General features: G+C 42.7%; 3 protein-coding genes across 6 annotated transcripts; 1 reads left to right on the top strand and 2 right to left on the bottom strand.

Annotated features, from left to right (window-relative positions):
- The first annotated feature begins 18,564 nt into the window (after positions 1-18,564).
- Positions 18,565-65,381, top strand: CLOCK (clock circadian regulator). 4 transcript variants are annotated; one of them, XM_072124188.1, is made up of 22 exons: positions 18,565-18,747; positions 37,507-37,613; positions 38,750-38,840; positions 41,017-41,076; positions 42,016-42,164; positions 43,841-43,932; positions 44,636-44,725; positions 45,533-45,653; positions 45,804-45,917; positions 47,029-47,147; positions 48,140-48,222; positions 50,063-50,169; positions 51,956-52,103; positions 53,440-53,515; positions 54,021-54,165; positions 54,244-54,335; positions 54,422-54,514; positions 55,569-55,727; positions 56,159-56,344; positions 56,533-56,714; positions 61,879-62,137; positions 62,225-65,381. In XM_072124188.1, exons 3-22 carry the CDS (start codon positions 38,821-38,823, stop codon positions 62,375-62,377), a joined length of 2,448 nt encoding a protein of 815 aa, XP_071980289.1. In that variant the 5' UTR covers positions 18,565-18,747; positions 37,507-37,613; positions 38,750-38,820; the 3' UTR covers positions 62,378-65,381. The 4 variants fall into 4 exon arrangements, with proteins under 4 accessions (XP_071980289.1, XP_071980279.1, XP_071980295.1 ...); XM_072124178.1 differs by having other exon boundaries at positions 55,581-55,727; positions 56,147-56,344; XM_072124171.1 differs by having other exon boundaries at positions 18,566-18,747; positions 56,147-56,344.
- Positions 65,382-70,025: 4,644 nt separating this feature from the next.
- On the bottom strand, positions 70,026-80,539 carry TMEM165 (transmembrane protein 165). The gene is made up of 6 exons (XM_072124206.1): positions 80,172-80,539; positions 74,996-75,221; positions 74,737-74,912; positions 74,381-74,563; positions 73,738-73,843; positions 70,026-72,551 (listed from the first exon to the last, which is right to left on the bottom strand). Exons 1-6 carry the CDS (start codon positions 80,334-80,336, stop codon positions 72,475-72,477), a joined length of 933 nt encoding a protein of 310 aa, XP_071980307.1. The 5' UTR covers positions 80,337-80,539; the 3' UTR covers positions 70,026-72,474.
- Positions 80,540-88,924: 8,385 nt separating this feature from the next.
- Positions 88,925-92,160, bottom strand: SRD5A3 (steroid 5 alpha-reductase 3). Its single transcript, XM_072124217.1, has 5 exons — positions 91,807-92,160; positions 91,456-91,607; positions 91,127-91,318; positions 90,107-90,235; positions 88,925-89,274 (listed from the first exon to the last, which is right to left on the bottom strand). Exons 1-5 carry the CDS (start codon positions 92,067-92,069, stop codon positions 89,015-89,017), a joined length of 996 nt encoding a protein of 331 aa, XP_071980318.1. The 5' UTR covers positions 92,070-92,160; the 3' UTR covers positions 88,925-89,014.
- Positions 92,161-144,179: the final 52,019 nt, after the last annotated feature.

Genomic DNA, 144,179 nt, shown 5'->3' on the forward strand with positions numbered 1-144,179 from the left:
CCATCTCGTTTTCATGATTTGATAACCTTTATTTGTGGGAAAACCCCTTTATTAAGTTACACACTAGGGTACACACTACAGTATGGCAGTATACGTATATCTTCCTCCTCATTCATTATAACGTGCAAACTGCAGACAGCCTCGGGTCTTCAGAAGAACTGAGGCTATCATGGCACCTGATCGCCGTGGGGTGACGTCACGGGGAGTGGCGATCTTCATCAAGATGGCGGGGCCCATTGGCGGGGCTGATGGACAGGTTAACACGTACTACTATGTCACGCATCCATAAGGGGTTAATATCACATGCCTTATTCTGGGAAGCAGGGAAAAAAAATTCAAAATGTGGTGAAATTGGCAAAAGAAGCACATTTGCGCAATTTTGCTGTGGGCTCTGTATTTATGCTTTTCACTTTTAGTTCCAAATGAAGCCTCTTTTATATTCCGTTGGTTGTGCGATCACAGGTATACCAAATTTATATACAGTCTTGGCCATAAGTTTTGAGAATGACACAAATATTATATTTTCACATGATCTGTTGCCCTCTGGTTTTTATGTATGTTTGTCAGATGTTTTTATCACATACAGAAATACAAGTGCAATCATATTATGAGTAACAAAAGCTTTTATTGACAGTCAGTATTTGCAGTGTTGTCCCTTCTTCTTCAGGACCTCTGCAATTCTCCCTGGCAGCTCTCTATCAACTTCTGGACCAAATCCTGACTGATAGCCGTCCATTCTTGCACAATCAATGCTTGCATTTTGTAACAATTTGTTGGTTTTTGTTTGTCCACTCGTCTCTTGATGATTGACCACAAGTTCTCAATGGGATTAAGATCTGGGGAGTTTCCAGGTCATGGGCCCAAAATCTCTATGTTTTGTTCCCTGAGCCATTTAGTTATCACCTCTGCTTTCTGGCAAGGTGCTCCATCATGCTGGAAAAGGCATTGTTGATCACCAAACTGCTCTTGGACGGTTGGGAGAAGTTGCTCTTGGAGGTCATTCTGGTACCATTCTTTATTCATGGATGTGTTTTTAGGTAAGACTGTGAGAGAGCCGATTCCCTTGGCTGAGAAGCCGCCCCACACATGAATGGTTGCAGGATGCTTTACAGGTGGCATGAGACAAGAAAACAAGACTGGTGGTATCGCTCACCTTGTTTTCTCCGAACAAGCTGTTTTCCAGATGTTCCAAACAATCGTAAAGGGGATTCATCAGAGAAAATGACTTTACCCCAGTCCTCAGCAGTCCACTCCCTGTACCTTTTGCAGAATATCAGTCTGTCCCTGATGTTTTTTCTGTAGAGAAGTGGCTTCTTTGCTGCCCTCCTTGACACCAGGACTTGCTCCAAGTGTCTCCGCCTCACAGTGCGTGCAGATGCACTCACACCTGCCTGCTGCCATTCCTGAGCAAGCTCTGCACTGCTGGTAGCCCGAACCCAAAGCTGAAACACTTTTAAGAGATGGTCCTGGAACCTCTCTCCTTAAATTCCTTGATGATGGATTGTTGACTGAGGTGCAATCTTTCTAGCTGCGATACTCTTCCCTGTTAGGCCAGTTTTGTGCAGTGCAATGATGACTGCACGTGTTTCTTTAGAGATAACCATGGTTAACAGAAGAGAAACAATGATGCCAAGTACCAGCCTCCTTTTCATAGTATCATAGTATAATATATATAATCATAATAAGGCTGGAAAAAGACGCAAGTCCATCAAGTCCAACCTTTAAGAATTAAATAAATGTTTTATCCCCATAACCCGTGATATTTTTTCTCTCCAGAAAGGCATCCAGGCCTCTCTTTAACATGTACATAGAGTCCGCCATAACAACCTCCTGCGGCAGAGAGTTCCACAGTCTCACTGCTCGTACAGTAAAGAACCTTTGTCTATGTTGATGGTAAAATCGCCTCTCCTCTAGGCGTAGAGGATGCCCCCTTGTCCTGGTCACAGGCCTAGGTATAAAAAGATCTTTGGAGAGATCCTTGTACTGTCTGTTCAGGTATTTGCACATTGTAATGAGGTCTCCCCTCAGTCGTCTTTTTTCTAAACTGAATAATCCCAAATTTTGTAATTTGTCAGTGTATTCTAATCCCCCCATTCCCCTAATAATCCTGGTTGCTCTCCTCTGCTCTACTATATCCTTTTTATACACTGGTGCCCAAAACAGTACACAATATTCCATGTGTGGTCTGACCAGGGATTTGTATAAGGGCAAAACTATGTCTTTATCATGAGAATCTATTCTTCTCTTGATACATCCCATCATTTTATTTGCTTTAGCAGCAGCCGCCTGGCTCTGGTCACTAAAATTAAGTTTACCATCCACCAATACCCCCAAGTCCTTTTCAGCTCCAGTTTTACTAAGTAATTGACCGTTTAGAACATAATTATACTTTTTGTTTCCATGGCCCAAGTGCATAACTTTTAACCTCTTAACGCTCAGCGTCCGATATATCGGACGCTGAGCTCAGTGACTTAGCGCTCAGCGTCCGGCACCCCAGTGTAACACCCGCGATCGGAGTGGTCTCCGATCGCGGGTGCTTAACCCGTTAAATGCCGCGGTCAGCGCGACCGCGGCATCTAACATGCATCCGGGGGCTCTTTCCCCCACGATCGGCCCCCCGAACCGTTTTCGGGGAGCGCCGATCGTTGCTATAGCAACTCTGGGGTCCGATCTGGACCCCAGAGTTACTTGCAAGAATTGCCGGTAAGATGGCGTCTGTGACGTCATCTTACTGGCACAGTGCCAGCCTATGCAAGTGTATAGGCTGACACTGATAATACTCTGCAATACATCAGTATTGCAGAATATTATCATGAAGAAGCAATCAGATGATTGCTTGTTCATGTCCCATGGTATAAAAGTGAAAAAGTAAAAAAAAAAGTTATTCAATAAAAAAATAAAGTCATAAATCAATAAAAATGCCCCAAACCCCCAAAACATATAAAGAGACATATAACTCAAAAAAAAGTCTAAATTATAACACAAACCCCACATATATAGTATCACCGCGTCCGTAACAACCCGTAGAATAAAAGTAAATCATTATTGAACCCCCACGATAAACCCTCCAAAAATTATGATTTTTACCTTTTCAATCCCACAAAAAATGCTATAAAATGTGATAAAAAAACCATATGTACTCCGACATGATACTGGTGCAAAGTACAACATGTCCCGCAAAAAACAAGCAATCAACCAGCTCCGTAGCCAAAAAAGTAACAATGTTATGCCACTTGGAAGATGGCAATACATAAATGATAGATTTTTCCCCACATTAGGGTTTTGTTTGACAAATTTAGTAAAACGTAAGAAAATATATTCATGTCTGGTATCCCCGTAATCGTATCAACCCATAGAATAAAGATAACATGATTATTAGTCTATACGGTGAACACCAAAAAAAAAAGAGTAAAAAATCCAGTACAGAATTGATGCTTTTCTACTCCTGCCCTCAAAAAAAGTTCCTAAATTTTCAACAATAGGTGATACCAACCCCAAAATGGTAACAATGGAAAAAGCATCTCATCCTGCAAAAAAAAATGGCATCACATGGCCCAAATAACGGAAAAATGAAAATCAAAAGGGGCCAATGAGGAAACTAAAATCCTGGCAGCTGCAGGGCCCTCCTTCCCTTCTGCACCTCGCTGTGCGCCCATAACACAAGTCACAGCCACATGTGGGGGGTCTTTGTACTCAGGAGAAATTGCAGAACAAATTGTATGGTGGGTTTTCTCTTTTTATATTTTGGAAATGTGTAAATTTTAGGACTAAATGAACGTATAAGGGAACAATATGACCATTCTAAATTTCACCTCCATTTTGATTCAATTACTTCAATGAAGATCTCAAGGGGTTAACAATCTTCGTAAAAACTGTTTCTGATAGCTTGAGGGGTGCAGATTTGAAAATGGGTTGGTTATATAGGGGGTTTTGATGCTAAATATGTAAAATTTCATTCAAAACTGTATTTATCCCCAAAATAGTCAATTCTGAAAATCCGGAAAAGCGATATTCTATTTGTAAGCCGCGTGACATCAAAATAAATTATCCAGACATTTCAGAAATTATGAAAATGTAAAGTAGACAAATGGGAAATGTTATTCAGCAACTTATTTAGGTGGTAAATCTATCTGCCTGAAAACGCAATGATTTTGAATTTCGAAAATGGCAAATTTTTCAAAAAATTTATCATATTTTCTTTTTTTTTGTAAATAAACGCAAAACTTATCAGCCAAAATTTACCACTAAAATGAAGTACAACATGTGGGGAAAAAACAATCTCAGAATCGTTTTGATAAGTAACAGTGTTGAAAAGTTATAACCATATAAAGCGAAGCAAGTCAGAATCCAAAAAAATCGGGCTGAGCCTTAAGCTACAAAATGGCTGCGTCCTTAAGGGGTTAAAGTGTCCAGTGGTGTGATTCTTACTTAATCATGACAGATTGATCTCCAGCCCTGTCCTCATCAGCACCCACATCTGTGTTACTGGAGCCATCACTGAAACAATGTTAGTTGCTCCTTTTATGGCAGGCCTGCAATGAAGTTGAAATGTGTTTTGGGGGGAAAAGTTCATTCTCTAGGCAAATATTGACTTTGCAATTAATTGCTGTTAAGCTGATCACTCTTTATAACATTCTGCAGTATATACAAATTGCCATTATGAAATCGGGTGCAGTAGACTTTGTAAAAATTAACAGTTGTATCATTCTCAAAACTTATGGCCATTACTGTAGGTATCAATATGTTTTAATAGATTTTTAAAAATTTAAACCTTTTGTATAAAAATAATAATGAAAAATAAAAGTCTTATACGTCTTGGGAGACTATAAAAAAAACTATAGATTTTTACCAACATTGGGGCAGATTTACTTGCGGTCCATTCGCAATCCAGCGGCGCGTTCTCTGCGGTGGATTCGGGTCCAGCCGGGATTCACTAAAGTAGTTCCTCCGACATCTACCAGGTGTCGCTGCTGCGCTGAAGACCATCGGAATGCACTGAAGTTCACCGTCCTATCGTGGGTGAAGTTAAGCGTGTGTCGAGCGACATTTTTTTTTTTAAATGCGGCTGTTTTTCCAAATACGTCGGGTATTTTTACGGCCACGCCCCCCGAATTTCCATCGCGTGCATGCCGGCGCCGATGCGCCACAATCCAATCGCGAATGCCAAAATCCCAGGGCAATTCAGGAAAAATCGCCGCAAGTTGGAAACATTCGGGTAACACGTCGGGAAAACGTGAATCGGGTCCTTAATAAATGACCCCCATTATGTTTTATTCTGCAAATTTATAAATATGGTATCACAGTAATCATGTCTTCGTACTTGTGAGAAATCATATGAGTCATATAAATCTAGAATTATGTTTCTAGGTGCCATGGAACCAGAGATATACCGGGGCTCCCTGAGACTGGGAGCCCAACAGCAGCCGCTATAGCTGCTTCCGCTATAGGTTAGCCCCTGATATTCAAACTTAAAATGAAAATTTTGGGTTCAATGTTTATATACCGTATATACTCGTGTATAAGCCGAGTTTTTCAGCACAAAAAATGTGCTGAAAAACCTCATCTCGGCTTATACACGAGTCAATTAAAAAACTTAATACTCACCCTCCAGGATCGTTGTAGCGGGTCCTGATTTTCAGTGCGAGGCTCCAGATCTTCGGTGCGGTTCATGGCGGTTTTTTCTCTCTTTTTTCTTCTCTAGCCGGCAGAGCCGCGTCCATGAGACCTTCCAGCGGGCTGATGGCGTCATCAGCGGCGTCACCGCCGCATCATAGTGTGCGCCCGCCGGCAGGTCGCATGGACGCGACTTGGCCGGCTGGAGGAGAAAGAAGACAGAACCCGCCGGGAGCCGCGCCGAGGATCAGGGGTGAGTATAAAGTTTTTTATTTTTAATGCTCAGGGGGCTGGCTGTATACTACATGGGGGATGGCTGTATACTATTTGGGGCTGGCTGTATACTGTATGGGGCTGGCTGTATACTAAGTGGGGCTGGCTGTATACTATTTGGGGCTGGCTGTATACTGTATGGGGGCTGGCTGTATACTACATGGGGCTGGCTGTATACTATTTGGGGCTGGCTGTATACTACATGGGGCTGGCTGTATACTACTTGGGACTAGCTGTATACTACTTGGGCATGGCTGTATACTACAGGGGGCTGGCTAACTGTATATTACACCCTTGGCTTATACTCGAGTCAATAGGTTTTCCCAGTTTTTGGTGGAAAAATTATACTTGGGTCGGCTTATACTTGAGTATATATGGTTTTTAAATCACTCCTGATGGGATTTTAACAGTTAATATATCAGGTTTTGCTGACACAAAATTCACAGCATTAGCATTCCCTTTGCTGCATATTTTGGTGAATATACACATGTGGGGGATATATGAACTCCTCACATATTACTGTTTTTAGGAAAACATTTTTTCTTTGTAAAAGTAGTCTGGATTTGTACATAGTTTGCTGAAAATGTTAAATTTTCATGTCATTTTTGCATTTATCACTGTTTCCTGCAAAGTTGCATGAAGGTGGTAGTGTGTATGAATTAAAAAGCTATTTTTGTATACCAAACACATTTGTACATTGCAATGGTTTAGTTTTAGTATTGTTTTAGCAATGTTTTAGTATTCTTGGAAGTGTAAATTCTTGTTGATGTTGTGTATTGTGGTATATATTAACCCCTTATCACCGACAATAGTTTTCAGCTCAATGACCAGAATTGGTTTTTTGAATCTGACATGTATCACGATAATTGGATATAACTTCGGAACGCTTTAACATATCCGGGTGATTTTGAGACTGTTTTCCATTGACACATTCTACTTCACGTTAGTTGTAAAATTTAAGTGATAAGTTTTGCATTTCGTTCTGAAAAAAAATAAAAATTTGGCAAAAGTGTGTAAAATTTCTTCATTTTCCAAGTTTGAAATGTTCTGCTTTCCAGACAGGAAATAAAACTACCCAAAAAGCTTGATAAGTAACATTAACAGAATGTTTTCATTATGTTGGGATGATATTTTATGTGTCCTCTCATTTTTCTAGGATGTTATGAGGTGCAGAACTTTAGGTGCAAACTCAGATTTTGACAGACAACTCAGCTTCCAAGTGACTTTTAAAGGCCTAAATAATAGTAAAACCCCATAAGTTACCCCACTTTAGAAACTTCAACCCCAACGTATGTAAAACAACTTCTATTAAGTCTATTAACCCTTTAAGTGTTTCACATGGGTTACAACAATATGAATCTGCGATTTAGAAACTTTTGAATTTTTTGGGAAAATACATTAATTTAGGCCAAAACTGACAGTTTCATAATGAATGAAATGATGAAACACACTGCAACGTTTGATGCCCAATTTCTCCCTAGTGTAGCGATACCCCATATGTGGTGGTAAACTTCTGTATTGGGGCACGGGCGTGCATAGGATGGAAACAGCGGCATATGTGAACATATGAGGCTTATTATTTGCAGAGTGAGAAACACTTGTAAAAATAATTCATTTTGGGGGTCTATAGCTTATTCATGAGATTTTATTAACTATTTAAAGGGGGACACAAACAAAATCATACATTTTTATTTTGGATTTTTAGCACTTTTTTCCCCCCTGCTGATCGTAATGCTAAAATAATACTATATCTTTAGTCTCTGGTTCACTACGATTGCGGTGATACCTCATTTATATAGTTTTTCTTATCTTTGCTCAAAACCAATATTTTAGAACATCGACAATATTTAGAATTATCGACAACTTTTCAGCGCCATAACTTCTGTATATCTGGTTGAGGGCTTACTTTTTGCGAAAATAGTTGTTCTCTTCAGTAGTATCATATTAAAGCACATAACTTTTTTGATCACTTTTTAGAACATTTTTTGTGATGGTGTTTGATGAAAAATTGTATATTACGGGAAGTTTTTCTTTTTTTTTTTACGTCGTTCACCAAGCGAGTTCAATATTGATTTAGATTTATTGTACAGATTAATACGGACGCGGTGATACCAAATATGTAAGTTTTTTGGTGTTTTTGTGTTTTATATACTTTATTTGCCTTTGTGCAACTGGGGAGATTATGGGACTTTTATTTTATTTATTTATTTTATTATAATTATAAAATGATTTTTACTTTTTTAAAAATTTTTTACATTCCATATTTGGGCTTGAACAAGCGTTCATCCGATCGCTTGTTCAAGCCCTTATTGTATTGCAGTGTACTATGCAATTATGCATAGTTACTTACACCCGGGTCCTGCCAGGAAGGTGGAACCCCGGTGAGAAGAGGAGCCAGAAGCCTCGTGGAGGGATCGGATCCCCCGGTAAGTTCACCGGGCGTCGTGGGGGTGTCCGATCCATGGGTGACATACTTACATGCCACAGTCATCCTTGACCGCGGCGTGTAAAGGGTTAAACACCCGGGATCAGAGTTTTTCCGATCCCGGTTGTTAGTGCCGGGTCTGGGCTGTGACATCACAGTCCGACACCAGCGAGACCCGATGTCCCGAAATCTTCTTCTGTCGCGCCGCCGTAGAAAGGCTCCATTAACACATATATAGCCCTGAGACCCTCAGGCTCATTTGCATGATTTTACAGCCTTTTTTTTCTTAGAAACAAGAACAAAGGATACCAAAAGAAGAGGATATCCTGCGGAGGGGGGCGACAGATCAGTATGTCAGTGTGCTTGGTTTACAATCCTTGATCCTGGTGCTAGATGTCTTTTAATGCTTCGAGAAAATATATGGTTTGTTGGGGTTGAGTATAATTCCTTATGTTGTAACTTTGGTTTTATTTGTACTCGTCAAAATTGTTAAAATTACTCAGTCCAATAGCACAACAAAATTTCCATAAACGTCTGTCAGGGAAAGGGTTGAAGAAGGGCAACACCGAACTGCTAAATTTGACCGGGACATTCAGGCACCAATGACCCTTAGTCACAAAAGGGTTAATGAAGGAATGCACTCATGGAAGGTTTTGATTCTTTTGTTGTCTTGTTGGCTGTTAGGGAAATTTTATACAGACAATAAAGTCTTCTCACCAGACAGGAACTTGTTTAACAACTGGAAGGTATAAAAGCCTGACATTCATTTAGCTGCAGGCGAAAGGTCCCACCAATAGGAGGTGTAACCTTCATAAACTTTTTTACTATTATTAGGACCTATAAAACACACATATTTTTTTCAATAATAATATGTTTTATTGTTTGTTGTAGACCCTAGGCTATTGTACTAGCCCTTGTCAGGAGAGCAACATAGGACCTAGGGTGCACCGATACTCACCTTTTTCCAGTTCCCTGAAAAAACAAAAGCAGTCTTCTTCTCTTCTCCTTTGCGTAACAGCCTTGCACGGCTCAGCCAGCAGAAGCAATGATGTCATCACATTTAGAGTCACGTAAGCTGCCGCACAGAAAAGACTTCTGCATCAGGAAATTGGGGAAAGGTGAGTACAGTGGGTACAGAAAGTATTCAGACCCCATCACATTTTTCACTCTTTGTTTCATTGCGGCCAATTGGTAAAAGCAAACAAGTTCTTTGCTCGTTAATGTACACTTTGCATTCCATCTTGACATGTAGATATTTTTGCTAATTTATTAAACAAAAAAAAAAAAAAAATATCACATGGTCATAAGTATTCAGACCCTTTGCTCAGTATTCAGTAGAACCACCTAGTACAGCCAGGAGTCCTCTTGGGAATGATACAACAAGTTTTTCACACCTGGATTTGGGGCTCCTCTGCTATTCTGCCTTGCAGATCCTCTCCGGCTCCCTCAGGTTGGATGGTGAATGTTGGTGGAAGCTGTTTTCAAGTGTCTCCAGAGATGCTAAATTGGGTTTGCGTCAGGGCTCTGGCTGAGTTGGTCATGAATGGTCACAGAGTTGTTATGCTTTGTTATTTTAGCTGTACATTTAGGGTCATTGTCTTGTTGGAAGGTGAACCTTCGGCACAGTCTGAGGTCCAGACATAAGAGGTTTTCATCCAGAATATTTCTTTACTTGGCTGCATTCGTCTTTCCTTCAATTGCAACCAGACGTCCTGCCCCTGCAGCTAAAAAACACCCCCATAGCATGATGCTGCCACCACCATGTGTCACTGTTGGGATTGTATTTGGCAGGTGATGGGCAGGTGCCTGGTTTTCTCCAGACATACCCCTTAGAATTAGCACCAAAAAGTTAAATCTTCAGACCAGAGAATCTTATTTCTCATAGTTTGGGAGTCCTTCATGTGTGTGTTTGCAAACTGTATGCAGTTTTCATGTCTTTCACTGAGGAGAAGCTTCGATCGGCACACTCTGCCATATAGCCCCGACTGGTGGAGGCTGCAATGATAGGTGACTTTGTGGAACTTTCTCCCTCCTGCATCTCTGGAGCTCAGCCGCAGTGATCTTGGGGTTCTTTATCTTTCACCAAGGCTTTTATCCCACAATTTCGTAGTTTGGCTGGACAGTCAGTTGGAGGAAAAGTTGTGGTCATCCCAAACTTCTTCCATTAATGGATTATGGAGGTCACTGTACTCTTAGGAACCTTGATGCTGCAGTAATTCTTTTGTAACCTTAGCCGGATCTGTGCCTTATCTGTCTGTAAGCTCATTGGGCAGTTCCTCAGACCTTATGATTCTTATGTGCTCTGACATGCACTATGAGCTCTTATAGATAGGTGTGTGCCTTTCCTAATTAAGGAGTAGAACCATCTCAGGGAGGATCAGAAGGAAATGGACGGAATGTGAGTTAAAATGAGTGTCACAGCAAAGGGTTTAATTTTTTCCTATTTAATAAATTAGCAAACATATCATTAATGAGCAAAAACATTACTTTTTTGATCTTACCTATTAGCTGCAATGAAACAAAGAGTGAAAAATCTTAAGGGGTCTGAATACATTCCATACCCAGTGTATATATTTGTTTTTCTTAGCTACTGTGAGGGCACTGTGATTATTGGTGCACTGACACTGTGACTTAAAGGGGGATTGTAATTATTTGCTACTGTGTGGCAGCGCTGTAACAAGAACATGACTATTGGCTACTGTAGGGGAACATGGCAGTGTCACACGTTATTTAACAATATGTGCAGCTTTGCGATCGCCCTCAAAAGGCTGACTGTATTGGAAATGCTGTATGAATGTAACAACTAAACAGCTCCAGTGGATACATTTATACAGTAGTAAAATTACATTTGGCCTATATAATGCAACCACGAGGCCGATGCAGCCCCCAGTGAAAATGAGTTTGACACCCCTGCTCTAGGATAATATCGGAACAATGATATATTCTGTTACATTTATGGAATGATCACTTCCCTATTCTAAATATATCTAGATAAGTCTTCTTTTTAAGCAGTGCAGACATTATTCTCTGCAATGTGAGGCAATTGTGTCATATCTGATGGACTGGCATGTCCCCAAGCTGTTTTTAGTAAAAACAAACCCTGACAGGACTGCCACCCCTGTCACGCTAAATGGGGGTAATTTATTATAATGCTGGTTTTGCTAGAGACTGTGATAAAAAAAGTGAACAAGTAAGCTGAAAAGGTCACAAAGCTCCCATTTTGCACATCATTGTAGCTGTAATTCTGGAATGATTAATTCTTATTATGTCTTAGCCGGTGTCCTTGATATTATTATTACTGCCAAAACTTTGTATCAGTGCATATGTATTTTACACCACATCATCCAACATCATATATAATAAAATGTCAATCTTCAGGTGGTACCACAATAAAACATAACCTTCATTCAGAAGCCTAATTAAAATTATTGTTACCTACTTCGTCAGTCAATGGTACACTAACAATATGTAACCAGTGATATCGCCTACTGATTACTTCCACTTACAGTATCAAGAAGTTGTGTCAACTATGTCCTTAATATGGCCCACTAGGTTCACAAATGCTGTCACAGGTGCTCCTGCGACCCTCCTCTCAAGTTCAGGCGCACCCGTGTGCCTCCCTATGCTCTGAGGCTCACTCACCTGTCTGTTTTCCATTGCTGTCACCCATGATCCGGTGCACGTTCTGGTTTCCTGAGATTTAAAGGGCTAACGCGCTGCTAATTGCCACTGGCCACCTGGCAAGGCAATAAATAACCAGCTTCTTCCCTTATGCCACCCACCTTTGCACCTTAGAGAAAGCTTGCTCCTGATGTCCTTTGCATTTATGGTGATTTTCCGTTGTGTCTCCGATTCCCTTCCTGACCTCGCTCCTGTGCTGCCAGCCCTGACCTTCTGCTCCGCTACTGATTACGATACCTTGCTGCCTGTCCTGACCTCCTGCCTGTCCCCGACTACGATTCTGCTCTACGACTCTTCGACAAAGTCGTGCCTGTGGAGCGACCTGGTGGTACCACGCTGCAGCAAGTCCACCCCACTTTGTGGCAGCTCTGATGAAAACCGGGTACCACTTAGACTCCGCTCCCAGGTGTCAACTTACATCATCTTCCGCAGTGGTTCAGTGGGTCCACTACCGCTGAATCCTGACAAATGGCACAATTGAGAATATTTCCTGAAGACGTGCATACATGAACCTAGTGGGCCATATTCAGGACACAGTTGGCACGACTTATTGATAATTTAAGTGGAAGTAATCAGTAGGTGAAATCCCTGGTTACGATTGTTAGTATACCAGTGACTGACAAAGTAAGGAATCAAATAATTTGAATTAGGCTTTTGAATAAAATTTATGTTTTATTGTGGTACCACCTGAAGATTGCTATTTATCAATTTTTTGCAGAGCTAGGGTTCCATTATCTTTTAGAATTATTGGAATTTTCACATATTAGGGTACATTTACTGACAACTGTGAAAACTGCATTAAATGCAGTTTGCCTGCGTACTGTGCAGGGGGCGCCAGATTCAGGATTTCTGGTGCACGTTCTTCAAGAATCTGGTGCCCCCTGCACTGCCCCGACAGAGTGCACCTTTAACATGGGGTGTACATGTGGTCTTTGATGGACTGCTTAAAAAACGGGCCAAAAACGCGTTCAAAGCGCCACGTGTGCCTTCACACTGGCGTATCACCCTGTGCATATCAATATAGGCTGTTCTCCAGCCACAAACAAAATATCCCTGGTCCAATTATGCAGTCCACGTTTCACCTGTGCCTAATCTGTTTTTAAGTTTTATGTCCGCAAAAATTATCTGTCAACTGTTCTTATGGATCTGTAAATAGAACAGAAGGCTGGAAAATGATGTCTATAGCTTGAAGAATCGCATGATTGTATTTAACGGCAACTGATCTGCAAATATGGACCTCACAGGTGTCATCTGTGAGCCATCAGTATTTTCCACTTTCCCATTGACATTTTTTTTTTTAATAATTTCCTTTCCCATTGACTTCTATAAAGATGCGCAAGCCACATGCACTGGCAGAAATAGGATCTGCTCTGTGCTTTCTGCAGCCTTGTCAGTGTGTGTTAACATTTGGCATTTACACTGCGTTTTGAAATGCAATACAACAGCTACAGAGAGGAGATTTTCCTTCTTATATTGCTGTTAACATTTGGTTTCCAAAGGAAAAAAAAAAAAGAAAAAAATCAAAAATATGAAAATGTCCCCCATGGGTCTTTTATCGTTTCAAGGGTGACATATAAAGTTAAACCACACATACACAAATTAGATATACCGTATATACTCGAGTATAAGCTGACACCCCATATTTTACCACAAAAACCTGGTAAAACCTATATTTTTTTACTCGAATATAAGCTGAGTTTGGATTTTTTTTCAGCACATTTTTTTGTGCTGAAAAACTAGGCTTATACTCGAGTATATATGATAAATAAATATTTAAAAAATGAACAATAATATTTCCCAATAAAATTAAAAAAATAAATAAATAAAAGTAAAAAAGAATTAATTTGAAAACTGAAAAAGATATATACCAGTGATGGAGAACCTTTTGGAGAGGGAGTGCCCAAACTACAACCAAAATCCACTTATTTACCCTGAAGTGCCAACATGGTATTTTAAGCAATAACGTATTGCTACCTGTTTTCCACATCTTTCAATTGTATCTGCCCCCTGAGGCCACCAATACAGTTGAAATAAGGGGGGCAAATTCAGACTAAGACATTTTAGCTTCTCTCTAGGGCAGTGATGGCGAACCTATGACACGCGTGTCAGCACTGACACGCATAGTCATTTTTGCTGACACGCGGCCGCCCAGCGCCCGCCCCCCTCCCTGTGTAATGTGCTGCCCCTGTGTAATGTGCTACCCCTATGTTAATGTCCCGCCCCCGTCCCTGTGCAATGTGCTCCCCCTGTGTTAATGTCCCAGTGTAATGTGCTACCCCTATGTTAATGTCCCGCCCCCGTCCCTGTGCAATGTGCTCCCCCTGTGTTAATGTCCCTGTGTAATGTGCTACCCCTATGTTAATGTCCCGCCCCCGTCCTTGTGTTTCTGTCCCTGTGCAATGTGCTCCCCCTGTGTTAATGTCCCAGTGTAATGTGCTACCCCTATGTTAATGTCCCGCCCCCGTCCCTGTGCAATGTGCTCCCCCTGTGTAATGTGCTACCCCTATGTTAATGTCCCGCCCCCGTCCTTGTGTTTCTGTCCCTGTGCAATGTGCTCCCCCTGTGTTAATGTCCCTGTGTAATGTGCTGCCCCTGTGGTAATGTCCCGCCCCCGTCCCTGTGTTTCTGCCCCCTGCTTACCTGTCCGGCGCCGCGTTGGTCCGCCCACCTTCTGCAACTCCTCCGGCTCCTCCAGGCTGCAATGCGCGCTGTTCATCACGTGACTGAGGCGACCTGACGTCAGGTCACGTCAGTCATGTGACCCGAGGCGCACGGTGCAACCTGGAGGTGCCGAGCCGCCTGCAGTAAAGCTACAGGGAAGAAGACATCACTGGGTAAGTTTGTAAGTTTATTATTACCGTATATTATATTTAAAGGGAGGGCGCTAGGGGTATTCTAGTAGTAAAGGGAGGCCGCTAGGGGTATTTTAGTAGTAAAGGGAGGCCGCTAGGGGTATTTTAGTAGTAAAGGGAGGCCGCTAGGGGTATTTTAATAGTAAAGGGAGGCCGCTAGGGGTATTTTAATAGTAAAGGGAGGCCGCTAGGGGTATTTTAGTAGTAAAGGGAGGGTGCTAGGGGTAATTTAGTAGTAAAGGGAGGGTGCTAGGGGTAATTTAGTAGTAAAGGGAGGCCGCTAGGGGTAATTTAGTAGTAAAGGGAGGCCGCTAGGGGTAATTTAGTAGTAAAGGGAGGCCGCTAGGGGTATTTTAGTAGTAAAGGGAGGCCGCTAGGGTATTTTAATAGTAAAGGGAGGCCGCTAGGGGTATTTTAATAGTAAAGGGAGGCCGCTAGGGGTATTTTAATAGTAAAGGGAGGCCGCTAGGGGTATTTTAATAGTAAAGGGAGGCCGCTAGGGGTATTTTACTAGTAAAGGGAGGCCGCTAGGGGTATTTTAGTAGTAAAGGGAGGCCGCTAGGGGTATTTTAGTAGTAAAGGGAGGCCGCTAGGGGTATTTTAGTAGTAAAGGGAGGCCGCTAGGGGTATTTTAGTAGCAAAGGGAGGCCGCTAGGGGTATTTTAGTAGCAAAGGGAGGCCGCTAGGGGTATTTTAGTAGCAAAGGGAGGCCGCTAGGGGTATTTTAGTAGCAAAGGGAGGCCGCTAGGGGTATTTTAGTAGCAAAGGGAGGCCGCTAGGGGTATTTTAGTAGCAAAGGGAGGGCGCTAGGGGTATTTTAGTAGCAAAGGGAGGGCGCTAGGGGTATTTTAGTAGCAAAGGGAGGGCGCTAGGGGTATTTTAGTAGCAAAGGGAGGGCGCTAGGGGTATTTTAGTAGCAAAGGGAGGGCGCTAGGGGTATTTTAGTAGCAAAGGGAGGGCGCTAGGGGTATTTTAGTAGTAAAGGGAGGGCGCTAGGGGTATTTTAGTAGTAAAGGGAGGGCGCTAGGGGTATTTTAGTAGTAAAGGGAGGCCGCTAGGGGTATTTTAGTAGTAAAGGGAGGCCGCTAGGGGTATTTTAGTAGTAAAGGGAGGCCGCTAGGGGTATTTTAGTAGTAAAGGGAGGCCGCTAGGGGTATTTTAGTAGTAAAGGGAGGCCGCTAGGGGTATTTTAGTAGTAAAGGGAGGCCGCTAGGGGTATTTTAGTAGTAAAGGGAGGCCGCTAGAGGTATTTTAGTAGTAAAGGGAGGCCGCTAGGGGTATTTTAGTAGTAAAGGGAGGCCGCTGCTGGACATGTTATTAATAAGGGGAGGCCGCTGCTGGCCATGTTATTAATAAGGGGAGGCCGCTGCTGGGCATGTTATTAATAAGGGGAGGCCGCTGCTGGATATGTTATTACAAAATTAGGTTTTTCCTAAAGGTGACACAGCACCCGAGTTATGCTAGTTTTTTTGGCGAATTTTGACACACCTAGCTCAAAAGGTTGCCCATCACTGCTCTAGGGTCTCTCTGTAGAGGAAGAATGTTGGGTCCAGAATGAGAACCTCTAAAGATATTGCAGTTCTGTCAACACCTTCTCACTTTTCCCACAGTTGCAAACAGCCAATGAAATGTCCTTTTAAAACAGCGCTGAGAGCAGCATCTCTTGAGTTACCTGGGACTGCAGGTGGATTTGGTCCTATTTGGTGAACTCTATCCTGGAGTGATGGTCTGAGTGCCCACAGAAATGGCTATGAGTGCCACCTCTAGGACCCGTGCCATAGGTTCGCCACCACTGGACATTACAAAAAAAAATTAAAAATTCTCTAGTTTTTGTAACTTTTACCCTCCAAGGAACTAAAAATGAAAAAAAAAAGTCCCCTAAGTTTTTATTCGTAACTATCCCTATGTCTCACAAAAAAAGAAAATTCTTTTTACAACATTGTACACAAAAAAGTTATGGTCCATAAACCAATAAGTATGAAAATTCATTAGACATGCTTTGGTCAGTAAAGACATAAGAACCTCTCGTTATTTGTAAAGGGAGAGAAACCCACCATGCATGGAAGCACAGAAACCCACAATGGGGAAATAAAGTTAACGCCCCGTTCACACATTCAGGTTTGCGGATGAAGTTTTTAAAGGAAATCTACCATTAAAGGGGTTTTCCCGCGAAAGAAACTTGCTGATTAGTGGGAGTCTCAGTGCGGAGATCCCCGTAGATCGCAAAAACGAGATGGTGGCGTTCAGCAAATTCCGTCAACTTCATAGAGATTAATGGAGCAGAACAGTCATGCATGGCCGTCCGCTCCATTGATCCGACGGACCCCTCGTTTACGTGATCTGCGGGGATCTCAGCACTGAGACCCCCACTGATCGGCAACTTAGGGTGATATCACAAATGGCGTTTTTAGGCCCGTAGATAGGGTCTAACTTTCCTTCATGGGAAAACCCCTTTAAGATCAAGGAATTTATACACAGCACACATACATGCTGGTGTTTTCCCTATCTGGCAGGATCTACTGATCTTTTAGCTTTTCATGCCCTTGCATTAAACATTATGCAAATGAGCCTTAGGAGCTTCAGGCCGGCGCCACACAGGGCGCTTCGTCTGCGCTTGCAAACGCAAACGCAGACAAAGACGCGCCCACCGGGGCGGGCCTCGGCCCGATCGCATCGGCGTTTCTATGGAAACGCCTGCGATCGGGAACGAGCCGCCGGTGTTTCGCGTTAAATTAACGCAAAACACCGGCGGCTCGTTCCCGATCGCAGGCGTTTCCATAGAAACGCCGATGCGATCGGGCCGAGGCCCGCCCCGGTGGGCGCGACTTTGTCTGCGTTTGCGTTTGCAAGCGCAGACAAAGCGCCCTGTGTGGCGCCAGCCTTAGGGCGCGTTCACACGTTCCGCTATCGTCGCGTTCATAACGCGACGCTAGCGTACAGTGGGCGGGGCTCGGGACGATCGCATATGCGTTTCCCGGGAAATGCATGCGATTAATAACCCGATCGCATGCGTTTCTCTGGAAACACATATGCGATCGCCCCAAACTCCGCCCCCTGTGCGGTAGCGTCGCGTTATGAACGCGGCGCTAGCGGAACGTGTGAACGCGCCCTCAGGCTCCATAGATGTTAATGGAGCCTGGAGCCCCTAAGGCTCTTTTGCATATATTGTAAAGCCTTATTTTTTGTAAAAGCAAGGGCTTATGAAGCTTAAAGAAGAACAAATCCTGCCAGAGGGGGCACACACCAGTATGTCAGTGTGCCTGGTTTACAGTCCTTCATCCTGATGGTAGATTTAAAGTCAAAAGCAGGTGTGGATCATAATGGGTTAGAAGGTATAAAATTGAGAGATGCTAAAGCTCTCCTTTTCACTTCACTCCTGGTTTGCACATCAAAATCTGCATCTAAAAACCTGACTTTGCGAATGTGCACCCTTATTTCTCTAAGAAGAAAAACTTTCACATAACTGTAATTTGTGTTACATCTGTGGGAATAAGGAGCATTATTTTGTAATATGAGATAAATAAAACACATCATTTCCCTTCCCTGCAGCCACGTGGAAATGACGGGCTACCTAGAAAGACGCATATGCTAGTGCACACACTGCGGCTGTTCGCGTTCGGGATTCGGCCGGCTCGCGGGGAAGAAGAGGGGCGGTCACGTGCATGGACAGGGCGCCTGCGCAGTAGCACGTATTCCCTGATGTGTCCTAGGATCTCCCTTGTAGCTGTTTCCTGGGCTGGGCTGCGCCTGCGCAGAGCGGAGGCATTAGTGATGGTGGAGGAGTGACGGAGCTACGGCGCTCGCAGTGCGCAGACAGCGGGAGTCATCGCAACCAGGTCCAGGAACCGGCAGGAGTCCCGAGGCGTGAGCGGCGGGAACGGATCGGAGCTGCGGTACCGCCTGGTGAGCACCCCCGGGGAGCGCGCTGTGTGCACGGAGCGCGGGAGCCCTGTTATCCTTGTGTAACACTTGTGCTGCCGGATAGGACACACCCCCTGATAGACGAGACAACTTTACTGCTGCTGCGCGACAGCGCCCTCTATGTGCAGGGCAGCCGCAGTACTGAGCACAGCCCCTGCTCTGCCTCCACTGACAGCTGTGTCCTGTGTGTATGAGGAAGGCCGGGGCTGCTCTGTGCATTATATAATGTGCTGCAGGGTCTTATGTTCTGTTTTGCTACATAATCCTTGGTCATTATGTCATTCCAGTGTTGTGTTGCTCTTCGTGCTGTGTGTGAGGCCATGGATCGTGTAACATGGTTTACACTCACTGATGACATGTAACACACAAACCACCTGCCTAATATTGTGCAGCAGATTATATAAGGGGGTAACTGATGGGTGGGGTGTGACTGGGCGTCCAATGATCACAGTTGTGGGGGTCTGGCTCCCTCTGTCGTGATGGGATGAGATTATGCGTTATAGGGGTTGTTCAGATTGTAAGAACTGATCCTAAGTGAAGCTATTGACAGCATTAGTGGGGGTCCGATAATCTGGTATCCCTTATTATCTGCCAGAAGATGTCATATACCTGCGCTGTCCCATAGACCCATTCTGTGTATAGCTGTGTGCATAGGAGGAGGTGATCCAGAACTTCTATTACTCCCTGGTCCAGTTCTGATCCTCGCTCCAATCAGTATGGAGCTACGTAACTGTATATGCCATGCAATGTGTGTCTTGGATCCTTGCTATAGTAGAAAGCATTAAAGGGCTTTTCCAGCTCATAAATACCAGATTGATGGATTTGCTACTCTTGAATCCTCAATTTCGAAACATCCTCTGGTACCAGAATAAAAGCAGAGAATGGAAATGAGACTCCAACCGCACATTCTCTTTGTAGTGTCTGGTCCTCAAAACTGCAGCTTAGCTCCTGTTGGAGTGAGTGGGAGTTGAGGTGTGGTGTTATGTGTGCCGGAATCGGATGAATGGGGGTTGGTGGCTCCAAGTTTTCTGCAGAGAAACTGGAAAGACCTTTTAATTTGACTTACAGTGCTGAGGATGCTGTAACACAGTCAAAATTTAGCTACAATTTGGCCCATGTCAGAGTCACTCAGATCCACTTTTCCTGCTTCTTACACGTTAAAGGAAACCTACCACCAGGGATCTACCTCTTAAGGTAGATCGGGTGGTAAGTGCCTCTATTGTACGTGAGGATATTCCTTTTAAGGACTAATCCTCACGTCCCCTGTATCCTTTTCTAACTTTTGTTGCCCTAATTTTCTAAAGAGGCTACTTGGACGCGGGGTAGCTGGAGCTGAGGTTACACGGCGCGGCTACCCCACACCCCAGTAGCCTCCTTGACTCTCCTACCGGCATATCTTTGGTGCACAGCTACGAGGAGCTGCGCGCCCTCGTCTGCAAAGCTGGTGTTCTGCTTATGTGCAGGACGCAGACATGCGGCTGCACGGTTACTTCTCCGGAGCTACTGCGCATGCGAAGAACTGTGGCTTAGCTGACAAGGAGCTGCGTGTCGAAGATATGCCGGTAGGAGAATCAAACAGGCTACTGGGGCATGGAGTAGCCACGCCGTGTAGCCTCGCTCCGGCTACTCCACGCCCCAGTAACCTCTTTAGAAAATTAGCATATTAGGGAAGTAAATGTTAGAAAAGGATACAGGGGACGTGAGGATTAGCCCTTAAAAGGACTATCCTCACGTACGATTGAGGCACTTACCACTCGATCTACCTTAATAGGTAGATCTGTGGTGGTAGGTTTCCTTTAACCCCTTAAGGACGCAGGGTTTTTCGGCTGATTTCTCGCTCTCCAACTTCAAAAATCCATAACTTTTTCATTTTAACGTGTACAGACCTGTGTGAGGGCTTATTTTGTGCGTAACAAATTTTACTTTCCCGTGATGTTATTTATTTTAACATGCCGTGTACTGCGAAGCTGAAAAAAAATTCCAAATGTGGAAAAATTGAAAAAAAACCGTTCTTGTGGGCTCAGTTTTTACGACTTTCACTCTTCGCTCCAAATAACATGCCTACTTTATTCTTTGGTTCGGTGCGATCGCGCTGATACCAAATTTATACAGGTTTTATTGTGTTTTAATACATTTTCAAAAATTAAACGAATGTGTACAAAAAAGGAAAAAAAATTTGCCATCTTCTGACGCTAATAACTTTTTCATACTTTGGCGCACGGAGATGTGTGATGGGTCATTTTTTGCGAAATGAGGCGACGTTTTCATTGCTACCATTTTGAGGTCTGTGCGACATTTTGATCATTTTTTATTTCATTTTTTATGTTATGTAAAAAGGTGTAAAAGTCGCATTTCGGACATTTGGGCGCCATTTCCCGCCTCGGAGGTCACCGCCGGCCGTAACCGTTTTTATATTTTGATAGATCGGGCATTTTGGGACGCGGCGATACCTAATATGTCTGTGATTTTTACTGTTTATTATGTTTTATATCCGTTCTAGGGAAAGGGGGGTGATTTGAACTTTTTAATATTTTATTAATTATTTTTTTTTAACCGATCGCCGCCCCCCGAGGACTTTCACCCCCAGTGGGCCATAGACTTTGTATTATGCACGGTCATGGTGCGGTGAGGCACGTGTAGGGGGCATGGCCGGTGGTGGAGTGTGCCTGGGTCTGGGCTGGTATATTTGCTACAGCCTGCGATCGGTCAAGGCTCGACTATCGACGGCAATAGCGCAGTCTCTTCATTCACCAGGGGACATTTATCATCCGCCGGCGCTCCACACAACCTACTTTTTCATTCCATGTAAAGTTGCAGAGGATCACTGGGTCCTAGGCGCATAGTCATTTGCAGAGGCTGAATTTTTCTAATATTCTCCTCATCCTGATTTTTCCTTTGCAGAGTATGGTATGATTGTTGGCACAGAGCTTGATGATAAATAATAACTCTTTATATAGCGCAATAATACACTGCAGCGCTTTACAGGTCATGGGGCACATATACAGACAAAATAAGACTATGCAGAGCAATAATACGGGCAGATGAATAAATAGGAATGAGGGCCCTGCTCAATGTGATGGTGGGCAAAATGGCAAAATTGTGGCACAGTTCTACCACCCCAGCCATAAGTTGTTCTTGTCTCATACCAGTAAAATTGTAAACTTCCTCTTTGGGATAGCAATAATCAGAGTTATAGGTGAAGTAGCAGCACTTTTTTTTGCAGGAACAACTAACGTGTGTGAATTATACATTTTTTAAATTTTCAATTCTTCTTTGAAATTTTAACATTATAAAGATTGATACAACAATTGAATCACTACATGAAGGAATTAGGAATATTACAAGATAAAACTTTTGTTTTAATATGACTTATTTTCTATAGAATACACATTAAAAAAAGAAACTTTTCAAATCTTTTTTTTTTTTTTTCCCCAACTTAAAAAATATAATGTTCTCCTTCTATGGGCACATCTAAGGCCCTTTTCACACGACTGTATGGGGACCCGTGATCAGGCCGTCTATGACAAATGAGCCAGTTGGGAGCACCGCAATATATAGGACATGTTCGTATTTGTGGTGTGACCGATTGGCTTTTAATGGAGAGGGGAGGGGTGAGGAGTGTTCACTTCCCCTCCTTTCTCCACCCAGCCATGTGCTACACCTTGAATGCTGTGATTTAATTGCATTTAGAAATTCAATTCAAACGCTGCAGGGAGATGTTTCTCCTGATCAGTGTTAAGATCAAGACACTTGTGATTGTTAGCAGGACATGCGTGTCTTGCTTTGTTTACCAGTGGAACGCTGCTTGTTCTCTATAGCAAGCGTTTATGTTGAAATGTACATATGATCGGGAGAGACAGCTCTCCACTTCTCTTGAATTGCATTTCTAACCACAATTCAGATCTAGCGTGTGACCGTGGTCTATGGGTGAGTGCTAGAAGATTTGTCCCATACACTGTATTACTACTGTGTTGCAGTATTTTTGCTATTACTATTTTACACTATATTGAGGATATATAGGGGACATTTGTAGAAATGTAATAGAACAGTGATGGTGAACCTTTTAGCGGCCGAGTGCCCAAACTGCAAACCAAAAACCCCCTTATTTATCGCGAGGTGCCATCCAAAAATTAAAGCAGTAACTTATTGCTCCCTGTTCAACAACTTTCAATCATATTGGCCTCCTGAGGACAGTAACACAGTAGAAAGATGGAAAATTTGCATCATTTTAGCTTCTTTCCAGTGTCCCTCTGTAGACCTGTAGGGGCCAGCAGGAGGTCCTCCAAAGATAATTCGGCCCTGTCTACTCATTCTCCCTTTACCTACAGTCCCAAGTAGCGAAGCAAGTATCAAAATATGACTGAAAGCCGCATCTTTTAAGTTGCTTGGAACTGCAGGAAGATTCTTTGAGTCCTGTCTGGTGCTGGGGCGATGCCCCGGGTGCCCACAGAAAGGGCTCTGAGTGCCGCCTCTGGCACCAGTGCCATAGGTTCGCCACCACTGTAATAGAATAACATAATAGGAGAGGTAGTCAATACACTGGAAAACCCCACCCTGAAGGTGCAACAGGTTTTCTTTTTACGTATAGAGTAAGAAAGGTGATGGTCATATTACTAGCAGAATTTATTTGCTTGTTTTGGATGCAGTGTTTGACTTTAGTAGCTATAAATATTTATATGCAGTGTTTTCCTATTTTTTAAATTTTTTTATGGCACATCTAAGCTCTCATGTGTCGCTGTCTTAGTGGAAGAAGAGCCGCTGAATTACGTAGCAGGAGAAACACATAGGACTTAGTTCTTTAATAACCCCTGAATATATGTTTGTGGTGGCGAATCTCCAGCCGTCCCTCCTCTGCCTCAGGGTACTATTAGCCCTACGCAGGAGATGGATCATCTAAATAAACCGCACTGAGGACGGTCTAGGCTCACCTCTGTTGAACTTCTATTAACATATTAAGCAATTTGTCGCCTCCCCTGACTTGTCTGGTTTAGTATTTATGAAATGATGACTCCTAAGACACTTTTCTCACAGTTCAGCGCAGTTTATACCTCCTAGAAATAGAAGTATAAATTGACAGCTGGGTGTCACTATTATACTAGTCAAAGGGGTGTGTCCCATATGCAGCCTGACTGGGGTTATACTTGTGTACTACCAGACATGTCTGCAGAGGAAATTCCTATACCGGGAATGTTCCTGTTAAAAACTAAAGTCAGATAAAGATGAAACTAGAGAGGTTTTTTTTTTTTTTAATGCCTCAACGCCCCCTCCCCACCCTAGTCTTGTGTTATTTCTAAAAAAAAAGAGTTTTCACAGGGAAAAGAAAAAAGACTCAATACCTACTTCTCTAATCTCCTTTTTGGAGGCTGCCTGGTCTAAACTGGTCCATGTAATGTGACTGTACATGAGACATACAGTAATAACACAGCGGCCACCTGTCTGCTGTTTGCTTGTCCAGCCATGAGACATTGAACTTGCAACATAAGCATGTAAAGGCGCTTGCTGACCGTGCGTATTCTGTATGTCTTATTTCATTCGGCCTATATAGGGTGTGATCCTTACTACTGGGCCATTTGGTTCTGTTGTGCGCAGCCTTCGATGCTGCAAAAGTCAGCAAACTAAACAGAGGCCAGTGTCCATATGATGTGTGTGTGTGTGTGTGTATATATATATATATGATGTGTGTGTGTGTGTATATATATATATATATGATGTGTGTGTGTGTGTATATATATATATGATGTGTGTGTGTTAAAGGCTTTTCTTTCTCCAGGTATTGTACGATTATTGATAAATAGAAAAATGGAAATGCGAAATTAAATGTGCTTGGTAATGATGGGGATGCATGCTGTTGTTTATCCACAGAATAGCGGATAACAAACTGATCGGTGAGGCTCCGACTGGTAGGACCTCCACCTATTAGCAGAACAGGACCACCAGTAATTTGGAGAAGGGGGTCCTATTCTTGCTGCACTCTATTCGATAGTACGGGTACAGAAGTCGCAATAACACCTCTAAGTGTCTATGACGCTTGAAAAGGCCGATTTACTCCCCTAATAACCAACAAGTGTATAAATACGCTTGGTGATTTATTTGTTTAAACGGTGGGTAACCGCTACAAGCGCTGCGACCCTCACTGAAATCCTACAAAGGAGGAAAATATCTTTTGCAGGATTGCAGCGCCCGCGGGCAGCACACGTGGTTTGGTGGCACCCCCTCCAGTTAGTGCCTCTGATAGAAGGTTATGTGACCGCAGCTCAGGTCACTTGATCCTTTGCCGCTTTGCAGCCTGAAGCGGTGTCTATGTGACAGGCCGGGTGCTCATCTGGGTTATGGCCAGAACATGGAAGTCTGCATCAGGCCTGATTTGCTGTGATTCAGTGACCTTCTCCTAAGCAGAGTTATCTGGATTCACATTGATGTTTGCTGGAATACCCCTTTAAATGACCTTTTAGAACCTCGGATGCAGATACTCTTAACCACTTGTGACATCAACCGTAACCACAATTCATCATCATTTTTTTTTTTATTACGCTCAAGGTAAAAGGCTCATTATTACTCAGGCCTTCCGTGGTTCCGTCCCGTATTCTGTGTGTTATGTTTGTGGTGCTGGGAGATAGGAGGATAAGCTGTGTAATAATACTCAGGCCTCTTATGGAAGAATATTTATATATTCCAGTTTGTATGGACTGTAATAGTTATTGCTCTTTGGTAAAGAGACGCAGAGAGGAGGAAATCTGCAGCATTCACCGTATAGTTAACCCTTTCATTTTAGAGCTGGTTGTACCCACATCAAATTCATACCAATAGTAGTGGATAATGTCATGTCTTGCACTTTCCTTGCTTACTACTTAGAGTAGTTCCAGCCTAGCACATGTAGGGAGCCCCAGAGGTAATACTAGACGGTAGGACTACTATATACGCCGGAGATTTATGAATGCAGTTTGCATGTGTCATAAATCCTCAGTGATGCGGCCACACCTCGCAGCACACCGAGGGCTCGGCCCCTTATCTACTTGACCCACATATGAGAAAAAGGCCCATATTGTTATCTCTCCATTATCAGGCACTGTCAGAAATATTTCTGCACTCTCAGCGAGACTGATTTATTATCTGACATTTACCAGCAGGTGCTGTAAAATCAATGACGACTTATAGATGACTGCATTATCCTAAACCCTTAACCACTTCTCTGCCGTCCCACTCCAAACTGTCCTCCTTTATTAAGTCACTAACTTTTCAGAAAACTTTACTCGAGTCAGTTGTACAAGTTAGTGTTTCCTTCTCCATTTACTTTGGCTCTTAGCATCCTCCTTCCTTTCTGAGCAATAATTGCTGCTGATTTCCAACTTGCTAGCAGGACTGACAGAATAGATGTCAGATGATCTAGAAGCGCAATGATGGAGTGGGGTCTTAACCAACCAGCTGCAGAATATGAAGGACAATAAAAGACGTACAGCCATGAATGATGGTTGATGGATCCCCCCATGCAACTGCCATCTGTACCCTGTGTTATCCCATGGTCGTACTGTATGCTAATTTGCAGTAAGGCCCCACTAATATGGATTTCTAGTTGGTGCACACAAGGGTGAAGCTAAACACTGCTGCCTGGGGAAAGCTATAGAATGGCACCCCCTCTTCTCCACCCAGTAGCAATATATCAGTAAGTTAGTTCTCCGTGTGGTGTCTCGCACCCATGCTGTCGTTTGATAAGAACAGACATTGGGGGACGTTTACTTAAATGCTCGCGGGTTAAGATAAGGAATGTAGGTTTTTTTTTTCAGCTGTTTAATGGTTTGCACTTATATGGTTACTTTCAAGGAGAAGATTGGAATGACAATCCTAGAGCATGGTTTCTGTGGGTGAACATTGATAGGATTGGGTGGCGGGGAACCTATAGGATACCCTCTAAGGGAAGTGCCTAATATCATCTCGTATATAGCTTAGCCATGAGCAGGGATTACTTCCTTGTGGATCCAGAATACATTGACGTATGCCATGTCATAACTGAGCGGTGGGCAGTGTTACAGAAGTGCTGAACAATGACCTGCATTCATATGATGTGTGAGGAGTGTCATGAGATGCCGGCTCTACACCCTCTCCATGTGTGAGAAGCTAAATCACTTATTATGAGGATTACTAGTCATTGTACAGGGTGTCCTGCACAAGCTGCCACCATATCTCTTACTGATATCATACATCAACATGCAGATTTTCTCTTGTTGGATCCCAGACACCATCTAATTTGTGCCAGTTTTCGTGTCTGATCAATGGGATTCGACTGCTAGGGCCACTTTCAGACACAAGAGCGGGGTTTATGTTCACCTCTCCATGTTATGTATAGGAGTACTGGAAATAGCTCTCTATCTGCAGAACTCTTATTTAGGGTTGGATATAGCCAAGTAGCTTGCACAGATATTCCCAGTTGTCCTATATCAGTGATGGCGAACCTTTTAGAGACAGAGTGCCCAAACTATAACCAAAATCCACTTATTTACCATGACGTGTCAACATGGCATTTCTAGCAGTAAATTATTGCTACCTGCTCTTCAACATCTCTCAATTGTATAGGCCCCTTGAGGCCACTAATACAGTTGAAAGAAGGAGGGCACATTCAGACTATCATTGTAGCTTCTCTCCAGGGTCTCTCTGTACATTAAGAATATTCTGCAGTTCTATCAACATTCTCACTTTTACCGCGGTTCCAAACAGCCAATGAAGTGTCATTTTAAAATAGCCCCGATTGCAGCATCTCTTAAATTTCCTGGGTCTGCAGGAAGATTTGGTGAATTTGGTCCTGTTTAGTGAGCTCGGTCTTGGGGTCAATGGTCTGAGTGCCACCTCTGGCACCCGTGCCATAGGTTCGCCACCACTGTCCTATATGGATATTGCATGGAACAGCAGAAAGATTGCTAGACCTGTTGCTTCTTTAAAGATATCGAAATCAAGCATAGATGAACCAGGGACAGTAACTCATAGCCCAAGGCACTGTGACTGTGGTGATCTTCTTATATATTTTTTTTTATCCATGGCCTCCTTTCTTTTACAATCAACTTTTAAAAGTATGCTAATGAGTTAAAAGGGAGGAAGGGTGTTAGCCGCACTCCTCCATGCCGTAGCTTCACAGGCTGTTACACTATCTCCCCCTCTGCTCCCTCAGCACTTCCTACAGTCTGCTATAATCTCACTTCAGCCTGTGAATGAGCGGCACGGAGGGGCTCTGGTAACAACTCTAGGAGCTCTTCAGTCTCATTGGCATAATTGTAAACAATGATTTTCTCGCTTATGTGCAATCTGATGTAAGGAGCGGTGACTGGTCCTCTAGTACATGTGGGTAAATCAGAGGGTATGTAGACATCCATAGAGAAGAACGATCCTAATCTTACATTTGCTCCTTCAGCTATGGTTATTAAAAAGAGAAAGCCAATTCCTGCTAATTCCGATCATTACAACTAGTGGAGCAGATCCTGTTGCCAGGATGACTCACAAGTAAAGTGTTTTCTTATAATACAACCCGCGCTTCTCAGTGACGTGTGAAGAAGGAAAGACAAAGATGTTTCTTTTTTTTTTTACATGCACATTATTCACTGTTTTAAAAAATATATATACTTTTTCTAGGATGGGTTTATACTGCTTCTTTTGTCAAGTTGAAGAAGCTGCCTTAAAAAGTTGAGCTATTTTTAATACTTTTTATGTATTATTTTTATTTTTACCCATTCCACTTAAAGGGAACCTGTCACCAGATATTTCCCTATTAAAGGACGTCTAGCATCTGGATGAAGGAGTGTAAACCAAGCACGCTGACTTACTGGTGTTGTGCCCCCCTCTGGCAGGATCCGCTCTTCTTTAGCCTTTCTATGCCCTTGTTCTTAAAGGACATCCAGCAGTTTACTGCTGGTAGAGTGTCCCAATTAGATGCTCGTTCAGTCTAGGGAATGGGGGGGAACCGTTCTTAACTTGTTTTATGGCATCTTTATTAATGAAATATGAACTTTGAAAAACAGCCGGAGGCCTCAGGCTTAATGTGCCCAAGTGCCTTTCGGCTTCCCCGGCTTTTAATTTATGCCTGCTTTGGTGTCTCACACCTGTGAATCTTTAGTTTGCCCGTACAGTTTAACCTATTACTGACCTGTGATCTGGTAACACTAGAACCGATCATGGGTGTTAAGCCATTGAATGCTGCTGGTGGCGTGTTGCCACTGCCATATTAGCTTTGAGCGACGCTCCCGGTGACCTCATCTGTCGCCATGACAGCTTTGTGTCTTTATAAGACCCATGACTGTGTAGTTTCTGGGGATCTGTTACAATGTGCTTGGGGCACATTGTAACAAATGATGTGCAAAAACCCCATATACTGCCAATCAGACAACCTAGGGTTAATGTGACCTAAGGGGTCTGAAAAATAGTAATAAATAAGGAAATAAAGAAAAGTTTAAGAAAAAATTCCCTACAACTGATTAAAAAAATTGTAAAAATCATAAACATGTCAGATATGGTCACATCTCAACGATCCTCAGCGTTTAACCCCATAATGGACGATAACATCCAAATGTCCAAAACGCCACTTTTTCAAGATTTTGCAACATGTAACATTTTAATAAAAAGTGATCCAAAGGTCATACAGTTCCAGAAACGGTAGCAAAGGAAATGTCAGTTCGTCCCGCAACTAAAATGATGCCTCACACAACTCCGTATTTTCAAAGTATGAAAAACAGAATAAAATCTGTATAAATATGGAATCCCCGTGACCGAACTAAAGAATAAAGGAGACGCGTTCTCTGGAGCGCACAATGAAAGCCGTAAAAACAAAGCTCACGAGAAAATGTCTCAAATGCCATTTTTCACTTATTTCACTGCATTTTAAAATACCTTTTTTTTCCAGTACATGCCATAAATACTATCACATTGAAGTACAAGCCCACACACGGTGTTGTACATGGAAACATAAAAGTTATGGATTTTTGAAGAAGTGAATAATGGTAATGGTAAAAACTAAAGGACTAGGTTGTTAAAGGGGTTGTCCGGCAGTTGAAAAACATGGCTACTTTCTTCCAAGAACGGCTCTTCTAGTGCTGGTATTGTAGCTCGGCTGCATAGAAATGAATGGAGCTTAGTTGCACGCACTACCCGTGGTGAGGAGAGGAGCTGTTTTTGTAAGAAAACAGCCTTTTTTTTTTTTTTTTTTTCAACCACTGGACAACCCCTTTTAATGTAGTAGTAGTAGTGCCCATAAGATCGGGGTCATCGTTGTAATCCACTGACTGTTACTGTGTATTGTTATCCTATGATTTCTAGGTTGGTCATCGAGTAGTAAAACTTGAGCCAAGGAATTAATATTGAGGGGATTGCATCTAACCCCAACGCCGCGAGACGATTGTGTTTTTGTTTTATTTTCCCGGTTGCTTCAGAGTGCGTCGGGATAATTTTAGCAGTAGTTGCTAGGAGAGTGCTTCACCTACCTGCTTTGTGAGCCGGCACGCTCCGCACACTAAGTGGTTTCATTCGCTTTTCTTTCTTTAGGAACATCGCCTGAGAAAGGGATGAAAGCCTCCGCTTCATCCTGCCGCTAAATACTTCCATTCAATACATCCAGCGTCTCCCGGCGCTTTATTTGGCTGCAGAATTTTTTGTTTTCATAAATCCTGTTGTTGGTTTTCTGCAACTTTTCTCATTGCTAAAAATGTTGCAGCGGCTGAAACGAGTTTATAAAGGCTACACTGGGGTGTAATAGAAGTGCATTCACCTCTCTCCTATTACACCGTCTCGCCCTTCCCCTGCTCCCTTGGTGTTCCCCCTCCTTGTGATGGAAGTGCACAGTGTAACAGCCTGCAAAGCTGCAACACAGAGGGGCTCTGGTAACGGTTCCCAGATAACTTCTGACTCATTAGTGTAATTTAAAAATTTAATTTGTGAAGGAAGGAAGCCGTGGATAAAAAAAATCTTTCCCATGGAAACCAATCAGAGCTAAGCTGTAATTTTATAAACAGCAGTAGGAATATAAAAGCTGAGCTCTGATTGGTTGCAGTTGGCAACTAGAACAGATATGTTCACAGACCCTTCTGATAAATTTCCACCAATAACTTTTAGGTGCTGAAACTGGAAAACCCCTTTAAGCAGATGTACATAAGTGTTATCAATGTAGCCAGGATTTGTAGGGGAGGTTTGCCATAGGTTACAGTGCTATACAGTTGTGACTGTGGGATGACCCTATAGACAATTCTCTCCACAACATGTATCCTAGTTCTTGCTTTCCTAAGATTTCTTACCAGAGAATTCCTGTTACCTAGCAAGTGTCTGGATAATCATAGTCACATTTCATACATGGTGATGAATAATGAAGGTATAAGCCTTCTAATCAGTCCACTATGTGATTGAAAATACTGGCGGTCCCCCTACTTAAGAACACCCGGCTTACAGACGACCCCTAGTTACAGACTGACCTCTGGATGTTGGTAATTTACTGTAATTTAGCCCCAGGTTACAATAAACAGATATAATAATTATTAACAGTGTCTGCAACTTAGCTTTGTTGTGACCCTTGGTTCTTATGACGACCCAACATTTTTTAAGATCCAATTGTCACAGAGACAAAAAAAATGAAGTTTGGGTTAAAATGATAAAGTACACATTTCCGACTTGCATACAATCTCAACTTAAGAACAAACCTACAGAACCTATCTTGTACGTAACTCGGGAGAGATGTTCTTGCTCCTAGTGCGTGTGTCACATACAAGTTACTTTGCCTTTAAAGTTGAATGTGACCTTCGGCCTTAAACTTGAACTCCCTGAACTCGTTGACTAGCAAGTTCCACATGACAAGAATGTTTTCTGTTGCCGCCGGTACCAACCACGTGATATTTGATATTCTTTTGCACACGTGTAGACTTTGCAAGATAACTTATCTCACCTTACCTTATTCAGGCTGCAAAAAGCCGGGAGAATGTGCAACTTTTTTTTTTTTTTTTGTTCCTCTGACATAATCTTTACATTAATTTCAGTCTATATGAAAGTCTTCATGTACGAGTCTGGTAAGTTTCCATTATTTGCAGAATGTTAAAAACATGGCTTCTCCACTAAGCTCCATTCATCTGTAAATACGCAGTCCCCGGGTTACATACAAGATAGGGTCCGTCGGTTTGTTCTTAAGTTGCATTTGTATGTAAGTGGAAACTGTATATTTTATAATTGTAGTTCCAAGCAAAAAAATTTTTTTTTTTGCCCCAGTGACAATTGGATTTTCAACATTTTTGCTGTAATGGGACCAAGGATTATCAATAAAGCTTCATTACAGACACCTTACAGCTGATCATAGCAGCCTGGGACTATAGATTGTGAAAAGGGATGAGAAAACTGCAATTCCTTGATTTTATGTTATTGGCTCAGCACAGGGGGTCCCCTACTTAAGAACACCTGGCTTACAGATAACCCCTAGTCACACACGGAGCTCTGGATGATCGTAATTTACTTTACTTTAGCCCTGGGCTATAATAAACAGCTAAAACAGTTATTAAAGGAGTCTGTAATTACTGTGTATACTCGAGAATAAGCCGACCCAAGTATAAGCCGAGGCCCTTAATTTTACCACAAAAACCTGGTAAAACCTTTTTTTTTTTTGTGCTTGAGTATAAGCCGAGTTTGGGTTTTCAGCACATTTTTTTGTGCTGAAAAACTAGGCTTATACTCGAGTATATATGGTAAGCTTTATTGTTAACCCTGGTTCTTATGACAATTCAACATTTTTAAAATCCAATTGTCACAGAGACCAAAAAAAAATTGTCTGCGGTTGCAATTCTAAAGTATACAGTTCCGACTTGCATACAAATTCAACTTAAGAACAAACCTACAGAACCTATCCTGTACGTAACCCGGGGACTGCCTGTATATAAATATGACAGTCCCACGGTTTTGCAGAAATAATTTTTAACAAGTGAAGTAGAGTAGTAAATCAGAGCTTTCCATCGCAAGTAGTTATAGCGAAGTGGTTGCGATAGCCCGGTCTTGAACTGATAAGAATTTTTTTTGTAACCTTTGTTTCTGTGCATAAACCTGACGCTGTGTGATGTGAGCATTTCTAGGGAAAGTAGGTAACTGGGCCAGCAGGTTACTAGGACAATAAGACGCGAGTTCATTGACTTGCTCTTTTACAGCGTGTGCCAGATAAATCCCTTCAGGCCTGTTTACACAGCGCAGTGTTGCAATGATATTCCCACAGTGTCTATGAGCTGTGAGATCAGCACCTTGTAGCATCTCCATCGCTGACGTCTCTAGATGTGTATACGGGAGGCCAGTATGCTGAGCAGTGGATTGGGATGTAGAAAACGGCAACTTTCATCGTAGTGCATAAAGTTTTTGTTGTTCACACTATTTTTACTGAAAGTTTTGGGTAACAGTGAAGCAAATAATCGAGTGCATAAAGTTTTTGTACAAGTCGTGCAAATGGGTTATTTTGTCATGTGACTATTACAACTATTACACATGTCGCAAAGGGAGGAGCAGTGGTGCAGCTTTGTGGTGGCCCGAGCCTAAATGTGTTAGTGTATACACTCCCCCAATTTAAAGGGAACCTGTCACCAGGGACCTCATCACACCTGCAGTGCAAATCTGTCTTTCTGCCTTTTGTAAGCATTTGCATTACAATATAATTGTGTGTTATAACTTCCCTTGCTCCCGGACAAAATCCTGGGGTAGTCCCAGGGGTTGGACTTTGGTTTGGATGCATTTCGAAAAACAACATGTGACTTGTCTGAGCTGCAGGCTGCCTCCATCTTTGTGCTCCTATACAGCTTGTCCCTCCCCCGCTGATGTCAGGCTGACCAGGCTGTGACCTCTGAGAAGGAGCAGGAGGAGGAGCTGTACAGGACCACAAAGGTGGGGGCCAACCTCTGAGGAGTGAGTAACACAGACAATGCACGTGTTGTTTTTCGAAATGCATCCAAACCAGAGGTTGGCCCCCACCTTTGTGGTCCTGTACAGCTCCTCCTCCTGCTCCTTCTCAGAGGTCACAGCCTGGTCAGCCTGACATCAGCGGGGGAGGGACAAGCTGTATAGGAGCACAAAGATGGAGGCAGCCTGCAGCTCAGACAAGTCACATGTTGTTTTTTGAAATGCATCCAAACCAAAGCCCAGCCCCTGTGACTACTCCAGGATTTTGTCAGGATGCAAGAGTACGTTAAAACACACAATTATATTGTAATGCAAATGCTTAGAAAAGGCAGTGAGGCAGATTTGTCTTTAGTGAAAAATGAGGTCCCTGGTGACAGGTTCCCTTTAATGTGTTGTAGACTGCACTCATTCCCAAAAAAGAAAAGAACTGCTGGCTGGACGATATATTATAGGGGTATAACAAATTGCGCTCCTTTTACACTGTATGCAGTTTGTATGATCTGCGGACAGATTCCCTTTAATGAAATAGAAATTTATGTTCATTTACATATAAAGCCATCTGCTGTTCGTATGTGTATACTGAAAAAGTGATATTCTTTGGAGTATATTGCTGGAATGATTAGACATTAAAAAGTGTTTTTGAAATAATAACACAAATATCGGCTCCAGCTCCTATTTATCACTTCACGCTTCTTTTTGCGACTTTTTTTGGACGCAATGGTCCTTTTTGCACCCGCTAGCAAGGGTTTGAGACAACGGAGTTTCCCAATATTGTGTCTGAGTTATCTTTGGCATCCGGATGTTGATGTTATAAGAAAAAAAAAAATCCCACTTTTGTTTTTTGTGTAAACTCACCTGCCCTTTAGATGGAGGAAGTGATTAGAAGGGGGGTTACTAAAAAAAAAAAGACTCAGATGCCAGCTTTAACACCCTCTAAGATAAATCACTCAAAACTCCCTCCTCCCAACAAAAAAAAAAAATCCAAGTTTCTGAATAGAACCCCCCCCTATTGTTACCAATAGAGGCTGCTCTGTGTCATGGTCATACGTTGCAGGGACACCTTTCTTTAGGAAATTATCTATTTTATTTATATATTCAACCAGTCCTATCAGGATAGGTGACCACTCATTTTAAAAGGCTGTCTTAACCCCTTAAAGACCAGGCCCTTTTTTGTTTTTGCATTTCCATTTTCACTCCCCACTTTCAAAAATCTCTAAATTCTTTATTTTTCCACGTGAAAAGCTGTGTGATGGCTTTGCTTTTGTGTAATAAATTGTACATCATAGTGATGGTTTTTAATACCTTATATACTCGAGTATAAGCCTAGTTTTTCAACACAAAATTTGTGCTCAAAAAACCCTAACTCGGCTTATACTCGAGTCAACTAAAAAATAAAGTCAAAACTCACCTTTCTGACATCATAGGTCCTCTTCTGTCTGAGACAGAAAAGGACCTATGGGGGACGTCGGAAAGATGAGTACAGTGTTATTTTTTTTCCTACAGGGGCTGGGCAGGCTGTATGCTACAGGGGCTGGGCAGGCTGTATGCTACAGGGGCTGGGCAGGCTGTATGCTACAGGGGCTGGCAGACTATATACTGGGAGGCTGTAACCAATGCATTTCCCACCCTCGGCTTATACTCGAGTCAAATGGTTTTCACAGTTTTTTGTGTTGAAATTAGGGGTTTCGGCTTATACCCGGGTCGGCTTATACTCGAGTATATACGGTATTCCATGCCGTGTACTAGGAAAAGGGAAAAAATTCCATATGCGGGGGAAAAAATGCATTTGCGCCATTTTCTTGTGGGCTTGCATTTGCGCCCCAAATGACATGTCTACTTTATTCTTTGGGTTGGTGCGATCACAGGGATACCAAATTTGTATAGGTTTTATAGTTTCACAAATATAATAATAATTATTACAAAAATAAAAACCTGTGTGTGTGTATATATAATATATATTAAAAAATATATATATATAATATATTAAAAAATATATTTAATATATTTTAATTTGATTTGAATTTTTAGTTTTTTTTTAACTTTTTTCAGACCCTCTAGGGTACTTTAACCCTAGGTTGTCTGATCCTACCATATACTGCCACACTACAGTAAGGCAGTATATGTGTAAATTGCACATTGTAATAGCCTAAAATATGACACCCTCAGGTCTTTGTGTGAGGGTGTCATAGCAACGTCTCCAATGACGTCACGGGGAGCAACTATCTAAGCTAGGATGGTAGCGCCCAATCACCACCGGCTCTTTAATGCCGGCTAGCACCGATCCTGGGTTTTCCCGGTAAGTGTTTGCTGCTATTACTGATCATAATAAACTTTTATTGACTCTTAATGAAACACTAAGACAGCCTGGCACTTTGAATTAAAAACTTTCATTGTACAATATAGTTAAATGAAATTTACTTACTCATAGACTTGGGCACCGTGACTGTGGTAATCATCTTGTTATTCATGGCCTCCACCCTTCTAAAATCAACCTTTATAATTATGCTGAGGGCTCCTGGGGGTTGTAACCAGCGCCCCTCCATCCCCTCTATGTGCCGAAACTTCCTGTGCTGCAGTGAGTTTCAGAAGTGACGGGGAAGTGCTGAGCCTGTGAAGCCAGAGCACGGAGGGGCCCTGGTAACACCCCAGGAGCCCTTCTGGCTCATTAGCATAATTTTAAAAGTTCGTTTTTGAAGGAAGGAGGCCATGGATAACAAATATAAGATGATTACCCCATCACGGTGCCTGAAACTATGAGTAAGTAAATTTTATTTATCTATATCGTACAATGAAAGTTTTTAATTCAAAGTGGCAGGCTCTCTATGTGTTTCATTCTCTACCCAAGAATTAATAAAGAGTTAATAAAGGTTTATTACGACCAGTTTCCTCTAAAAATGGTCCTTCTGCAAAAAACGAGCTCTAAAGAGCTTATATGAACTAAAAAAAATGTTTTAAACTGTGCAGAGCCTGAGGCTCTTCATACATGTGGTATATGCTCATCGTATCTGGGGGTGGTCTCACATTGGTTATGAATGAATGGTGGTTGAATGGTCTTTGGGCACCCTCTAGTACAGTGATGGCAAACTACACCGAGTGCCCAAACTACAACCAAAACCCACATATTTTTTGTAAAAGGCAGTAATTTATTACTCCCTGCTCTTTCACAGGATTAAATTGTGTAGGCCCCTGAGGACACCAATACAGTAGAAAGGAGAAGAAGTTTGGATTATCATTGTAGCTTCCTTTTAGGGTCCTGGGCTGCCTGGGACTGGAAGAGCCTGTAAGTCATATCTGGCAAACTCTGCACTGGGGTGGTTGCCTGGGTGCCCATATAGAGGGCTCTGAGTGCCACCTCTGGCACTCGTGCCATAGGTTCGCCTAGACTGCCCTAGTATATTATCTCTGGTGTCCCCTGTCCCTGTGCCCAAAGCTGACTTTTGCTTTGTATGGTGCAAGGGGATCTATGCCATGGACTCCTATAACCATACTGGATGTGTTTCCAAAGCAATTTTGGTCATAAAAAGCTATATAATGGTAATATTTATTAACCCCTGGGCCTCTGTAAATGCTATGCAGTGGAGCTTGAGCTTTGAGTCACTGCTGTCTCACATACTGCGGCTTGCTGTGTGTCCCTGGAGATATTCTAGTGTTGTCACAGATGTAAATGCTCACCATGTATGGGGATGAGTCAGATGACAATTTCTAACTACCTACAAGTTTTCTGTCGTTCTGCCTTGTGTCATCATTCCCAATATACTCCCCATGTCAGGCACATATGGACATCCTCCATAGTGCACATCTGCTGTAGGTGAGCTATAGGTAATGCAGCCATGTAATAACATCCGTCTGTATTTCTTCCAGAGCTGAATATTAACATGCTGAAGATTGAGGAGATTGTGAAGATTTAGCGCTCTCCTGCTATCCGCCCACTCTGCAGGGGAGCTCATTCACTGACTGCACATAGCAAGGTAACCATAGACCCCGTATGGCGTTACATCTCATGTGTTTGGAGGGAGAGGAAGATGATCAATAATCAGATGTCGATGTTACCTTTTTTTGGGTGCAGATTTTGTTGCACCATTAATACCAAAATATGCGTCACATAAAAACCCCTCAACAGTCCCCTTACTGGCGATGAGGTAAACGGGGCCTTTTATCTGCACAAATTTTTAGGGTTTTGTTGAATATTTTCATATCAGCAGATTTGTGCTGCTACAAAATCTATACTGTTCTCTGGCCTGAAACTGGGGCAAGGGTCCAACTAATCGGAAAGCTTTATTGGCAACTCTAGATTGAATTGTTATTCTCGCCGAGGCACCCAACAAATTATTCGGCTTAGGCTGGTGCCACATAATAATAATCTTAATAATAATAGTAATAATCTTTATTTATATAGCGTCATCATATTCTGTAGCGCTTTACAGATCATAGGGGACAGATACAAATAAAATATTACATTACAGAGTACAAACAGTCAAATGGAACAATAGGAGTGAGGGCCCTGCTCACAAGAGCTTACACTCTATGAGGATGCCATGATCATGATCATGCTCTGGCATGTGCTGGGGATGAGAGTCCTTGCCTCATAGTGCTATATGATACAAGGAGTCCCTGCTTCAGCACAGGACAGCAGCACTAAACTATAACCATGATACCAGGGAATCCTTACATCATACTATATCTATCTTTATATGTCTATATAATATCACACACACCAGAAATGCTTAAAAACAAGTCAGAATTGGTGATATTTGGGGAAATAAATTGTGACTTTCCTTTGACACCTCATGCGTTGTTTTTGATTCATAAAACTAGTGAACTTGTCTGCTCTCGGCTGTGTTTGCTTAAATTGTCAAATTGTCAGCTCAGTCATGATTCCCCTGGCACGGCACATCAGCGCTGGTTATTGTTATACTTACAGATTAATCATTATGAGTCCTATTAATGTCTTCTGAATTACAAGTCCTCAATTTAGAAACCTTTCACTGGCTTATAAATGTCTCTGGCTGTATTTTCTGTGTTCTCCCAGCCTAATGATAGGTGTATTGTCCAGGCTGATTTGTGTACCCGGACTAATTGTTGGCCGTGTCTTCTCTTTTCACAGACCAGCGTACAAATGTCTCTTACAAGGTTAAAGTGTTGGGTTTTCTGTTCTCTTCCATAAGCAGCCAGAAGATGAGCTCCATTGCAGACAGGTATGTGTGTATAACGTAGGCTTGTCATTCTTGTCCTCTTATGTGAGGAGAGTATCCTGGTGCCTCTGTCAGACATGTATACAGATCCCCATTCACTAGAGACATGACTGGACTGGTATAGACCACTATACTTTTTATTTGCTACACAGTGGAAATTGAAATGAGGTTTTTGGCGCACCAGGGGTGTGACTGCTCCTGTTAGAGTGCTCATTGTTTACACTGACAGCACACTGTCAATGATTGACAACTCCCATAGAAAGAAGAAAACTGCTGCATGTTCAATAAGACTAACCCAAGTTTTTGACAGCAATGATGAAAAAAATAATTAAGATCTACTTAAAACTTCCCTAATCAGTCTTGGATAGGTGGTGGAGTTAATAATTTTATTTTTTTAAATGATATTTTATTTAAAGGTGTAAGGTAGTAAAGGAGACAGTATGACTGCCATGCCATGGTGCGATAGGGCTGAAGGTGTATTAAATCTGGGAAAACTTATTAACTTGTGTATAAGCCTAGGGTGGGAAATGTGGCCACTCCTCTTTTAATAAAATGTCCAGCAGCAGTGCCCCCCAATTGATAGAAAGGAGCAGCCGTTCCCCCCAAGTGGTGAAAGGAGCAGCAGCGTTTTCCCCCAACTGACAAAATGAGCAGCGCCCCCCGCCCCTTTTGATGAAATGAGCAGCAGCAGCACCCCCATCCCCAATTGGTGAAATGAGCAGCAGCGCCCCCCAATTGGTGGAATGAGCAGCGGCAGCACCCCCCAATTGATGAAATGTCCACAGCAGAGACTGCCCACCCCCTTATCGGAAAAGCCAAAGATGTAGTCACAGGAATGTTATACATACATACATACATACATACTCAAATATGTACATGTGTGTGTATGTATATATATATTATTTGCAAAATTTAAACTTGCTGTCGTGTCTCGGGTAGATAAGTAAATGATTAGTTGTGATACATTTGTGTAATGTAGCACTTGCTGCCAGATCGTTGTTGACGGCTAGACAAATTACACAATGTGCACAAACCTGTTTTGCCTAGTTGATGGACTTTAGGAGGGGGCGATTCAGTCGACTTAGGAGGTTGTTTGTTTACAAATTGTTTACTATGTAGTTTGTTCTGAGCTAGCTGTTAGTAGGTGATGGGAGCAGTGGTTATGTGAGGGCTGTGATCTGCCCCGACCCATCTCCAGTATAGAGGATTGTTCCATCTGCCAACAAGCATTGCAGCTCCCGCTTATTTGTAGCCCGCTATCCAGTCTCGGGCCGGGCCATGTCCAGTACTTAAAGCAAGGAATTGTTTCACTGCAGCTGTGATATGTACAGCCATTACCAGGCACCATCGCCTTTTGTTGTAGTGTTCACATGTATGAAACTGGAATACTATGGACTGGAACTGTATTGTCTTTAGTCACATTTCCGGGTTCTATTTGGTATCTGGTAGGGTTTGAGTATTGAGGCCTCTTGGTAAGCCCTTTAATCCTGCCCTTGTCCTGAAGCGAGGCACTGTCCCTACTGCTACTGTGATGATGTGGGGAGCCATCACATATAATGGTTGGTCACACCTGGAGGATGTAAGGGACACTTATAGAGAAGCGATGTATACAGGACATCCTGCCGCCACGCATGTCACTTCTCATGCCATCCAAATGGTCATTTTCAGCAGGATAATATTTGCCCACACACTGCAAGGGTTACCCAGGTTTCCTTTGCCTTCTCAGTCACAAGACTTATCACTAGTTGAGCATATGAGATAGCAGCGTCTGCAGTATATAAAGACCCAGCTGTGAATCTGAGCAAATGTACTGAAGAATACTATACAGACCCTATATACCTCTCCACCTACCTGTATCTCAGCCTGTATCCAGGCTAGAGGCGGCCCAACAAGGTTCTACATCCTCTCCCAATAAACATACCCTTTAAGTCTGATATAATCACTTCCATGTATCCTAATCACAAAGCCCCATTAGACCAGCGATTCTGGGTGCTGTGATGTCAGACTGTACATTTAATACTTTTATTCAGTAAATGAAGGTATACAGGTCATTTAGTGTGTATACTTTTCGTTCTAGTAGTAGATCTACATGTAGCACATTTACATCCCCGCGTCCCTTTAACTGGTGATGTAGACAATGCCTTTATATCGCTCAGTAACAATATTTGTGTTTTAATAGAGATGATGGGAGTAATTTTGATGGACTTGTGGAAGAAGATGACAGGGATAAAGCAAAACGGTATTTCATGTTTTCTTTCAATTTTCTGTTTTGGGTTCTTAAAGGGGAGCTTCCACAGGTGCTATACAAAATACCCTAGATTATTCCAACACTCTGAGGCCATTGCTGTGGTACCTTAAAACCCCACTGGATACACAGTCTCAATAGCTGCTGGCCTATCATCCTCTAGCTGACATGAATGCAATTTGAAAGATAGGAGTCTTATTTTTAATCTAATGCTATGGAACCTAGATCTAGACGACTAAAGTGACACTCCTGCCTCTCGGCCCATATGTGCTGGCTCAGGCTTAGAGGCTGGAAGGGGGGCTCAATATTGGGATTTATAGTACTTGGAACCATAGTTTTGGTATCGATTAAAGAAGTGAATCTCATCTTTGTACGATTTTAATCTTTAACTGCAGCTTGACTTTACCTGCCCATAACTTCAATTCAGTAGCTCGCAGATCAAACAGCCTGATGCAGTCTTAAAAAAGTGATGCTTCCAATGGATGTCAGGACCCCCAGCAATCCTGAGAACAGGGGTCTTGTTTTCACTACTGGGTGGACATTCATGCATCCTTACACTTTATTCAATAGTATGGAAGTGTGGGAAAATTGCAGAGCACAGCCCTCAGCTATTACCAGCACTCACATTCACTGCCTATGTGAGTGCCGTGGATGCATGTGTGCTGTGATTAGCACCCATACTGTTGAATGTAATGGGAAGACATATGTTCAAACTGCCTCTAAACATTACTGAGAACAGGTGGTACAACCCTTTTAGCTTTCACTCTACAAGAACGTATGTCCACTGATATTTAGCGTTACATGGGGGTCTGTGAATTAGAATCAGGACATGTTCATTGGCCAGTATTATGCCATTGTTCATGGACTACTCAGTAATGCAGGCAGAAATATAATCTTTCCCTATGCCATTAACCCAGTGCTTTTATCTCGTAGAGTGTCTCGGAACAAGTCTGAGAAGAAGCGTAGAGACCAGTTTAATGTCCTCATTAAGGAGCTTGGTTCTATGCTGCCAGGAAATGCCCGGAAGATGGATAAATCAACAGTGTTGCAAAAGAGTATTGATTTTCTGCGGAAACACAAAGGTGTGTAAATAGACACTGTACAATTTTAGCAACAAGGATATATAGTTTTTGTTAACCCTCTTGTTGCGTTATGTCACCATCAGTGTAGAAGTGAGGTGTGTTAAAAGTATTACAGAACATTATATCTACCCTGGACTTTGCTTTTATCCCTAGGTTTAGGAATATTTTTATTTCCCCTCCTAAATTTTGGATACCTTTAAATGAAAAGTGCAGGAGATGGTAGTAAATTTTATATACTTCATAAAAGCGTAACTGTAAAGTTGTAGTGATTCCACCAAATTATTATATGTGATTCCCCCTTTGAAAACAACCATAACAATATCTGCTTTGTGCTGCTCACCATTTTCTTTCCAAAGTTCTGGCATTTTCTGTTCTGAAAGTGTTTAAGAAGAATTTTTCTCACTAGAGGTGATGTAGGCGGAGACTAATGTCTGTCAGTCTGTGCCCTCAAGTTGAGGGCAGTTGGCTTGCCCGCAGATCCCATGCTGCCTTGTGTTTTCTCTCAAAGTAATTTAGCACACGTAAATCCAGTGCACCTACAGGATGGTTATTGTGACCAGCCTGGCAGCTTCCATCACATGGAGGAGCAGGGAACATGTAAAAAGTGGAAGAAGTAAACCAGTTACATGCAGTGTATAGCCTGTGCTGTGTGAGCAATAAGGGTTAATAGCTTATCTGCACAGAGCTAAGACTGCCAATGTCAAGGTGTGGGAGGGGAGTAGCATAAGGTGCACAGACAGAGAAAGTTCTGTAGAATCACTAACTGGGATGGAGAAACTGATGGGGAGACATCTGCTACATATACATGGAGAACTGTCACACAACCTCATCTTCTGTGAGCAGAGATCATAAGCCCCTCCTATGAAAAAGACTGATACGGATTCAAAGGGCTTGTCAGCAGAGGGATTGGAAGCAGCCATTGCAGCTCTGAGGTAATCTGAGGGCTATAGCAAGGAAACTTCTGCATATAGGTAACAATTATAATATGCAAAGTTGTTTTACATCCCAAGAGCTATTGATTTCTGGAAAAAAAAAACAAAACCTTTACAGTTACTCTTTAAGTAAAGTTGGTTCTCTGTGCCTTTTTTCTGTTCCTTTTTTCTCCTGTAGTGAGCAGTGTATTTGATGTCCAGTACACATCATTGAGATAAGGAGGCTAAATATTCTTTCCATACCTAGAGAACATTTCTCTTGATGAGTCAGCTGTCTGATAGGATTAGACTATCCAGGGGCTGTCTTTAAAGAGTTAAGTCATTAGACACTTTATCAGGTTCCTCTCAGCTGTCTGTGGATACAGGGCAGAAAGCTGATATACACAAACTGCTTAAAGAAGGAAGGTAGGGAAAAAGGACACAGGAACAGATTGCTCTGATAAAGTGTACTATGAAGTTTACTATTATCATCTCCACTGAGATCTCCACTGACTTATAAAATTTTGTTAGAGGGTTAGTTACATTTTAACACAATTGTGAACCAGGCTGGTGTTTTCCATAGTTTGCCGTTTTAACATTAGATCTTCTTGGTTGGATTCTTATCATCTACCACATTGTGTGTAAGTGGTGTGTACTCATGAGCTCTAGTATTATCTTATATTGGAATTTAAGAAGGCTCGGGTATAACCCTCTGTGCTTAGAGCCTACATGATGCTGAAGCCATTTTCCGTGTCTCGCCTACAGAAATTAGCGCACAAACAGACGCCAGTGAGATCCGACAAGACTGGAAGCCTGCGTTCCTTAGCAATGAGGAGTTTACACAGCTCATGTTGGAGGTGGGTGTCATCATTTTACACGACATGCTGTAGAAACATATCTTTTAAGGACCACTGAAATAGTTCCTCAAGGTCCAAGTTTGGTGTTTAAACATGGGAAACATTACTTTGAATATCTGTAAATTCACACACTATGTGGTATATTAGCAGAGAAGTTACATGGTTGTACATTGATGTGTAGGTTAATAAGGATGATCCACGAGTTGCCATAGTGCACATGTATACAGCCTGCCCCCAGCAGTATACAGCCTGCCCCCAGAATTAAAAAAAAAATAATAAACTTACATACTCACCCTCCGGTGGCCCCGATGCGCAGCGCTGCTCCCCCGATGTCCGCGCGTCTCGTCTTCTGGCTTCCCGGCCCCTCTTCTGTCACATCGTTCTGAGTATATACGGTAAATATATATGAAACACATGCTCCATTCACTTCTATAGGAGTTACAGAAACAACCGAGCAAGCCTGACATCAACATATTTCTGCTACAGATATAGCAGAAATATCTAATGTGGATGAGGCCCTTTAGAAATGATAAGAGGTTTTGTCATTAAATACATTAATTGTCTGAGATAAATTTTACAGGACTGCCGCTCAGAAACTGTCCTAGTCACAATAAGGGGACTTTACTGTGGATGCAGTCTAAACAGGGTATTAGAACTAAAGACAATATGTTATATATACAGCATGTCTACTTTCTGCTTCTAGGCCCTGGATGGATTTTTCCTGGCCGTTATGACTGATGGAAATATAATCTATGTATCAGAGAGTGTTACACCCTTACTTGAACACTTACCTGTAAGTATTAGCTGCTTATACATATCAAGGTGAAAGATTTTGCCTTTGTAGTGCTGCAGTGCCTTCTATTCCTCTCTAGTCTTCTTCCTCTTGGATATATATGGATAACTTGTATGTATCTAGCCAGCGCTCAGTGTTGGAATGTGAAATATACTATTAACAGGAGACACATGGCAACACAGAGTTCTTGGCTCATGCAGATATTGCCCTGAAGGATAACAGAGGAACAGTCTACAGAGCACATTAACAAAGAATTGCTCCTAAAGTTTTATTTAATGGGAAAACAAGTATTTATTAAAACAGAACTGTCAAGGGAGCTGCCAGGTCCTTTGTGGCGTCATTAGATTTATTATGTTCTCTAATATTTTAGTAGATTTGTCACCAGTTTTACCTCAGCTGAACCTTGTAGGCTCTTCCCTCTATTCATGTCTTCCCTTCAGGCATATGCAGCGTGATACAAGTTGTAATTACTTACCGGTATTAATAAGCACCGTATAATGGGCGCATCGTTACCGCCACCTATTGTTTAGAACAAATACTGCCACAATAGCCGACATTAGCTAATTCTGTCAGTAGTTAGTTGCCAGAAAATGATATATAAATCAGAGTTGATCCTGAATGTGGGTTACAAAGGTCTTTTTTTTAGAAACCCTTGAAGGATATAGGCAATCTCTGTACTGAGGATTTCCCTAGTTCTACCAAGGAATTTAAGACCTGGAAATGTATTATTTTGAACTTGTCTTGGCTTTGTGTGCACTTTGTGGATATTTTTTTGTATTTTAACAATTTTTATCTCCTCTCTTACAGTCTGATCTAGTTGATCAGAGTATATTTAATTTTGTCCCCGAGGGGGAACACTCAGATATCTATAAAATCCTGTCCTCGCGCATGGTGGAAAATGCTTCTTTGGGTTCAGATTATTTGAAGAGTAAGTGTCTGAATGTTGTTTCTGATCTGCTCTGATCACCACTGTCAGTCTTTCTTTAGATGACTATGATATTGTCCTCCCATTCTGCACCCCAGTACTTGTATCGTATCATCAACCTGCTAAACTATTCTATATTATTTTTTATTTCAGCTAAAAATGAACTTGAATTCTGTTGCCACATGTTGCGTGGAACGGTGGACCCAAAAGAACCGGCCACATATGAATATGTGAAATGCATTGGGAATTTCAAGTCTTTAAACAATGGTAAATGGTTGTCAAAGAGCAGCTGTCACCACTTCTAACATGTCTGTTTTAGTAAAATATAAAAACCTGAAATGCTAACTCTGGAGCATCTGTTCTTAGAACTTTATGAAGTTCTAGTAGGTAATTTCCTGTTCCTCTTAGACTCGGATGAATAGATGAACAGCACAATCAATAGTAATGATACATCCCTTTATAATATAACAATTTCAGGAGAAAAACAGGCATTTTAGTAAAATTAAGGGTTATTGCTCATTGGCTTTGCTGGTCTCACCTCCTTATAGCATAACTCGTTTCTTCCCAAACTCCTGGGTCTCCCATGTGGAGCTTGATGGAAGGCCAGGGGTGTGTTTTTAATGGGAGATGTTGATGAGACTAAGTTAGCTTTGTCCTAACAGCAATTGAAGGACAAGTTCTCTCTGACCAATACTTATTGCCTTCCCTATCTCCAGTTGCGGCACCAAATTTAGAACCATTTCTCAGGTTTTGGTCTAGTAGCCAACTCTTTTTCCAACCCTGTGTTCCTCCGTCGGCCTCTGGGCCATTCTACAGTCTCTAATCTATACCAAGAGCTATTGGTGGTATGTGAGGAGCGTAGTGGTGCTGCCTTCTAGGACTCCTTGGAAAGAGAGTTGGAGTATTGACAGATGCTGAGTGTTTTTTTTTTGTGCTGGCTAGTGCAAAATGAAGACATGACCACATCTAGGGTTAGTAAGTTAAGGAGGGGGTTCTGCGATATGTCCTAAGCGTGAGCATCTTCCTTGCACAATTGATATCGTTCGAGGCTTCTGGAAACAGGTGCACAAATCCCTGTCCAATAACATGGGGTTTAAGGTTCCTGTTGACTCCCAAGAAGTGCCTCTTTTTATTTGATCCAGAGATGGATATATCTTGTTGTAAAATGCTTTGCTGTCAGCAGTTATCCCTGGAAACACTATGGTTGTGTTGTGTTTTCCTATAGTATGGCCGGTTTTTCCTGTCGGGCCTGTTAAGGTGGGATCCGACCTTTTCAGGCCTAAACCCAACCCCAAGCCTCTTTCAGAGTTATGGGTTGTAATAGGAAAATCTAATATTGTGTCTGGCTTTGTATCAATGTTTGTATGCATTATTTTAGTGCCGAATTCAACACACAATGGCTTTGATGGGGCATTACAGAGGTCTCTGAGGCCCAGCTATGAAGAGAGGGTGTGCTTTGTGGCTACCGTACGGCTAGCAACACCTCAGTTTATTAAGGTAGGTTGCTTTAAGGTTTATGTTGATCAGTTTTGTAAATATGTCTCCAGTACAGAACTGATTAATGGAGAGGACAGAAAAGACCCCCATTAAATTATTTTTTTATATTCTTAGTCAAAAATGAGTATATGGCTCTGTAGCTACATACATGATTACATGATGGTTGTTTGCGGTGTTACACCACCGACACCCGTCTGTAGTGGAGAGAGCAATGATCCTGACATTTAATCCCTCAGATACGGCATCTGAGAAGGATCCAAAGCCCTTGCTCATCCTCGCCACAAATGGTTGTCATGGCAGTCAGAGGCCTAGTCAAGGCTTCTAGCCCTGCCATGGTAGTAATCCTATTAAGCCATATCTCAACAGCACTACAGAATTAATGCAGTGATCCCTAAATCTTCTAAGAGTTTTAATGAGAAAAAAAACTAAAAACTTTGAAAATATATTAAAATTATATAAACTCGTGTGAACAGAGAAAAAGCCACAATGGTCACAGAAATAACTTGAATCTGACAGAAGTAAAAATAAAGGACATTTCTACAAAAATCAATAAATAAAAGGCACACATTGCTTTTCAACCATGCTTTAACAAGTGACAAAAAATAAAAAATAAAACTTTTGAAACTGGCCTGGATATAAATGGTAAAAAAATTGTGAGGAAAGGGACATGTTAGGGTGGATTCACACGTGGCGTTCACGCATTCGCTTTGAAACGCATCACAACAGCTGAGAAGAGGAGTTTTGTCTGATTACATTGTTGGGAAAAACCTTCAAAAAATTCCATTGATGGTCTCAGAATATCATAACCTAAGGAAAAATTCATTACTCCCTCCTACAACATTATCTCAGATAAACGATCATGCTCAAAACTGTAGAGTTCCCTTTAAAAGATGACATTTTATAAAAGAGGAAATGTGTTGAAACTATAGTTTAGCTTTTGATTTATTGCTGCAGATTATTATAAATGTGTATTTTCTGTCCCCCACCACCAGGAGATGTGCACAGTGGAGGAGCCTAATGAAGAGTTTACATCAAGGCACAGCCTGGAATGGAAGTTCCTCTTCCTTGACCACAGGTAGGTAGACTGAAGAGCCTTTAAGTGGCTGTAAATTTAGTGCATAAGTAAGATTGTGTTCCATTTACATTGTTCGTTTGCAATACTATCCCTCCCACCTACTTGATATTTCCTGCCTTATTTCATTGCATTAGTTGATGTCACCGAGAGGCTCTTATCACCTACTGTGCCATCCTTCTTCATGTACTTTACACCTAATGCAACTTCTATTATCATCTCCAAGACAATATTTAACATATTTTATATTATTTTATCTTGAGAGGCTTTTGGGATGCTACACCATGTCACTGATGCATTGTTTACCTTCCTATGAAATGGTACATGCTGAATACAATATAGGACCTCTTATGTTGTGATGTATTCATAATGTATTATGTTGTGTAGTGTATTCACTAAAATCCGTCATTTTTTTATAGTTAACGTAAAAATTTGGTTGCTATAGGATTTTTCACATTAGGACTGCTATCGTAGAGTGTGTGTTTTTATTAGTAGTAATTTTCTTTATCTCTGCACGGAGGCACCTAATGCTGGAATATCTTCAGGAATAAATGTTCCTAGAAATACTTTGCATCTAATTGTACCATATTATTGTGCCCCCCTTCAGCTCACAGTTGAGTAAATGGTCAGTGGTCGCATATAGTAAATCTACCATCAAAATCCATCATGATAAACCAGAGATGCTTACTCATAGATCCAGGCACCATGACTGTGGTAATCTTCTTATATTTGTTATCCATGGCCTCCTTCCTTCTAAAATGTAACTTTTATAATAATGTTAATGAGCCATGAATTTGCTATGGGCTGCATAACCAGAGGCCCTCCGTGCTGGAGATTCACAGGCTGTTACACTTCCATCCTCCCTGATCTCCCTCCTTGATAAATCTCACAACAGCAGGGAGTATTGGGCCAGGCCCCCCGTGAGCTGTGTATACTTGCCAGAAGGGGGCAGGATCCTACAGGCTGCACACAGTGCAGTGGATGGCAGTTCCTTCATTATATAGAAACATTTACTATTACACTTCTAACGTAGTTATTTGGCTATTTCTATATGATGCAGGGACTCCCACCCACTGCTTTGTGTACAGCCTGTGGGATTGTGCCATCATACGACATGTATGCATGCGCTGCACTCATTTGTGTGTAACCTGCCTAACAGAGTGTGAAGTTACAGCATAGAAGGGCTCTGGTAACGCCACAGAGAGCCCTTCAGGCTCATTAGCATGGTTTGAGTTGATTTTGAGAAGATAGGAGGACATGGATACGAGTAAGTGTTACTGGTTTATCGTGCTTAAATTTTGATGATCTATTTCCTAAGTGCGTGTTTTATTCCGCTAAAAATACAGGCGGTCCCCTACTTAAGGACACCCGACTTACAGACAACCCATAGTTACAGACGGACCCCTCTGCCCACTGTGACCTCTGGTGAAGCCCTCTGGATGCTTTACTATAGTCCCAGACTGCAATGATCAGCTGTAAGATGTCTGTAATGAAGCTTTATTGATAATTCTTGGTCCAATTCCACCAAAAATTTTGAAACTCCAATTGTCACTGGGGCAAAAGAAAAACATTTTTCTAGAACTTCCATTATAAAATATACAGTTTCGACTTACATACAAATTCGACTTAAGAACAAACCTCCAGACCCTATCTTGTATGTAACCCGGGGACTGCCTGTATGCAGTATTATCTGCATATCGCTGTGTGTAAGCCAGCGGGTCCTGACTTAGACCGTTGCAAGGGTGAACTGAGCCCCGTATGTTCAGCACCCCTGCTCTGTAACATGCTGCAGTAATGACTGATCATGTAGAGACCTTGCTGATGTATATGTGTTTCTTTTTAGGGCTCCTCCAATAATAGGATATTTGCCTTTTGAGGTGTTGGGCACTTCAGGGTATGATTACTACCATGTGGATGACTTGGAGAATCTTGCCAAATGCCATGAACACTGTAAGTAATTTATTTCTGTGCAAAAATTATCTTGTGATTGTTGTGACATATGGCATTGTGGAGAACAGTGGGATGTGGTTTAGTGTCCCAAAGTGCCCTTAAGCAAGTCCTATTGTGGGGACTTGCTAAAGGGCAATTTGGGACACTAGACCACTCATCCATAAGGTGAGTGGTTTAGTGTCCCAAAACGCCCTGACAGGTCCTCTTTAACCCCTTAACGACGTCTGGTGTGGGTATGTATTCACCTTTCCGTCGCTCCCCATGCAGGTCCTCTTCTTTCTTCCAGTCCTCCAGTTAAGTCTTTGGGTCTGCGTGCTGCTGACACATAAACTGAGATGCTTTATAATGCTGGTGTGCAAGGACCCAAAGACATAGCCGGAGAACCAGAAGCAAGAAGAGGTCCTGCAGGGGGGGCGTCGTAAAGGTGAGGAACGAGTAATATTTTTTTTTTTTTGTACACTCGAGTATAAGTTGAGAAAGTATTTTTCAGCACATTTGTTGAAGTATGCACGGTATATTTTCCGTATCCCTGTAATCGTATCGACCCATAGAATAAAGATAACATGATTACTGGGCTATAAGGTGAACACCAAAAAAAAAGAAAATGTAAACAATCCAGGACAAAATTTTGTTTTTCTACTCCTGCTCTCAAAAAAAAAAAGTTCCTAAATTTTCAACAATGGGGGATACCAACCTCAAAATGGTAACACTGGAAAAAGCAACTCATCCCGCAAAAAAAAATGCCGTCACATGGCCCCAATAACGATAACTAAAATCCTGGCAGCTGCAGGGCGCTCCTTCCCATCTGCGCCTCGCTGTGTGCCCATAAAACAAGTCACGGCCACATGTGGGGGGTCTCTGCACTCAGGAGAAATTGTAGAACTAATTGTATGGTGGGTTTTATCTTTTTATCTTTTGGAAATGTGTAAATTTTAGGGCTAAATGAACGTATAACCGGCACATCTAAATTTCACTTCCATTTTGATTTAATTTCTATGAAGATCTTAAGGGGTTAACAATCTTCCTAAAAGCTGTTTCTGATAGTTTGAGGGGTGCAGATTTGAAAATGGGTTGATTATATTGGGGGTTTGATGTTAAATATGTACAATTTCATTTAAAACTGTATTTATCCCCAAAATAGTCAATTCTGAAAATACGGAAAAGCGTATTTGTATTTATATATGTATTTGTTCAGAGGTTTAAAAAATTATGAAAATATAAAGCAGACATATGGGAAATGTTATTCAGCAACTTATTTAGGTGGTAAATCTATCTGCCTGACAACGCAAAAAAAGAAATATCAGTAGCACAGTCCCAAATAGCAGATGTAATGGGTGCTATCCTCTTACTCAAACCAGTCGATTAGATATCCAAAAAAGTAAAAGAACGGCAGCGCTCCAATGTAGTGAAAAAACAAACTTAAGTGTTTATTCCCCCTCCCGCAACGTTTTGGCTGTATCCCCAGCTTTTGTCAATCTGAAAATGCAATGATTTCGAATTTCAAAAATGGCAAATTTTTCAAAAAATTCATAATTTTTTCTTTGTAAATAAACGCAAAACTTATCGGCCAAAATTTACCACTAAAATGAAGCACAACATGTGGGGAAAAAAACTAGAGTTCAGAGTTGCTTGGATAAGTAAGTGTTCAAAAGTAATAACCATATAAAGCGCCGCAAGTCAGAATCCAAAAAATGGGACTGAGCCTTTAGCTACAAAATGGCTGCGTCCTTAAGGAGTTAATTATATTTCTGGTCTAACTTTCCTTTTTTTATATTTACCTTTATAGTAATGCAATATGGGAAAGGCAAATCGTGTTACTATAGGTTCCTGACTAAGGGACAGCAGTGGATATGGTTGCAGACTCGATACTATATAACCTACCATCAGTGGAATTCTAGGCCGGAGTTCATTGTGTGCACACACACTGTAGTAAGGTAAGAGCACTTTCTACCATACCTGCACGCGTATGTGCGATTTCTGTGGCGTGGACCCTGTGTCATCGCTGTCCGCACACATGCCGATGCCCGGGCAGGCAGCTCACACACATCATGATTGGAAACCACAGCCATGTGCATGAGTCTATAATGTGTCCATGTGATATCCATTGGGGCAAAAGCAACGCCCATGTGCAGGGGCCTTAATCATAGATCCATACACTGTCCACTCGTGGTACAGTTAGAATTCGTTTTCATGCCCCTTCCATTTTCCAAGTACTAAGTTCCAGCACCTGACAGACAGAAGCCTATGTTGGGTGCCAAAACTAATATCCAATGGCTACCAATAACCTATAGCTAAACTGGACGGAAGGGTTGCTGGGAGTGAAACCACCACTATCAACTATTCTATGGATACGTCATTATTAGTTTAGGGGTGGAAAGTCCCTTTTTTTAACGATCAATCCCCTGCTGTTCCAGCGCTACTACTGTGATGGTCTCTGAGAGTCTTTGCTTTGCTTCCTTGCAATGCAGTTACATGTATGTGACCACTGCAGGTAGTCACTGGCCGTAGTCGTGATGTATCATGTACTTTACCTGATCACCAAAGGCAAGTGATTGTACATGTCCTCACTGCTGGTCAGTGACCTATTTGGGGATCACCATAATAGTAACCCTGGAGTGTGGTGGATTATACAGGTGACACATTCTTTGCAGGAGGGTTCTCCTAATGCCTCTTTTGGGGATTAAAGATGTGATGAAGTTTGCCTGAAATAACCTCATTTTAGCAGCTTTTGTATTTTTGCTGAAAAGAATTGAAATCAAGAAGATACAATTGTGTTCTACAGTGGACACAAAATCCGGTAGTGTTCCCATATGTACAGCAGTTTTATATACTCTTAATCTAGCACATTTATGGAAACAAGCGATTCCAGTCATCTGATTTGTGTAACAAATCGGGATACGCAAGTCACAGTAAATAATCTTTATTTATATAGCGCCATCATATTCCGTAGCGCTTTACAAATCATAGGGGACATATACAAATATAATATTACATTACAGAGAACAAACAGTCATATGGAGCAGTACGAGTGAGGGCCCTGCTCACAAGAGCTTACAGACTATGAGGATGAGGGGGTGACACAAGAGCTTACAGACTATGAGGATGAGGGGGTGACACAAGAGCTTACATTCTATGAGATATATATATATATATATATATATATATATATATATATATATATATATATATTATTATTTATTATTTATTTATTATTTATTTATTTATTTATTTTAACTTTAACAAAATTAATTGAGGTATTTGATATTCCAGCTATGCTGAGGTGGGTTCTGAGAGGAGGCGTGAACTGGGTATTGAAGATTCCCCACCACCAATCATCTCTGATAAAGTAAGTATTTTCTTTTATTTGACTTGGTCTGCATTCACACCACCATGCAATATTTCAGCCGTACATAGATGGGAATAGGCGCACGGAGCAATATGGTGCCGCTCCAAACACAGGAAAAAATTGGACAGGTCCTATCTTTCCCTGTGTGCACGGCCGATCACTGTCACCCCTCCTCCTCTCCAGCGTGCCAGACTTCCAAGTGCAGCATCAGTGCCACCTTAAAGGGGTTGTCCAGGGTTTGAAAAACATGGCTCCTATGTTCCAAAAACACTTGACCATGGTTTGAAATGATATTGCAGCTCAGCTGCATAGAGATGAATGGGTCTGAGTTACAATTCCAGCACAAACCATGCTCAGGAGATAGCAGCCCGGGTTTTTCTAGACAACCCCTTTAAGCAGATGTTCAGGTTTAGAAGCTCCAGTGATCTAGCATTGATGACCTGTCCTATCAGGCCTGAATGTAATGTTCAGCAGTGATATCCCATCATTGATTTTGCCTTTTCAGAATCAAGACAATGTTTCAGACAATCATATAAACAAGGAGAGCCTGAAGGATGCCTTGGAAAGATTTGATGACAGCAGGACCCCATCTCCTTCATCCAAGAGCTCCATCAAGTCATCATCTCACACTGCAGTGTCTGATCCCTCATGTGAGTATTACAGACCATGGACACTTGTACTGAACTACTTTTGTTGTGCATTATTCTGACTTTTAAGTATCTGTCCAGCTACACCTACCAAGATGCCTACAGACACCAGTACGCCTCCGCGTCAGGCTCTATCAGGCTTGGACAAGAGGCGCTCGTCTATAAGCAGTCAGGTAAGGATGAGCTTGCATGTACACATTTCATGATATAAAAGGAAACCTGTATACAGGGTGCAATAACACTTCATTTCTCCTCCTAGTCCATGAGCTCACAGTCTCTTAGCCAGTCACTATCACAGCCAGTGCAGAAGCAAGCGGCTCCTGCCATCCACTTACAGACCGGGATAAGTCAGGTGAGCGAGAATGTTACTGCTATTCCTCATTTTTGAAAGAATAATCCCTAATTGGAGCTAATTTTTTTATTTAAATGGAGTGTATTTTCTTGTCTTTTTTAGACAACACTCCTGTGTTTTGCAGGGCCTGTGTTACCATAATTTGTACCAGTTATAACTTAAGCACATACTTGAAGGGAGCCTGTCATGGCAATTTGGGAAACTAAACCACCCACATGTCCTTATGGACCCCAGTGGTTTAGTGTCCCAATTTGCCTTTTGGCATTTTGTTCTCGCAGTAAAATAAAAAAACCTTTACTCTCCTCGCTCCCTTCAGCGGCTGCGCGATGCAGCAAGTGAAGCCGGCGTAGTACACCCCGGCTTCACTGCACAAGCGCCCTAGGTACAGCGTATGCACAGTGAAGCTGGGCATTATCCTGGCTTCAATAGTCTGATGTTTTTTCTTTTTATGGCACGTAGAGTCTTAAGAGAGGTCGATTTGGGACCTTAAACCAGAGGTCCATAAGGGCCTGTAGTTGGTTTAGAGTCCCAAATCGACCGGACAGGTCTTGGGTCCGCGATTTTGTAACAGAATTCTGTTTAAAATCTACAGCTCGACAGTTTGACAATAGCATGCAGAGAATGTGTTGCAGTGTACAATTGTGAAATATTGGGGCACATTTACTAAGAATGCGGGAAACTGCACCAAAAGTGCTCTGCCCGTGTATAATGCTGGGTGCCCCAGAAATCATGAATCTGGTGTTTCCCCGCACTGGCCCAACAGAATTCAGCAACTTTAACATAGGGCGTGTGACAGACTTTGCATGTTAAATCCAGCGCATGGTCCAACTGATCACCGGAACGCCCCCTAATTTGTGTCACATAATGCCTAGTGCAGCTGCACCACAAAAGGGTTACGCGGGACACAATAGTAGCGTGAACACTTTTTAAATACCGGTGCAAGCAGCTGACGCCTAAAAGAACGTGCAAAGCCCTTAGTAAATGTGACCTCGTTTATCATGGAGTCTATTTTTGGATGGGTGTGAGCTGTTGCCATTTTCTTAATGGTTTTCAGCCCATATTTCAGTTCACGGCACAGTTTGGCGCCATGAAGCACTTGAAGGATCAGTTGGAGCAAAGAACCCGCATCATAGAGGAGAACATTCACCGGCAGCAGGAGGAATTACGGAAGATTCAGGAGCAACTGCAGATGGTTCACGGTCAGGGATTTCAGGTACCTGCCTGTGTCTTTCTTTTCCAGTTCTTTTCCCATGTCACAGGGATTTTCCAGAGTCTGGGTGGAGACAAAAGAGACTATGCATTCTCTGGCCCTCTGGGTCTCTTTACTACTTCCGGTTTACAGGAAGCTCTGGGGGAGTCGCTAGACTTGCTTCATCTAGTGGATTTCCTCTTTGGACCATTTAGGTGACGTCCCCTGGTCTAGTGAGGCCAGGCCTCAATGTAAAAATGAACTTGTATGTATAATACCCATGAACGGTCACCTGGGCAGGGGATTTGTCATGCTGTCCTTCCTTATAGCCTTACAGAGAGGGATGCACATTGATATTCTCTTTATTACTAGGTCAGGTCAGTCATATGTTACATGTTATATATCACTTCTTATAGAGCATTATCTTCTTTAATTTTTTGAAGATGTTTCTGCAGCAATCCACCCCTGGCTTAAACTTTGGACCAGTGCAGGTGTCAACGGGGAACAGCTCAAACATGCAGCAGCTACCACAGCTGACCATGCAGGGCCAAGTCGTCCAGACTAACCAACTGCAGGGGGGTATGAACTCCATGGGGGCTCCTCATATGCTCCAGCAGCAGCCTCTACAAAACTCTAGCCAGGTACAATGTCTAGTAGCTCATGGTGATGTCATGTCTTGTTGTGTACTCCTCATCCCTGTGCTTACCTCCATTGTCTACACATTAAATTGTAGGTGAGGTAGTGACGTGGACTCAGATGTGTAGTCTACTGTCAGCAATCCAGAGTCTGTGCCTAGCTGTTCCTCTAAACAGACCTTCTCCTACTACAGGGCCAGCAAAATATACACGGAGGACATTCTCAGCCGACTTCTATGCCCACCCAAGCACCACTCTACAACACCATGGTGATCTCTCAACCATCCTCTGCCAGTATGATGCAAATGCCATCCAACATGCAGCAGAGTAGCCAGGGAGCTACTGTCACCACATTTCCTCAAGACAGACAAATCAGGCAAGTACTAAATAAAAGCGCTCTGGCCTTGTCCACTGCTCATGGTTGGCCACGTATAGAAATCTTTATCAGGGTAAGTGACCCTATTATTGTGCCTTATACTTATCAAGACTTGGTAGTTCCTGTGACATCCCTTATGGTCGATCGAGGAGGCCATGCACTCATTACTGTATACAAGCCCTCTCCATTATAACCACTTCTATTGGTGTAAGCGGTCTGCGGATGTCCTTGACACGCCACTACAATCCGAGATATGGGAGAAATTATCACATAGGGGACGTAAATACAGTAATGACTGCACGGCCTCCTCCATCCCCCTGGAAACCAGCAGGACATCACAGGGAGTCCTAACTCCTGTTGTCACGCGTTTCATTACCAACACACTTATCAGAGTAAGTGTGATATTAGTGACTCTAGTATTAGGGTCTTATATTTACCCTACCCATTTGATATCGATAGATGATCAATAAAAAAGATTTCCAAAATACTCCTTTAGATTCTTTAAAGCGTAACTGTAAAGTAATGATTTCACTAAATCATTACAGGGGGTCCCCAACTTAAAGACACCCGACTTACAGACAACCCATAGTTGCAGACAGACCCCTCTGACCTCTGGTGAAGCTCTCTGGATGTTACTATAGTCCCAGACTGCAATGATCAGCTGTAAGGTGTCTGTAATGAAGCTTTACTGATAAACTCCAATTGTCACTGGGGCCAAATTTATTTTTGTCTGGATCTACAATTATAAAATATACAGTTTCGACTTCAAATTCAACTTAAGAACAAGTTATGGCATTTTCTGTTCTGAAAGTGTTTGACCAAATTATTTCTCACTAGAGGTGAAGTGGGTGGAGACTAATATCTGCCTGTCTATGCCCTCAGGCTGAGGCCAGTTAGCTTGCCCACAGATCACATGTTGCCTTGTGTTCTCTCTAAAAGTAATTTACCATTAAATCAATTTAGTTTCCCACAAGTAAATCTTCTGAATGCTGCACAGTGCACATACAGGATGTATATAGTGACTGCAAACAAAGGCATATAGCCATAAGTCCAGCACAAAAAGGTGGAGAGGTAAAAGGATATTCTTTATTGTTCAAGGATTAAAAACCTCCATACAGGACATCACAGGCGGCGTCACAGACCGACGCGTTTCGACACAACAGTGTCTTTATCAAGGTCTAACACAAACACATATGGACTTACTATTTAAAGAGACCGTGTCCAAGAAGCTCCGCCCCGTGTCGCTGAGAAGCTGGTCACGTGACCGGAGCAGATTGGACCGGAGTCAAAAATAGATATAGTAAAACATCACATTATGATAAAAAACATCAGCAAGTTTGGCGAGATAACCATACGGAGAAGGATACAAATTTCGTATATGATAAGGCAAAATATTACTTAAAGCATCTGAAACAAAGCATTAGATATATCTTGTTAGTCAAGAGGACTGAAAGAGCATCACAGATCGACATGAATGACCAAAACGTGGAATGAGCTAATGTGTAGGTATGGACTGACATTTGTTAACATTTAACATTTATCAACATTTATCAACATTTGTCAACATTTGTCAACATTTGTCAACATTTGTCAACGTTTGTCAACGTTTGTCAACATTTGTCAACGTTTGTCAACATTTGCTAACATTTATCTGTGCCCATTTTAATATCTTAATATTATTTTAATATCTTAGTAGAATCGATCTCAGTAGCATAGAATGATGTCTTGTCTGGCATTAAGACCTTTGGGTATCCTCGTCTCTAGTGAAAAGATCCAGAAGGATTCCCTATTCAATAACTTTCTCTGATGGTCTCCACCCCTCTTAGGGCGGTTAACCCTTTCAATAGCCTGCCACGTGAAACCTGTGCAATCCCTATCATGTATATTCCTGAAGTGCCGTGAAACAGCAGATACATTAATTGAGTTGCCAGTGACATCGGACAAGTGTCGACGTAATCTAATTTTTAGCAGACCAGTGGTACAACCCACGTATTGGATCCTGCACACAGTGCACGAAATCACATAAACAACATATGTAGTGTTGCAATTAACATAGGATTTCATAGTGTACTGTTTGCCCGTAGAGTAAGAGGAAACTTGATTACCCTGTGTGAGGTAGGAACACATTTTACATACCCGATGCCCACATTTGTGATTACCTGGGTATGCAAGCCATGTCGGGGTTACACCAGTAATGTTTTGGTATAAGCTTGGGGAAAGTTGATTTCCTAAAGTAGGAGCCCTTTTTGGAATAAATGTGATGCCACCTTTAACTATATTATACAATTCTGGATCTCTTGTGAGAATAGGGAGATTTTTCTTAACAATGCCTTTTATAGCATTAAACTGCCTGCTGAATGGAGTGCTGAACGTAAGAGTGTTATCAGTCTGTGCCCCACTCCGAGTCCTCTTTTTACTGTCCCCATGCAGGAGTTCCCGTCTACTGACTGCCCCTATCCGATGTTCTGCCTGCCTGATAGTGTCAGGTTGGTAACCTCTCTCCTGTAACCTATTAGAGAGGGATAACATTTCTTGTTTGAGACATTCATCCTCCGAACAGTTTCTCTTGGTCCTAACCAATTCCCCATACGGGGACCAAGAGAAACTGTTCGGAGGATGAATGTCTCAAACAAGAAATGTTATCCCTCTCTAATAGGTTACAGGAGAGAGGTTACCAACCTGACACTATCAGGCAGGCAGAACATCGGATAGGGGCAGTCAGTAGACGGGAACTCCTGCATGGGGACAGTAAAAAGAGGACTCGGAGTGGGGCACAGACTGATAACACTCTTACGTTCAGCACTCCATTCAGCAGGCAGTTTAATGCTATAAAAGGCATTGTTAAGAAAAATCTCCCTATTCTCACAAGAGATCCAGAATTGTATAATATAGTTAAAGGTGGCATCACATTTATTCCAAAAAGGGCTCCTACTTTAGGAAATCAACTTTCCCCAAGCTTATACCAAAACATTACTGGTGTAACCCCGACATGGCTTGCATACCCAGGTAATCACAAATGTGGGCATCGGGTATGTAAAATGTGTTCCTACCTCACACAGGGTAATCAAGTTTCCTCTTACTCTACGGGCAAACAGTACACTATGAAATCCTATGTTAATTGCAACACTACATATGTTGTTTATGTGATTTCGTGCACTGTGTGCAGGATCCAATACGTGGGTTGTACCACTGGTCTGCTAAAAATTAGATTACGTCGACACTTGTCCGATGTCACTGGCAACTCAATTAATGTATCTGCTGTTTCACGGCACTTCAGGAATATACATGATAGGGATTGCACAGGTTTCACGTGGCAGGCTATTGAAAGGGTTAACCGCCCTAAGAGGGGTGGAGACCATCAGAGAAAGTTATTGAATAGGGAATCCTTCTGGATCTTTTCACTAGAGACGAGGATACCCAAAGGTCTTAATGCCAGACAAGACATCATTCTATGCTACTGAGATCGATTCTACTAAGATATTAAAATAATATTAAGATATTAAAATGGGCACAGATAAATGTTGACAAATGTTGACAAATGTTAACAAATGTTGACAAATGTTGACAAATGTTGATAAATGTTAACAAATGTTGATAAATGTTGACAAACGTTAACAAATGTTGACAAATGTTGACAAATGTTGATAAATGTTAACAAATGTTGATAAATGTTGACAAACGTTAACAAATGTTGGCAAATGTTGACAAATGTTAACAAATGTTAACAAATGTTGACAAATGTCAGTCCATACCTACACATTAGCTCATTCCACGTTTTGGTCATTCATGTCGATCTGTGATGCTCTTTCAGTCCTCTTGACTAACAAGATATATCTAATGCTTTGTTTCAGATGCTTTAAGTAATATTTTGCCTTATCATATACGAAATTTGTATCCTTCTCCGTATGGTTATCTCGCCAAACTTGCTGATGTTTTTTATCATAATGTGATGTTTTACTATATCTATTTTTGACTCCGGTCCAATCTGCTCCGGTCACGTGACCAGCTTCTCAGCGACACGGGGCGGAGCTTCTTGGACACGGTCTCTTTAAATAGTAAGTCCATATGTGTTTGTGTTAGACCTTGATAAAGACACTGTTGTGTCGAAACGCGTCGGTCTGTGACGCCGCCTGTGATGTCCTGTATGGAGGTTTTTAATCCTTGAACAATAAAGAATATCCTTTTACCTCTCCACCTTTTTGTGCTGGACTTATGGCTATATGCCTTTGTTTGCTGTGTCTACGGTCATGCTCCTGACCGCTCCGTGCACATTAGGACAAGAGGGGTCGTCCTCATTTGTGGTGTGAGCCGGGGCTGGAGGTACTTGTTACCGACTGCATACTTTTCCTTGTATATAGTGACTAACCTGGCAGCTTCCATCACATGGAGGAGCAGGGAACATGTAATGAGTGGAAGAAATCCTAAGTAAACCAGTTACATGAAGTCTAATAGCTGAGGGTGCAGCCAGATGCAGTTTTTGGAGCTAAAAGCAGGTGTGGATGATAATGGGTTGAGAAAAATAATTAAAAGGTGCTGCTACTCCATTCCTGGTTTGGGTATCAAAAACTGCATCTGAAAAACTGTGCACTGTGCAGATAAGGGTGCGACCACACATTCAAAGTGCCAACTGCAAGGTGGGGGAAGGGAGCAGCATGAGGTGTAGAGAGACAGAGCGTTGTAGAATCACAGATTGGGATGGAGAAACTGATCGGGAAGAGGGGAGATCTTGTACCTCACTATTCTGTGCAGGAGACATCTGTATCCACAGTCTATGAACACAACCAGCTCTGCTACATACACAGAGAGAGCTCTGTCACATGATATCCTTCTCTTTGAGCAGGGAGCAGAAGCCCCTCCCCTCCCATGAAACCGACTGATAAACAAGCTATAAACAAAGTACTGACTCCTGGGCTTATCAGCACATGGAGAGGAAGCAGCTCCTGCAGCAATGAGGTAATGTGAGGGGTATAGCAAGGAAACTCCAGGATATAGGTAACAAAGTTATTAGGCAAAGTTATTCTACAAAAACCTTTACAGTTACTCTTTAAAATATATGGTAATGCAGACTTGCCAATAAAAACAATGGGAGGATGATCACACCGTAGGATATCCGCTAAGTTTCATCACGTGAACATGCCCTAAATATAACTTAAAATTATTACAGGTTTTCACAAGCCCAGCAGATAGTAACCAAACTTGTGACCACACCGGTGGCTTGTGGAGCAGTCATGGTTCCAAGCACAATGTTTATGGGGCCGGTTATGACTGCGTACCCATCGTTTGCCACCCAGCAACAACAGCCACAGACCATTTCCATTACCCAGCAACAGCAGAGCCAGCAGGAGCAACCCCAGCAGCTACCCTCCGTGCAGCAGCAGCAAGCCCAAGCACAACTAGGCCAGCAGCCGCAGCAGTTCTTACAGGTATAATGGCCGAGGGGGTATATGAGGGACCTGAGCATTGCACTCGGCTGATCTCCCTGTGGAATAACCTCTCTGCTCTTTCTCCAGGCCTCCAGGCTCGTACACGGGAACCAGTCCGCTCAGCTCATTCTCTCGTCCTTTCCTGTGCAACAAGGCACTTTTGCACCATCTCACCAGCAGCAGTTAACTCGGCATAGGACTGACAGCATGAGCGATCCTTCTAAAGTCCAGCAGCTATAGGAAGGACTTATGCTGGACATTATGGACAGGAACATGGAAGTATCACAGGACAGTATTGGGACTGATGATCACTACTAAAGCAGCACGATGAATGTTTGGTACGAGATGGTGGAGTTCAGTGACTGATAGCAGTGTCGTGTGGCTCTGCCGTCATACAGACATGACTGATGGTCAGCGCCGGGGTGAATTTTCTCTCTTCCGGTATCCTTTGGTCCTAGAGATGCTTGCAAACAACTTTCCTCTCTTGTGCTCTGTTCTATTTTAAATGAATTTTACATTTTTAAACATGCCAAGCCATTTTTATTTTTTTTATCATAACTTGAGACTCTTGAACATCACATGTCTGGCACTGGGTCATGTTGGCTGTGGTACTGCTCATGGTTATAGATGCGAGTTGCTTTTGAACAATCTCATGACCAGGAGCAGGTACATTTCATCTTATTCTTCTATCAAAATGTATCCAGATGCTGGGGTGTTCTTTTTGCATGGCATCATTTTGAGGGCTTATCCAGGCACCCACTGTCCAAAGTGATCAGCCTCAGGATCTCCTCTGCAAATTCCACTATGTTCATAGGTCCTCTAATGCAGGTGTGAACACAACCTAATCAAATAGATTGTAGTGCAGGCTGGTTAAACGTTTGTGTAGGTTTGAGCATAGCTTTTTTATTTGAATAGAACCTCTTTCATTTAGTGACTTTTTATTGGCGTTGTATTGTGTTTTTATTTGTGCTTATTACTGGAGTGTCATTTTGCAGTGAGTTATTTAGGATGTACAGAAGTTATAGGGACACAGCATTGGTAGAGAACATTGTGCAGCATAACATCTAGGGACAATAAGAAAATAATAAACCACTTATACTCGCCTGTAGGTTTTAGCGTGTGTGCACTGTAGACCTCACCACCAACTGAGACATGGTGGGGTGAGAGGTGAGTATAAGTGGTTAATTTTCCTATAAGCTGTAGCCATATTTAAAAGTTTGTTTTTTAAATCCCAGACGACCCCTTTAAGGAGGACTTTTTACCACCTCCACCAACTTTAAAGGGTACCGAGTTGGAGTTTTTTGCGCTCTCTGCCACCACCGTACACTAGATGCTGTAATAAGCATGTTGGATACTAAAATTAATAACACTGATTGCTGTGAAAACATAGATGTCTTAAAATATAAGATAACAGCTGCACCAGAATCTGCTCCTATGAAGGGATGCAGAGAGTTGGAGATGGTGAAGGACCTCTGTGAGCATCGCACCTCCTCTATCTGTGACCTTCTGTGCACAGTTTCCCTCTCCGTACACTACATATGACTGACACTAATCCATTCCCTCTCCGTACACCACATACGACGGACACTAATACGTAGCGGCCTTTGTATACAGGTTTCGTACACCCACATGGCACATGACCATATCAGGAGCTTGCTGTGCATTGTACAGTATTCCTTCATTCAATAAACCTACTGTCTGGTCTTCAGGACACCTGATATGATTGTGTCTGTGATTCTGACTGTCCACTTTAGGCAATGGGACTCTGTTTACTGTACTTGAGCCCTGAAACTTCTCAGATTGGAAAAGTTCAGATTTATAACTTCTCCCTGATACATTTGGTGGATAAATTTTGTAGTCTGAGCAAATTAAGTTTCCTGAGCGACAGCCACATGAAGGGAAAGTCCTTGAGAGATGCAAAGGAACATCCTGTGAACTCTGAACTTGTATAACCACAAGCTGAGACGTCATGACCATAAAAGAAGCATTGTAAAAAGGCTTCTATTACAGATCTGTAGTAATTCGGATCTCTTTGAAAGCATTAGCGTGATGACATCTTATGCTGCACCTTAGTTTTCGATTGCGACTACATTGATACAGAACACTACACCTTCCCTGTCCCGCCCCATCCATTATATTTCTGCCTAAACAATGACTCTAGTTCTTCAAACCCTGTTGTCTCCATATTTGTTGTGTATGTCCAGCTCTTTGCAGGAATCTCTAGAACCAAAGATGAAACATAAGGTGGGGGATGACGGATCGCTCGTCATGTGACAGAGCCCATGCTGCATCAGCTATAATGTGTTTTTTTTTTTTTTTTTTTTTGGTAAACCACAGAACACTATTATAAAGGATGTTTTTGAGATTCCTTGTTGTATAGATGGTGTAAAATATTCTGTAAATATATACATATATATATGGATAATATAAAAATAACCCAGTTTTATATGCTGCATGGCCCTAGGTTTTTGTCTCTCTGAAGCGGATCTTTGACATGCCTCCCCACTGTCATCATATATATATATTGTTTTTTTACTTCTATATTTTGTGTCTTCTCATCTTCGTCCTGTGTGGTACTATGTCATACTTTGTGCGATGTTGTGGGGTAGGTTAGGATGCTTGTTGTGTGCATTTTCTTGTTTCGGGGGTAACTTATGAAAATATCAAAATGACAAAAAAGTATCTTACGCCATCCCTATTTTTAGAGTCGCTTTTACTACTATCCCTAAACTTGTACGGTTTTATCTGTTTTAATATTTTGAAAATTGCACTTTTTTTCTCCTGATGGTGTGAAAACCTTTACCTCTCAGATGCTATTTTTTGATGTATTTGGAGAGTTATTTTAATCACAGAGTTTTAAAATGCTACTTATAGAAAAAGTTCCGTTCTAGGAGTGATTTGCACAAAAGAAAAGAATTTATCTTCTATACATTTACAATCTATTTTTGGCGGCCCTCAGTGTCTGTGGAGGGCTGTAATCCAAACAATCAGCTAGGATCCTTCTATACAGTGCCTTGTTGTACTCAGATTCAGGGTATACCACACAAGATGGAGCACTTTCTGCATCTACCTTGTATCACATTATATCCTATGTGACCCAAGCCCATGAGTGTATAGCCTATAGCCTGGGACCACGATGTGTGAAAATATTGCCTGTCTATAAAAAATGCTTTGATGTATGAATATTTGCTTCTGCAGCTCAGAAATATGATAAAAGCTACAATAAATTTGACCAATTTCCCCATCATGTATCCCTACAAGCCTATTTATAACCCCAGACCTTTATGAGCACTAGCAGTCATGTTACATGTGAGGGAATATACTGTATATATACTGCACCCCTTTATATGATCTTTGTATGTACAAGCTGCCCTGGAAAGCAAACGTTATATCTGTCATAATATTCTATTGTTCTTATTGTATATCAATGCTAAAGGTAGAGGTTTCCTTACTGAATGCGTCAGACAAATCCTGCACAAAACAAAGGGGTTAATCTTCTGCTCCATCTTTTGGAGATTGTGGTTTTACATTGTTTCCTTAATTTGGTCTGAGATATACACTCCGTGTGCTTAACTTCTCATAACTGGACTGCGCAAACGGTACAGTCCAGTAATTCTAGGTTCAGTCAAGGAAATCCAACATGGAATGAGTTTCTTGGCCCACATTCTACTGGCCTTACTCCAGTCAAGGTGGGAGCACAGTGAGTACCCCCCACCCAAATCATCCATATGGGAGTTATGTTGAACTGCATAGTACAGTCATACCTGTCCTGTTTTTTTTTCCACTTCTCTGACCACCTAAGCATGGACATAGGACCAGATCTTGAATGGACCGTATCCTGGGTGGGCACAGGGTCCAGAGGGTGAGTGCTCTTCAACCCTCCACCTTCCATAGGCAGACATGCTGCTGCCCAACTCGTCACGGTGCGGTGATGCACTGTGTACTCACCATGCCATGACCTGATCGCAGATCCTGCGACCAGATCACTGCCCCCAGAGCGGCCGTGTGAATGATCCCCAAGGTGACTGAGATGGAGATACCCCTTTGCTTATTTGTCTGACTGCAAACAGAGCAGAAGGTCATTGCTACTCTATCCAGTTGTCTTACCGCCAGATACAGGATTATGAGGAGGAGTATTTTGGGGTTGGCTGAATTCCTAAAACACCCACACAAGTTATTAGGGAAGTTGTAGAGTAAGCTGGCTGTAAGACTGGATGAATGTTGCACTGCAGTGGATTCATGGCTACTAGGGATGAGCAGAACTGATCGTTGAGTTAGGCCGAGTGATGCGCACAGCCAATCTGGCAAATTGACACCCCTAGCAACGGCTATTATTGTACAGGGGTGTCCCCCAGGCCAATTATTGCCATGGCTAGGGGCGTCAATGCACCGGACTGGCTTTTCGGCCACAAATATGTCTGGGTCACACAGCCAAATGGGAAGGTCTGGTCCGCTCATCTCTAGGGACTACTTGTACCTTACAACCATGGATGATGGATGTAGTAATGTCAGGCCAACAAGCTTTGGGGCAGAGTGTTGTGAAGTCTATTTATAAATGAAATCTAGTATTGTTGAATGCATATCACCAGTTCTCTGGAATAAGACATCCATGGCCTGACGGAAGGATAACCAGTGTGTGTTATTGCTGGTTCAGTTATCATTTACATCACTGCTACCTCTCCATAGTGACATCACTGGGGAAACACCCAGAACATCGGCACCAGCCAATCACTGGCTGCCGCTGATATTCACTCCTGCTTAGTAAAATGATGTATCCCGCTGTGTGCATATAGTGGGATATTGCCAGTCTTCTACTATGAGGACATGTCTGGAATACGTGTGACGGATGAACGTGGCCCTGGTTGGGTTTGTTGGTAAATATGTGCGACTCACAAAAAGAGTTTCATGCAGTTACTACAACCTTGGGAAATAGTCCTAAATCATCCGCACTATATAGTTATTACTTGGACTATTGTATACCAAAACAGGCCCAAAATGATCTTACTGTTATCTTAGCTGATGTACACAAAATTGTGCTCAACTTATGTGGCCAGCAGCTTAAGATACGAATAGTAGACATAACACACTCTAGGCACCATTCACACGACCGGGAGCCCACTGCCCCCATAGCCTTGGGTAAGATCACGGTGCATGCAACGTGCCGACACTATAGAGCAGCCCCTGATCATGTTGTGGTAAAGCCAGTCTCTATGCTTGCGTCACTCAGGATGTGCATGAGCCCTAATCCATACAAGTACAGATTTATCATTTACTTAAATGGAATCTGTCAGCAGAAGCATGACTTTAGTGCTAAACTCTCCGCCTCCCTGACCTTCTACATAATATTTACATCTCACGTCAAAGTTTATTCTCTGGATGATGCGACCACACTTGACCATGAAGGAAACATGAGCTGGAAGGTTTTAATCTGCATGACAACATACTGGTAGTGGTTTATTAGGCCAAATTCTACTGATGGGTTCCCTTTAAAATTTGTCAGAACTCACATTCATCCCATATGGGTGTTAGTCTGGAAATATAAATGTGTTCAGATGAGTGCTGGGTTATGTGGGTGTACCTTCCACCCACCACACACTGGGGAGGGTGGGGGCACTTCATTGCATACATGTAAGTTTTCACATGGTCATTTAAGTTTTTTGCCTTTTCTCCAGGACACATCTCTTCCTTCCTAGTGGTCATATATTTTATTTTACTATAAATTTTCCTTATGTGGTGAGTCCCAGTTACAGAAGGTGGGAAGCCATTGTGTCTCCTTCCTTCTGGTACACCAGGGGTAGATGCTCTGATGAATAAGCATACTGTATACACTAAAGCCGTCATTTTTCTGATTGCACAAGAACATGTTCTGCTGCTTAAACACATTTGGAGGACTAAAGAATGTGTGTAGATATTCGGATGGGTCTTGCATTCTGTAAAGAAGTACTTGGTTATGGAAGGGATTGGCGTAGGTATTTCCCATATGCTTGTTTGCACATTCCCCCGCCCCCTTTGTTTGAGAGTCATACAGAAGTTATTAAGGTAGGGATGGGGCGTCTTGTTCTGTACACACGTATGTACATGTTTCACCCTTATTATATGACTTTTCATGCAGAACTTGCTGGTAAACGGACAGGATTCAGAACCAAAATAGTGTTCTGAAAACTCCACAAATTATCGAGCAAATTTATCCAAACTGTTCAGTTCACTTTGGTTGTCTTTTAGATGCCGTGTATGTTGTACTGTTTTTTTCCTAGGACATTAAATGTTTTAATTTTGTATAAAACTGTTTTTCTGTCTGGCCTTTTTAAGTGCATTCTTCTACCAAAGCCATTGAACAACTAATAATGATTTAAACTTTAGTATAAAAATTGAGAATGCAGTTCAACACAAAAACACCCATCCCGTACATTTGTAAGAAGTTTAGTTTGTTTCCTGGATCTCATGTAGCTGCACTCAAAGAAGCATCAATTGTGATAGATTTTCTTCCCAAGAAAAGGAGGAAGAAGTTTCCTTGAGCAGGAAACTCATTCATCTGGGCATTGACATTTTAATTCAATTCACCTGCCATATATATATATATATATATATCTTCAATTGTATATTATTAAAAGTGAGGATAATTTCCCATAAATATAGCCATGTTGTCCTCTGGATACGGTCCATTGTTGCCCTTGGATACGACCACTTCTGCTGGAGAGATTGCACAAAGAAACAAATATTTTCTGCATTATAAATGTCATGTAGTTACTGTATGGTCCACAGCGGCCTGTGGTAATGATTGCTGAATCCGGGTGGTCGGGCACCTCAATAGCATATGTGTGGTCACTGTTGGAAGAGGGTGGTGGTTGTATCCAGTGACAACTCTCTTCTGGGAAATTATCTTCACACAGCAATGGACATGACATATTTTTACATTGAGAGATCCCCATAGGATACTTTAACCCAAGGTAGTCTGATCAATCCTACCATATACTGCAGTATATAGCGTTTTTACACATGATCCGTTACAGTGATCAAGAGAGGAAAGAAACTAATAAAACTGTTCCACCTTCTCCCCAGGGTTTTCTGTTATATATGACAGCTGGAGACCGGTCCTGTTCCTGGGATCTCTCAGGGGAAACTGCAGCAACGCCAATTGATGTCACTGCATCCACACGGCTGTATGCCTGGCCGGGAATGGGTTAATATTTGGTTACACGACCATTTGAGGAAATTACTGCAAACATACAATATATAGAAGGAGATGAGAGAATACAAATCACCAACTACAGAGAGATATTTGTGGGTTGTAAGTAAGCAGCCCATCCACTGGATGTATGACCAGTCAGTGACCATGGTGGACCAGCACTAGAGAAGTGACCTACGAGAAGTCTGCTCCAACCTTTACTCAATACAGAGAGCACACCCCTAGTGTAAACTATCATTCTGGAATCTAAATGGAAGAGTTCTGCTGCTACCAAAACCACATACACTGGTTATGGGGGTTACAGAGATCTCCAGAGCGAATACCCAACACTGGGTACATATAACAAGTACTGTATTTTTCGGGACTATAAGGTGCACAAAAAATCCTTTGATTTTCTCAGAAATCAAAGATACGCCTTATATATGAACCGCACTTGCAGACAACAGCTGCCTTGAACTGTGCACAGCTCTGCCACCTGCTGGTCATTCATCCTTATAATCAGGTGCGCCTTATATATGAACCTAGACGTTTTAGCAGGCATTTATTGATGATGCGCCTTATAATCCGAAAAATACGGTACATGTAGAGTATAAATCAATTGTGGATGTTTGGACAATTCTGGGACCAATGATAAAGTGACCACTAAAGCATCTGCTGACCTGAGCTCAGACAGTCTGTACTTCTCCAAAGACACAAAAGACAAAAGGTATCACAAAATAGTTTAATAATTTACAGCAGGTGACATCACTTTTCATCAGTCCACATTATTTGTGCTGTGAGGAGAAATCTACTTCTGGCTCCAGTCTTCTCCATTCACATGACAGGACAAGATAGAACTAAGAATATGGGATGTTACACGTCTGAGGAGAGGGACCACACAGGGGACTACCGGCTGCTTAGCATTTACCCTTCCTTATAGTCACACGAGAGGACCTGACATGTTCCCCACACATAATACACATGGGGGAGATGTACCAAAAGTGTCAGAGCAGAACTGTTCTAGTTGCCCATGGCAACCAATTAGAGCTCAGCTTTTTATTTTCCTACAGCTGTTTATAAATTGGTTGCCATGGCCAAGTTTTGCTCAGACACTTAGGATAAATCTTCAAAGTTTTCTGATAAAGTTTATACTTACGGCACTTTGGCTTTCTCTAGAGAAGTTCTAGGTTTCACATACACACTGGGAAAATCGGGTATTATGTAGACCATTAATTTATTGGACCTCAGAAGTCAAAGGTTAAAACGATGGGTACAACTCATCTATCTGGATATTAAGATAAAATGCAGATTTACGTACAATTTAAAGAAAATTTACCATCAAAATACTTCTTCCATCTAATATCAACTTTTATAATTATGCTAATGAGCATGAAGCACTCTAGTAGGAGTGTCCAGAGCCCCTCAGCGATGTCTTTTCATTTGCTGTTACAATGAGCAGAGCAGTTCTCCCCTCATGCAGAGGGAGAGACATGTTCTGCTCATTGTAACAGACGGTAAAACTGCAGCAATGAAGGCCTCTGCAAGCTCATTAGCATAATTTTAAAAGCTGATTTTAGAACAGGGGTCTCGAACTCAATTTACCCAGGGAACGCTGGAGGTAGACTCTGGGTGAGGCTGGGACGCAAAGAAATTGATAAAACCCCACATTATTCTGCACTCCAAATGGCATTTTTTATTCTTTGGTTCTTTTTGGTCTACTTACTAAATATTCTTTTTTTTACCATTATTTTAGACCCTCAAGGGTACTTTAACCCTGCAGGGTCTGATTGATAATATTATATACAGTATTGCAGTTTACAGTAATATTACCGATGATCTCTAATAGCCTGCCATCTTCTGGCTATTAGAGATCATTACACATGGCAAGCCTACAAGGGAGGGGGCCTACAAGACGGGGCCCAGAAAAATGGTAAGTCAGGCGGGTGTCAGCTGTATTATACAGCCAACACCCCCGGTGTATGGAGAGGGCTCATCCTGTGAACTCTCTCCATAACCCCATCACCCCCACCCCCCGCAGCACGTTGTTATAGTAGGTCCCGATGCGCGAAGGGGTTAAACTTTGATATTGAGTTAGGGCCCACAAACTATTGTCCTGAGTGCAGAGCTTGAGGACTGAGGCCGGTGAGAACATATCAGAAGATTACCACAGTAATGGTGGATCTATGAGGAAGTGTCCCTGGTTCATCATGATGGATTCGATGGTGGATTTCCTTTAAGTAGCTATTTCAGCAGTTTTTTGTGACCAATGTGAAAACACCTTCATCCGTTTCCAATCACGTTTCAAGAAAAAAAAATACTGGTGGAGATTTACCAAGCAAAATGCAACCGGATCCTGGAATAATATGCACCAAAATCCTCTATACAAGCCATTACGCCTTCAGATGCTTCTCCTCACATTCTCCAGGAGGGGGAGACATAAATACAAAACATATTCTAAGACAGGATTGCATTACAATCAGAAAATTCTGACAAAGCCTTTGTGTCAATGGGGCGAGATTTCGGCTGATGCGACAAATACAGATAATAATACAGGTAAACCTGGCATAAAGGAGACAGAGCTGCTCCACACAGTGACCATTACATGCCCTGTAATCTCAGCTATTTGGCGATATACAAAACATTTCAGGTTTCATTTAACCATTTTGATGATACAAACAAAATTTTAAAAAAAAGTTTTTATTTTTTTTTATACATAGATTTATTTTAAATTCACATTCAGGAGCCAGGACTTCCCGTTGTTATCCCTTCAGAACAGACATTGTGTCAAATATTGACAACTTCAATATACGGGATACTGTGCCTGCACATGGCACTATAGTGACGTGGAGACGGCACTACTACACCTCTCATTTCTACAAGTCAAGCAAGACCCGTCCCGCCTGCTTTTATACCTGTACTTTGAGAGTCCGAGTTGTGAAATTATAAGTTGACGCTACATCTGTAAATAAGGCTGCACTAAACCAGAGGAAAAAAACAAAAAACATGTCACCACGCAGTCAATACCTTAGAGACAAAACACAAAAATAGCCCCCGCCATCTGTACAGTGGACGTCTCCCAGTCTCTACCTTTGTACATTATATACACAACTACAGTACAAAAAGGAGTCTCTTTCCACATTATGAATTTCTTAAAGGAAAAAAAAAAAAATTGCTAAAAACCAGAATCTGGACTTATAAATAAAGCGGAGAAAGCAAAAGCGAGGAACACTATTCCACCGATGATGGTCACTGCAAAACAAGAGGGAAAAGACACAGGTTAAGGACTGCATGGATACAGCTCCTCATCCAGTATAACTAACTGAGCCACAAGGGGACTGCTTAAAGGGGCACGTTCTAGGAACCAACCAGTGATAAAGGATTGGGGTGTCAGTGGGTACAACATGTGCTGCCCTTGCCAATCTCCTCAAATGATGGATACAGCGAGATTCCCCCTTCCTTAATCACATGCACAGCCTTTGTATGCTGCTATGCTTGGGAAGCAGACAGAGGAAAATAAATTAACTGAACATTTTCTGACATACAGACAGACAGCAAAAGTAAGTGAACCCTTTGGCATTACCTTCAGTGGTACAGTTCCCATCTGTATACCACTGACCCTTTGCCATTGGGCTTCAAGGACCCCCAGCCTGAAAGTGGTTCTTGAAGTCCCAGAGTATTTATTTTTTTTCTAGCGTGATATCTCTCTCTCTCTCCCTCTCTATAAACATGAAATATACCATCAAAACCAAGCATGGATAAACCGGAAACACTTGCTCATATTTCCAGACACCATGACAGTGGTCATCTTATATTTGTTATCCAGGGCTTCCTTTCTTTTAAAAGCAACTTTTAAAATTATGTTTATGAGAAATTTAAGCGGCCTGGTTTATTAGGTTGATTTTGATGGTAGATTTTTAGGATATCTACCACCAGAGTGAAGGAATGTATGCAGATGAGCCCGACGGGCTCCAGGCTCCATAAACTCCTATGAAGCCTGGATCCCCTCAGGCTCATTTGCATGCATGCCTTTATCCTGGTGGTAGATGCCCTTTAAATTGTTTATTGTTGATGGAGGGGAAAAAAAACAAAAAAAAAACTAGCTTGTAAGGCACTTGACTTTCTATCAGACCTCCAGGGAGACTTAAAATAACATTCCAGTCTGTATGAAACAGGTTAGGAGGATCCCCAGCAGGTTGATTATTTTTTCCTAAAGTGCTCAAAGTACGGCCCTATGCACACGTCCCCATGGTGGCAGCCGTGAGCTAGACATGCATTGCATATGGGCACGGTGAGAATACTTTTGACTCACCGTGTTGGAGTCGGGCGGCTTCCCAATGGAGAGGAGAGGGATAAGCTGTGCTCACCCCCTCCTTCTCCAGCCGGTTTGCGGCTCACAGCATGGGGCCTAACGAAAATATATCAAGTTGTTACTTACCGGTACGAACAGAAATCTTCTGTGCAATCATTCTTCCCCCAATAACCGCTAACCCAGTGCATAGACAATGTCCTATAGTACCACCGACAGCAACGCCAAATGGATCCTGCAGGAGGAGAGACCATGAAATCACAGTTTACAAGTAAGAAAAATTAGGAGGAAAAAAAAATAAGGCAACCAGTTTAGCACACGACACCGAAGTTCAATTGTCTAGAGATGTGGGGAATAGCAATAATACTGATTAAGACCATGTTCATCAGATAGGTGGTCTTAGAGGATGAATGAGGCAGCAGCGTGCAGCTGAGGGTCTGTAAGAGGGAATAAGTATAGCACATGGGAGACATAAGAAGTACAGCGCTGAAACACGGGGACATAAGTAGCAAGGATCTCCTGAGGTTCAAAAAAAACCTGAAGTTTCCAAAAATTTATCAGAGGATAACAGGCTATAGAACAAAATATATGGCCATCGACAGGATAAGATTATTGGAAGTTCTAGCACCCCTGCAGGGTAACATCTGGGCACCTGTATGTACACCAGTAGTGGACCTCTGCTATAATATAATACTGTTATATATAACACCTAGTACAGGACTCCCCATCATACAACCAATGTGTACAGCGACTATTAAGAAAACATATCCACCTCTCTGGCGGCCAGGACTATAGTAGTAAGCTGGGAGCGATCCCCCCACTCCGCCAGGAAGGTCAAAGTGAACGCCTGGACAAATATCGGGGAGATGAACTGCATCCATCGTTGTTTGGGAACTGCTGGGCCAACTCCACTTTCCACATCATTCGGGCCGTTTAGGAGTTTCGTTCTCTGGAGCTGAAGAAAAAAAAAGAAAAGCACGTGAATATTTGAGAACAGATAAGAATTTAGCTAAATCTTAGCTCAGCCATTGCTATGGAAGTATCCTTCTACACATGGGCACAAGCTTTTGTGGTTCTCATCCAGTAATATCTGAACATCTATATTTCCACATGGAGCAGGATTAATACCTCTTCATCTTTTCTTTTGATTTCAGCTTGAACTTCTTCCAACTCCTCTTGACCTTCGTCTGGACTCATCTTCAACCCTTCCCGTAACATGCGAATGCCAAATATGGCAAAAAGAGCAGTGGATACATAATAGGTGTAAACCCTGGGGATGACCGTGGTGGCGTATCCGAACAACACTGAGGAAGGGAACATGAAAAGTGGGTTACAAGTAACAGCAGCACATACAGCTAGTCATGCAGTGACATCACACAAAGGCTACCTGATAAACAAGTCATCAGTCCTAAGGCCAGCATGGCCCCGGCCAGGACCGTCAGCCGGTTATAGCGCATTGCCATGATGGCGGCAATAAAGAAGGTCTTGTCTCCCAGCTCAGACACAATGATGACAGATATGGCGGCCACAAAGGCGTGGATGAAGCCCAGGTTTGTATTGGGGCCAAAGTCTGCATTCCCGACAAGTACAGCAGGGGGCTGGCTGGGGATCTTCTGTGGAGACAAAGAAATACAACGTGTAAGAGGTTGTGGGAAGAGGTTCTAGAATGTGGTTAGACGTCCACCATGTGCACAATATATTCACTACACATAGGACATGGCACCGCTTTCTAGGAACATTGTCAGATATGCAGGTCCATAAATCCAGCTGAACCGTGATCCCTCATGTCACTAGTCCCAGCAGTGACATCACCAATGTATGGCAGGCTGACCCAGAGATGTGTGAGGGCTGATAGCAGGACATGACAATAGACACTACGGTATTCAGTAATCTGCTTTACATTGCAAGAAACGCTGTATAAACTGAAGACAAAACAAGCGCTAAACCAAGACACAAAGTTTACAGATAGGAAAACTGGGGATGTCTCTATACCTTTGTCATGATAGACCTTTATTGACAATTGCAGCTAAATCTACACGCAAAGGCCCTGTTCAGACAGACTTATGCCACTGTATAAATAAGATTATGTACACACCAAGTATCATATTCAGCATCGCTTACCAGATCATGCTCACATCATGGAAAGCACCCTGTACTGCATGCTGTAATACACTTAAAGGGGTTGGCCACTTCACTTCATGTTTTTGTAATGTTACCAATATACAGCTTAATAGTTCTGCTCCGCTTTCTTGATATGTAACGTCAAGCCTCCTGTTATTTACCTCATCAGCCGTCAGTCCATAAAATGGCCGCAGTGGAGAGTCATGTGATCTCTACATGTCCAGGAGCAATCGCCCTTCCAGGACCTTATGATCGTGTTCATGAATAAGATCAGAAGGTCCAGGAATGGTCATTGGTCATGGACAGTTCGAGTTCATATGACCTTCCATCTGCAGCCATTCTGCGTTATATTACAAGAAAGTGAAACACAACGGTTACTTGATGTATATTGGTAACTTACCTACATCCTGCCCCGACACAGATTACAGAAAAAAAATTAAACTGGCCAAAGTAAATCTATACAAGAATAGTCTTTAAGTGATGATAACCCCTCCGGACACTACATGTGCCTAGCTATCACAGTACTGTACTGCTCCAATAATAAGCATTACGTCTAGGCAAGGGACAAGCCCCAGGATATAGGGAACATAAGAGGAGGCCTCATTAACTACAGTAAATGTACAGCAGCCTCGTCCTGCAGGGGGTGCAGGTCCTACAAGATGATCCGGTTACTGAAGCGGCTGCCCTGCTAGATGTGGAGGAGATACAGGCAGCAGAGCAAACAGTGATAAGCTCTAATCACATCTGGCAGCGTCACCCACATGAAGAAATATCCCTTTTATGACCAGTATATGACCAGGACATTCACTAAGAGGTCATGACACGACAGGAACACTGCACTGCTTAAAGGGGAACCGGGCAGAGGGGTAGACTCCCTCTACAGAAGGAAACCACTGGCTCCAGAGTAGTTGTTACCGGACAAAAACTTAGAGGTTAATGTCATAGACTGGCAAAGCCAACACTTTTCTTTTAGGGTCCAAAACCGCGAGAATCATTCATATGCCCAATACATCACGGCATAGAGGGGGTGCTCCCCCCCCCCCCCCCCAATGTATTACCCTCTGTTATCAGCCTCTCCCCTAAGAGTCCTTCAGTGAATTCCTGACCCGGCTGAGTACACATCACATACACAATGCCACGTCCTTAGATTACAGGTCCTGCAGACGCCCTGCCTGCATATAACACCAGTATAAAGCGGGATTCTAGCTCCCTGGCATAGCGTGGCACATGTACTTATCCCCACTAATAATCAGATGACATCTCCCTGGAATGAGGAAGTTCTGCTGCTCCTCACGTGACGTCTCGTATTACACAATGTGGATTGTTATCTATACAACGGATTCTATGAGACTTGAAACGCTTATACAGGAGGTGTATCCCTTATCCACACTTACAAGTTAGTGTCTGACCGCTAGGACCCTCAGTGATCATGTCATGTGACATTGTAGGACCACAAGTCACCTCTCAGAGGCGCCAGTGGTTTATCTCTCACTTTCATTATACCCCTAGCCGCTATGCATGCACCAGAGAGGAATATCATGTGATGCAACCTGCTCTGACTTTGCATTTCAGGGGAGAAATAATGAAAGTGTCTGGACTGTACCACAGAGGATCTCCGCAGGAGGGAAGAGCACCAACTCTATTGGTGCTCCTCCCACACAGCTATTACTAATTATTCCAGCTACACAGTTATAATAATGGAGTTGAGAATGTCTAATGTCCCCTAATGATTTTTTTGGGAAAATATAATTACACCGTCCCCCTGCAGGCAGAAATGGTACAGTCTCTAGCTGCCCATGTGATGCTCTCCTGATGCCGAATCATGGCAAAGAGAGTTTTCTGGCTGTGAACAAGTATGGGATAGCGAAAATCAGACAAAAAAATGTTGCTTTCAGAGCCCCCTCCTTACTACAGTGACCTGAGCTGCTCCTTCACATGTGACCCTTTAAGAGATGTGATCAGACTAGTCCAAATTCAATAGAGAAGTGGTTACAATTGCAAAAGACTTGCTCTCCCCCTCCTCCAGCAAAACATTGTAACCAAAACTTCAGTAAAAAAAAACTTCATGTTGTGGAACAGGCACCATACACCAGGTTGTGGGCCTACTGCCCAGGCTGTGGTACCATAATGTGAGAGGAATGCTATCCCAGCACAAGATAAGCCTCTTAAAGGGGTTGTCATGGAGAGGCACCGTTATCCTGCTATCAACCAATTACTTCATGTACGGCTTCCAAAACTAAGAGCCTGAGCCCCAGCCTCACATTCCACTGACCTGGTAACATTACTATGGATGACTGACCTGGTAACATTACTATGGATGACTGACCTGGTAACATTACTATGGATGACTGACCTGGTAACATTACTATGGATGACTGACCTGGTAACATTACTATGGATGACTGACCTGGTAACATTACTATGGATGACTGACCTGGTAACATTACTATGGATGACTGACCTGGTAACATTACTATGGATGACTGACCTGGTAACATTACTATGGATGACTGACCTGGTAACATTACTATGGATGACTGACCTGGTAACATTACTATGGATGACTGACCTGGTAACATTACTATGGATGACTGACCTGGTAACATTACTATGGATGACTGACCTGGTAACATTACTATGGATGACTGACCTGGTAACATTACTATGGATGACTGACCTGGTAACATTACTATGGATGACTGACCTGGTAACATTACTATGGATGACTGACCTGGTAACATTACTATGGATGACTGACCTGGTAACATTACTATGGATGACTGACCTGGTAACATTACTATGGATGACTGACCTGGTAACATTACTATGGATGACTGACCTGGTATATACATGGAAGGAGGATCTGGACATAAACCAGTAATTAGAAGATATCAGAAGAAACGTGGAAGAGACGCAAACTTGTATCCAGGTCCACAGGGATACATTTACTAGGATCTCATCACATCTGAATGCATAGAGGTTGCTTGTGTATGGGGGAGGGTGCGGGTAGAGATATCTATCAGATTTCACCCTCCAGCTCGAGGACATCATGTCACCTGGTCATCACACCAGTGTTATACTGACATTATAGAGAATATGGACGGTACAACTCCCTAAGAGTAGCATCATTGTTTCCCCAATGCCCTGGCAGTGAGTACAAAACTATTTCCCAACTGGGATCAATAAAGTTTTCTTGTACTGTATCAGCTACGGTGCATATTCCTTATTCAAGAAATGGAACACACCATCTGCGGGAGTAATTCATATGGAATTTAAGATTTCATGCACAAGTATTAATGGTGCGTGGACACCGCCACATGATCACAATGACCGGTCTAAGGTCAGTGACATATGATCATGGTCGGTCTGTGAAGAACAGGACTCCAAGCATCATAGCGATACAAGGAGCCCCTGATTATAATACAGCCTGCTGTTGTGTGCTGGAAGTGGGACTCCTTGTATCATAGATCACTCGGAGTCCCATCCTCTACACTGTGGTCGGTCCATGAAATCCTGCCAGGACGTGGTCCGTGGTGCCCAAGCAGGGAGTGCGCTGCCGGCCTTACGGCTATGATGGCGGCAGATCGCTCAGTCTTGGATCCATACATGGACGGAGCCAAGTTTTAGAGTTATATCTGTGGCCCCCTGACTTCAGAGCAGAAATAATAGTACTAACGGATCGCTCTCTCTTGTGCATGTGGGAAGTTCAAAACTGCATCATGGGAACACAACACAGAGAACAGCATAGACTCCATAGAGCAGTGGTGGCGAACCGGCGGCACTCAGAGCCCTTTCTGTGGGCACCCGGGCCATTGCCCCAGCACACCAGACAGGACTCAAAGAATCTTCCTGCAGTTCCAAGCAACTTAAAAGATACTGCTTTCAGTCATATTTTGATACTTACTTCGCTACTTGGGAGTGTAGGAAGAGGGGGAATGAATAGACAGGGCCGAATTATCTTTGGAGGACCTTCTGCTGGCCCCACGATTCTCTGTGTACAGAGGGACACTGGAAAGAAGCTAAAATGATGCAAATTTTCCATCTTTCTACTGTGTTACTGTCCTCAGGAGGCCAATATGATTGTTGAAGAACAGGGAGCAGTAAGTTACTGCTTTAATTTTTGGTTAGCACCTCGCGATAAATAAGGGGGGTTTTGGGTGTCTTTTTGGGCACTCAGCCGCTAAAAGGTTCGCCATCACTGCCATAACATGCTGCGATCCCTATTATGTGAACCACCAGGAGCTCAGGCGTGTACTGCTATATGGTCTCTACAAACGTGATGTATGTGCAGTGTGAATATACCCTTAGCAACATGCCATATATTTACATATAGTGTGCGGTTTCTACACACGAGGTGTATATGGGTGTGAACAGGGGTCTAGCGCAGTGATGGTGATGAGGCATAATGGAATGGACATATACATAAATACAAGCGGCCTGACCTCTGCGCGGGGCAGCACCTCAGGTCTCTGGGGCAGCGGGGGCTCCCGGTTGCGGTGGGTGCCGTCGTCCTCCTGGATGGCCAGGACCAGGCCGGGCAGCTGCAGGGCGCACAGGCCGATGATGAGCAGGGCCGGCCTCCAGGTGCCGGGCTGCGGGCGCTCCATGCTCGGTGCGGGCCGGGAGCTCGGGGGTCAATGCTGGAACTTGCTATCCGATGTCCCCGTCCAGCCGGTTCTCCCTGTCTCCACACCGAGCTCACAGGGCCCGCCCCTCTGCCATCGTCAGCGGCAGAAAGACCTGACCGCTCCAGCTGAGACGACGAGATGAGCCAGTCCGCCACCCATTGGTCAGAAGCATCCTGGAGGAAGTGCGTCATCATGCGCACAGTATACTCTGAGGAGGGGAGGCGCCATATTTTGGAAGGGCTATAGGGAATCGTATATATAACGTGCTACAACAAAATGGCTGCGAATAAGCAGACATCAAAAGGCTTAGATGTTTTACATCTAGTGTCCAAGGATTACTAACCGGGGCTCTGCATGTGACCGCACTATGGATGGCGAGATGGGTCAATATAATAGTATCTCTGAACTTCTCCAGGAGAAAAACTTCTGCACTCCCCCTATGTGGATGGTTATGTGATAGAGACTGAACGCTAGCGCCCCCAGTGGTGAAGTCGGGAGATGTGTACAAACAGGGGGAATGTTATATGTATTAATAATAATAATAATAATAATCTTTATTTATATAGCACCATCAAATTCCGTAGCGCTTTAAAAAACATAGGGGACATATACATATATATTACATTACAAAGAACAAACAGTCATAGGGAACAATAGGAGTGAGGGCCCTGCTCACAAGAGCTTACAGTCTATGAGGATGAGGGGGTGACACAAGAGGTTGTATAATGGCCAGCCATTCTTTATAAGGGAACAATATAAAATAATTTACTAAACAACGATGTTGCTGCTTGAACCAGCCATCAGCCGCCATCTTATTTACAGGGTCCTAGGTGAAGAAGACTGCAGAGAAGCCTGAAGCTCTGTATCTGCTGTTTGTCGGATAACAGACGGGAGGAGGACATAGGATGGATTAGTAAATGTATTAGGCTACATTCACACGATGTATGCCCGCTGTACCGTAGTACGGCGGGCATACATCGGCGCTGCGGAGAGGAGGAGGGGGATGAGCGCTGCTCACCCTGCCCCTCTCCATAGGCGCACGGCGCCGTATCACGGGAAAAGATGGGACGTGCACCGTACCGCTCCTGTACAGGGCCGTGAGCCCATAGAAGTGTATGGGGGACGTATATCGGCCGTATATACTTCCCCCATACATGTATGTGAATGTTGCCTTAGTCAGATATGGAGACAAATTCTATCCATGATAGTGTGGAGTGTGTGTACAGTGTAATAAACTACAGCATGTATTTCCTATTATAACCATAACAAAGAGGTTTCTGCTTTCTCATATCTTTCATTCCAGCTCTCAAAACTGTTTTTTCTCCTCCTACTTTTGTGGTCATTAAATAAAACCTACCATTTGCTTGCATGCATTGTGGAGCAAACATACCTTGAGAATGCTGTTGCTACACTGATGCAGAAACATATCTTGTTTAATCCCTGAACTAAGTGGTTTTGCTGAAAAAACAATTATAAAATTCAGGACCTTGGGAAAGCTGGGTGCACTGTTTGCTGTACATAAACACATTACTTCTACATACACATTAGGGATGTGTCGCCCTCACCACGCCCCCTTTAATCCGATACAATCGGGTAAAAAGTCGAGTGGTGTGATTGACTGGCCTGCAGCTCCCTATTATATATTTCATAGGGAGCTGTTCAGGAGCCAGAAGAGCCGGCTCTTCTTAGTGAGCGGAGCCTAACGAGCCAGCTCATTAAGAAGAGCTGAAATTCCCATCTCTAATACACAGGAGCTCTCTCTGAACTGTCCAGACAGGACTAATCAACCTGAGCTGGATAGCACATATGCAGCATCTAGGGGATTTTGCAGTGATTTATTACTTCTGTCAGTCAGGGACAACAAAGTGATGACATATTCTCCTGGGCAGGACAAGGCTGGAGCAGTGCATAATTAGGGTAAGAAGAAAGGTGCCGGAGCAGTCACAGGAGCAACAGAGCTTCATTATCATAATTTTATAATAGTTTTTTTCAGCAAAAGCACTCGGTTCAGGGATTAAACAAGATATGTTTCTGCATCAGTATAAAAAGAAAAAAAGGCCGTGGGATCTCTACTTGGTGTAATTTCTGCATCAGTGTAGCTACAGCATTCTCAAAGTATGTTTGCTTCATAATGCATAAAAACAAATGGTAGATTTTTTTTAAAAGGCTATCTGCACCCGTTGCAGATTGTTATCTGGAGAATCTGCATCCAATGCACACGCTCTTTATGTCTGTTTCTCTTGTGAATTTCATGCAGATTTGTCCATTTAGTGGTGCATTTTATATGTGGATTGTCTGCATGAGTTTTTCCCTGCTGGACAGGCGATACGTGTTGGACTCTATCCTCTCTCCATGTGATGGCACATCTAATTCGATAATGTAATTCTTCTCCTGGCTTTATTGTTACAGATCTGTGGCAGGGTATACATTGTTGGATTTCTCTACAACTCTGCTGCTGTAAATCATTGTAAACTATTATATATTGCCCCTAATATATTTGTGTTTTATGCCTTATTGGGATGGTTGGGAGTGTTTGGTTCTTAAAGAGCTTTTTCAAGTTATCAGTGGGTACAAGATGTGGGAAGTTTCCTGCTCAACATTATTTTTTTCACTTACCAAGTTGTCACATCATATTGTTCCTGGATGAGATCTCATTATTTATTGTTGGCATAACCCCACGCCCTTGGATGAAAGGCAACCCACACATTAATATAAAAAAAACCCTACATTTTTCTGTCTCAAATCTTTTGACGACATCTGTAGTAGGACCATACAATTAATATCCTGCAGAAATTGCAGATGTAGTTGAATCATGACCACATGACTGTGGAGCCCCGCAGGGGACTGTTCTTGCCCCATTTTTATTTACTATTTACACTGCCGACTTCCAAAAAAATGAAAGTCAATGTTTCTTGCAGAAATACTCGGATGACACTGTAATAATAGGGTGTATAAAAGAGGGAGACTTGTCAGAATATAGGGCAACCATTGATTTGCTCTCTGAGTGGTGTGACTTAAACGGGCTGGAATTGAATCTTTCAACCAAGGAAATCGTAATTATTTTCCGAAAGGAATGGAATACTGATTGTGAGTCAATCTAGATTAGGGGTGCTACAGTGGAGCGGGTTATAAGTACCTGGGCGTCTATCTGGATGACAAGCTGTTGTGGCATATAAACTCTGAGAAACTGTACAAGAAGGCATCTAGGAGACTGTATTTTTTAAGATCACTTAGGTCTTTCAATGTGGACCGGATGTTGATGTCCTTCTACCAGTCTGTAATTGGGAGTGTTATATTCTATGCAGTAGTGTGCTGGGGAAATAACGTTTGTGTGTCTGACGCAAGCAAATTTAAGAAACTGGTCAAAAAGGCAATTGTTGGCTCTAAGATGGAGGATTGGGAGTCGGTCCTGTGTGTACGAATGCTTTCCAAATTCAGGTCCATTTTGAGTAATGAGGCAAACCCATTGCACAATACACTAATCGGACAACGCAGTACATTCAGTGATAGGTTTCTGCACATCAAATGTAGAACAAATCGATTTAAAAACTCTTTTATTCCAAGGATAATTGGGTTGGTTAACCTAAGTAAGTGACTAAGGTTATTTTAACCAAGGGTATACTTTTATTATTCTCTTATGCTATGGTTTCTTTTTTTTACTCTTTTAAAGTTTAAAACCAGCGTTGGTGTTCTTGTGTGTATTGCATTATATGTATGTTATTATCCCTTATAGTTTATATATGTATAACTGTGATCATGGATGGAGGTGTTGCTACTGTTGTCATGACAAATTCAATTTCCCCTATGGGGACAATAAAGTATTCTATTCTATATCCAGTTATAAGTTACAGTTTTCAGATTACTACAAACAGTTCACATTTAGGTGACCATTAACATTTATGAACACCAATGTTTGTATATCCGTAGAATGAACAGGCGCCGCTCGCACACAGCGTTTGAATTGCATTTAGAATCTGTTAACAATGAATGTACGCTTTTATTAATAAACACAATGTTAACACATTTGTAAAGACAATAAAACATGGCCTCAATATACAGCAACAAGTTTACCATATCACATACAGTCACCCATCACATACAGCTGCCAATTGATAAAGAAGTGGACAAACTAATAGTCATCCAACCACAGTTATGCCCTACTGGCCACAGGTCAATCCAAGCTTGTTTGGCCAGATTGAACATCTCCCTCAAGTCGCATGACCCTAGGGGGGAAATCACAAAATGCATACTATCTGAACCCAGCAAATTAACTCACCTATGTCTCCAGTGCTTCAGATCTGCTAGCAACAAAACTGCAAAAAATGTATGCTCCTCTGGCTACTATCAGGAGTAGAGATGAACGGACCTGACATTCGGTCGCCAGTCCCGGACATACTGATGCATTGGTGTCCAAACAACCAATCTGGCAAAAGGACTTCCCTAACAACTAGACATGGTTATGATTAGCCAGGGCTGGCTCTCTCTAATCCTCCCCACTGTCAGAGAAGGGGTGCTGAAAGAGGCGATGTGTTATCTAATCTTCTCCAACACTGTCCAACCAGCAGCAAACAGTGTCAGAGAAGCTGGTGTGTACCTGAACTATTACACTGTCTACCACTGATTTCAGTGTCAGAGAAGATCAGTACACAAGCCCCCTTATCTGCTCCAGCACCTCCTCTCTGACAGTGGGGAGGATTGAAATGAACAGATAACAGAACTGATATCTCAACAAAGAAAATTCTAAGCACCCCTGGGGAAAATATTTTAGGGGCTTGTTAGAGATGCTATCCTGGAGTATCTCACTGTGCATAACCTTATAACCCAGCATCAGCATGGGTTTATGAAGGATCAGTCCTGTCAGACTAATCAGATTGATTTCTATGAGGAAGTAAGTTCCAGACTGGATCTGGGGGACGCTTTGGATTTTGTATATCTGGACTTTTCAAAGGCATTTGACACCGTGCCACGTAAAAGGTTGGCACATAAAATGAGACTGCTGGGACTAGGGGAAAATCTGTGTATTTTGGTAAGTAATTGGCTTAGTGATAAAAAACAGAGGGTCGTCATTATTGGCACTTTCTTAGATTGGGTTGACGATACCAGCGGAGTGCCACAGGGGTCAGTATTGGGACCACTTTTTCATATTTTTATTAATGACCTTGCGGGTTTACACAGTCAAGTTTCAATATTTGCAGATGATACTAAGCTGTGCAAAGTAATAAATACTGGGGTCGATAGTTTAGCATTACAGAGGGATTTGTGAAAGCTTGAGGAGTGGGCAGAGAAATGGTTGATGAAGTTTAATGTAGATAAATGTAAAGTTATGCACTTGGGACAAGCTTCTGATCACAAGGACGGAGCTCAAGCACATGCAGGGCTGAGCCTGGAAACAGGGGAGATAAAGCACCTTTCCGGCATCCTGAGAAGTAGTGCATATGGAACTTGAAGCAGACAGGAAAGTCGGCAGGTCAAGTCAGCAGTGAGACTGCATTGTAAGCACAGGAGACTGGGTCTGCAGAGGGGAAGAGCAGTCCGAGCTACAGCAACTGTGTGTGCAGCCAAAAGACGATTACAGCAGAGGAGCTGATTCTGCAGGTACCTGAAGTGTGTTTTATCTGCACTTTCAACTTGACTAACTATTAAACAAATCTTGTAACAATTAGATACACTACTCCCTGCTGAGCAACTAGACTGCTCACTATCTGCAGGACATAATAAACTGACTGTGCTCAAGTAGAACAAGTGTAGTCCTGACACTCAGTCTGTCTGTATAAAAAGGTATCGCCTGATTTCTTCACTCTTCTTCTGCTCTCCATGGCTAACACGGTACAAATCTACACTACTAGCTCCTAACATGTGTGCATACAAGGACTGTTACATCTGCACATCAACATCTAAACAAACTCAACTGTGGCTTAAAGTGGTGTAGTAAACCTACATGGAAGGATATAGAAGCTGTTAATAGGATTCTGCTTTTAATGTGTTGTGAGCAATATAATATCACTACCATGAATGCTGCATTAACTAATTCATTTCATTACTCATGGAGTCTGTGACCAATGAATTTCATACCCTCGGCTTATACTCGAGTCAATATAGTATGTTCTAAATATTTTACCAATTACCAAACTGGATCTGAAATAGACTTGGGGGGGTATTAGTGGATGGTAAACTTAATTTTAGTGACCAGAGCCAGACGGCTGCTTCTAAAGCAAATAAAATCATGGGATGTATCAAGAGTAGAATAGATTCTCATGATAAGGACATGTTTTGCCCTTATACAAATCACTGAAAAATTGTGTACAGTTTTGGGCAGCATTGTATAAAAAGGACATAGTAGAACTGGAATGGGTGCAGAGGTGAGGCACCAAGATTATTAGGGGAATTGGGGGGCTAGAATACAATGACAGATTAGAAAAAAAGACGACAGATTCACAATGTACAAATACCTGAACAGAAAGTACAAGGATCTCTCCAAAGATCTTTTTATACCTAGGCCTGTGAAAAGGACAAGGGGGCATCCTCTACGCCTAGAGGAGTGGTGGTTCTACCATCACCATAGACAGGGGGAATCCTCTACACCTAGAGGAGAGGTGGTTCTATCATCACCATAGACAGTAGGCATCCTCTACACCTAGAGGAGAGGTGGTTCTACCATCACCATAGACAGGGGGCATCCTCTACACCTAGAGGAGAGGCGGTTCTACCATCACCATAGACAGGGGGCATCCTCTACACCTAGAGGAGAGAGGGTTCTACCATTGCCATAGACAGGGTCATCCTCTACACCTAGAGGAGAGGCGCTTCTACCATCACCATAGACAGGGGACATCCTCTACACCTAGAGGAGAGGCGGTTCTACCATCACCATAGACAGGGGACATCCTCTACACCTAGAGGAGAGAGGGTTCTACCATCACCATAGACAGGGGACATCCTCTACACCTAGAGGAGAGGCGGTTCTACCATCACCATAGACAGGGGGCATCCTCTACACCTAGAGGAGAGAGGGTTCTACCATTGCCATAGACAGGGTCATCCTCTACACCTAGAGGAGAGGGTTCTACCATTGCCATAGACAGGGTCATCCTCTACACCTAGAGGAGAGAGGGTTCTACCATTGCCATAGACAGGGTCATCCTCTACACCTAGAGGAGAGGAGGTTCTACCATCACCATAGACAGGGGGCATCCTCTACACCTAGAGGAGAGGAGGTTCTACCATCACCATAGACAGGGGGCATCCTCTACACCTAGAGGAGAGGCAGTTCTACCATCACCATAGACAGGGGGAATCCTTTACACCTAGAGAAGAGGTGGTTCTACCATCACCATAGACAGGGGGCATCCTCTACACCTAGAGAAGAGGTGGTTCTACCATTGCCATAGACAAAGGTTCTTTACTGTAAGAGCAGTGAGACTGTGGAACTCTCTGCCGCAGGAGGTTGTTATGGCCGACTCTATGTACATGTTCAAGAGAGGCCTGGATGACTTCCTGGAGAGAAGAAATATCTCAGGTTATGGATAAAAACATTTGTTTCATTCTTAAAGGTTAGACTTGATGGAGTCTTTTTCCAGCCTTATATACTATGATACTATGAAGCTGTGTAGCAGCTCCTACTGCATGGTATGTACATCTTCACATGTGTGAGGTAGTGCAAGGTCCTCTTTAACATACCTCTTGAGAAAGACTGGCGGGTTGAAACGCGCGTTGGGGTATCTCTAGTGACCAGGTAACTATGAGTACAGACTTGGTACTTTCAGCTGTGTCAAATGTATACGGTCAATGACTTGGTTAGTCACCTGATGATGTCTACGTTAACACCATTTCACTGCTGTTAATTATTTGGGCATATATATTGCTATAACGTATTTACTGAATTTTGCTATTAGCATGCTTTTTACCTTGTAGCACTCATTGTCTGTATCTCAAGTTCCTGGTCTATATGAACTTCTGTCTCCTGCAGCCAGTTTCCCTTTGTTTTTCATACATGTTTTTACCAAACACAATGTAACCAATAAATTTTTGCACTTTTTTATTATTATTTAATGGTATCTTAGTCTTCATTCATTTCCCCTCTCTTAGTTTTTTTTGGATTTATACGTCTTTAACATAGTTGTCCCAACTACAACACAACCTGGAACTCTGTTGAATGGGATGCAGGGAACCAAATCCCTCTAGTACATTTTCTTTGAAGGTTTGCTTCATCATAATGACATTAAAAGGACCCTGTAATAGCTTTTTGGGACACTGAACCACTCACAGGCACCTTGTTTGAGTTGTATTTAATTCAGTACAGAGAGAAATACTTCTGAATCATTTATTACTGCTCTTATATATTGTCACTGACAAATTACAAGGGCACTGCTGTACAAAAGTAAAAAAGCTCAAAAGATCATAAAAAAGCCTCAGATATACAATCACTGATTTACAAGAACAAACCATGCAACCAGTGCTAGAACCTTTATATTTGATGAACTGATCACCTCATGCAAAAGTTCTAGTGACATGTATGTTTTAGTAAAGTATTACAATATATATATATCAATTATAAAGCACCTTTTAAAAAAAAAAAAAAATACTGCATTGTGCGTTCCTCCATTACTCCTCCTGGAATCCCATATTAATGTCCATATGTAACCAATATCCAATGGTCCTTAAAACAGGAATGGAATGAATGCTTTTCTTTGAGCAGGGTATGAATCAAATTTCTGGTGATAAAACTCATGGCATAAAACAGCAGCCAACGACTGGTTAAATAAAACAAATAAAACCAGAAGCCACCAGGTCACATGTGTTAGTCCAAAGAGGAATGCAACAGAAATGTAAATCAGCAATTCTGCAAAATAGTGCGGGCAAGACACCCTCTCAAACCAGTCTCCGGATGGCATCACATGCTTCATGGTTACAATGTTACCTGCAAGAGAAAGAGTAATAATGTGCTAGGTTACAATAACAGCAGTATACCCTCTGCACATTCATTGTGGGTACATCTCATGGTGCTTAAACATGGAGATTTTGTATACGGCTTATTACACCCTTCAAAATCTCTAGAATTGTCAGGATCGGACATTCAACACCTCCACAAAGCAACTGTTCTTGGTCACTGCGGATGCCGGACGTACACAGGGGTTGCAGCCAGAAGTAGTCAACTCCATCCACTGTCTAATGGTCAGGCTATCATGTGCTCCACATTTAGGTATATATATATTATATAGCAATGAAGAACAAATTCTTCATTCAGTCCATCTGCAGGAAGGGGGTCAGCAGATCCTCGTTCTTGAAAGGTGTGGGTCATAAATACCCAAGATGTGTCAACTCGAGTGATACTTTAGATGGCAGCTTCTTCTACCGCCTCTGTCCAATGTATAGTTCTGGAGCTATGAAAAGCTGACTGGTGAATATAATGGTACGATATTGAGGATCTAGCTAAGGATAGGTCATCTATATAAAATTTCTAGAAAACCATATTAAACACATGGGGGAGATTTAGTATGCTTGCCAGTTTCTGGCAGATTATAGCTGAAATTTCCACCTGGTTCGAGATGAGGGAGGTCAGTGCCTCTTAGTAGATATGAAAGTCTTAAATTCCCCCCCAAGTATTTCATTACATACAAAAAGGTTATTTAGAACCAATGGATCCGAAAACTATTTAATATGTGTTCTGAAGTCTACATTCTGTGATAACCGGTAGAATAATACCGAATACATTCTACAACAACGAATGATAATCTTCAGCTTTTACTTACCAGATTTGTCCTTCCTGAGATTGGCGAGGATCATGTGACATCTGGATTGGTGAAACGATGCCCAAGTATAAAGCAGAAAACCAAAGATGTGGTACCAGTGAAGCTGGAGGAGGAGTTCTTGAACTGTGACTGAAAGGGGAGACAAGTAAGGGCATCACAGGCTCCAGAAGATTTAGACCGCAGCATCTATGGATCTCATAAAAGCTATAAAACATGACAAACTTTATGCAGATCACTGTGACAGCTTGTCATGAGGTCGGCCCGACATACAAAATTAAATTTACATTCTAGAAGTTGTTAAAGAATTCACAAAAATAAACTGATATATCTAATATGGAGTGATAACTAGAAACATGGATGTTTTCCTAGCGCATGACATTTAGAGCACCCAACCTTACCCTGAGGGGTTGAGCAATAGCCAAATATTATTTGCACATTCATTCCAAATAGGGAGATGTGCGTGATCTAGCAGCTCTATGACTGCATGTGTACACTATGTATTTGTACATTTAAATTCTTCCCCCGGTTTGGTCAATTTTGTTTCTACAATGATTTTCATAATCTGTAAAATGAAATGTGACAGCATCCTGCTAATCCTAGCGGAGAAGTGGAGAAAAGACGGAGAGCAGCGTCAGAATGCGAATGTAGGTCCACATACAGGACTGTCATATATATGGTTGCAGGAAGACAATAAAGCAAAGCACATGGACGGCTTCTACATTCACTTCTATAGGGGATAAGTTCAGGTCTCAGACCTTCAACCAGCAAACCAAAGGACATTTATTGCATAGAATAGATGATTACTATTAAAACCAAATGAATGGGTTTTTCTTTGTAGGACGTACATATAAAAGGTATTTTGGACCAAATAATTTGGGATAAGTTGACAGTATATCACATTATCTGTAGGGACCAGCACTGCCTTCCTAAAGTGTTTTTCCTTGTCCTGTCTAGTTTTGTGTAAAGGATATAAAACAGACACTGGATATAATGAATTACAGAAACATTTTTCACACTTACCCTTCCTGTAATCCATCTGTGTGTGATCAAGTACCGTTATCCCGAGGAGAAAGTAGTAGACAATCCCGAGGCCATACTGAGCTAGATGAATGACTCCAGCAGAGTAGACACTCACATACAGACACTCCAGCAGCCGCCTGAGACTGTGAATCCACAGCAAGGACAGGGCCAGGAGAGTGGAAAGTTCTCCATCTAGAATACAGAAGACGTATATAAACATGGAGCACGTGTACGGGAGAATAACCCAATAAAGGGATAGAACACAAACCTTAGTGCACTCATGAATATACAATGTATATACATTCTATAAATGGATACATTACACTCACCTGATGTCTTTTGTTCTGGATCCTTATGGAAAAAGTGAAGTATCTGTTGTATCCACTGGGGGAAGTGAACACCCAGCAGCAGCGAGCGCACTACAAGTCCCAGCAACACCCCATTCCAGGTAACAGACAGGAAATAGAAATGCCAAAACCATCTGTATAGTAAATGACAGAGAATAAATACGTGTATTGCGGGAATTAAGGGCAGATACAGGGTTATCGGTGACAGGTGGGTTACAGACAGTATAGCAGGAACCCTGTGTGAACATGACCTTACTTACAAGCAATTGTATGGTGACCAATCAGATTACAGAAAGACCCGTCCTCCTGATTGGTTGTTACGGGTGCACTTACCTCTTGGGTAGGTCGCAGCAGCGCAGCCAGGCAGGACGTGTACCCAGCTTGGTCTTCCCATAGCGGATGAGATCTTGGAAGACGCCGCACAGGACGGATCTGCGGCGGCTCCAGTCACCGAGCAGATGGAGGAAGAGCGCCCCCAGGAAGAGCACGTCCAGCAGCAGCCATAGCCCGGCCACTAAGCTGCCAGTCCCCGGGAGCAGCTGCATGGTCCCCGTGCTGTGTAATCCAGCGCTGCCGGGATGTCCACATATCCGCATGCGTCATCTCCTCCTCCTGCCTGCAGCCTCCTATCCACACACTGCAGACTCGTGTGCTGCGTTTCTTTCTCCGCTTACTGGGACTACACATCCCAGTATGCCTTGCGCTACGCAGAGCACCAATCACGTTTCAGTTTGGATTTAGTATTGTCAGGTTTGTCTGGAAGGTGTCATCTGATTGGATGCTCTATGTAACAGCATCGTGGAGAGTCTAACAGTACATAAAAAGTCATTGCCAGCACTGGAGGAAGTCCTTAGCTGTACATGTAGCACCTGACATAAACTTTCACAGGGATTGTACAATATCAACAATAAATTTATCTCACTCTTAAAAATTTTATGTAATTGAAGCCTATGCTAAACACAGAACTATATATATATATCCCATAATAAAGGTGGTAGGGCCAGGGGCGTAACTTGCACCCGGGCCCAAGAGGTTTAGGGGGCCCATAAGGTGTCACTTTCCCATATGAGAAGACTATTACTATAAACCATACATTATAGTTGGGGGCCCGGCACAGACTTTGCACTGGAGCCCCTCTAGTTACCCCACTGGGTAGGGCTGCAAATTTACACTAGCAACAAAGCAGGTCCACTATAGACCTAAATCATAACCTTTTTATATCAGACTGCTAAAAAATGTCACCAATATATGATTGAAATGCATAGTACAACTACAGGTCCTTAACCAAAAATTTATAATGTATAACCCTTATATTCAGGGATAATGACGACACCTCAAGTGCCTTATCAGAAATGTGCGACAAAACAAAATTTGTAGCGGTCACGATCCACTACGTACCTAGACTATTTATATTGTGCCACCACAGTAGTACATTGGAGCAGAAGGCTGATATTAAAAGGAGAGATCACTTTAGCGCCCCCAACGGAACATGGCGTCCTAAGGGGTATACACAGGAGTTACATGGTGCGTATCTTTACTGCAACTCATCTGCACTGTGTAAGGATCCTTACACACAAACATATGGGGCCTTTAAATCAATGCCCCCAAACACAAATCCCCCTCAAAACAATCTGTCTCACTACACCATGACTGTGACATGTCCTATATTTTTCTGTATTACAGCCCTGACCCCTCATCTTTCAAGGGAAACTGTGACTTAGGACCAGATTATAGGGTGGATGAGCAAAATAGCATGTGAAGAACAATATATATGTGTGTAAAGAACACATTGCAGATGTTTCCATACATCTGCAATGTCTTCTTCACACATATATATATTGATCTTCACATACTATTTTGTTCGCACCGTTCCGCGCATATCTCCCGACAAGTAAGCAGATGTGCCGAACATCTGTAATCTATTCTTCACTGTGTTCTTTACTGTGTTTTTCACTTAAAGGGATATTCCGGGAATATGAACGTCTGACACAAAAACCCATGATGATATAAATAAATGAATACAACAATACTCAATGTCATTAGTCACAAAACAGAGCTAAAATAATATGATTTTATGATTTACAAAATTTATGGGCTATCTAAAGTAGGTGGAGTTATCACTAAGATGGCCGCCACTGGAAACTACAAGTTCCATGATCCTTTAATTCTCAGTAACTCCTCCTACCACTTATGCTCTGCTAACAGTGATGATGTAACAGGTTTTCTTGCTCTGTTACCATAGTAATGATGTGTAACTGCCATCACTACAACACTGACCATACTGGATGCACTGCAACCAACCGACAACAGCCAAACGTAGTGGTGATCACATGACCTGCCCAGGCAGGTACAGGACATGTGATGTGGACATGTGACCACCAGCCATCTTCTTTTCTGCGACGGACCGCGCGGCGGAAATTAACGGACTGATTAAAGGGCCGGTAGAATTTTAATTCTTAATTACAGTCTATGTCACCAGCATTTTCTGCTAGGGGAGCAAAATTTTAAATAACAACTAATTACATATTAGCTTATATTTTGAGTGCCCACTTGTATATGAATTATGCTGATTCCTGGAATACCCCTTTAAATGATCCTGTGTTCACTGTTTTTATTCTATTCTTCACTGTTCTTCACATCTGCTAACTTGTCGGGAGATAATATAGGCGCAGAACAGTGAAGAAAAGATTGTAGATGTTTGCATACATCTGCTAACTTATCAGAAGACATTCTTTTTCAATTAAATAAAACATTTTATTCCCGAACCATGGTCCCTTTGAAAAAGTCCCATTGACTTAAAAAACGTGCGTGAAAAACGCACCGAAAACGCAAAAAAACGCGAACAACACGCGCGTGAAAAACACAAAAACGCTAATGACTCCAAAGTAAAATGGAACAAAAACGCAGCCAAAAACGTCAGTTTTTCACGCATTGCACCCAGACGTGAAATGCAACGCTAGTGTGGAAGGGGCCTTACTGCTGCGGTCGGTGCTGGCACGTGCATGGTGGTAAGTCATCAGAGGTTGGCAATCGGTTTCCATGGCAGCCTACAGTCTCGATGAGACTTGTAGGCTTGCCAGGTGTAATGATCTCTAATAGCCAGCAGATGGCATGCTATTTATTAGAGCTCACCTGTAATATTGCTCTAGACTGCAATACTGTACAGTAGTATTGCAGTATATAGTATAAGCAATCAGACCCTGCAGGGTTTAAGTACCCTGGAGGGTCTGAAGTAATGGTAAAAATTTTTTTAAATATATATATTAAAAAGTAAAAGTTTAAATTTCCCCCCTTTCCCTAGATCACATATAAAAGTAAATAAACAGTAAAATCATAAATCACCCCAAAATGCCTGTTCTATCAAAATATAAAAATGATTATTCCCGGCGTGATCACCCTAATGGAAAATAGCGCCAAATGTCCGAATTTCCACTTTTTCTCCATTTTTCCATCTATGAATATTAGGATTAAAAATTTGCAGTCATATAGGTAAGGGGAGTAAAAAGCTGAAATGCAAAAAGGAAAAAGGGCTGCATCCTGTAAGGGTTAAGACTTGCTGTGTGACTCATCATGGCAGGTGCCACACACAGCAGCCAATAGGATTCTTGGGTGCTGGGAAAAAAAACCTTGGTTGGTAGAGATAAGACCGGCTTCATTACTTGAACCAAGCCATTTAGGAATTCTTCAATTCTGTCGAAAAAACATCCATATCATCGAATAAGAAGATTTACCACCAACTAGAAGAAGAGAAGACATGATCTGCAGAACACCAGAAACAGGACAACCTTTCCTGAAGAGGAAGAGACAGTTGGAGACTTCACCAGGAGCCTCCACACAAGAGGAGGAAGGATGATGACGAGGAGATGGGCGCTTTTCTCCACCTTCCACACCTTCATACACAGATCTACCCCTGGGCCTTAGGACACTCCTGGATTCTGAAGAGAGAACAACTTCTCCAGGCCCACAACCTGCTGTTGCAGCACGTGGGATATAAAGCATGGGTAGACCTCACCACCTGTCAACTAATAATGGCCCAAGAATCGATGTATTGGGCATAACCAAGAGAGAGATGGGATGTTTCAGCATTAAGGAAGGAGCAGAGAGTCTACCAGCTATGGCTTCAGCTGTCAGATCATCTGAATTCAGCCAAGCAAGAGGAAAGTCTTTTAGAAGGATGTAAACGTGGATCCCAAATCTACAGAGTCATCTCAATATCTACCACTACCAGGATACAGGAAGACCGCTGAAAGACCATCATGGAACAGAAGACCTAGGTTCCAGTATGGATGAAGCCATCTATCCACATAAGTCTCTGTAAATTAGCCACATGTAGTCACTCTAGGTAGATAAAAACACCTTGACTACACGCATGTTATATTGTTACCCCTTTAGTATGCCCAGAGGAAGGGCAGCACAGTGGCCATGGTTTCCCTTCAGGTTTCCTCCACAGGGGTTATTTTCTATCCTGACAGAATTTTGGGACAAAGGGCTAACATATTTTACTGAATATTGCCAAAGCCAAAAAAGAATTATCCCATTTCCAATTACAGTTGTTAATAGAGTAAATATATTTGTAATCTTCTACTATTAGTGCCTATTTGTGTCTATTGGTAGTCCTTAGTGAGCCAAGTTGCTGCAGTTATTAGCTATTATATACACTGTAGCTAAATTAGCTGTATGTTGACACTAGGTGTCAGTATTGTAGGTGTCAATACTATCATTTGTTGTAGTTACGCAGCCTAAGCCACTTAAGGTTGTTACAATGTATTCGTTCGCTGATGCTACTTAGGGCACATTCACATGGCCGTCTGCGGGGACGTACATGCAGCCGCAAATTTGCGGCCGCATGTACGTCCCCATAGACGGCAATAGCGGCGCGGCGCAGATACGGTGCCACACATGTGTGGCACCGATCCGGCCCGCACACCGCAAAAAGATAGAGCATGCTCTATCTTTTGGCGTGTGTGCGGCCGTGCGCCACTATTCTCTATGGAGGGAGGAGGGGCCGCCTCCTCCTCCTCTCCAGCACATGGCGGTATGCCCGCACGGCGGGCATACCGCTGTGTGAATGTACCCTTACAATAGACACTATCAGTAATAAACCACTGCCTATCTGTTACAGGCTATTCAGCCTCGCTTTCAGCTGCCTCTGACTGCAGTCCAGAGCTATACATTTGTTTGCTGGGTAAGTCATGCTGACTCCACACACACATTGCCATTAAAATTCACACACTCTAAGGCTGGTGCCACACATAGCGCTTTGTCTACGCTTGCAAACGTTAAATTAATGCAAAACACCGACGGCTCGTTCCCGATTGCAGGCATTTCCATAGAAACACCGATGCGATCGGGCCGAGGCCCGCCCCGGTGGGCGCGACTTTGCGTTTGCGTTTGCAAGCGCAGACAAAGCACTACTTGTGGCACCAGCCTTAGGCCTCCAACATGCTTTGTCAGTACTTTGGCTTCATCAGGGGAAGCCTGTATGAAACTGAAGGAGCAGGGGGAGGAGAGACAGTGTAACAGCCTGTGGATCTGCAGCACAAAGAAGATTTGGTAACACTCATCCATAACCCTTCAGACTCATTAGCATAATTGTAAAAATTGATTTTAGAAGGAAGGAGGCCATGGATAACAAATATAAGAATAAGATTAAGTGTCCCTGATTTATCATGATGGATTCAGATGATAGATTTCCTTTAATTGATCAGTCTTTCCTCATACACAGAAAGGAAGAAATCTGCTGAATCGGTTTCTTGAATGTGGACAGCACTGGTGGTCTCTGTAGATATTTACCTTATGTATACTAGTTACTCACCAGCTCTATCTCCCATTAACACGTAGCCTGAATATCCTCTATGAATGACAGGAGGTAAATGTAACAATCCTAAGGCAGTATTCACACTCTATGTTTGAATTGTGTTTAGAAATGCATTTCAGTGGGGAAGAGTTTCTCCCAATGATATATTGGTTCCCATCACAAGCATTTAGGTATAAATACTTTTTCAACAGTGAAAACCTATTACTCTTTCATAAGTAGTGCAAATATCCTTTACCACATCCTATAATGAATACAGACCCCAGACTAAACATCAGAATAAATAGCCTCAAAAAACATGCAATCCTTAAAGCGGGTACAGATCTGAGAATAACCTCAGACTACAAACCGTGACAGGTCTGAAATAAATACAGCCATCAGAGCAGAATGCAAAATATAGACCCTAGAACAGTGGTGGCAAACCTATGGCACAGGTGCCAGAGGTGGCACTCGGAGCCCTCTATATGGGCACCCAGGCCATCACCCCAGCATAGCTTTCATTAGACAAGATTTATGGCCTCCTTCTGCAGTCCATAGCCACACAGGTCAGTGCTCTTAAAGCAACACATTAGCTCCCTGGGACTACAGGAGGAGGGAGAAGGTGTGGACAGGGCTAGATTATCATTGGAGCTCCTGCTCAAGGCCCTACAATTTTTCGTGTTCAGGGAACCCTGGAAGTTGACTACCATAATAATCTGAATTTCTCCACATGCTTTCTACTGTATCGGTGTCCTACGGATGCCAATACAATTGAAAGCTGTAACAAAGTGAAATTATTGCTTAAATTGCCACAGTCACACTTTGTAATAAATAAGTTGGTTTTTTGTTGTAGTTTGGGCACTCACTCTCTTAAAGGTTTGCCATCACTGCCCTAGAATGAGAACAGACCCCCACAATAACATAGATTACAGAATAACCACAACCTGAAAATAACTACAGACCTCTTCCAAGATGACTGAGCCATCGTATTCCTTTGGATATCTATGATCCATATAGATTGAAATTCCAAAATGAATATGGACCACCCACACATCCCAGAATACAGATCCCAGACCCCACAAATGAATAAGAACCAAAAATAAATGTTGATCCCAGATCCCCTAAATAAACCTAAATAGAAATTGGCCCTCAGAAAAGAAGAGTGAATACATCTGTGTTCCAGAATAAATACAATTTATCTATATAGAAACCTCTATATAGTAGTGTTTGTTACTCTCTAGATCTACTAAATAAAAACAGACACCAACACTGTTCAGTTATATATGGGGGGGATTAAAATCCTCTGCTCCTGTTTCGACCTCCTCATATATCTAACGGCTGGCAAATAATTCTACGCCAGACCCTGCCTACCCTCCTCTGCTGTGCGCCAGGAACTGCGCCTATTGTAGGGCTCATACGCTAGTTTTCTGCCATACAAGCTCTGATACATCCCACCATAAACTTCAAATGTTTTTGTTAATTTAGAGCACAATGAGGAAGATGTATCAAGCCAAATTATATCCCAATGTGTTTCATCCTTAATATACAGGACTCCTCAGGATATCGGGAATGTTGGCTACAGGATAATAGTGCTCTTCCACTACACCTTGGTCTAGAAACTGGCAGTGGGGACCTCAAACTAACAGCAGTAGCCAGAGTTATCAGTAATGCCAGCTATATGTAAGGGTGAAACGTGTAGCAAAATAATTTGGCCACATTTGAGAATTATCCAATGGACACTATAGGTGGTTTAGGGTGAGCTGTGTGACCGTCCTTGTTAGGGTGGGAGCAACATTTGGGGCATAGGGACCTGCTGTATAGGGGTGATTGTAGGTGCCTACTGAGCAGGACCTGCCTTCGACTAATAGAGAACCTGTACAAGCCCATCACCCACAATCAAAGGAAATTGGTAAGATTGTTCCTATTTTATTTCTAAGCTTACATCTATGTTATTTGCCACATAACATGATGCATTACAATGAGAGAGAACTACATGGGTACAATGTCCCATGTCCCAAGATTTAGGGTTTAAGTTGAAGTAAGGGTACATTTACAGAGCTGTATTCCCATCCAGCCGCTGTGCGCTGGAGAGGAGGAAGAGGTGACCCCTCCATAGAGAAAAGCGCAGCCATGGGCGCACACACGTGGCAAGATAGAGCATGCTCTATCTCAGTGGTGGCGAACCTATGGCACTGGTGCCAGAGGCGGCACTCAGCGCCCTCTCTGTGGGCACCCAGGCCATTACCCCAGCATGAAATTCACCAGACAGGACTCAAAGAATCTTCCTACAGAATTTTCCTACAATGATGGGCCAATTTGCCCTCCTCCTTTCAACTGCGTTGGTGTCTTTAAGAGGCTAAATGACTAACAGTTGTCAAAGAAGGAGAAATAAATTACTGCTTGAATTGATGCCCTGGCACTTTGCAATAAATACGTGGCTTTTGGTTGAAGTTTGGGCACTCAGGCTCTAAAAGGTTCGCCATCACTGCTCTATCTTTTCCCCATGTAAGGCGCGGAGCGATGCCACACGTGGCGTGACATCATACTGCCGCCAGGCCAACATTGCCGTCTATGGGGACGTATATGCAGCCGCAAATTTGCAGCCGCATATATATATACCCACATCCTCTTCCCGTCTCCTTGTATAATGTTTGTGGCCTGCAGGTGACCATTTTATGAATTCTCTTGGATGATATATTGTCATATTTTTTTAATTTTGACATGTAAATGGTAGGTTTTATGTAAATTTGGAATTAATGAAAAGAAAAACAACTGGTCTATCACATACTCACTAGTGTGAACCACCATATAAAGTCCATTGTAACAAAAAGGGAAAAGAAAGGAGAAAGTTGAATATACTAATTCCAGTTTGTTAAATTGTAGTGTTTTGTCACTTAAAATTTATTTGGGTGACCACTGTAGATGTTATATTCCACATGGGGGCTGGCAACATGACTTGGGTGCAAAATCCCGGAACCTTGACAGGGATCCCACAAAGTCTAAAAAATTCTCAGCACTCCAAGATTAAAGGTGAATAATTAAGATACTTTTATTCCCATGTGTAGAAATGTTTCAGCTCCTCACACACTGGAGCTGTTCTCAATCAAAGAAAACATCAGATATACATTAGGATCTCTGCTACAGACACACACACTGGAGAACTTCTTAGTCACAAAAGCAAATATTCCCAAAAAGGTGCAATAAAAAAAATTGCAAAAAGAATGAAAAATCAAATGTCAAACTAGAAATATGTCCCCCAGTGGAATTTACTTTTGTGGTTGTTAAAGGCAGCTGTATGGCACTAGTTGGCCACTAGATGGCAGTTTAGTCTTGGGGATATGTATCTTTATTTTGACTTACAGTTTTTTTTGCTCCTTTGCCAGAGTGTTAAGAAGTTTGCCATTGTGAGTGTATCTTTGTAAGACACAAGTTTTCTTAGATTTGTTCCTTCTTCAACCCCTCTTTTTGAGCAAGTGAAAGACTTTTTAGTACAACAGACCCTTCTGGTTAAGGATTGACAGTAGCTTTAGACAACTTTCCCTTCTTTTTTTTTGTACAGGTGGTCCCCTACTTAAGAACACCCGACTTACAGATGACCGCTAGTTACAAACAGACCTAGTTACACAAAAGTGTTTGCAATTAAGCTTTATTGTTAATCCTGGTTCTGATGACAATCCAATATTTTTAAAATCCAATTGTCACACAGACCAAAGAAAATTCTGGCTGGAGTTACAATGGTAAAATATACAGTTCTGACTTACATACAAATTCAACTTAAGAACAAACCTACAGAACCTATCTTGTACGTAATCATGTACTGCCTTGTACATGAAAAAAATCTGTTTATTAGCGGGTGTGAAACAGACATATCCATTGTTATAATAATCTCTTTGTCTGATTTCACATGACCGATCCATTTTGTGGACATTTAAAACATACCTTGTGTATCTGTGTTCTGTTCCAATGTATGTGAATATTTAAATGGGGTGTTTTCCTTCCATATCTCTCTCTATAGTAGAGCATGCCCAGATTATCACATGGCAGTGCAAGTGTGAAAATAATGCATGTGTGAATAACTGTCTAATGTTTTTTTTATCATTGCCAGCATATTATGAAAACTCTGTGCCTCTAACGCACCGATTCTATAAGGAGGCCCTGGTTTCCTGACATGTTCTGGCCTAAACGGGTGCAGGCTGTCATTAGGGTGCAAGCTGAGCATGTCCCTCTTCACGCCTTTCCATGGCCGCTTTAAGTGTAGGTGGCATAAGGGGGAAATAATCGGAATTCCTGGTGGTGCACCATGAATTGCAACTATTTCAGGGCTAGTAGACAAGAAAACTGGCATGCAAACCCCTGATAAATCTCCCCCAATGGGTTTAGTCAGACATGCATCTTTCTTTTCATGTACGCTTACAAAACTAGTGAAACACTCAGCATACGCTTCTGATGTGAATGAAAAACGCCTATCCAAGGACCCATCAGAACCAGATTGCACTTTGAAACAAAGTCCGTTTTTCCCTGATCTATCGCTATAGAAAATATAGACCACATTCATGGTAAATGCTTATGAAAGCTCGAACAAAAACATGCATGGGCGCCGCCATCTTGCCAAGGATAGTCACTCCCAGTCATTGGGGAGCGACGATCCATCGCCATGACAGCCTCGGGTCTGTTGTTTTAACCCCTTAATTACAATGAGCTATCAGCACATTGTAATGAATGAGGAGGAAAATCCCCATATACTGCCATACTTCAGTATGGCAGTATATGATAGGATCATTCAAATAACCTAGGGTTAAAGTACCCTAGGGAGTCTGAAAAATAGTAAAAATAAAAAAAAGTTTAAAAAAAATTATGGTAAAAAAACATTAAAATTCCCTAGTAAAAATATAATAATGGTTTTTCACTGCATTTAACCCTGTAATGGAAAATAGCGCCCAAATTAAAAAATGGCACTTTTTTGCCATTTTAAAAACTATTAAAAATTCTATAAAAAGTGATAAAAAAAAGTCGTACAGTCCTAAAAATGATAAAATTGAAAACGTCATCAACAGTCGAAAAAATAATGACACCACCCACAGCTCTGTACATCAAAGTATAAAAAAAGTACTTTTTACAAATTTGTGGTGCCCCAATGGGCTCAAAATTCTCCCCATCATTAGCCATACTTTTTGTGGCTTGGTGGGAAGAGAGAACCATTTTTTCCACCTATAATCCTTTTTTCACGAAATATTATTTTTTATGGAAGTTATGTGGATGACATACTGATGGTATGGCATAGTGATGAAATGTCATTTTTGGATTTTGTCATGTACATCAATGAGAATAATTTCAATCTAATGTTTACATCTGAAAAACCCTCTACAGATATACACTTTTTGGATATAAATTTAAAAGGTATACCAAACAAAGAAATTGTTGTTACCACCATGTACTCCAAACCATTAGCAGGCAACTCCATTTTGTCTGCATCCAGTTGCCATCCTCCCCATACTGTGCATGCAATTCCGTACGGTGAATTTTTACAAGCACAACGTATTTGTTCTACCGATGCGGAATTTCATTCACAATCACTCAATATCGAAAATAAACTTAAAAAGAGAGGGTACTCTCCATCCTTGTTGAAAAATGCTAGGGAAAAAGCCGAAAAAATAAATAGGAAAAATTTATTGAAGAGAAAGAACAGTCCCACTTCTGATTCAGTTACTACACATATACCCACCTTCAGCACTCCTTATAGCGCACAATTCAACAGTATTAAAAACATTATTCGGAAATATGTCCCAGTATTAAATCAAGATAACGTCTTGTCCCGAACATTAATGCAAAACCTCGCAGTTGGCTGTCTATGACAGGTTTTTTTAAATGTGGAGGCAACAGGTGCAATGTCTGTGTTTATGCAGCCAAAAAAATAGCAGAATTTAAAACTGACACGGGCATAAGTAGAAGGATAAAAACTTTCATCAACTGCGATACGCAGTACGTGGTTTACATTATTCGGTGTACATGCTGTTCTGTTATCTATGTTGGATGCACAATACAAAAATTAAAAACAAGGATAGCTCAACATTTAACCAGCATAAAGAATGGGGACTCTAATGCCTCAGGAGCTGCCAAACATTTTATAGAAGTACACAATAAAAACCTTTTCGGTTTTTCTTTCTTTGGCATTGAACATGTTAATCGACCCTTAAGGGGAGGCAATTGGAGAAAACTCCTCCTTAGGAGGGAGGCTTTCTGGATCCTCGCACTAAACTCCAGGTATCCTCATGGCATGAATTTTAAGAATGACTTATCATATATTTATTAACAATTCTTATGTGGATAACTTTATGTATCTATGATATATCTTCTACATTTATAGTTCTGTAAACTATATACAAGTTAACTGATTTGTCTGCGCTTATGTTGCCGGATGTGACGCTGGCAGCCACTGATTGTTCAGGTGTATCTCAGGGTTTAAAGGTTTGTTTTTAATGTTGCTGTGCATACCATGATTAAGGCTCCGTAGTGAGCTGAAACGCGTAGGTTTTTTGCCTTTGTAACCTGCACCGTCCATGCACCTATTTGGTGCTTTTTAATGGATATTTAATAAAGTGATTTTTTGAATTTACACACGTGCTCCGGCCAGGGGTGTACCAAGCCTGTCTGCTGCCTGAGGCGAGCCATAGAGAGACGCCCCCCCCCTCCATTTATAAGGGAATGTCAGGACCAGATCCATCATATTGGTTTGGTGTGAAAATACATACAGAGTACCGCCATGTAGTACAAGATAGATACAGTGTACGGCCATGTAGTATAAAATTCATAGAGTACCGTCATGTAGTAGAAAACATATACAGCCAGGGCCCCCATTGAATGTAGTCCAGACAGGGAAGAGTAATATACCCCCCACGCCAGCAATGACTGTATACAGCTCCCCCCAAAAGAAAGCAATTACTGTATACATATATATATCACACACACATCACAAATTACACACACATATACATAAACCTATTTCATGTTATACCTGTATATACAGTATACACGCATTACACCTATATCTACACCCTTTACATGGTATACCTGCATATACACATACATGGCACCTATATATACACACACCTATTACATGTTATACCCCTATATACACACATATATAATACATTACACCTAAATATACAGCTATTACAAGTCATACTTCTATATACACACGCATTACACCTATATATATACAGATATTACATGTCATACACATTACACCTATATATACAGCTATTACATGTTAAACCTCTATATACACAAGCATTACATATATATATATATATATATATATATATATATACACACACAGCTATTACATGTCATACCTCTATATATATACAGATATTACATGTCATACCTCTACATACATACGGATTACACCTATATATACAGCTATTACATGTCATACCTGTTACATGTTTACATGTTATACCTCTAAATACACACACATGACATGTTTTACACACATATACACATGACAAAACACATATAAACAGAGAACACACACACATATACATTACACTTACCTGGTATACAGCAGCAGGTGCAGGTCAGGCAGTGGATACATCAGGGAGGCCTATGGAGCAGTCTCCTCTGTGCAGGAGGCCGGGCTGGTGGGCGGGGCTTCTACTTTCAGCTCTGCCGGGGCCTGCACCTCCAGGGAGATCAGCCACATCTTTGAATGTGGCGCTCCCACTCCCCCTCCTCCTCCTCCTCGCTCCTCCCCCTGGCTCCTCCCCCTCGCTCCTCCAGGCTGCCTCTGTGCTAGTGACACAGGAAGCGCTAGTAAGCGCTTCCTATGTCACAGCAGCACCGCACAGGAAGTCCTGCGCGGTGCTGTCAGCAATGGTACTTGCATCTGAATGATGCAAGTACTATTGTAAGTAGTAGCGGCGCAGCCTGGCAGCGTGCAAAATGCCGCCTCTCCACCAGCAGGAGGCGCACCGCCCTGAGGTGAAAGTCTCAACTTGCCTCATGGCTGGTGCGCCCCTGGCTCCGGCTACCCTAGTTTTTTCCTTATAAAAAAAGTTATTAGCTCCAGAAGATGTTAAAATCCCAAAAATGTTTTTGTACAGGAGGTTTTAATTTTTGTAAATGTTTGAAAACATTATAAAACCTATACAAATATGGTATCCCCGTAATAGACATGTCATTTGGGGCGTACAGTGAAATCCGTAAAATCCAAGCCCACAAGAATACGGTGCGATTGCGTTTTTTTTTACCAATTTCTCTGCATTTGGAATTTTTTCCCGCGTCCCAGTACATGGCATGAAATATTAAATACCACCATTTTGAAGTGTAATTAGTTTTAAGCAGAAAATAAGCCATAACACAGCTCTGTACATGGAAAAATAAAAAAGTTATAGATCTTTGAAGGTGGGAAATGAAAAATTTAAACGCAAAAACGAAAAAGGGTATCGGTGGGAAGGGGTTAACACAATTCTGCTTGATAAATGTGGCGCACGGTATGACTGAGCACCGGAACGCCCATTTCAGTGCAGAAAATTGTTTAGTGTTGGGAATAGTGCAGCCGTGACACTTCTGAAATCTGTGTGCAAGCAGTTTGCTCTTAAAAGAATGTGCAAAGTCAGACAGAAAACTGGCGCAGGCGCTGTAATAGATCCGGGCCAATATGTATAAAACACTGCATAACAGAACACACCTGAGCCGGCAGCTCAGATAAAAAATGTTGAAGAAGGGGACAGCACAATGGCAGGACTAGGAGTCTCTATTCTCTACTTCTTGTCCTTCCTGACCCCAAAATTAGAAGACTGCTGTTTTTGCGTATATGGTATATATCTGTTTGGTGTATATACTCACTCTCTCTCTCTCTCAAATTGACACAATCATTATATAAGCCATATTAATGAGGCTCATAATACAGGAAGTCTCTAATCTTATACTATTTTCTCTGGTACGTCCAGTTTGTAGAAGGTCCTTACTAAATACGGACATGAGCGTCTACTTTATCATTGTAGCTGATAAGGAGGCCACAATGGAGGGGAAAATAACCCTTAAAGCCACATCCATGAGATATAGAGACATTTGCACCTCAAAACCATTTTTCCTTGACTGTGGGGTGAAGGGAGCTGGGGTGCATTGCTAGGAGGACAAGTTAGTATAGGATCTCTTTACTAGCTATAAGAAACTTTTTAAACGTGAACAACCCTTTTAGTAACAGTAAACTATAGATGAATATTATTACAAGGAACAATGTTACAAACAGGTAATAAGCTGAAAATTCGGGATGTTTCCATATCTGTGTCAGTATTAACAACATAAAACAGATCCAACACTACTTAAAACATTTTTTGTGTTGTCCTGGACCTTTAATGTGCACAATATAAATTATAGTGTATAAGGGAACAGTGCCTTAAGAACAGTGGCGTAACTTGCAACTGATGGGCCCCAGTGCAAAGTCTGTGCCAGGGCCCCGACTATAAAGTATGGATTATAGTAATAGTCTTCTCATATGGGAAAGTGACACCTTATGGGCCCCGAAGCCTCTTAGGCCTGGTTGCGACTGCACCCTCTGCACCCCCTCAAGTTACGCCCCTGCTTAAGAACATAAGACATCACTAAGTGTAAGTCACAACTGTATATTTAGGAATTGTCATTTACAGCACTGAATAAGACTTAAAAATCTATTCTGTATCTGTAGTGCTTTTTATGGTCTTATGGAAATCCTAGTAGCTAATTATGAGTGGTTTATACAACTTTTGGTATAGTGTGTACAAGCACAACCCATAACTAGAGCGGTGTATTGAGCTCTTACAGAGCAGGCCTTGTGGTCTTGTCATGGTTCATGGCTGCTCAATAAAGCTTCCTGCAATGTTTTTTCTTCTCTTTTATAAACCTTGTCTGTTACAGTGTATGTATTACAATGCTTAATTCAGCTGCATATTCTTAACCCTGAACAAAATACATTAAACAAACACTAAAAATTCAGCTAAAGTACTGTGATGACAAAGTAAACAAATACTGATCCAATGACATTCAACCGGTAGGTCCCCTCATCTCTCTAAAGTGCTCATTGTAGAAGGACTTGATGGTAAAACATACCTTCTTTTTGTGTTATATAAAGGGTTTTCTTCAACAATTTAACAAAGTTGTTCTTTTTGTGATTCCCTGGTGACGAATACAGGGCAAATGTGCCAATTTTCCACAAATTGTAGTTCTTTGCCAGGTAATTAATGACCTATAAACTCAACGTCAAGGACAGAAGTTGTCAGACTAACCTGATTTGCTTTTTAAGACAAAGGAAGAAGATGCCTGGACAAATGAGCTTTCCAGGCAACTACATGGACTGAAAATTAGTCATTCATTGAAAAAGACCTGGGTGTATTTGTACTGTAGATCATAGATTGAGTAACAGCATGCAATGTCAATTAGCTGCTTCTAAAGCCAGCAGGATATTGTCACGTATTAAAAGAGCTATGGGCTCGCAATAGTGATATAATATTACTGCTTTATAAAGCATTGGTCAACTACAGCTACAACAAATTTGGTACAAGGAAAGCCACAAAAATATTAGACATAGAAGATATTAGTTATGGGGAAAGTGTTGTAAAAAGAGAAAGGTCACTGTTCTAGAGAAAAAAAGGCAACTAGGCTTCTTTACTAGAGATGAGCGGGCACTAAAATGCTCGGGTACTCGTTATTTGAGACGAACTTTTCCCGATGCTCGAGTGCTCGTCTCGAATAACGAGCCCCATTGAAGTCAATGGGAGACTCGAGCATTTTTCAAGGGGACCAAGGCTCTGCACAGGGAAGCTTGGCCAAGCACCTGGGAACCTCAGAAAAGGATGGAAACACCACGGAAATGGACAGGAAACAGCAGGGGCAGCATGCATGGATGCCTCTGAGGCTGCTTAAACGCACCATTATGCCAAAATTATGGGCAACAGCATGGCCATGACAGAGTGACAGAATGAAGCTAGATAGCATCTAAAACATCCAATAATTGACCCTGACACTATAGGGGACGGCATGCAGAGGCAGCGGCAGCAGCGGCAGGCTAGAGAGTGTCTTGGCAACATACCCCAAATGGACTCAGGCTTAAAACCAATGGGTGGCAGAGAGGAACCAAAGGAGGTGAGCAAGAAGCGCTCAAATAATATCGGTAAATGATAAAAGTTTGCCAGTATATTTTGTGGATTACACAGCAGGGTGGCGACAAAGTTAACAAGTTTGATGTGGAAGCCATGAAAACAACCAAAATTCTGCCTGACACAGCTCGTTTGTTAAGGGGACCATGTATGCCTACAGTTCATGCCAGTCGCTGCACTGGCTGCCAGTCTTCTTTCGAATACAGTTTAAAATAATAACCCTCATCCATAAAGCTCTGTATAATGCTGCACCCCCCTACCTCTCCTCTCTTATCTCAGTCTATCGCCCAACCCGTGCTCTTAGATCCTCCAGTGATCTTAGATTAACCTCTACCCTAGTGCGGACCTCCCACTCGCGTCTCCAAGACTTCTCTAGAGCTGCACCAATTCTATGGAATGCTCTGCCCCGGACTATCAGACTAATACCTAACCTCCAAAGTATCAAACGTGCTCTTAAAACCCATTTCTTTAGGTAAGCCTATAACACTCATTAACTGCATGAAGTTTTAACTCTTCTACTAACCCTGTCCTGTGTCGTCCTGTGTCGTCCTCCCATCTGTTATCCAGCAACCAACAGGCACCAGACTTCTCTGCAGTCCCATTCACCCTGGACCTGGTATATAAGATGACGGCTGAGTGGTTCAAGCGACAGCAATTCCATTTATTATATTTTGTTCTATTCCCTAAGAAGAATGGCTTGACCATTAAATATTCTTTTACCTCGTGTTACCCCATCATCTTCATAAACCGTAAGCTCTGGCGAGCAGGGACCTCACTCCTGTTGTTCCATACAAATGTTGTGCTCTGTTACATTACATTTGTATTTGTTTCCTATGATTTGTAAAGCGCTACGGAATATGATGGCGCTATATAAATAAAGATTATTATTATTATTATTATGGAGGCAGTGAACTAGTAGTAGATTAAAGGTGCTGCAGTTAAAACTATGTTAGTTGGATCTTGGGATGGAGCTGGCGCTCCGCTTCCAGGCGAGCTTTCGCCAATCCAAGCCCCTGTCTCTAGGCTACTCCCCAAACAGCACTTCTAAGAACCTTTTGTATAAGATCAAGTGTAGTAGCGTTCTTATAAGTTTGGGATATGGCGGGTGAGGGGAATGTAAACAGATGCGCAAGAAGCGCTGAAATAATATCGGTAAATGATAAAAGTTTGCCAGTATATTTTGTGGATTACACAGCAGGGTGGCGACAAAGTTAACAAGTTTGATGTGGAATGCCCTGTAATAGTTCTTGGGCGGTGTGCCTTTTATCGCCTAGGCTCAGCAGTTTGAGCACCGCCTGCTGTCGCTTAGCGACGGCACTGCTGCTGTGCCTAGAGCTACCGACTGATGGCGCCATGCCCAAGGATGGTAATTCGGAGGAGGAGGAGGTGGAGGAGGGGTGGGAGGAGGAGGAGGTATAGTAGGCCTTTGAGACCTGGACCGAGGTAGGCCCCGCAATCCTCTGCGTCGGCAGTATATGACCAGCCCCAGGGTCAGACTCGGTCCCAGCCTCCACCAAGTTAAGTGTAGTAGCGTTCTTATAACTTTGGGATATGGCGGGTGAGGGGAATGTAAACAGATGCGCAAGAAGCGCTGAAATAATATCCGTAAATGGTAAAAGTTTGCCAGTATATTTTGTGGATAACACAGCAGGGTGGCGACAAAGTTAACAACTTTGATGTGGAATCCATGAAAACAACCCAAATTTCTGCCTGACACACCTCATTTGATAAGGGGACGATGTATGGAGGCAGCTATATGGACGACTTTTGGAGGTAGCAATGGAGACAACGTGTGGAGGCTGCTATGGAGACAATTTAATTTGGATAGTGCCTGTATGTGGCAGTCCAAAAAAGTTTTCAAACCAGAGGAGCAGGTAGGTGGCCCTCCAGAAAAATGAAATAGATTGAGTGCCTGTATGTGGCAGTCCAAAAAAGTTTTCAAACCAGAGGAGCAGGTAGGTGGCCCTCCAGAAAAATGAAATAGATTGAGTGCCTGTATGTGGCAGTCCAAAAAAGTTTTCAAACCAGAGGAGCAGGTAGGTGGCCCTCCAGAAAAATGAAATAGATTGAGTGCCTGTATGTGGCAGTCCAAAAAAGTTTTCAAACCAGAGGAGCAGGTAGGTGGCCCTCCAGAAAAATGAAATAGATTGAGTGCCTGTATGTGGCAGTCCAAAAAAGTTTTCAAACCAGAGGAGCAGGTAGGTGGCCCTCCAGAAAAATGAAATAGATTGAGTGCCTGTATGTGGCAGTCCAAAAAAGTTTTCAAACCAGAGGAGCAGGTAGGTGGCCCTCCAGAAAAATTGAATAGATTGAGTGCCTGTATGTGGCAGTCCAAGAAAGTTTTCAAACCAGAGGAGCAGGTAGGTGGCCCTCCAGAAAAATTGAATAGATTGAGTGCCTGTATGTGGCAGTCCCAAAAATTGTTTAAAACAGAGGACCGGGTAGGTGGCCCTCCAGAAAAATTAAATGCATAAAGTACTATAGCTAGAGCCAGTGGGCCCTGTCAAAAAAATAGCCAGTTTCCTCTGCTTTAGTGTACAAAGAAGAGGAGAAGGAGGAAAATGAGGAGGAGGAGTGCATAAATTATTCAGGTTGAGCTTCCTTCACCTGGTGGAGATTGGAAATGATGAGAAATCCAGGCTTTATTCATCTTAATAAGCGTCAGCCTGTCAGCGCTGTCAGTCGATAGGCGTGTACGCTTATCGGTGATGATGCCACCAGCTGCACTGAAAACCCGCTCGGACAACACGCTAGCGGCAGGGCAGGCAAGAACCTCCAAGGCGTACAGCGCCAGTTCGTGCCACATGTCCAGCTTTGAAACCCAGTAGTTGTAGGGAGCTGTGTCATCATTTAGGACGATGGTATGGTCAGCTACGTACTCCCTCACCATCTTTCTGTAAAGATCAGCCCTACTCTGCCGAGACTGGGGACAGGTGACAGTGTCTTGCTGGGGTGACATAAAGCTGGCAAAAGCCTTGTAAAGCGTACCCTTGCCAGTGCTGGACAAGCTGCCTGCTCGCCTACTCTCCCTCGCTACGTGTCCCGCAGAACTACGCACTCTGCCGCTAGCGCTGTCAGAAGGGAAATAGTGTTTCAGCTTGTGCACCAGGGCCTGCTGGTATTCATGCATTCTCACACTCCTTTCCTCTCCAGGGATGAGAGTGGAAAGATTTTGCTTGTACCGTGGGTCCAGGAGAGTGAATACCCAGTAATCGGTGCTGGAATAAATTCTTTGAACGCGAGGGTCACGGGATAGGCAGCCTAGCATGAAATCTGCCATATGCGCCAGAGTACCAGCGCGCAAGAATTCACTCCCCTCACTGGCCTGACTGTCCATTTCCTCCTCCTCCAACTCCTCCAATTCCTCTTCTTCTGCCCATACACGCTGAACAGTGAAGGACTGAACAATGGTCCCCTCTTGTGTCTTGCCAACATTCTCCTCCTCTTCCTCCTCATCCTCCTCCACCTCCACCTCCTCCGATATGCGCTGAGAAACAGACCTAAGGGTGCTTTGGCTATCAACAAGGGAATCTTCTTCCCCCGTCTCTTGTGACGAGCGCAAAGCTTCCGACTTCATGCTGATCAGAGAGTTTTTCAACAGGCCAAGCAGCGGGATGGTGAGGCTGATGATGGCGGCATCGCCACTGACCATCTGTGTTGACTCCTCGAAGTTACTCAGCACTTGACAGATATCAGACATCCACGTCCACTCCTCATTGTAGACTTGAGGAAGCTGACTGACCTGTCTACCAGTTCTGGTGGAAGTTGACATCTGGCAGTCTACAATCGCTCTGCGCTGCTGGTAAACTCTGGATAACATGGTTAATGTTGAATTCCACCTCGTGGGCACGTCCCACAACAGTCGGTGAGCGGGCAGTTGGAGGCGGCGCTGCGCTGCCCTGAGAGTGGCAGCATCTGTGCTGGACTTCCTGAAATGCGCACAGATGCGGCGCACCTTCGTGAGCAAATCAGACAGATTGGGGTATGTCTTGAGGAAACGCTGAACTATCAGATTTAACACATGGGCCAGGCATGACACATGTGTCAGTCTGCCGAGTTGCAGAGCCGCCACCAGGTTACGGCCGTTGTCACACACAACCATGCCTGGCTTCAGGTTCAGCGGTGCCAGCCACAGATCAGTCTGCGCTGTGATGCCCTGTAATAGTTCTTGGGCGGTGTGCCTTTTATCGCCTAGGCTCAGCAGTTTGAGCACCGCCTGCTGTCGCTTAGCGACGGCACTGCTGCTGTGCCTAGAGCTAGCGACTGATGGCGCCATGCCCACAGATGGTAGTTCGGAGGAGGAGGTGGAGGAGGGGTGGGAGGAGGAGGAGGCATAGTAGGCCTGAAAGACCTGGACCGTGGTAGGCCCCGCAATCCTCGGCGTCGGCAGTATATGACCAGCCGCAGGGTCAGACTCGGTCCCAGCCTCCACCAAGTTAACCCAATGTGCCGTCAGCGATATATAGTGGCCCTGCCCGGCAGCACTCGTCCACGTGTCCGTGGTCAGGTGGACCTTGTCAGAAACGGCGTTGGTCAGGGCACGGATGATGTTGTCTGACACGTGCTGGTGCAGGGCTGGGACGGCACATCGGGAAAAGTAGTGGCGGCTGGGGACCGAATACCGAGGGGCGGCCGCCGCCATGAGGTTGCGAAAGGCCTCGGTCTCTACTAGCCTATAGGGCAGCATCTCCAGGCTAAGCAATCTGGAGATGTGGACATTAAGGGCTTGGGCGTGCGGGTGGGTTGCACTATATTTCCGTTTCCGCTCCAGCGTCTGGGGTATGGAGAGCTGAACGCTGGTGGATGCTGTGGAGGATCGTGGAGGCGACGATGGGGTTTTTGTGCCAGGGTCCTGGGCAGGGGGCTGACTATCAGCTGACACAGGGGAAGGAGCAGTGGTGTGCACGGCCGGAGGTGAACGGGCTTGGTGCCACTGAGTGGGGTGTTTAGCATTCATATGCCTGCGCATACTGGTGGTAGTTAAGCTAGTAGTGGTGGAACCCCTGCTGATCCTGGTTTGGCAAAGGTTGCACACCACAGTCCGTTGGTCATCCGGTGTTTCCTTAAAGAACCTCCAGACTTCTGAAAATCTAGCCCTCGCCGCGGGAGCCCTCGCCACGGGAGCTTCACTACGTGACACATTTGGCGCTGATGCACCTGCTCTGGCCCTGCCTCTCCGTCTAGCCCCACCACTGCCTCTTCCAACCTGTTCTGGTCGAGGACTCTCCTCCGTCTCAGAAGCACTGTGTTCACCCGGCCTCTCAACCCAGCTTGGGTCTGTCACCTCATCATCCTCCGATCCCTCAGTCTGCTCCCCCCTCGGACTTCCTGCCCTGACAACAACTTCATCACTGTCTGACAACCGTGTCTCCTCATCGTCGGACACCTCTTTACACACTTCTTCCACTACGTCAAGAAGGTCATCATCACCCACAGACTGCGACTGGTGGAAAACCTGGGCATCGGAAAATTGCTCAGCAGCAACCGGACAAGTGGTTTGTGACTGTGGGAAGGGTCCAGAAAACAGTTCCTCAGAGTATGCCGGTTCAAATGCCAAATTTTCCTGGGAGGGGGCAGACTGGGGGGGAGGAGGCTGAGGTGCAGGAGCTGGAGGAGTGCCGATTTCGGTGACATGGGTGGACTGCGTGGAAGACTGACTGGTGGACAAATAGCTCGAAGCATTGTCGGCAATCCACGACATCACCTGTTCGCACTGTTCTGGCCTCAACAGTGCTCTACCACGAGTCCCAGTAACTTCAGACATGAACCTAGGGAGTGTAGCTCTGCGGCGTTCCCCTGCTCCCTCATCAGCAGGTGGTGTCTCACCCCGCCCAGGACCACGGCCTCTGACCCCTGCAGTAGTTGGACGCCCACGTCCCCGCCCTCGTCCTCTACCCCTAGCCCTCGGGTTAAACATTTTGAAAATGAAAGTTATAACTTTAATTTTTTTTTTACTTTTTTTTTGTGTTTTTTTGTGTTTTTTTTTTTGTGTGTTTTTTAGTTTTTAAAACCAAACGATGCTATCCTATTGCTATGGCTATTTTCTAGCCAAGTATGAAAGCACACTGCTATGCCAGATGAGATGACGCTGAGTTACGAAAAAATAAACGTAAAATAAAAAGTAAATGGTAGACTGTGCCTAATTGAAATCAAACCCCTAATAAATTTTCCCACTTCGGTCTTTGCGATGGATTTGTGCGTCACTAAGCGCTAAACACAAAGGTCGCAAGTCTCACTCCAAATTCCTCACAATTTGGTAGTAGATGCACTGCAGCAAGGACAGCCACCAGCAGATCAACCAGAAATAAAATATATAACGCTATTGTAGGCCTAAGTAAGCCGTTTGGATTCTCCTATGGCTATTTTCTAGCCAAGTATGAAAGCACACTGCTATGCCAGATGAGATGACGCTGAGTTATGAAAAAATAAACGTAAAATAAAAAGTAAATGGCAGACTGTGCCTAATTGAAATCAAACCCCTAATAAATTGTCCCACTTTGGTGTTTGAGGTGGATATGTGTGTCACTAAGAGCTAAACACAACGGTAGCAAGTCCCCCTGCAAATTCCTCACAATATGGTACTAGCTGCAAATAAAAAAAAAATGTATAACGTTATTGTAGCCCTAAGAAGGGCTGTTGGGTTCTTGTAGAATCACTCCTGCCTAACACTATTCTAATAGAACAGCCTAACGCGTTCCCTGACCAGCAGTAGCTCTCTCCCTAGCGGCATCCAGACACAGAATGATCCGAGCAGCGCAGGCAGGGGCTAGTCTATTCCAGGGTCACCTGATCTGGCCAGCCAACCACTGCTATCGACGTGTAAGGGTACCACGTCATGCTGGGTGGAGTGCAGAGTCTCCTGGCTTGTGATTGGCTCTGTTTCTGGCCGCCAAAAAGCAAAACGGCGGGAGATGCCATTTTCTCGAGCGGGCGAAGTATTCGTCCGGGCAACGAGCAGTTTCGAGTACGCTAATGCTCGAATGAGCATCAAGCTCGGACGAGTATGTTCGCTCATCTCTATTCTTTACCATAAGAAGAACAAATGTGTGGAATAGTCTGCCTCAGGAGCTGCTAACAGCAGGAACAACTGAAGCTTTCAAAAAACTCAGCCCTGGCCCATGCCTTTCTTGGATGAAGAGGGATCATTGAAACATTCCAAAGCTAATTGTAAAATTTTGACTTGTGCTTCTAAATGAAGAGATTTTGTAGGTCTGCAGGTAAAAAAAGCTGAAAGCAAACTTATCACCTTTAGCTGGTGACAGGTTTCAATAGCCTATGTTATGCTGAAAAATGGCTTTGTAAGCATTCAGAATAATTTCAGTACTTTATAGAGTTTTATGTCACATTACCAGGCTCCGCCATCTGCGTATTGTGAGTCTGGGGGTGGGAAGCTGCAGCAGCCTGTGTGCCTGTGTCATTCTCCTCTACTCCACACTCATCCAGCTCCCTCCCCCATCCCCACTTCCTGTCATGTACATTAAGTCACAGGGGAGGGAGGGGGATGGTGTGGAGTAGAGGAAGGATGCATGAGGAGACTGAGACACAGGCACATACAGGTTGCAATTGCACTCCCCCTTCCCTCTCCACCGCACGCTGCTGGCAGGGAGCCAGGTAATGTGAAATAAATTTTAGAAAGTACTGAAATGATTCAGAATGCTGACAAAGGCATTTTTAAAATTTTATGTAATTTTTTTGTAATGTGTGTGTTAGTATGGGAGACAGGATATAAGGTATTTTAACAATATATATGTATTAAAAGTTCTGCACCACTTTCTTGATATGTAAAGTGAAGCCTCCTGTCTTTTACCTAAGCAGCCAGACATTCCTGTCCATAAAATGGACGGCAAGTTGGAACTGTCCATTAGCAATTGCCGGGACCTTATGATAGTATTTATGAATTTAAGATTAAGTTCCTGGCAGGGGAGTTGCTTATGGACCCTCACGTGACCATCCATCTGCGGCCATCTTATTGTCAAGAATCTCATACTGATGAGGTAAATTACACTTTACATATCCATGCACAATGCACTTCAATGGTGGCCGTATGCACTTCAAGTTGCAATATGTACTACTAGCATATGGCCGTCATATATGTTTGGGCCTACATGAGAGTTTTGTCCCTGTACAGTAAAGTAGCACCAGAACCTGCATGATCTAATATAAAGCCAGTCATACTATGTCCTGTGAACAGACCAGGACACATATCATTGTCTTCTGAGATAAAAGTACGTCCACACTGCTGCAGCATATAGCTGGAAATACAGAACATGTTCCGGGAAACTAAGAAGAAAGAGAAGCTTTCAAATAGGTCAAGAAGGAATTCATTCTCCAGATGGAGTGGGCTATTTTTGGCTCTTAACCCATATGACGTCACAAAGCTGTCATAATGCAAGGATGTAAGGGGAGCTCCCTAATTTAAAGGGAACCTACCACCACGATTCTACCTATAAAGGTAGAAATGGTGGTAGGTGGATCTATGGGACGTGAGGATAGCCCTTTTTAGAGCTAATCCTCATGCCCCTGCTATCTTTTTAAAATCTTTAATACCCTAATGTGTACATTTTCTATAGCTGCTACTGGAGTAGCTTGACATGAGGCTACACGTCGTGGCTACTCCATGCCCCAGTAGCCTCTTTTCTCCTCCAACCCCGACATCTTCAGCGCGCAGCTCCTAGTAGCTGCGCGCCCTCATGCGAGAAGCCGGAGTTCTGTGCATGCGCAGTAGCTCCGGTTTCGGAGCAGTCGCTGCGGACAAAAGATGTCAGGGTAGGAGGAGAAAAGAGGCTACTGGGGGGGGGCGGAGTAGCCGCGATGTGTAGCCTCATGTCCGGCTACTGGGGCATGGAGCTTTAGAAAATTTACATATTAGGGTATTAAAGATTTTAAAAAGATAGCGGGGACGTGAGGATTAGCTCTAAAAAGGGCTATCCTTACGTCCCATGCATCCATCTACCACCCGTTCTACCTTTATAGGTAGAATTGTGGTGGTAGGTTCCCTTTAAAGAGGACCTGTAACCCAAATATTGCAGCTCCCTAGGCCTACCCTTGTAATAGCAGTGTTAAATTGCAAGCTTTATTGGAACATACGATAATCTAGGAAACATGGCACTACATAGCCATATGAACCCATGAGGGGGCGATCTGAGGCGCTCCCCTCTCCTTAGCTTCTCCCCTGGACATCCCCCAACACCATAGGCCGGCGGTGACTGCCAGGCTTCATGACGCAGTCACTGCCTCCTCTGGCCACCCCCATGAATACAATGGACCGTAGTAAGCTAGGTTTGCTAGCTTTAGCGGTATGTTCCAATAAAGCTAGCGATTTAACACTGCTATTACTGCGGTAGGGCTAGGGAGCTGATTACTTTAGTGGAAACCCCATCCTGGAAAACCTTAACCTTAGTGGGAGATGTCTGTGCCGGATGTTTTAATAACTAGTCCATAGAAACCCTAAAATTAAACAATTGGCTATAAAAATGTAACCTGCATGTGATACCAAAATGAAACTGATTTAGTATTGGACAACCCTAAGTATAATCACCAATCACCAGGTGCTTAAAGGTAATGTAGAGTAAATTGTTGAGACTGCTAACAGTGAACATCTTACTACATACATGCGGGGCTCTTGTAGGATGTGACGGGCTCTTGTAGGATGTGACGGGCTCTAAGAGCACATTGTTTACCCACAGCCTTATCACTAATGATTTAGGAGGCTAAGCCATGGAAACTTTTTGGCCACAGACCTGCTGATGGGCACTTCTCCAAGTGACACTGCTTTCAGCAAATGGTTTTTAGGAGCAGCAAAACAATGTTGACAGGGCGTAACATTCCTAGTTGTTCCTTTCACGATGGTTGCCTCACCATGGAGAGAATTGAAGCAGAGCTGAAGCTTTTCAAAGTAGAAGACAGTGTCACAATTGTTACACCTTTAATAACAAGAATCACTTCTAGTGCTGATTTTTAAAGCAGTTCACTTTTGGATAACAAAGATCTTTGCTTAGGATGTTTACTAGGAATGTTTCCTCTTAAAAATCATTGTATACAGATAATTACATTTTTATTTATAATGTTTTTGTTAAAGGGAACCTGTCACCATACCTGCCCCATAGAGAATAGTGTACACATTGCCAAAGAGTTTTTATCGTAAAACTGGCTTTTTCCGAAAGAAGATAAGTTAGATGAAAGTTTCCCGTTCTGTATGCAGAGCTGTGTCCCTAGTCCCCTTGGTGTGGCCAATGAGGAGTGGGGCAGACATGTATAACATTCTGAGGAGGGAAGCCATGGGGGGAGGAGATATGGGAGACATGGGAGGTTTTTTATATTTAAAATTGATGCATAACAGAAAGGTTTTCCCAAGGGTGGGGGATAACAGCTTCTCACTGGCCACTCCCATGGGACCAGGGACACATCTCTGCATACAGAAAAACTTTGATCTAGGTTAAAAAAAAAACAGTTTTACTTTAAAAACTCTTTGGCAATCTGTACACTATTCTCTATGGGGACATGGGGGAGCCGGAAAAAAGGTTCCGGATGACAGGTTCCCTTTACATAGCCATAAGAATATGTTTTTGATTCTATCACTTCAACATACCGAGCAAATTTCAGTAGACCATACAGCCTGGGGACAGGTAGACAAATGAGGTTTATTTAAGTATGTGGTACATCCAGGGATTGTATATATGTGTCATACTGAACTCATTTTAAATGGGATTTTCTTTAATTTATGAGAATTTGTTTTTTACCTAACTCGGTAATAATGATATTAATATGAATATTTTTGGAATATTTGCTAAATAGTTTTCTGACTTTTTTTTGTTAGTATTAGTATGTAATCCTTTGCGTGTATGATATATTCCAATACATAGCAGAGGCTTGACACTAATAGAGACAAACCACACTACTCTAATGTGGCTTTTGGGCTCCACAGTTATGGCCCATCTAATGTACAGGTCTGCAAAAAGCTATTGGCAAAGAAATACACAATGATATCTGTGTCTGTAAGCCATAGACTGCATTGATTCAAAGGAAAGATGGGGCAGAGACACCTGTCTATGACACAGGTGGCACAATGATATCATCCCACCCCTGTGACTTTCCGCAGAAGCAGGACAGAAGAGCCTGGCCACAGTATGTTGTTGGATCGCTGGGAAGTAAGTCTTTTTAATTTATTATTATTGGATGAACTGTTTAGCGTGGTACATTGTATCTTACCTATTGAATGGGCCCTGTATCTAAATACATAAGGGGGACACTGGGCCCTGTATCTAAATTCATAAGGGGGGCACTGGGCCCTGTATCTAAATTCATAAGGGGGACACTGGGCACTGTATATAAATTCATACGGGGGACACTGGGCACGGGGTACATATGTATATAAATATCTTTTAGGCAGGGGCTAATTTTTGCTTTGGGCCCCATGATTTCAATGTAGACCACTGACTTTTCGTGTATGGTACAGGCTTCATGCAATAGTGTGCATTTTAGCAGGAAGGGAAATTACCCTCTCTGGCCAATTAAGTGTAACAATCAGCATTGGATTTGTCATTAATATCTCATATATGTGGATCCCATTTATGGGGCTTGCATATATCTGGAAGATGGAACCCCAAACCCACAACTGCTTTTGATGAAGTGGGGCTACATATTCATCTATGTGTTTTTGGGACTTCCAAAAAAAGTAAGTAAACAATTGGGAGAAAACTGAGTATGCACAGAATATGGACCCACAACTTCCATTTTCAATAGAGAATTGGGTCTCAGAGGTAGGACCCATATATGTAAGAAATTTTTTGGCATATCCTTTGGAATAACATGAATGTCTCTGATGGGAAAACCCCTAAAGGAAACAATTTTGAGTAAACTGTATCCCCAACAAGATGAGTAACAGGATTACCAGACATTTATATAGCCTGTCAAGATAGGGAAGATGGGTACGGGCAAAAACATATCCAGTTTTTTTTTTATTCTGGCTAATTGTGAATTATCTTTTTCATTCAATTTTTAGTCTTTCCAGCTGCAAGGAAATTCTACTTCTAATGACACCATTTCTCGAAATGCAGCAGACAAAATATAATGAATCACAATGGTAGTGGCCTTGCTGATAGATAAAAGCTCTTTACGAGTTTATCTGAACAAGTGACAAGGAGTTTACAGTGGAAGCAATTATTTTGGGAGGCTTTGAAAAAAACAAGTTGATAAGTTCCTCCATCGGAAATATTCAAACTTAAAAATAGACATTGAGGGACAAAAATAGAAAAGTCTAGAAAACAATGAAATGGGTGTTGGTGGGGCTTTGTGAAGCACTGTGCAATATGCTTTGAAGTATAGCACTACTGCCATGGATGTTTCCCACACCACCTTAAAGGGGTTGTCCAGTGAGAAAAACATTATGGTTAAGGGCAGGGCAGCCATCAGGAAATTCGGGGCCCCATACAGCAAAAGTGTCTGGGCCCCAACACACCCCAAAACCGAACAAGCCTCCTGCCCCCCGCAGTGACCTTTCACAAACAGGGTTTGAGGCCTGTTGCTACGACAAGGCACACTCTTCTGGTAGATTGCCAATAGGAGTCATACTTTTGGTCAAGTATATTTATTATAGTGCAAATATGGCATCAAAAACTAAAGCATGGTGAACAGTAAACATATAAAAGTGTTTAACAGACAACATATAACAAATATAACATTATAAAGTGCAATTGCTAGGGCCGCCACTATCTTTTAATGTTTTAATAAAGAATTGTGTTAATTACCAGTGGGGGTGCTCCAGTGCACCTAAGGGCTCTTTACGTCACCCTGCCACCAGTCCTGAGGTAATCTGAAGTCCTGGTACCTGTGCCTGCTCAGCAACCTCTGTGAATCACTGCATAAGGGTCAGGACTTCATATTTCCTCAGAACCAATGGGAAGGAAAAGAAGGAGCGTTCATTGCATGCCCCAAGGAAACCTAAAGTCCCTGCACCTGCACACTGATTCACAGAGGCTGCTGAGCAGGCACAGGTATCGGGATTTCGGATCACCGCAGGACTGGCCGCTGGGTGACATAAGGAGCCCTTAGGTGCACTGGAGCACTCCCACTGCTCCTAAGCTGGTAATTAACATAATTCTTTATAAAAGCATTAAAGGATAACCATAGAGGCCATTTTGATGGAACTTACAGTGCTGAAGTCAGGGTCATCAGGTGCATAGCATGATACCTTCAGGTACTATGCTGTGCACCTGGTGCTCGATTCCCTTTAAACAAGGGATATATATAAAGACAAAATACTCATGTACCACACTATAAAAATAACACAGTGATGTCACAGTACAGACATAATAAGCACAGTGATGTCACAGTACAGACATAATAAGCACAGAGATGTCACTGTACAGGGATAATAAACACAGTGATGTCACAGTACAGGGATCGGCGTCTCGTGGCCTAATCAGACCTCAGGTCGGCGTATCGTGCCCCCATCAGACCTCAAATAGCGTCTTGTGCCCCCATCAGACCTCAGGTCAGCTTAATGTGCCCCATCAGACCTCAGGTCAGCTTAATGTGCCCCATCAGACCTCAGGTCAGCCATTTCTGCCCCTATCCATCAGACCTCAGGTCAGCCATTTCTGCCCCTATCCATCAGACCTCAAGTCTGCCATTTCTGCCCCCATCAGACCTCAGGTCAGCCGTTTCTGCCCCTATCCATCAGACCTCAGGTCAGCCGTTTCTGCCCCCATCAGACCTGTCCACAACCCCCCCCCCCCCCGGGGCCCCAGCCACAAAATATATTTACAAAAAGAAAAAGGCTGCTCCGGTCTTCTTCTCGTTCTCTTGCGCGCGCCTTCTTCTCCTGCAGACAGTGTGTGATCCCGCGAGACCAGGCTGTGACCCAGCACTGGATCTCGCGGGATCACACAGCCAGCCCAGGAGGAAGCGCGCAGAGACCGACGCGACGCTGGCGGCAGGGTAAGCATGAAAGAACTGTACGCAGCGCACTGCGCACTCCCCCCCCCCCCCAGGGCCGATTCTAGCATATTTGCTGCCTGAGGCGAATATTAAAATGCTGCCCCCCCCCCCCTCCGCTACCTGTTCAGAAAATGCTGAAAACTTTACTAACAATTAACATCCCTACAGACAGCTCCCTGACACTGTGTGACTGACTACAGGATCTGGGAGTCATTAGTGGCATCTAGTACCTTATAGATGACAATCTCTTCCATCAGGAGGACTTTATTCCGGGTTCTCCAATCCATGACGTATCACAGGTGAATTCACAGCTGGATATCTTCAGCTCCGTGCAGCATCTCCACCCGGCGTCCCTAAAAATACCACAGTCACTTACAGTATAAAGTCTCCTGGATAACAACACTGCGCTCCTAAATAACCCTCACAACACAAGTGACCGCACGCTACCCCACATAGAACACATCCCCTCATTATATATAAATATTCTACTGGAATTATAGCATGTACAGCACCAATCAATATACAACACCCCTAATTTATTAATACAGACCCCCCCCCAATATTTGGTTTACATGATGCAAAGTAATCTATTGTATCTTATGAATAATATATCCCACCCAGTTATTATGTTACATGTGAATTTATATAGAGTACTACCCTGATTGAAGTAAATATATAGCACCTCCTAATGAATATATATATATAATTTATTTTTATAGGCCCCCCAGTATAAACAGTATCCAGCCCCATATAAATATATACAGCCCCCCCAGAATAAACAGAATCTGGCCCCATATAAATATATACCCCCCCCCCCAAGAATAAACAGAATCTGGTCCCATATAAATATATACAGCCCCCCAGAATAAACAGAGTATGGCCCCCGATATAAATATATACAGCCCCCCAGAATAAACAGAGTATGGCCCCCCATATAAATATATACAGCCCCCCAGAATAAACAGAATCTGGCCCCCCATATAAATATATACAGCCCCCCAGAATAAACAGAATCTGGCCCCCCATATAAATATATACAGCCCCCCTAGAATAAACAGAATCTGGCCCCATATAAATATATACAGCCCCCCTAGAATAAACAGAATCTGGCCCCCCCATATAAATATATACAGCCCCCCCCCCAGTGTAATAAGAATTTGGCCCCCCATATAAATATATACAGCCCCCCCCCCAGTGTAATAAGAATTTGGCCCCCATATAAATATATACACCCCCCCCCAGTGTAATAAGAATTTGGCCCCTCATATAAATATATACAACCCCCCCCCCCCCCAGGAAAAATGGGATCTGGCCCCTTATAACTATACACAGCCTCCCTAGTAAAAAAGTATATATCGAAGACAAACACCCCCCCCCCCGTTACAGTAGTAATCGCCCCCTAATATATATATTTAATTAATAATTGGACAATAAAAATAATAAAACTTGTACTTACCTCACGGCAGGGTGCTCCCACGGCGCGCGGCTCCCATATTCACGCGGCTCTTCTGGCAGCGGCTCTTCTGGCTGAGTGACACAGGCGCGTTACGTCATCATCAGCCGCCTGTGTCACTGCACTGTACGGAGCGACGCCAGCAGCCGTAAAGGCGCTGCGCCGCTCCGCATGTAAATCGCACCTGTTTCTTAAAGAGACAGGTGCGATTTATCTGAAGGGAGATTCGGGCGCCAGATTGGAGCTGCAAAATGCCGCTTTTAAAGAGGGCCGCATTCTGCCGCCCGAGGCGAGATTTTCATCTCGCCTCATGGCAGATGCGGCCCTGCGGGCCCCCCCCTAGTGTCTTAGAGTCCGGGCCCCATAGGGCAGTACCAGTTGTACTGCCCTATCGGCGGCCCTGGTTAAGGGGGTTGTGTAAATGTATCCCTCTCTTTACAAGATAGAGGCTAAATATGAGATCACTGTAACTAGGATCCCTAAGAGCCCAGAAGATGGGGTACTAAAATTCCCTGTAAGTGGTGCGCCAGTGCTTTTTTACCTCTATGAGGCTGCTGGTCAGTGATCTATGAGGCTGCTGGAAGTAAATGGAGTGCTGTTCTCCATGTCCCCTGGCATTTAATTCATAGTATGACATTCTGTACGACTTTGTTCTGAAAAGTATCTGATCTCCGGTGGATAGAGGATGATGGGTGCATTCATTAATAGTGTCGCAGAGTCTGGTGAGGTAATTTACATTGGGATGTTAGATTTGGCAAAAGTGAATTGGCGCAGGACCAAAAAGGTTCTGAACTGTCTCCACATTCATGAAGGTGAAATAGAATTTGGTAAACAGTTTTAGCCGGTCTGTTTGTGCAGCAAATATTGCGCCCCAAAAAGTGTCTAGAACATAGAAGCATGTGAAAAGTGTCAGTATTACTGAGATGTGCCAAAAAAAAAGGCATGAATGTCGGAAAAGGAGCAATATTGTGGTGCCAACACTTAATAAACATGGCGCACAGGGCGCAGCGAGGAAAAAAAATTTGCAAAAGAAACTGGTCAATAATGAATGCCCCCCAATGTGTTTCCTTTAAATGGCTCTGGTGCTCTTACTTGCTGCTCCCATGCCACTCTGGTGCCACTATTTTTGATCCCTGTTGCTCTGTGCATTTTGGGTGCTTCTTGACAACTTAGGAAATATTAGAGAAGGTCGCTAAACCAATCACTAGCCATTCTGAGGAGGGTCATCACTCCTATAAGTGATTGGCTAATCAGACTCTCCTAGTGTTTCCCATGGAAATGCAGTGTATTGAGAAGTAAACTAAATATAATTTACAATATGTAGCATATATATGCCACTAAGTCCAGATGAGTTGAGTTGATTGGAGTGAGAGGGAGCAGATAGTGATAAGTATTGCAGTGTTATGTTGCAAAAAAGCTGAAAATCATGATTACAATATGCCACGTACAATATGCCATACCTATCACCAGCTAAAACAGTAGTATCTTTTATCAAATTTTAAACAATATTGTGAGCATTGTTGGGCTAGCAATCTTCCATATTGCCCTGTGCTATGGTACATAGTCCTTTCCAGTCAGTAGAAAAGTACATCTTAGGATAGATTGCACATATCTGATTTTCTAGAAGTATCCTTAACAAATATTGGAGGGAGAATTTGATAATCCTCTTTTTCATACTTTACACAAGACAATGTTGTATATCGGTCTCACATTGAATGTTATTAGCAGCTCTTGTTGCTTTCATACACAGCCCCCTGCATCGGTGTTACACAATCACATTTTACGGGAAGACGAAACAAAGGAGTGATGGGGGTAGGGTTGTAGTTAGCATCAAAAAAGTGAGAGATCAGAGGCAGAAGGATGTGGAGTGCAAATGGAAAAGGATTTAGTCACAGGAAAAAATACAAATATCAGATAAAAATATTACAAGCTATGGGGAGGCAAGGAGTGCTGAACTGAATTGTTAGCATCTTTTTGACATGATTGCATGATTGCATACATGGTGTTTGCCATTATATGTAAGTAAGACACATTTACTCCTTCCCAGTCAAAATGGTCAACAAGCCGATTTTAATAATGCAACCTCTTTAATAATGTTGCTGTTTTTATCAAACTTTCACAAGCCGTAACCCAGCGTGTTCTACCACATTTCTCATTTCTATAAATTTTATTGGACTTTGGTTTTATGAAAATATCAGTCCACAATTAGGATTTCCTTCCTGGCTGATTTGACTCATTTCTTAGGAGATGTGTGACACCTTTTTTGCTTCCTTTCTTTTTTAGAGTCAATAAACATTTATTGAGAAGTATACGAAATATAATTTACAATATTTAGCACATACATTCTCAAAACAGACATGAAACAAAGGAATTATAACAGTATGGACATCAAGTGGATTGTTTCTCCTTGTAAACATACATTCAAATGGGTAAGTACAGGTAAGGACATTAGATTACTTAGATCAGTGGTTCTCAACCTGTGGGTCGGGACCCCAGCGGGGTCGAACGACCAAAACCGGGGGTCGCCTAAAGCCATCGGAGCCGCAATTTTACTGTGTTTTTACTGCGGGTTGCATGGATTGGGGTCACCACAGCATGAGAAACTGTATTGCGGGGTCACAGCATTAGAAAGGTTGAGAACCACTGACTTAGAGGGAAGGAAGAAATCAAGAAGGGAGAGAGAGAAAAAGGGGGTAGCCTAGAAGTCCGTCTTCCTTTCTTTTTTGATTACTTGTCTGATGAAATTTGTTGATGCTCTTTGAGGTCACCTTCTTTTCCTGTGAAGAAAGTTGTGTTGAAAATATTTATTGAAAAAGGAACTATATTCAACAATTAACAGTGAAGGTTAAGTCTCGTCTTTTCCCATCTTTGAATAATATATTATTTTAACACCTAAAGTATAAAAATAACAAATCAGGGACCAAACTGCAAATAATTAGTATTGAGCTTGATTAGTAAAGCACCTTCATCTGAACCCGGAGACCTATATGGAAATAAAGTCCCAGTTATGCAATATATAGTCCTGGTTCTGAATCATTCAGCCCAGGAATGGGTTCTGCTTTACTCACAAGTTTTCTTCTAATGTCTCAGTGGAATGGGGAGTACATGTTTACCAGTGGTGGTGAAAAATAATCTTCCCTACAGATACCAGCTCAATGTCTTGTGACAGTGGTCTAAGGAGCTATTCTTCAAAGAGGAGAAGCCCTGAACCTGTTTAGAAATCCATAAAAGAAGCAACATAAATTCATTTGTTGAATGTCTTGCAGGACATGTCTTCTTTCAGAAACCTCCGATTCACCATAGTAGGATTACTAAATTCCCTCCATATTTTTAGAAACCAATGATGTAAAAAAGACAAGGAAATAGAACTGGAATTAGAAACGTATCTCCTAAGACCCTGTCTGTCATTCTTGTATTGCCATGTTGCTATTATCAGTATCAGCCTAGGTCTCATTTTAGCAACCGGAAGACAGAAAAGCAACGTTATGTTGATGGGTGAGGAAGATGGTAACCGTCCTTCACTGTGTGCCCTTTGCAATCCAAGAAGAAAAGAAAATAGTGTATGTTGTTATAATGCACTTTTCTATAATGTAAAAGGCCTTATCCATCATACAGCTACAACGTACAACAAACAGGAAGATCCTTCCTATAGAACAACCTCCCTGAAGCTCCAGCCCTGGAAGGAAGTGTCCTCTGTCATCTGCCTTGCCTTAAATAAACCCAAACAATACATTAACAAATTGGCCTTTAGTATAATTGCCAATTTTAAAGGACCATTGCTGGTTTTAAAGAAATTTGCAATTAAACTTTCCATTACAAAAAACCTCTACAGATAATATGAAGTTGCTCCTGACTAAAATGAATAAAGGGTTCTAAAAAACACAAAGAAAAATATAATATATCCAACAAAGTGTTTTCCTATAGTCATGTCATTGGAGTGAGGAAGGAAATTGGGTTACCTAGAGGAAACCCACACAATGAAACCAAGGACATACAAACTTTTTGAAGTTGCTGTCCTTGGTCAGTTTTGAACCCAGGTCCCCAGCTTAGTACACACTGAGCCGCCATGCTACCCTATGTCCTTGCATGTTCCCCTTTTACTTTTTGGTGTGTAAGTTCCATCCTGATTGGCCACAGATTCCTAAAATAATTATGTTTATACTAACTGGGATTTAACATGACTCTCACATCACGCTGCAGTTGTGATACTTCCTCACTCCTATTGTTCCATATGAATGTTTGTACTCTGTAATGTCCCCTATGATTTGTAAAGTGCTACAGAATTTGATGGCGCTATATAAATAAAGATTATTATTTTTATTATAATGCTGTCATTGTTGTTTATGCAAATATAACATTCAGGCTAAGTTTATATTATTAGGAGGGGTAACACAAAGAGTAACTTCATTCACCACATGTAAAACTTTCTTTGACGTCTAGTCTACATGGTAACGTAACCTCGGGTAATGGTTGCCCCAGGTTAATTAATCACATTACAACTGAACATGGAGGTAATCCAGGTTTTACGCTTTCCGGTCTTGAAAGTATGGAGAGCAGTTCTCCGGGACCTAATAATGTAATCATACCATGTAACTGCAACACCCCCGCAAATGTATGGGCATAGGAGTGTTTGCAGATAATGCCCTCTATCTATGTCTCACCAGCAGGTGAGCCTGCGCAACTCGGTTATTCTAAGATAATTAACAGCGGTAGATCCTGCCTGTACAGGTAATGGTTAATAGGGTGCAATTGTATCCAATTGTATTCCACCATGTACACTGGAGTGTGATTAGAGAGTGAGCCACCACCTGACCAGGTCAACAAAACCCCTGGACAGGGAGTCCTAGCTGGGACCTAGTGCTCCTATGCTCCAACTCTTACCACAAGATCACAAGCTTTTGGGTTCCAGAACACACAGAGTGAAGAGAGAGAGGCTGTGTCTGTGCACCAACAGCACTGACACTTAGCTTATCCCAGGACCAGAGTCTGAAGACTCATAGCTGCAGCATCCACAGATTGGACACAGCTCTATCCCAGCCTGCATCTACTACCAGGCTGATGAACCATTCCTGAGGACACTCTCCATGACCACTCCAGTAATCCGGAATCTGTTACCAAAATCATTTAGGCCGTTGTCTGAAGTTGTTCCAATAAAGAACCATGAGTTATTTTGCAGAACGTTACCTCCGTCTGATCCCTGGATATGGCTGTATCACCACCACGGGCTCCTCATCCATTACCCAGGGACATATCTTACAGACACCTAAGGGGTTGCCCCAGGGAGAACCAGTACATCAGCCTCTCTCTCCGTATTTCTTGCACACACCACCTGCTGGAGACCTGCCAGGCTCTAGGTCAGCCCTCTGGTCCCCATACCAAGCACCGTGACATCAGTGTGCCTAGGCCGCAACCACCAGCCACTACGGTGTTCTGGGCCCCGAATGCCTCCAGGCCCCAAGAAAAGGCTAGGCCCAGGTGGGGGATATTGCATAACTAACAGTTAAGCGAGACTCCTTACTATTTCCCCTATGGAGAATAACACAAGAACAAAATTTTGGGCACTAAAGGGGTGCTAATACCAGCCCTGGAGCCCTGAAATAATAGCAAATTCTAGCTTATTGGTAGCACTTGCAATTACTTACCCCAATCCACCACAATCACGCCAGTGGGACGTGAAGGGGGGCACAGCCGGCCAAGCGTAGGGCTCGGCAGGCCAGGAGTGGGCTGGCGCGGGGCGTTACTGCCCCACGCCTGCACACTCACTGCAGCCAGTGACTTTTCACATGTGAAAATTCGCTGGCTGCGTTTATTTCTATGCCAGGCCCTGCAGAGCGCCCACTGGATAAAGGCTTCAGTGTATGATAAATATCATCTGTAATGCAGTCCTCCATGTTTGAACCTTCAGTTCATTGTCAAGTTAAAAGTCTTGATTCCATGAACGATCATCCCTTAAAGGACATCTACCACCAGGATAAATGATTGTAAACCTGACATACTTCTTTTAGCTTCCTATGCCCTGTTGTTTTTTTTACAAAATATGTCTTTGAAATTATATAAATGATCCCGAGGGGGGCTGGGCTCCATAGGTGGTAATGGATCCTGGAGCCCTTCAGGTTAATTTGCATAAATCATTTTTTTCTTAAAAACAAGGGTATAAGGAGCTAAAAGAAGTGCAGATCCTGCCAGAGGGGGCACACACCAGTATTTATGTCAGTGTGCTTGCTTTACAATCCTTCATCCTGGTGGTAGATGTCCTGTAAAGGATGATAATTATCTTGGTATCACTAAACATATAAGGACATTTTACCATACTGTAGTAGTCAATGTGGACTAATTTGTGTATTGCATTTGAAAAGTGCATGAACATCTAAAGATCATCAGCTTAGCATGCACAAGTGTCTTAGTAGCAGAAACATCAAAACGTGCTAAGAACTTTCTACAGAACTTTTTTAGATGTGACAATGTAAACAGTATGGTTATTATCTGAAAACAAACTTCTAGGAAAGATTAGATATGGGTCAATGTCTGGACCACTAAGAACATAGGTGTCTACACTTTATATCTATAGTCCACTTCATCTTACACCATGATGGGAACTACAGGCTGTAATAACAGAGCCGATCCCTGACTATAATCAGTGGTGATACTCACTTAGCACCCATTAATAGATACAAGGAACATTCATCAAAATTAGAACCTCATGACTGTGATCAAAGAACATACAGCAAAATTGTGGTCTTAGAGAGGAGACTTTATCAGCAGTCAGTCTCCACTTTGCAAATATAGAGGGAGATAGATTGAGAGCTAATTCCCGATTGACTTCTGTCAGTATGTTATCCGTGGCAGATTTGTGTGGTCTTCTGGGATTTTATCTCATTGGGTTAAGTGAATAAGTGGAGTCACTGATATTATGTGAAAAGCCAAAATTAGGGGCTTTTGCAATATGATATTTGTAATAAAGCCAATTACAACCCACAGTATAAAGGTTTTGGAAAACATTGCTACATGTAGAACAGAAAATAAGTGGATGAACTGAGCACAGGATCCTTTTTATTCATCTGGTTTGCAATTAGCTGTACTACTGATATAACATACAGATAGCCCCCGGGTTACGTACAAGATCTTGTTCTTAAGTTAAATTTGTATGTAAGTCGGAACTGTATATTACATAATTGTAACCCCAATCAAATTTTTTTTGGTCGCTGTGACAATTGGATTTAAAAAATGTTGGCTTGTCATAAGAACCAGGATTACCAATAAAGCTTAATTGCAGACACCCTTAATAACGGTTGTAGCTGTTTATTAAATATGTAAAGTCCATCTTTAATAAAAACTAGAAAATAAAAGTTGAAAACTACCATATGGTCAAGGGCAGGGTCCACTGTCCATTTGGAATCATGTAAGTGATCTAAAAATATATTGATTTAATGAGATGTTTTAAAGTACAATAAAATTATAACATAGATATTAATTTACCATTCTTCTCCTTTCCAATAATTTTTACATGACTTTGGAGGAGATTTTATTTTTAGATAGGAAAATGGGGGAAATTCCACATTAAAGAGGGAATGCTAGAAAGGACATTTCATACCCTACCTAAGGGGGGCGCAAATTTTGGCGCTGCTTGTGAATCCATGGGTTTTCTATTTCTATTTTCTTTTCTCTATTTTTCCGACATGTTTTTTGTCATAGTTTATGGTGCAAAAATGGAACAGCCAAAAGCTAGTCTACGGAGTTCTAAAACTTTCAGTCCTTGCGCCAAATCATTAATCCCTTGCACCACAAATACATCCCACTGAAAAACATAGAAGGGTTCTAGCACCACCTGGAACCAAAATTAATAAATGCCCCTTTACAGTGCATGGAGCTATGAGTAAGTGTCCCTGGTTTATCATGATGGATTTTATGATCCACATTTATTAAGCTTTCTAGGGCACTATGATAAATCCGATGTGCAAAAGACATATAGGGGGGCATTAATCCTCCCTCCCTGTGCTCTTTTTGCGCCTTTAGTGGGTATTCTTTTTCCACCTAGTTTGTCATTGCAGTCTTAGCTCTTTGTCAAATGACTTTTTAGTCGCAAATGTATGCGCCGCTCATACCACTGGCTTTCCAACTCTCTTTTTAGGCACAATGTTAAATTGTGCACAAACATCTGGAAGCAGGAGAAATTCTAAGACAAATTAAGCACAAAATGGGTTTACAGCTACACAGTGAACTCCAGTGCACCGCTGGAAATAGTTGCAAAATATTGTGCCTGAAATACAACCAAAAAAACATTCATCGAACTTGTAGAAATCTGCCCCCTAAAGTGCCCCTAGGACGCTCTACAAAACTGGAGTAAGAACCTGCCTAATGATAACTCTGCCCCCAAGTTTCTTGGCCTGAACTCCACCGTCTTAGGCTTAGTGCTCTGGGAATGACCCTATGTCACAGATTAGGTCCATATGTATTATAGAAACACACATTTACAAATAGGACTGTAACCGCACAACTCAAGCTATACTCACATGTTGTACCACATCCCAATTACACTTTTACATAAACAGAGTATATTTTATAGCAGACTTGAACCTTCCTGTGCACAGATGTTCCATCCTAATGAATGTACAGCTGCTGGAGGCTATACCTATTCCTCCCTGGCCTTGTGATGATTATAGCGTAAGATGTAATATAAACATAGGATCATGTATCACTACAAATGTCTCCAATTATACAGCAAATTTACTGCAATACGTGTATTTCATCAAAAATTTCCTTCGCTTTTTGACATTTACTTTGATAAATCTTAAGCAGTTCCCTGCTGTTGGTGGTCTGTATTCTTCCTGTCTTCCGTCCTATAAGTTGGTCAATCATAAATTTGGGCTAATTACAAAATCACATTTTCATTCCAGTTCAAGTTTGTAAGTCACCCCAGTTTCCCTATCAGAAGCCAACCACACGGTGTTGTTGGAATCTCTATTGTAGCTAATTAAGATGTAATTTCATGTAATCATCTGAATCAGCCTTATAAATTAGTGCATTTCCATCCTAAACTTTCAGATAAGGTCAACACAGGAGCAGATTTACTACTTTCTCTGGGTTTTAGAGATTGTTGTGCAATTGTGGACCACATGGAAACTACGGCCATTACATTGCATGGAGTCTTGTGCTACTGTAGTTACTGGTAGGGTTCAAAAGTAAGTTTTTATGCATGTAGCCATAGGGCACAGACAGACTAAGAAAACTGCGGGTGACTAAAGCCTCATTTACTAAAACCAACCCTAAGTGGTGGATTTTGCAGGTCAAATTTTGTCAAACTTGAGTTAAACCTGATGTGTATTACTATCAGGTTAGCTTTTATGCAATGGACAGGTTAGCAATAAACATAAAGGTAGAAATTTCTCTGAATAGGGCTTGTTGTTCCCCAAACCTCTTCTCCCTTACAGGATATATCAAGAGGCTCCGGCCTGGCTAGAAACAGGTGCAGGCTTTAGGAAGTGCCCCAACGCAGGATGGGGACGCCTCCTGTGACCCATTTTGCGTCCTGGCCCACATGACGCCTCTTGGTAAGGGGTGAATAAGTCACAATATGTGGAAGTGCACCAGAAATTGCGACTTTATCAAGGCTTGTGTTCCAGTACAAGCTTTGATACACCCCCCCCTCCCCCCGAAATGTACAAAGGCTGGAAGACAGTCGTCAAGCTCATGACATGGGAAAAGACAAGGATCGGACTTCTTGATTAAGAAACACAAACACTGTGCAAATGTTTAGGGCACGACCCAAATATACAACCAATGTCATTAAGAACTGTCATCAGCGTGCTGGAGCTGGCTTTGCATTACAAATCTTGAGGGAAAATACAGTTCAGAATGGGGCCTAAAGAAGAAAAAGATGTCCTGGAAGAGATGATATGACCCCACAGAGACCTTATCTCCTCATCATTGAGACATCAATATCTCCACAGGCCTGCTAGGCGGCCTTAATTGGCAAACTCTCCGTAAGGAGATCTCTTACTCTTTATCATTGAGGGAAATGATAGAGATTATAGAGACAGAATGATTTAAGCAAGCCTACATCCACAAAACCTCTGGATTTAGTTCTCCAAGATGCTCTCCATTCTGCTGAGGTCCTTTAAAATGTTCTTTGCCTCTTCTTGCTGTCTGTGATTTTTATTTTTTAAAAAAGGCACCAAAATGTCTCAAAATGCATAGAAAGTCCAAGCACATGTGCCAGCAGGGGACTCGGGTGACTATGTTTTTTTAAATGTTGCAAGTTATGAATCTGTCTTCCCATTTTGGAGTAGTTCTATGTTTATGCCGGAATAGTGAAAATAGTCCTGTGCAAATTTTTAGCAGTAAAAAGTTGCAAAGAACTTCTATGCAACTTTTTTTTGAGACTTACGTATGCCAAAATGCTCAACAAAACCAATGATAAATAACCCCCAGAAAGTCAATATACATAGTCTATTGTTCAACTACTTTGCATTTTGTTAATTGATAGACATAAACTATTAACTATTAAATTCATGAAAGCATTCATGAGGTTGTTACGGTAGATTCTATGTACATGTTCAAGAGAGGCCTGGATGACTTTCTGGAGAGCAAAAATATCTTGGGTTATGGGGAAAACACATTTGTTTAATTCTTGGGGGTTGGACTTGATGGACTTGCGTCTTTTTCTAGCCTCGTATACTATGATTGTTACTTTAAAGAAATGTGTCCACACCTGCTAAAACCTTTGCAGGTTACTGATACTTTGTATGGGACATTATAGGGGGAATTATCATTGTGCATTGTTAAGAGTTTGTTTTTCTGAACACAGCATTAACTTCAAAATGTACCAAACTGATGAGCTGTTTAATAAATGTCTGTTCTAAGGTGTTACTTCACTTTGTAACCCTAACCACCGTCACGGGTGGTCCCACGCCATATCTCAGGTTGCGGGCTCACCCGTGCTCCCCGGGGCTCGCAGGCGCGGCGCCAGTGTAGCTCACCTCTCACCGTTCCTGACTTTCAGCTGAGTTCCGGACGCGCCCGTCCCCGTCTCCTAGGGCGCACACGCGGTACCTTCAGGAGATTTAAATGGCCAGCGCACCGCTAATTGGTGCACTGGCTGATCACTTCTCTATTAAAAATCCAACACCCTCATTACTGCCTTGCCAGATCTTTGATACCTAACAGCCTGAGAGAAAGCTGTTCTGCGAGTTATCTGGATTCCAGTGTTTCCTGCGATTTACCTGCGTTCCTTTGTCTCCTGCGTTCCTGTGTCTCCTACTTTCCTGTGTCTCCTGCGTTCCTGTGTCTCCTGCATTCCTGTGTCTCCTGCGTTCCTGTGCCTCCTGTGTCTCCAGCGTTCCTGAGTCCCTCCGTGTTCCTGTGTACCAGTGTTCCTCCGTGCTGCTGTCCGTTTAAATGTGTCAAAAATAACTGTGTTTTAGTGATCCAAAAAAATCATTTGGAACTTTAGGAAACAAGATTTCTGTAGTGCAAGATAATGCAAACATAATGTGAATATGTTAGAAATGTTTTGACTTAAAGTAATTAAGTTCTCTTCTAAATGCCTTCCAATCATCAATTGTCTTATGTTTCTAAATCCCATCAATGGCCCTCTGAGCCACAAACATGACTTTTACCCCATAATCATTGTAAACAATTGGCTTCTATGAGACATTTTAGCGATGACCCAGTGTCAAGTGTTGGAGATCTGCATTGAGAATAATGTTGTAGGACCATGAACTTTGTATATTCCGGTCCCCAGTGGCACAAGGTCCTTCTTCATTGAGCAGTTACCACTTTCATGTTTTTCTTAATGCCTCCATGGGGATCGTTATTACAAGCTCTTCTGTAAGACTTCATGAGAAGACCAGGCCTATGACGTCTCATTACAGATGAAAAGACTAAAGTTTCAGTGGAGCAAATGAAAACTGACACTTCAATTGCTCTCTGTGGTTTCTTAATGATATGTTGTTGTGGCTAGCAGCAAGCGGCCATCGTAAGCTTTGTGGCTCTTGAAATGCCACAAGGAATCAGGAGACCTATACGGAAGTCTACGGTGCTTAGTTACTCTGAGTGACGGGTGACAAACATGTCCAAAAAATCACAATCTTTCAGAGCTGCTCAAAAAATAAGGCAATTTAGACTTGAACTTAGGAGTTTTGCTGAAATAAGAAAGACAGGTCTGCTTTTTCCAGAGACACCATATCTGTCTATGGGTTGGATCTGGTAGGGAACCTTAGACCCACCAAAGAGAATGGGGTTGGGCTGCAGTAGCACACACGACCCATGAACAAGTGTGGCACTGTTTCTTATATAAATGAGTTATGTATTTTTTATCCTTGATAATCCCCTTTAGTCCCATCTTGCTCTGAGCCATACTATTATGTTACACTAAGCAAATGGTTAATGCTCAGCACTGTAATAATATGGTCATTGGATGCTGTTATCAATGGAAAAATATAGAGGCCCCAATTATTTTACCTAAACTGTTGTCATCTTAAAGTATAACTCATCACACAAAAAAACTATTTCAATGGAGAAATAAAGAAGATGAAAAATGATAAAATGTTTTTGAACAGTTGTTCAACAGTAGAGATGGATGGTCTAACTTTAGAATAGGGTATTATAGAATCCGATACATGGCACCAGGCCCAGACTCGGCTTACCTGGGCAAGCATCGGGGCCCAAGAGTGCCGGAGGGGTTCGCTCTTATACTTATACAAATGATCACCTTCCAGCTCGTGTAGTTTTCTGCCTCTATGCTGCGCTCATCGGGAGCACAGCATAGAGGCAGAATCCAAAACTTACTTTTCCTTTCTACCCTGAAGTGACGCACTATGCGCAACGTCTCTGAAGCGGGAGCACATGATGATGTCATCACATCACGTCTTCAGGGCCGGTGCATATATCAATCACATGCTGAAGAAAGAAGGCTGCTGCATATGGCGCGGGACAGTGTGGCTTTGTAGGGGAGAGATTGTGGCTATATAGGGGGGGGGCAGTGTGGCTATAGCAGGGAGGGGGGGCAGTGTGGCTACATTGGTGGGGCACAGTGTGGCTTATGGAATGTGGCTTAGGAGGGGGACAGTGTGGATATGTGGGGGGGGTAGTGTGGCTACGTAGGGGGGAGTGTGTGGCTACATAGGGGGGGACAGTATGGGGGAGGGGCCAGTCTGGGGAGTGGGAGGGACTGGGGAGAGGCCCACTAAGGGGCTTACAAAGGCTCTGTCACCCTAGGGTCTACTTAAAGAGGACCTGTCACCTAAATTTTCGTCACTAGGAGCTGCTTACTAAAGATCAAACGCCGCAGTGTTAGAGTGATAGCGTTACCGGAAACCTCTGGTAACGCTATCAAACACTGCGGCGGGGTACAGTGTAATCATCTGACAGCTTGAAAAGCTGTCCGATGTATTCATGAGAGGGCGGTCCGAGGCGCTGCCTCTTCCCCGGACCGCCCCGCTCGCTCCATAGGCCGGCAGTGACTGCCGCGCGCTAGGCGGCAGTCACCGCCCCTAGCCACGCCCCAACCCCGCCCCCTCATGAATACGTCGGACAGCTATGCGAGCTGTCCGAAAATTACATTGTACCTTTAGTAAGCAGCTCCTAGTGCCGATAAATTGGGTGACAGGTCCTCTTTAAACCTGGAGAGGGCCCTGCATGGTACCTACAGTGATCAAATGCTGAGCCCTGCCTTTTCCCCTATGTATAGAGCAGGATGCAAACAGCTCCAAACACTAGGGGGAATTTACTAAGACTGGCGTAATTGAATGTTTGTCTTAAATTTTCCTCTGTTGGTGATCTGGTACCCCATATCTACTTACAGGCTCCAGCCTCTTAATTGGTGCACAAACTCCTCCAGTTCAGACGTAAGACGAGGTCTGAACTGGCGCTTTTTGCTACAGTCTCCACCTGTTTTATAGCAGAAACTATAGTAAATGTGTTTGTCCCACTCCACGCTCCGACGACCCCAAAGTTGTGTGTGGGTCGGAGGAGCTAAAAAACTGACATGGAGGGGAGATTCATGTGCCTTCATAGCCAGAAAACTAAAGGAGGAATCATATTTAATCTCCGCCACTGTGTAGGGGTTTTATTGCAGTTTATTGCAGATAATAAACTCATATTTAGCCGCTGAGTATTACATCTATTAATCCTTTCCTTTTTGTAAGTATATATGACAGGAGCAGTGCAGGATTTTCTGTGTGTGTTTCATCTGAGTTCAGGTTTCCTCAGTTCTGCAGGACACAGAAGAAGTGTTTCCCATGAGTCTGTCATACGTTGACAGAAAAAGACCAAAGAAGTCATTATTACTTAACTAAAATGTCATAACAAGACAAAGTCTGAAGCTGTTTCTGAAAGATCGGCTCAATGGCAGGAAACATGGCTGGCCGTCCTGGAGCTCTGCAAATGGCACAGCCTTTATTAGTCCCCTGTGACGAGGACAGTGGATCAGCAGCACTTATGTCTCAGACATAACAGGTCTATGGAAATAGGTATGGGGATTACGAAAGAACTAAAAGGGGATGTTGACATTGTTGTATAATAATTCTTTATTTATATAGCGCCTACAGATTACGCTGTGCTGCACAAAGCGCGGTATAGTATCTACTACAACATAAGAGAGAAAGAGAAGGTTGATTGATGACTTTGGCTAGATGGTCATGTTTCAATGTGCAAATCACTTGATATGTGGAGCTAAAAGGGTTGTCCATTCACAACAAGTTAGCATCTTGAAAACAACGTGGAACCGGCACGACAACGAATCACTTCACAGGGGTAATATGCCAAAATCTTCTTCTTTATTGAATAAAATTCAAACAACATGAGGAGACAAAATCGGTTGACGCGTTTCGACGGTTCCCCGTCTTAGTCTTAACCTGTCTGCTGTATGGAAATACGCTCACCTTTATAGTGATCTACTGAATGAGTGAGAGAGGGGAACGCCCTCCTTCCTGTGTGGTTGCCCGGAAACCGGGCCGCGTCTCCACGGTCACATGACCAAGCCACATGACCGGAAAGGTGCCACCTCCACGGTCACATGTCCAAGCCACACGATCGGGAACGAAGCCTAGCAACGGGATAACCATAGTGCTATGTGAAGATCAGACAACGGGCCGTGCCTCCAATAAGTTGCGGTCCGCTAATATCGGGTCTACGCGATCGGAAGCACATCCCGGGATCAAGATTCATAGGTGAGTAAGTAATTAAAAAAGAACATCTATAAAAATTGTCACTGTCTATTACAGGAAAATACATGCTAGCTAGACATGAGATTCGACGTACTAGGGAAATAGAAAAATACATTCTTACTGAACATCTAGATACTGTGTCTACTATTGCATGCAACAATACACTGAGGAAAATCTTTTGTCATTAGGTTGCCAAAGCGAGTTGAGCCATATTGACATTATAAATTATAAATCATAAATTATAATCATAAATTATAAACAAAGCAACAGAAGGAGTAGAGGGAGTATAAGATCAAATATGTTAAATACTGCAGCAGAAAGTACAATACAGGGTTATAATGACTCTTAATATGTCAGTATGATGTCCTGTCTCTTATTCATACCATGTGGTATCCTGCTCTCCAAAACAAAAATCCAATAACTCTCCCTGTTTAATAATTTTCTCTTCATGTTGCCACCCCTAATTGGAAGTGTAACCTTTTCAAAACCCGTCCATGTGAAGTGCCGGGTAGATTTGCCATGTATTTCTCTAAAATGTCTCGACGCTGCTGAGATACCAACTGAATCATTGGTGATGTCTGACAGATGTCTGCGGATCCTAGTTTTTAGAGGACCCGTGGTATGTCCTATGTATTGTGTCTTACACATATTGCATTTGATAGAATAAATGGCATTATTGGTATTGCAATTAAGGTATGACTGAATAGGGTAGCTCTTGCCCGTGCTGCAGGAAGTTATATTGGTGTCAATTGTTATGTGTCTACAGGCCTTACATAATGTGTGTCCACATTTATGGCAGCCCTTGGTACTTAACCAAGTCGTGTTAGTTTTTTGGCTTTTAAATAAACTTGGTGAGAGAACACTGCCTATCGTGGGAGCTCTCTTGGCCACACATTTGACACCATCATTCAATAAAACATGGAGAGTTGGATCTTGTAGTAAAATCGGGACATATTTCTGAACTATTCTGGTTATGTCCCTATATTGCTTGCTATATGTTGTGGAGAAGATGATAGGAGACTTTCTCTCTTTCTTTTTTTTCTTTTTATCTCTTACAGCATTACTATCATTTGATCCTCTCTGTTCCAATTTGTCCGTTAGTAAATCCTCCTGTTTCAGATTGTGTATTCTATTTATGGCTTTTTCTACTGTGACATTGCAATACCCTCTCTGATTGAGTCTGCCTTTGAGACTTTCCATCTCCTTCTCATAATCAACATCGTCGGAGCAGTTTCTCCTGAGGCGTATTAATTCTCCATAGGGTATGTTTCGTGTTACATGGGGAGGATGGCATGAGGACGCTAACAGGGTAGTGTTCCTAGACATTTCTTTTCTATAGGGCACAACTCTGACCCTATTTTGTTCTCCAATTAGGGTAACGTCCAGGAACGGGATTGAGTTCCCTCCAAACATAGATGTGAATTTGAGGTTCATTAGATTATTATTAAGATAATTAACAAATTCTGCGAACACAGATTCTGTACCCCTCCACACCCACACCAGGTCGTCTATATATCGGCCAAACCAGATTATAGACTCCCGGTGCGGGTTGGAGGGTGAAAAAATATATGTCTCCTCCCATTGCGACATATAAATGTTGGCAAGGGAGGGGGAAAATTTAGCTCCCATTGGGGCCCCCTCCTCTTGCAAATAATAAGTGCCATCAAAAAAGAAAAAGTTGTTTTGGAGTAAAAATCCGGTGGTGAGAATTAAGTATTCTTTTAAGGTTGTACTATATGTACTATACCTATCCAAATGCCTCCGCAAAAAGGAAAGACCTAATTCGTGCGGGATAGAAGAATATAAGGCGGTTACATCGCAGGACGCCCATTTAAAATCCTCCTGCCATTCAAAACTTTTCATGATTCTTAACAAATGTTTTGTGTCTCGTATGAAAGAGGGGGTGACTCTGGTGATTGGCTGGAGGAAATGGTCCAGCCACTCACCCAGTCTCTCACCCACCCCCCCTATTCCCGCCACTATAGGTCTTAAGGGTGGCGGGAAAATGTTCTTGTGAACTTTGGGGAGTGAATGAAAGACCGGAGTGATGGGGTCTGTAACATGTAAATAGTCCATCTCCCTTTGTGTGATGATACCCAGTGCAACTCCTTCCTCCAGTATTTTTAGTAGTTGTTTTTGAACCTTATTAGTGGGATTGAATTCTAAAGTTCTATACGTGTTGTTATCTTTTAGCATATTTTCATTAAGGATCTTATAGAGGGCGGCATCCATCACTACTATGGCCCCCCCTTTGTCTGCAGACCTAATAATTAGATCTGGATCCTCCTTGAGTTGTTTTAGAGCCTCCCTTTCCCCCTTTGATAAATTCTGACGTGTGTGATGTGAACGATTATCCTGCAATTCTTTATGTAATGCTACCAATTCCTTCTCAACTATATCCTGAAAGTGATCTAAAACAGGCACTCGTGAGTTAATAGGATAAAAATCCATATTTTTGGTACAGAATTCATTATTGACACAATCATTGTTCTCTCCTTGTTCACACTCCAAAAACCTCAATGTTAATACACTGTTTTGTTCTTGAAATTTGTCTATAATGACATCTGTTCTCATAAGATCTGCTATGTATTCATTATGGTTATTGGAAGTGGTTAGCATCTTATCCACAGGAACCCCCACTGATCATGAAAACGAGGATCCGTTGTATCCAAAATGAATGGAGCAGTCACACAAATTTTCCTAATGCTCTTTTCATCGCTATGGTGGTGATGGAGATAGCCTCAGCAATTTTGGTCAGTTCCATGAACAGCAAATGGAGCAGCCTTGCACTTGTGTGACCAAGCGCTCCATTCTTTTCAGGTGTAATAGGGTTACAGCGGACCCCCATTTTTTTGATACATGGGGGATCCCATCACTGAGACCCTCGTCGATGAGCAAGTGAGCCTCTATCCTGTGAAAAGTGTCTAACTTGTGATTGGACAACCCCTTTCATTGCTTGTGAACAGGGTCAGACTGGGGCACCTGGGGCCCACCAGGGAAATTGATTTTGGGGGCCCACCTACTACTACATAGAAATATTCTGGGATGAGGGAATTTTTAATCACTAGCGGGGGCAGTGAAGTAAAGGATAAGCTAATCCCTTTCTCCATCTCTGCTAGTGATTTGCTCTTGGTTTGTGTACAGAGGCTGCAGTGGTGACGTTATCTCAGGGTATCAATGCTAGGTATAGTATAAGAGTTACCCCTGGTGTCCCGGGCTTTCTGCTGGTGACTGGGCTGTGGTTAGGAATAGTATAAGAGTTACCCCTGGTGTCCCAGGCTCTCTGCTGGTGGCTGGGCTGTGGTTAGGGATAGTATAAGAGTTACCTCTGGTTTCCCAGGCTTCTGCTGCTGGCTGGGCTGTGGTTAGGGATAGTATAAGAGTTACCCCTGGTGTCCTGGGCTTTCTGCTGCTGGCTGGGCTGTGGTTAGGGATAGTATAAGAGTTACCCCTGGTTTCCCAGGCTTTCTGCTGGTGTCTGGGCTGTTGTTAGGGATAGTATAAGAGTTACCCCTGGTTTTCCAGGCTTCTGCTGGTGGCTGGGCTGTGGTTAGGGATAGTATAAGAGTTACCCCTGGTGTCCCGGGCTTTCTGCTGGTGGCTGGGCTGTGGTTAGGGATAGTATAAGAGTTACCCCTGGTGTCCCGGGCTTTCTGCTGGTGGCTGGGCTGTGGTTAGGGATAGTATAAGAGTTACCCCTGGTTTCCCAGGCTTCTGTTGCTGGCTAGGCTGTGGTTAGGGATAGTATAAGAGTTACCCCTGGTTTTCCAGGCTTCTGCTGGTGGCTGGGCTGTGGTTAGGGATAGTATAAGAGTTACCCCTGGTGTCCCGGGCTTTCTGCTGGTGGCTGGGCTGTGGTTAGGGATGTAAGTGTTCGCACTGTTCACCAACCTTCCAATAAGGAAATGCTGAAAACCTTTGTAAGGACTGATGACGTTAACCCTACTCTGGCGTCCCCACACCACATAGACAAGTCACACAAGGCTCTCTGGCCCTATAGATATAACCGTACATAAGCTGAGAGCAGTCCCACACTAGAAGGTTAGTCAGTGACTACAATACTGATCTGACACAGGAAGAAGTAGCATCTAGTACCTCACAGGTGACTTATCTTCTCCTTTACGGCCAGAATCATCTTAAAATCTGGTTGCAGAATTTTCTGGCAGATGTGTTCAGCTCTGGGAAGCAGATCCCCCTCACTGCGCCCCTAAAAATACCACAGTTACTTACAGTGTAATGTCACCTGGATAAAACAATGTCATACATACTGACCCCCCTCCAGATTTTATTAAGGCCCCCATGCACACTGTTACCCCCTTAGATGTTTTATTAAGGCCCCCCCTCCATATTTTATTAAGGCCCTCCATGCACACTGCCATCCCCCCAAGCATATTTATTAAGCCCCCCCCCCATGCACACTGCCATCCCCCCTCCATATTTTATTAAGGCCCCCCCTCCATACTTTATTAAGGCACGCACCCCATATACATTGCCATCTCCCCCACTCCATATTTTATTAAGGCCCCTGCCCCATACACATTGCCACCCCCCCTCCATATTTTATTAAGGCCCCTGCCCCATACACATTGCCATCTCCTCCCCCTCCATATTTTATTTATTTCCGGCCACTGGCAGGGGCCTCCCATGGATCTGATCGGAGGCCCCTGCCATAGTTACAATAGTCGGGGCGCACCGGGGGATTCACCGCCCCCCCCGGTGGGCCAGACCGACCCTGCTTGTGAATACAATTGTCACCATGAATGTTATAGTCTACTAAACATTTACAAAACTACTAACTTACTACTAATTTATATTGTTCTATTACTTAGAAATGTTTCCACTTATGCCATGACTTTTAAAGAGATTATTCAGTGGTTTTCTTGGTTGAAGATATTGATGACTTATCTATATATGTCAACAACATCAGCAACATGGGACATCAGCCATTGGAAGCTACAACAGGATGACTGGCACTGGAACAGAGGGGTGATGCAAATTTATTTCCCTTTTTTTTTTACAGTATAAAGACTAAAATCTTAGTGACCTCCCACTGTCTTGAGAGGTCATTAGACTATAATGACGTTGTTTGGCATTGCTGCAGTTTCCACTGCTCCTGCAACTATCACAGGTCTCTGGCTGTGAAAGACAATACAAGACCATAGAGAGATGGTAGAAGCGGTTCATACCTGCTTCTGCCTTTTCCTTTCCTAACTATATATCAC

The sequence above is a fragment of the Engystomops pustulosus genome, chromosome 1 (genome assembly GCF_040894005.1).
Source record: "Engystomops pustulosus chromosome 1, aEngPut4.maternal, whole genome shotgun sequence".
NCBI lineage: Eukaryota > Metazoa > Chordata > Amphibia > Anura > Leptodactylidae > Engystomops > Engystomops pustulosus.

What these genes read in the sequence shown, in the direction of transcription:
- TMEM165 (XM_072124206.1), bottom strand. Translation starts at nt 80,336, where the DNA reads ATGGAGCGCCCGCAGCCCGGCACCTGGAGGCCGGCCCTGCTCATCATC. An exon ending in TCAAAAGAAAAGATGAAGAG is followed by an intron (nt 74,564 to 74,736) that starts GTATTAATCCTG and finishes TTTTTTCTTCAG; the next exon opens with CTCCAGAGAACGAAACTCCT. An exon ending in TAGTCCTGGCCGCCAGAGAG is followed by an intron (nt 73,844 to 74,380) that starts GTGGATATGTTT and finishes CTCCTCCTGCAG; the next exon opens with GATCCATTTGGCGTTGCTGT.
- CLOCK (XM_072124171.1), top strand. Translation starts at nt 38,821, where the DNA reads ATGAGCTCCATTGCAGACAG. An exon ending in TTTTCTGCGGAAACACAAAG is followed by an intron (nt 42,165 to 43,840) that starts GTGTGTAAATAG and finishes TCTCGCCTACAG; the next exon opens with AAATTAGCGCACAAACAGAC. An exon ending in GGGTTCAGATTATTTGAAGA is followed by an intron (nt 45,654 to 45,803) that starts GTAAGTGTCTGA and finishes TTTTTATTTCAG; the next exon opens with CTAAAAATGAACTTGAATTC.
- SRD5A3 (XM_072124217.1), bottom strand. Translation starts at nt 92,069, where the DNA reads ATGCGGATATGTGGACATCCCGGCAGCGCTGGATTACACAGCACGGGG. An exon ending in TCCAGAACAAAAGACATCAG is followed by an intron (nt 91,319 to 91,455) that starts GTGAGTGTAATG and finishes TCTGTATTCTAG; the next exon opens with ATGGAGAACTTTCCACTCTC. An exon ending in ACAGATGGATTACAGGAAGG is followed by an intron (nt 90,236 to 91,126) that starts GTAAGTGTGAAA and finishes CTCCCCTTTCAG; the next exon opens with TCACAGTTCAAGAACTCCTC.